Source organism: Ranitomeya imitator, chromosome 1 (genome assembly GCF_032444005.1).
Source record: "Ranitomeya imitator isolate aRanImi1 chromosome 1, aRanImi1.pri, whole genome shotgun sequence".
Taxonomy (NCBI): Eukaryota; Metazoa; Chordata; class Amphibia; order Anura; family Dendrobatidae; genus Ranitomeya; species Ranitomeya imitator.
Genome location: NC_091282.1, coordinates 312,680,584 through 312,824,762, shown reverse-complemented (window position 1 = coordinate 312,824,762; position 144,179 = coordinate 312,680,584).

Sequence of the window (144,179 nt, the reverse complement as noted above, 5' to 3'; positions counted from 1 at the left end):
TCCACCACATGAGCCCAAATCTCCTGCAGCCTGTCAACCACAGAATCCACACCAGGACAATCAGAAGGCTCAACCTGCCCTGAAGAAAAACGAGGATGAAAACCAAAATTACAAAAAAAAGGCAAAACCAAGGTAGCAGAACTAGCCCGATTATTAAGGGCAAACTCGGCCAATGGCAAGAAAGCCACCCAATCATCCTGATCAGCAGACACAAAGCATCTCAAATAAGTTTCCAAAGTCTGATTAGTTCGCTCGGTCTGGCCATTTGTCTGAGGATGAAATGCGGAAGAAAAAGACAAATCAATGCCCAGCCTAGCACAAAAGGCCAAAACCTGGAAACAAACTGGGAACCTCTATCGGACACAATATTCTCCGGAATGCCATGCAAACGAACCACATGCTGAAAAAACAACGGAACCAAATCAGAAGAGGAAGGCAATTTAGGCAAAGGTACCAAATGAACCATCTTAGAAAACCGGTCACAAACCACCCAGATAACCGACATCCTCTGGGAAACCGGAAGATCTGAAGTAAAATCCATAGAAATATGCGTCCAAGGTCTCTCAGGGACCGGCAAAGGCAAAAGCAACCCACTAGCGCGGGAACAGCAAGGCTTAGCCCGCGCACAAATCCCACAGGACTGCACAAAAGAACGCACATCCCGTCACAAAGAAGGCCACCAAAAGGACCTACCAACCAAATCTCTGGTACCAAAAATCCCAGGATGGCCAGCCAACACAGAACAATGAACCTCAGAAATCACTTTACTAGTCCATCTATCAGGAACAAACAGTTTCCCCACTGGACAGCGGTCAGGTTTATCAGCCTGAAACTCCTGAAGAACCCGTCGTAAATCAGAGGAGATGGCAGAAAGAATCACCCCTTCCTTCAGAATGCTGACCGGCTCAAGAACCCCAGGGGAATCAGGAAAAAAACTCCTAGAGAGGGCATCCGCCTTAACATTCTTAGTACCAGGAATGTACGAGACCACAAAATCAAAACGGGAGAAAAACAGGGACCATCGAGCCTGCCTAGGATTCAGCCGTTTGGCAGACTCGAGGTAAATCAGATTCTTATGATTGGTCAGGACCACAATACGGTGCTTGGCCCCCTCAAGCCAATGTCACCACTCCTCAAATGCCCACTTCATAGCCAACAACTCCCAATTGCCGACATCATAATTGCGTTCTGCAGGCGAAAACTTCCGAGAAAAGAAGGCACACGGTTTCATCAAGGAACCATCAGAATTCCTCTGAGACAAAACGGCCCCTGCCCCAATCTCAGACGCGTCAACCTCAACCTGAAATGGAAGAGAAACATCCGGCTGACGCAACACAGGGGCAGAAGTAAATCGGCGTTTAAGCTACTGAAAGGCAGAAACAGCCGCAGAGGACCAATTCGTCACATCAGCGCCTTTCTTCGTCAAATCGGTCAGAGGTTTAACCACACTGGAGAAGTTGGCAATGAAACGACGATAAAAATTAGCAAAGCCCAAGAATTTCTGAAGGCTCTTCACAGATGTGGGCTGAATCCAATCATGAATGGCCTGAACCTTAACCGGATCCATTTCTATAGATGCGGGAGAAAAAATGAAGCCCAAAAAAGAAACCTTCTGCACTCCAAAGAGGCACTTTGACCCCTTCACAAATAAAGCATTATTATGGAGGATCTGAAATACCATCCTGACCTGTTTCACATGAGACTCCCAATCATCGGAAAAAATCAAAATATCATCCAAATATACAACCATGAATTTATCAAGATAACTCCGAAAGATATCATGCATGAAGGATTGGAACACAGATGGAGCATTAGAGAGTCCGAATGGCATCACAAGGTATTCAAAATGGCCTTCGGGCGTATTAAATGCAGTTTTCCATTCGTCACCCTGCTTAATACAAATAAGATTATATGCCTCTCGAAGGTCAATCTTAGTAAACCAGCTAGCCCCCTTAATCCTAGCAAACAAATCAGTAAGCAAAGGCAACGGGTATTCAAATTTGACCGTGATCTTTTTCAAGAGGCGATAATCAATACAGGGTCTCAAGGAGCCATCCTTCTTGGCAACAAAAAAAAAACCTGCTCCCAATGGTGAAGAAGATGGCCGAATATGCCCCTTCTCCAAAGACTCCTTAATATAGCTCCGCATGGCGGCATGTTCTGGCACAGACAGGTTGAAAAGTCGGCCCTTAGGGAACTTACAACCTGGAATCAAGTCAATAGCACAATCACAGTCCCTATGTGGTGGAAGGGAACTGGATTTGGGCTCATCAAATACATCCTGGAAATCTGACAAAAACTCAGGAATTTCAGAAGAGGGGTGTTAGGGGTCGAGTTCCTGCCTCTGCACAGGGGGAATCTCGGGCCATCTCCGCTGCGGTCTCCCATTCTTCTCCTGCCGCAGTGGAGCCTGCTCAGCGGAGACGTCGATCCCAGCGTCTCGCTCAGTCTGACTCTGTGCTAAGAGTTACTGCTGCGTTTCCTGCTTCTCCCATTGAAGTCAGTGCTGGGCAGCAGCGAGCGGACGCCTCTGGCGCTAAGTCCTGCTTTTCACATTCTGAGCATGCCCTGAGTAAGATCTCTCAGTGGAGATCGAGGGTCAAATGGTCAGATACTGCAGCTAAGGTCCTTGTAGCTGCTAGGACTAAATCCTGCTTTGCACTCTGAGCATGCCCAGGGCGAGATCTCTCAGTGGAGATTCAGGGTCACATGCTCAGGTGCTGCAGCACTCCATTGGTCCTTCTTTGTAAGGTCCTAAACATGCTGCAACTATTTAAGGCTCGCATGGCCGCACGGCCATGCGCTAGTATCAAGTCATATGTGCTTTGCGCCAGTGTGGTTATGCATAAGTGTGTTCAGGGACCCGGCTGAAATAAGCCCCTAGAATACCGGCACCTCCGGTGAGGAGATTGTATGAGTGTGTTCAGGGATCCGGCTGAAATAAGCCCCTAGAATACCGGCTTCTCCGGTGAGGAGATTGCATGTTGTATAACCACAGACTGCTATCAGCTTGGCAGTAAGCTTGTGCTCCTGTGAGGCTAACAGGGCGCAGTGCTTTCCTCTCGCGGCTGCTCTGTGAGGTAACAGAGCTAGTCTATACCGCCAAACAGTGCCACCATTCACTAGCAGCAGGTTCTCCCTGCACGGTGGACCCCGGGCTGCGAACGCACCATTTATAATAAATATCTATTTCTACTCGGTGCGTTCCGCTAGCCCTAACAAGGGGAAAGAGGAAATTGACATCAAAGGAACGTGACCATGAATCCCCTGACAACTCCAACTAGTCACAGACATAGATTTCCAATCTAACACCGGATTATGTAGCTGTAACCATGGAAAACCCAGCACAATATCATCATGCAAATTATGCAACACCAGAAAACGACAATCTTCCTGATGGGCTGGCGCCATGCGCATGGTCAGCTGTGTCCAAAACTGAGGTTTATTTTTAGCCAACGGTGTAGCATCAATGCCCCTTAAAGGAATAGGGTTCTGCAAAGGCTGCAAGGGGAAACCACAACATCTGGAAATTCTAAGTCCATTAAGTTCAGAGCGGCGCCTGAATCCACAAATGCCATAACAGAAAATGATGATAATGAGCAGATCAAGGTCACAGATAACAGAAATTTAGGTTGTACAGTACTGATGGTAACAGAACTAGCGATTCTCTTTGTACGCTTAGGGCAATCAGAAATAACATGAGCAGAATCGCCGCAGTAAAAACACAACCTATTCTGATGCCTAAATCCTTGCTGTTCAGCTCTAGACAAAATCCTATCACACTGCATAGGCTCAGGGCTCCGCTCGGAGGACAAAGCCACAGTGTGCACAACTCTGCGCTCGCGCAAGCGCCGATCAATCTGAATGGCCAGAGACATAAAATCACTCAGACCAGCAGGCGTGGGGAACCCCACCATAACATCTTTAATGGATTCAGAAAGACCCTTTCTGAAAATTGCCGCCAAGGCATCCTCATTCCATTTAGTCAGTACAGACCATTTTCTAAATTTCTGGCAATACGATTCTGCCGCTTCTTGACCCTGACACAGGGCCAACAAGATCTTTTCAGCTTGATCCACAGAATTAGGCTCATCATACAATAACCCCAATGCTTGAAAGAAAGAATCAACGTTAAGCAAAGCAGGATTGCCAGATTCCAGGGAAAATTCCCAATCCTGTGGGTCACCACGCAGCAGGGATATGATGATTTTAACCTGCTGAATGGGATCACCAGAGGACCGGGGTCTCAATGCAAAAAAACAGTTTACAGTTATTTTTGAAACTCAAAAATTTGGATCTGTCACCAAAAAATAAATCAGGAGTGGGAATCTTAGGTTCTAAGGCAGGAGTCTGAATAATATAATCTGAAATACCCTGTACCCTAGCAGCAAGCTGATCCACCCGAGAAGCTAACTCCTGAACATTCATGTTATTACTAGGTTCCGTAGCCACCTTGAGATTAAGAGGGAGGAAAAGACAAAACAGGCTAAGGAAAAAAAAATGGCTCAAAACCTTTCCTCCCTTCTTCTGAGATGCAATTCACTCATTGTTGGCCAGCTGTACTGTTATGATCTGGTGGCCTAGGAGCAGCATGAGACGTACTCTGGAGAAGGTGGTACCTGTACTGACCGCAAACCCTGAAGTTAGCAGCGCAACTACAAGTAGCCGTGGGGGGTACCTAACACTCCCTAGACCCTTCGACACAGCCTAAGAACTAACTTCCCCTATAGACAGAAACGGGAAAACTATCTTGCCTCAGAGAAAATCCCCAAAGGATAGACAGCCCCCCCACAAATATTGACTGTGAGAGGAGAGGGAAATAACATACGCAGACATGAAATCAGGATTTAGCATAGGAGGCCATTCTAGCTAAAAAGAAAGAATAGGACAGAGTACTATGCGGTCAGTATTAAAACACTAGAAAATATCCACCACAGAAAGTACAAATCACCACATCTGACTAAAGACATGGAGGGTATATCTGCATCTCCAGAGACACAGCTTGGCTGCAAAAAATCCTTCACAGACAAAGCTGGACAAGACAAAACATGAAAATGTACAGAACTATAAGGTCCACAGCAGGTGGACAGCAAAAACAAAGCCAGAACTTATCTTTGTTGAAATGAACAGCAAACAGGAGAGACCAGGAATGGATGTGAATCCTCCAAAAACAATGGACAACTGGCACTGACTAAAGGATAAAGCAGGACTAAATAGCCCAGCCCAAATTGCAAAAAATGGATACACCTGATAAATGCTGCGATCCAAAGACAGCAGCACTACCACTCATAACCACTGGAGGGAGCCCAAGAGCAGAATTCACAACAGGATACGTCACCAGAGATGAGGAGTAGCACACAGAGCATTAGAATGTGGGAGCAGGATAAGGCATGATGTGGCCGTGTGTGTCTGGAGAAAAAGGATTGCATGTGGAGGAACAGTTCTCAGGAGAAGGTGAGATGGCTGGGGAGGATGGAGGAAGAAATGACTAGTTCTTTTCTAGGTGGAGGGATTGCAGGAGATTGTAAGAGGGAAAGTAGTATGGGGGTGTAAGAGAAAAGAAACCGAAACATTGTAGTGGTTAGGTATTCTGTTACCTTCCAGTCAATTCTTGCCCAATTCAGTCTAATTCAAAGTCATTAAAAATATGTAATTTAAAAGATGGAAGTTAAAAGATGTATGGATCAGACTACGTCTGGAGCAGACCCATGGCTCAGAATATATCTGGGATTAACACTGCTCAGCTCTGAGAATATGTGGGTATGTGGGGCCAGAACACATGTTCACATTTAAACAAAGACCATAAAAATGGGGGAGGGTTTACACTGACCACTCGGATATGCCTGCCGACACCGGAGCAATGAAATACATAGTGGATACAGAGTGATGGGTAAACACAGCATACCATAGAAAATCAATGCAATATACAGAGACATAGGAGCTATCTGAGTTCCGCTGCTATGTAGCTGAGCCGATCGAGTTGTGCCAGCTTCTAGTCTCCCATGGAGGTTATTGAAGCATGGCAAAAGTAGAAAAAAAAGTTTTAAAAAATATAAAAAAAAAATAAATATATATATAAAAGTTTAACCCCTTAGCGACCGCCGATACGCCTTTTAACGGCGGCCGCTAAGGGTACTTAAACCACAGCGCCGTTAATTACCGGCGCTGTGGAAAAAGTGAATAGCGCCCCCCAGAGTCGGATTGTCTCCGGGGTCTCGGCTGCCAGGGGTAGCCGAGACCCCAGAGAACATGATTCGGGTTTTTTTTAAAAAAAGCGCGATCTCTTTTTAATTTCTCTGTCCTCCGATATGATCGCACATCAGAGGACAGAGAAAGGGGGTCCCAGATAGCCCCCCGATACTCACCTATCTCCCCCGGTGCTCCTCGTGGCTCCCGGTGGGCGCCGCCATCTTCGAAATGGCCGGCGCATGCGCAGTGCGCCCGCCGGCCGGCCCCAGGAGAATCTTTGGGGTCTCGGCTGCCGGGGGTAGCCGAGACCCCAAAGAGCATGATTGGGGTCGATTTTACCGACCCCTGTTTTGCGATCACCGGTAATTAACTGTTTACCGGCGACCGCAAAAAAAAAAAAAAAGCAAAGTGTAATTCTCTGTCCTCTGATGTGATCGCACATCAGAGGACAGAGGAATAGGGGGATTCGGGGACCCTATCATACTTACCGGTGTCCCTGGGTCCTCCTGGTGCTCCTCCTGGCCACCAGCATCTTCTGGACAAAAGAAAATGGCAGGCGCATGCGCAGTGCGCCCGCCATCTGTCTCCGTCTGCCGGCCGGCAGGAGAAGAGCAGTTGGGGCTAAAATTAGGGTTAGGGCTAGGGTTAGGGCTAGGGTTAGGGCTATGGTTAGGGCTATGGTTAGGGTTAGGGCTAGGGTTAAGGTTAGGGCTAGGGTTAAGGCTAGGGTTAGGGTTAGGGCTAGGGTTAGGGCTAGGATTAGGGCTAAATATAGGGTTAGGGTTGGGGCTAAATTTAGGGTAAGGGCTAAATTTAGGGTTAGGGTTGGGGCTAAATTTAGGGTTAGGGTTGGGGCTAAATTTAGGGTTAGGGTTGGCGCTAAATTTAGGGTTAGGCTTCTTTCACACTAACGTCGGTACGGGGCCGTCGCAATGCATCGGCCCGACATACCGACGCACGTTGTGAAAATTGTGCACAACGTGGGCAGCGGATGTAGTTTTTCAACGCATCCGCTGCCCAATCTATGTCCTGGGGGGGAGGGGGCAGAGTTACGGCCACGCATGCATGGTCAGAAATGGCGACGTGTGGCCTTCCGTCACGATCCGTCGGCAATACAAGTCTATGGGCAAAAAACGCATCCTGCGGGCACATTTGCAGGATCCGTTTCTTGTCCAAAACGACGGATTGCGACGGATGCCAAACGACACAAGTGTGAAAGTAGCCTTAGGGCTAGGGTTAGGGTTGGGGCTAAAGTTAGGGCTAGGGTTGGGGCTAAGGTTAGGGTTAGAGTTGGGATTAGGGTTAGGGTTTGGATTAGGGTTGGTATTAGGGTTAGGGTTGGCATTAACGTTACGCTTGGGATTAGGGTTAGGTTTGGGATTAGGGTTATGATTGGGGTGTATTGGGATTAGGGTTAGGTTTGAGGTTAGGGTTGAGATTAGGATTAGGGGTGTGTTAGATTTAGGGTTTTGATTAGGGTTATGGTTAGGGTTGACATTAGGGTTGTTTTGGGGTAAGGGTTGTGATTATCGTTAGGGTTAGTGATTAGGATTATGGATCAGGTTGGGATTAGGGTTAGGGGTGTGTTGGGGTTAGGGTTGGAGCTAGAATTAGGGGGTTTCCACTGTTTAGGTACATCAGGGGGTCTCCAAACACGACAGCCAATTTTGCGCTCAAAAAGTCAAATGGTGCTCCCTCCCTTCTGAGCTCTGCCGTGCGCCCAAACAGTGGGTTACCCCCACATATGGGGCATCAGCGTACTCGGGATAAATTGGACAACTTCTGGGGTCCAATTTCTCCTGTTACCCTTGTGAAAATAAAAACTTGGGGGCTACAAAATCTTTTTTGTGGAAAAAAATATTTTTTATTTTTATGACTCTGCATTATAAACTTCTGTGAAGCACTTGGGCATTCAAAGTTCTCACCACACATCTATATAAGTTCCTTGGGGGGTCTAGTTTCCAAAACGGGGTCACTTGTGGGGGGTTACTACTGTTTAGGTACATCAGGGGCTCTGCAAACGCAACATAACGCCCACAGGCCATTCTATCTAAGTCTGCATTCCAAAACGGCGCTCCTTCCCTTCCGAGCTCTGCCGTGCGCCCAAACAGTGGTTTACCCCCACATATGGGGTACCAGCATACTCAGGACAAATTGGACAACAACGTTTGGGGTCCAATTTCTCTTGTTACCCTTGTGAAAATAAAAACTTGGGGGCTAAAAAATCTTTTTTGTGGAAAAAATAATATTTTTTATTTTCACGACTCTGCATTCTAAACTTCTGTGAAGCACTTGGGCATTCAAAATTCTCACCACACATCTAGATAAGTTCCATGGGGGGTCTAGTTTCCAAAATGGGGTCAATTGTGGGGGATTTCTACTGTTTAGGCACATCAGGGGCTCTCCAAACGCGACATGGCGTCCGATCTCAATTCCAGACAATTCTACATTGAAAAAGTAAAACGGCACTCCTTCTCTTCCAAGCTCTGCGGTGCGCCCAAACAGTGGTTTACCCCCACATATTGGGTATTGACGTACTCAGGAGACATTGCACAACAACTTTTGTGGTCTAATTTCTCCTGTTACCCTTGTGAAAATAAAAATTTGGGGGCAAAAAATCATTTTTGTAGAAAAAATGCGATTTTTTATTTTCACGGCTCTACGTTATAAACTTCTGTGAAGCACATGGGGGTTCAAAGTGCTCACCACACATCTAGATAAGTTCCTTAAGGGGTCTAGTTTCCAAAATGGTGTCAATTGTGGGGGGTTTCCACTGTTTAGGCACACCAGGGGCTCTGCAAACGCAACATGGCGTCCGATCTCAATTCCAGACAATTCTACATTGAAAAAGTAAAACGGCACTCCTTCCCTTCCAAGCTCTGCGGTGCGCCCAAACAGTGGTTTACCCTCACATATGGGGTATCGACGTATTCAGGAGAAATCGCACAACTACTTTTGTGGTCTAATTTCTCCTGTTACCCTTGTGAAAATAAGAATTTGTGGGCGAAAAGATCATTTTTGTGTAAACAAAAGCGATTTTTTATTTTCACGGCTCTACGTTATAAACTTCCGTGAAGCACTTGGGGGTTCAAAGTGCTCACCACACATCTAGATAAGTTCCTTAAGGGGTCTAGTTTCCAAAATGGTGTCACTTATGGGGGTTTCCACTGTTTAGGTACATCAGGGGCTCTCCAAACGCGACATGGCGTCCAATCTCAATTCCAGCCAATTCTGCATTGAAAAAGTCAAACGGCGCTCCTTCACTTCCAAGCTCTGCGGTGCGCCCAAAAAGTGGTTTACCCCCACATATGGGGTATTGGCGTATTCAGGAGAAATTGCATAACAAAATTTATGGTTACATTTCTGTTTTTACACATGTGAAAATAAAAAAATGGTTCTGAATTAAGATGTTTGCAAAAAAAGTTAAATGTTCATTTTTTCCTTCCACATTGTTTCAGTTCCTGTGAAGCACGTAAAGGGTTAATAAACTTCTTGAATGTGGTTTTGAGAACCTTGAGGGGTGTAGTTTTTAGAATGGTGTCACACTTCATTATTTTCTATCATATAGACCCCTCAAAATGACTTCAAATGTGATGTGGTCCCTAAAAAAAAATGGTGTTGTAAAAATGAGAAATTGCTGGTCAACTTTTAACCCTTATAACTCCCTAACAAAAAAAAATTTTGTTTCCAAAATTGTGCTGATGTAAAGTAGACATGTGGGAAATGTTATTTATTAACTATTTTTCGTGACATATCTCTCTGATTTAAGGGCATAAAAATACAAAGTTTGAAAATTGCAAAATTTTAAAAATTTTCGCCATATTTCCGTATTTTTCATATATAATCGCAAGTAATATCGAAGAATTGTTACCACTAACATGAAGTACAATATGTCACGAAAAAACAATCTCAGAATCAGTGGGATCCATTGAAGCGTTCCAAAGTTATAACCTCATAAAGTGACAGTGGTTAGAATTGTCAAAATTGGCTCGGTCATTAAGTACCAAATTGGCTCTGTCACTAAGGGGTGAAATTACCCCCCTTTCACCCCATCCAAAATAAAACAATAACAAAAAAATCAAACCTACACATATTTGGTATCACCGCGTTCAGAATCGCCTGATCTATCAATAAAGAAAAGGACTAACCTGATCGCTAAATGGCATAGTGATAAAAAAATTTGAAACACTACATTGCATTAAAGTGCAATAACGGGCGATCAAAAGAATGTATCTGCACCAAAATGGTATAATTAAAAATGTCAGCTAGGCGCACAAAAAATAAGCCCTCACCAAACGCCAGATCAAGAAAAATTGAGACGCTACGGGTATCGGAAAATGGCACTTTTTTTTTTTAGCAAAGTTTGGAATTTTTTTTCACCTTAAACAAAAATCTAGACATGTTTGGTGTCTATGAACTCTTAATGACCTGGAGAATCATAGGGGTCAGTTTTAGCATTTAGTGAACCTAGCAAAAAAGCCAAACAAAAACAAGTGTGGGATTGCAGTTTTGTTTGCAATTTCACCGCACTGGGAATTTTTTTCCCATTTTCTAGTACATGACATGCTAAAACCAAAAATAAGTCTTCACATGGCCATATTGACTGAGGGCAGATATTAATAGCCTGGAGAGGGTCCATGGTTATTGGCCCCCCATCCTGGCTAAAAACATCTGCCCCCAGCCACCCCAGAAAAGGCACATCTGGAAGATGCGCCTATTCTGGCACTTGGCCACTCTCTTCCCATTCCCGTGTAGCGGTGGGATATGGGGTAATGAAGGGTCACCTTGCTATTGTAAGGTGACATTAAGCCAGATTAATAATGGAGAGGCGTCAATTATGCACCTATCCTTTATTAATCCAATAGTATGAAATGGTTAAAAAACACACACACACACACACACACACACACACACATTATTACAAAGTATTTTAATAAAATAAATACACAGGTTTTTGTAATATTTTATTATACTGGTAATCCACCTGAGGACCCTCGTTCTGTAAAAAAGGTAAAATAAAAAAACAACAATATCCCATACCTTCCGTCGTTCTGTCACGTCCAACGATGTAAATATATCTGAAGGGGTTAACTAATTTTACAAGCAAAGGTATAAAAAGGAATAATGTGTGTGTGTGTGTGTGTGTGTGTGTGTTTAACCATTTCATACTATTTGTTGTTGTATGAATTGGTGTCTAAGAGGTTCCCTATAGTGGTAATGGTAGATGGTTTCAGGTTTTGTATTTATTCCCAGTGTTAGTGGAGTGGGGCTAGAGGAGCATTGTCAAAATATACCAAAGAAGAATGCAAGCAAAAGAATAAGTAAAAGTTGAAATAGGAAGTGGGACTTGCATTGGGAGTAGAGATAAGCATTTTGGGGGGACTTTGTTTAGTGAGACAGTGTTACAGCTTAGCAATAAAAAATAGGGAGGAACATACAGTATAATAAAAACCCTGAATATACTGCACACATAGTGTATGAAACAAAATAGCTGTAAACATTACATACCCATAGCTGTCTACTGTATGTGAAGGTTACTTTTGATATTACTAAGTCTGTATTTGCGGAAAAAAATTAGAAAGAGATTATTTTCAGGGCAGTTGGAGTAACTGTGATGCTTAGCAAATTTATTGTCCGCAAATAAATTGTTTTTTAGAAAAACTGGTGAATTTGAATTTCAAAATATTCGATCATCTCTACTAGGTGACAAGATGCATCTTACAGGATGCTACTCACCTGCTTGCAGAAGGTTTAGAAGACTACATTTTTAGACAAATTAATCATAAGAAATACTTTGACAAAGCTTTCATTTGCTTAATGGGGTTGGACATTGAGGGTATGTGTCCACGTGCAGGAAACGCTGCGTGTCTGGCGCTGCATAGAGCCGCAGCGTCAGACACGCAGCGTCCAGATGTTACAGCATAGTGGAGGGGATTTAATGAAATCCCGTCTCCACTATGCGTGGTAACACGCACGCGGCGGCCCTGCGACTCCGGACATGCTGCGCGTCTTTTCAGATCGCAGCATGTCCGTATATCTTGCGGCGACGCTGCGTCGCCGCAAGATATAGCACAGGGCCCTATGGTGGGGAGCGATGATGCCGGATGTGTGCTGTGAACACATCCGGCATCATCGCGTCCCAGAAAGGGGGCGGGGCTACCGCAGAGCGGCTAAGCCGCTCCGGCGATACCGCCGGCCATCCTGAAAGTGGACACATACCTTAAGTCTTTAGTTTAACAGATATTTTAATCAGATGGTTTTATAGTATTTACTAATATATTACAGGCTCTCATCTTGCATTTGTTAGTACAGCCTTCCCCATACACTGCGCAACTCTCCTGGTGAAGGAGCATATGATTAGACCTGTCCATCAGCCTCATCCAGCTGAACAACAGCTTTCCCATGGAAAGGGATTTTTAATTGGAAGAGGCTAATGGACAGGTCTGGTCACACGCTCCTCCACCAGCAGCCATTTTATGGACAAGAGAGCTGTGCAGTCTGTGAAGAAGGTATCACTAATGATACCTATGAATGATATGATACTAATGAATTACTTATATATTAGTAATATTAGTAAGTGCCACAGAATCATGTCACCAACACAATTGTAAAAATAAAATTGCCAACCCCTTTATATCTGGACGTTTTCCAATAAAAAATGTGAACTAGAGCATATAAAAGAAATCATGCACATAAAAACCAATAGAATAGGATAAAAGGTAATCTTTATTAGACAAAAATAGGTTAATAGTAGAAAAAATTGTATACAAGCTGATGACAGAGATTGGTAAGAAAACAAGAAGCACCACATCTATAAACAAGTCATACTCAAAGCAAACATGATAACAGATTGTTGAAACAAGGAGAAATGTACGTGAGGTGTGACTGATTGCTGTGAATAGTAGTGAGCTAGTAAATAGGTCTCAGGCCGGTTTCACACGTCAGTGGCTCCAGTACGTGTCGTGACAGTTTCCTCACGTACCGGAGACACTGACTCACGTAGACACATTAAAATCAATGTGTCTCTGCACATCTCAGCGTGTTTTCACGGACCGTGTGTCCGTTTGCAAAACATGGAGACATGTCAGTGTTCATGGGAGCGCACGGATCATACGGACCCATTAAAGTCAATGGGTCCGTGTAAACACGTACCACACACGGATGCTGCCCGTGTGCCATCCATGTGCTGTCCGTGTGCGTTTTTCCTGTCATAGGGTTAAAATTGTAAAAATTGTTGCAAGACACAGACACACGTACAGCACACGTACAGCACACAGACAGCACACGTACAGCACACGGACCCTAAAAACGTACTCACGGACATCACAAGGATCCCACACGGATGGCCTACGTGAGCACACGGACACAAGGACACGGATAACTCCGGTACCATTTTCTCCAGTACCAGAATTATCTGGACATGTGAGGCTGGCCTCATGGAGTACAAAGGAAACAGCACATCTAGCATTGAATAAATCCCAAACAAAACATGTGCAGAGCATGGTATTTACCTGAAGCTGTGGTGCCACTACCCCAATGAGCGTTTTGGCTGCAGTGCCTTCTTCTGGGGGAGACTATAAAAAAATGTGCTAAATGACTTTTTTTTGTGTTTTTAACCCCTTCATGACCTTGGGATTTTCCGTTTTTCCGTGTTCGTTTTTCGCTCCCCTCCTTCCCAGAGCCATAACTTTTTTATTTTTCCGTCAATATGGTCATGTGAGGGCTTATTTTTTGCGAAACAAGTTGCACTTTTGAACAACACCATTGGTTTTAGCATGTCTTGTACTAGAAAATGGGAAAAAAATTCCAAGTGCAGTGAAATTGCAAAAAAAGTGCAATCCCACACTCGTTTTTTGTTTGGCTTTTTTTTACTAGGTTCACTAAATGATAAAACTGACCTGCCATTATGATTCTCCAGGTCATTCTGAGTTCATAGGCACCAAACATGTCTAGGTTCTCTTTTATCTAAGTGGTGAAAAAAAAATTCCAAACTTTGCTAAAAAGAAAAAAAAAATTGCGCCATTTTCCGATACCTGTAGCGTCTCCATTTTTCATGATTTGGGGTTGGTTGAGGGCTTACTTTTTGCGTGCCGAGCTGACATTTTTAGTGATACCATTTTGGTGCAGATACGTTCTTTTGATCGCCCGTTATTGCATTTTAATGCAATGTCGTGGCGACCAAAAAAACGTAATTTCTTCTCGCTACGCTGTTTAGCGATCATGTTAATCCTTTTTTTATTAATAGATCGGGCGATTCTGAATGTGGTGATACCAAATACAGTTATACGAAAAAGTTTGGGCACCCCTATTAATCTTAACCTTAATGTTTTATAAAAAATGTTTTTTTTTGCAACAGCTATTTCAGTTTCATATATCTAATAACTGTTGGACACAGTAATGTTTCTGCCTTGAAATGAGGTTTATTGTACTAACAGAAAATGTGCAATCTGCATTAAAACAGAATTTGACAGGTGCATAAGTAAGGGCACCCCACCAGAAAAGTGACATTAATATTTAGTAGATGCTCCTTTTGCAAAAATAACAGCCTCTAGTCGCTTCCTGTAGCTTTTAATGAGTTCCTGGATCCTGGATGAAGGTATTTTTGACCATTCCTCTTTACAAAACAATTCCAGTTCAGTTAAGTTTGATGGTCGCCGAGCATGGACAGCCCTCTTCAAATAATCCCACAGATATTCAGGTCTGGGGACTGGGATGGCCATTCCAGAACAGTGTAATTGTTCCTCTGCATGAATGCCTGAATAGATTTTGAGCGGTGTTTTGGATCATTGTATTGCTGAAAGATCCATCCCCTGCGTAACTTCAACTTTGTCACTGATTCATAAACATTATTGTCAAGAATCTGCTGATACTGAAAGGAATCCATGCGTCCCTCAACTTTAACAAGATTCCCGGAGCCGGCATTGGCCACACAGCCCCAAAGCATGATGCAACCTGCACCAAATTTTACTGTGGGTAGCAAGTGGTTTTCTTGGAATGCTGTGATTTTTGGCCGCCATGCCTAACGCCTTTTTGTATGACCAAACAACTCAATCTTGGTTTCATCAGTCCACAGGACCTTCTTCCAAAAAGAAATTGGCTTCTCCAAATGTGATTTTGCATACCTCAGCCGACTCTGTTTGTGGCATGCTTGCAGAAACGGCTTCTTTCGCATGACTATCCCATACAGCTTCTCCTTGTGCAAAGTGCGTTGTATAGTGGACCGAAGCACAGTGACACCATCTGCAGCAAGTTGATGCTGCAGCTCTCTGGAGGTGGTCTGAGGATTGTCCTTGACTGATCTCACCATTTGTCTTCTCTGCCTTTCTGATGTTTTTATTGGCCTGCCACTTCTTGCATTAACAAGAACTGTACCTGTGTTCTTCCATTTCCTTACTATGTTCCTCACAGTGGAAATTGACAGGTAAATTCTCTGAGACAGCTTTTTGTATCCTTCCACTGAACAACTATGTTGAATAATCTTTGTTTTCAGATCATTAGACTGTTGTTTTGAGGAGCCAATGATGCCACTCTTCAGGGGAGATTCAGACAGGAGAACAACTTGCAAGTGCCCACTTTAAGTAGCTTTTCTCATGATTGCATACACCTGGCTATGAAGTTCAAAGCTCAATGAGGTTAGAAAACCAAAAAAGTGCTTTAGGCCAGTCTCACATGTCCAGATAATTCCAGTACCGGAAAAATCGGTACCGGAATAATCCGTGTCCGTGTGTCCATTCGTTTATGTGGCACATGAGTGTGGCACACGTGCGGCATCCGTGTGCCGCCTGTGTGCCGACTGAGGACCACACGCACCGTGCAGGAGACAGCGCTACAGTTAAGCCCTGTCCCCTGCATCTGGTGCTGAAGCCGCCATTCATTTCTTCTCTCCAGCATTGTTCGCTGGAGAAAAGATGTGAAAAAATCCTTTTTTTTTTTTGGGGGGGGGGGGTGTTTAAAAAAAATATCCCTGTCCCCAAGCCCCTCCCACCCCCTGTGCGCCCCCCTTCCCCGCTGTTAATAAAATACTTACCCGGCTCCCTCGCTGCTTCCTGTCCTCGCCGCAGCTTCTCCTGTATGAGTGGTCACGTGGTGCCGCCCATTACAGTGATGAATATGCGGCTCCACCTTTAATTCTATAATCCACGTAAAGGGAACCTGTCAGCAAGATTGTGCACAGTAACCTACAGACAGTGTCAGGTTGGGGCCGTTATACTGATTAAAATGATACCTTGGTTGATTAAATCCGTCTTGTGGTTGTTGTTTATTCTTTACTTTCAGTTGTGAGTTAATTATTTTGCTTTGGGTTGGGGCTGTGAGGCGCCTCCTGATGAAGTCTTGACGAAACGTGCGTTGGGGCGGCGGGGACGACTTGTCATCAGCACACTGCCTGTTTATTTCTTGTAAGTATGTTACACCTCTTAACTTTAATTTGATTATGCACTGTAGCGGTCTATTCTGGACAAGATAGTATGCACTTGGCACTTTATATGTACCAGGTTTAAGATTGCTATGTTTACATAGTGTTGCACTGATTGACTTATATTGTCTATATTATATATTGGGTCATCTGATAGGTGATGGATTAATTGTTGCTATGCTTATTTATACAAAAGGCATTAATTGTTGTGCTGGTCACATTTTGTCCCTGGACGGGTGGTGTCCAGTAGTTCTAACTTTTTAACAAAATTGTGATTTGTATTTCATTAATAAAAACTTGAATTTTAAGGATTATACTGTATATGTGGTCTTTGTGCACCATTTTTTTGAAGTGATGTGCTGACTAGAATCTCAGTCGTTTCTAAATACGGATATATGAAAAAGTTTGGGCACCCCTATTAATCTTAAGCATAAATGTTTTATAAAAAAAATTTTTTGGGAACACCTATTTCAGTTTCATATTGTTAGGACTGGCGGAACGCACCAAGACAGATGGTATAGATGCGTTCGCAGTCCGGGGTCCACCGTGCAGGTGAAAACCTGCTGCTAGCAATTAGCAGACTATATGGCGGTACACTAGAGTATACACGCGTGGGTTAACCTCACCCAGCGTGAAAGAAGCAATCCTGTTAAGGCACAGGACCGCAGTACCGCACCTAAAGCGCGAGCAAGTAGTCAGCGAACTCAACCCCAACTGGGATTGAAGTCCGATTAGACCCTTGCTGGCGCAACACCGCAACTGGGTGTGAAATGAAACAGAAGAGCATGCAGTGCCGCACTGACGAACGCCACTAACCACCCAGGCTTGGGTAAGGAAAGCACAGAGGAAGTGCACGGCGCCGTACTGGCGGTCACAGCAACTGGACGCTATAATGTGTGACTAGTGCTGTAGGATAAGTCGGGCGCTAGGTAGCAGCCATACACCTTCCGCGAACAGTCATACTATAGGGTAGGGGTATCCAAGGACGACTTGCACTCACAACATACACACATTAGCAATTGTTTGACAATACTAGCGCATGGCCGTGCGGTCATGCGCAGTTTATATAGCAGCAGCACAGGAAGTGGCCACAGCACTTTTGCCCTTCTAGGACCTGCCAAGAGGACCAATGGAATGTGCTGCAGAGCCTGAGCACATGACCCTCAATCTCCAACGGGAAACCTTACGCTGGGCATGCTCAGTACGTGCAGACAAGGACTTAGTCCAAGAGAAGTCCGCTCGCTGCTGACCAGCACAGACTTTAATAGCAGAGACTGGAGAAGCAGCAGTAACTCTCAGAACAGAGTGAGAATGAGCAAGACGCTGGGACCGACGTCCTTGCTGAGCAGACTCCACTGCGGCTGGACAAGAATGGGAGACCGCAGCGGAGGTGGCTCGAGATTCCCCCTGTGCAGAAGCGGGAACTCGACCCCTAACATTACCCCCCCTCCTTGGGCCTCGCTACGTTCGAAGGCAGCAATGAGCTGCGGAGCCCGAATGTGCTCAGCAGGCTCCCAGGACCTATCCTCAGGGCCGTAACCCTTCCAGTCCACCCAAACAATTTTTTTGCCACGTACCACCTTGCACCCCAAGATAGCGTTCACCTCGAAATCGTCCGTAGACGAACCCGATGTCCCGGCAGGTGACTCAGAAAACCGAGACATGTATACGGGCTTAAGGAGGGACACATGAAAGGTGTCGGTGATACCAAGGCGTGGAGGAAGGGCCAGACGGTAGACCACAGGATTAACCTGTTCGAGGACCTTGAAGGGAGCCAAGTAGTGAGGAGTGTTGTGAATTCTGTGGCTGAATTCACTCCTGTGATCACAAGTGGTATTGCAGCCTTTGGGCGTCCTCCCTCAGGTGTTTTGGTGAGCTCGTTGGCTGCCTTGCTATTTAACTCCACCTGAGTCTGTCTTCCTTGCTCCTTGTCAATGTTCCAGTGTTGGATCTGAGCTACTGCATCTTTCCTGTGGCCTGCTGCTCTGCTAGATAAGTGTTACTTTGTTTTTGTTTCCGTTTTTTCTGTCCAGCTGTGCTATTCTCTTTTGCTGGAAGCTCTGAGACGCAAAGGGTGCACCGCCGTGCCGTTAGTTCGGCACGGTGGGTCTTTTTGCCCCCCTTTGCGTGGTTCTGCTTTAGGGTTTTTTGTAGACTGCATAGTTCTCTTTGCTATCCTCGCTCTGTCTAGAAGAATCTATTTCATTCCTACGTTTTGTCTTTTCACCTTGCTAACAGTCGTTATATGTGGGGGGCTGCCTATTCCTTTGGGGTATTTCTCTGAGGCAAGTCAGGCTTGTATTTCTATCTTCAGGCTAGTCAGCTCCTCAGGCAGTGCCGAGTTGCATAGGTAGTGTTAGGCGCAATCCACTGCTGCTTTTAGTTGTGTGAGGATAGGTTCAGGTATTGCAGTCTGCAGAGATTCCACATCTCAGAGCTTGTTCTATTGTTTTTGGGTTATTGCCATATCACTGTATGTGCGCTGATTACTGCACACTGTGTTGCCTGATAGCACAGCATAACAGTACAAGGAGCCAAAACCAATGATTCTCAATAGAGGGAAAAAAGAAGTCCTGATATCATTTTTTTTCCTCAGCTCTGTCTTCAGTTTTTTTTTTTTTTTTCCCCTAGACATTAGAGTGCTTCAGGACACAGCTGTGGACATGGATATTCAGGCTCTGTGCTCCTCAATGGATAATCTCGTTATAAATGTGCAAAAGATTCAAGATACAATTGATCACAAATCTATGCTAGAACCAAGAATTCCTATTCCTGATTTGTTTTTTGGTGACAGAACTAAGTTCCTGAGCTTCAAAAATAATTGTAAGCTATTTCTGGCCTTGAAACCTCATTCTTCTGGTAATCCTATTCAACAGGTTTTGATTATTATTTCTTTTTTGCGCGGCGACCCACAGGACTGGGCGTTTTCTCTTGCGCCAGGAGACCCTGCATTGAGTAATGTTGATGCGTTTTTCCAGGCGCTTGGATTGCTTTACGATGAGCCTAATTCAGTGGATCAGGCTGAGAAAAATTTGCTGGCTTTATGCCAGGGTCAGGATGATGTAGAAGTATATTGTCAGAAATTTAGGAAGTGGTCAGTACTCACTCTGTGGAATGAATCTGCACTGGCGGCTTGGTTCAGAAAGGGTCTCTCTGAAGCTCTTAAGGATGTCATGGTGGGATTTCCTATGCCTGCTGGTTTGAATGAGTCTATGTCCTTGGCCATTCAGATCGGTCGTCGCTTGCGCGAGCGTAAATCTGTGCACCATCTGGCGGTATTGTCTGAGAGTAAACCTGAGCCTATGCAGTGCGACAGGACTATGACTAAAGTTGAACGGCAAGAACACAGACGTCTGAACAGGCTGTGTTTCTACTATGGTGATTCCACTCATGCTATTTCTAATTGTCCTAAGCGCACTAGGCGGTTCGATAGCTCTGCCGTCATTGGTACTGTACAGTCCAAATTCCTTCTGTCCATTACCTTGATATGCTCTTTGTCATCGTATTCTGTCATGGCGTTTGTGGATTCAGGCGCTGCCCTGAATCTGATGGATTTGGATTATGCTAAACGTTGTGGATTTTTCTTGGAGCCTTTGCGGTGTCCTATTCCGTTGAGAGGAATTGATGCTACACCTTTGGCCAAGAATAAGCCTCAGTACTGGGCCCAGCTGACCATGTGCATGGCTCCTGCACATCAGGAAGTTATTCGCTTTCTGGTACTGCATAATCTGCATGATGTGGTCGTGTTGGGGTTGCCATGGCTACAAACCCATAATCCAGTATTAGATTGGAACTCTATGTCGGTAACCAGCTGGGGTTGTCAGGGAGTACATGGTGATGTTCCATTTTTGTCTATTTCGTCATCCATTCCTTCTGACATCCCAGAGTTCTTGTCTGACTTTCAGGATGTATTTGAAGAGCCCAAGTCTGATGCCCTACCTCCGCATAGGAATTGTGATTGTGCTATCAATTTGATTCCTGGTAGTAAATTCCCTAAGGGTCGTTTATTTAATTTGTCCGTGCCTGAACACACCGCTATGCGCAGTTATGTGAAAGAATCCCTGGAGAAGGGACATATTCGCCCATCGTCATCACCATTGGGAGCAGGGTTCTTTTTTGTAGCCAAAAAGGATGGTTCGCTAAGACCGTGTATTGATTACCGCCTTCTTAATAAGATCACTGTTAAGTTTCAGTATCCCTTGCCACTGATATCTGACTTGTTTGCTCGGATTAAGGGGGTTAGTTGGTTTACTAAGATTGATCTTCGTGGTGCGTATAATCTGGTGAGAATCAGGCAGGGAGATGAATGGAAAACGGCATTTAATACGCCCGAGGGTCATTTTGAGTATCTGGTGATGCCGTTCGGACTTGCCAATGCTCCATCTGTTTTTCAGTCTTTTATGCATGACATTTTCCGTGAGTATCTGGATAAATTCCTGATTGTTTACTTGGATGACATTTTGATCTTCTCTGATGATTGGGAGTCTCATGTGAAGCAAGTCAGAATGGTTTTCCAGGTACTGCGTGCTAATTCCTTGTTCGTGAAGGGATCAAAGTGTCTCTTCGGTGTGCAGAAAGTTTCATTTTTGGGGTTCATCTTTTCCCCTTCTACTATCGAGATGGATCCGGTTAAGGTCCAGGCCATCCAGGATTGGACTCAGCCGACATCTCTGAAAAGTCTGCAGAAATTCCTGGGCTTTGCTAATTTTTATCGTCGCTTCATCTGTAATTTTTCTAGCATTGCCAGACCATTAACCGATTTGACCAAGAAGGGTGCTGATTTGGTTAATTGGTCTTCTGCTGCCGTGGAAGCTTTTCAGGAGTTGAAGCGTCGTTTTTGCTGTGCCCCTGTGTTGTGTCAACCAGATGTTTCTCTTCCGTTCCAGGTCGAGGTTGATGCTTCTGAGATTGGAGCAGGGGCGGTTTTGTCACAGAGAGGTTCTGGTTGCTCAGTGTTGAAACCATGTGCTTTCTTTTCCAGGAAATTTTCTGCTGCTGAGCGTAATTATGATGTGGGCAACCGAGAGTTGCTGGCCATGAAGTGGGCATTCGAGGAGTGGCGTCATTGGCTTGAGGGAGCTAAGCATCGCGTGGTGGTATTGACTGATCATAAGAATCTTACTTATCTCGAGTCTGCCAAGCGCTTGAATCCTAGACAGGCCCGTTGGTCGTTATTTTTTGCTCGTTTTGATTTTGTGATTTCGTACCTTCCGGGCTCTAAAAATGTGAAGGCGGATGCTCTGTCTAGGAGTTTTGTGCCCGACTCTCCGGGGTTATCTGAGCCGGCGAGTATCCTCAAGGAAGGAGTCATTGTGTCTGCCATCTCTCCTGATTTGCGGAGAGTGTTGCAGAAATTTCAGGCTAATAAACCTGATCGTTGTCCGGCCGAGAAACTGTTCGTCCCTGATAGGTGGACTAGTAAAGTTATCTCTGAACTTCATTGTTCGGTGCTGGCTGGTCATCCAGGAATCTTTGGTACCAGAGAGTTAGTGGCTAGATCCTTCTGGTGGCCATCTCTGTCACGGGATGTGCGTGCTTTTGTGCAGTCCTGTGGGATTTGTGCTAGGGCTAAGCCCTGCTGTTCACGTGCCAGTGGGTTGCTTTTGCCCTTGCCGGTCCCGAAGAGGCCTTGGACACATATTTCGATGGATTTCATTTCTGACCTTCCCGTTTCTCAAAAGATGTCGGTCATTTGGGTGGTCTGTGATCGCTTTTCTAAAATGGTCCATCTGGTGCCCTTGGTTAAATTGCCTTCCTCCTCTGATTTGGTGCCTTTGTTCTTCCAGCATGTGGTTCGTTTGCATGGCATTCCTGAGAATATTGTTTCTGACAGAGGTTCCCAGTTTGTCTCGAGGTTCTGGCGAGCCTTTTGTGGTAGGATGGGCATTGACCTATCTTTTTCCTCGGCCTTCCATCCTCAGACTAATGGCCAGACCGAACGAACCAATCAGACCTTGGAAACATATCTGAGATGTTTTGTTTCTGCTGACCAGGATGATTGGGTGTCATTTTTGCCGTTGGCTGAGTTCGCCCTTAATAATCGGGCCAGCTCGGCTACCTTGGTCTCTCCATTTTTCTGCAATTCTGGGTTCCATCCTCGTTTCTCTTCAGGACAGGTTGAGTCTTCGGACTGTCCTGGTGTGGATTCTGTGGTGGACAGGTTGCAGCAGATCTGGACTCAGGTAGTGGACAATTTGACCTTGTCCCAGGAGAAGGCTCAGCTTTTCGCTAATCGTAGACGCCGTGTGGGTCCCCGACTTCGTGTTGGGGATCTGGTTTGGTTATCTTCTCGTCATATTCCTATGAAGGTTTCCTCTCCTAAATTTAAACCTCTTCTTATTGGTCCGTATAGGATTTCTGAGATTCTCAATCCGGTGTCTTTTCGTCTGACCCTCCCAGACTCCTTTTCCATACATAATGTATTCCATAGGTCGTTGTTGAGAAGATACGTGGCACCTATGGTTCCATCTGTGGAGCCTCCTGCCCCTGTTTTGGTGGAGGGGGAATTGGAGTATATTGTGGAGAAAATTTTGGATTCTCGTGTCTCTAGACGGAAACTCCAGTATCTGGTCAAATGGAAGGGTTATGCTCAGGAGGATAATTCCTGGGTTTTTGCCTCTGATGTCCATGCCCCAGATCTTGTTCGTGCCTTTCATGTGGCTCATCCTGGTCGGCCTGGGGGTTCTGGTGAGGGTTCAGTGACCCCTCCTCAAGGGGGGGGTACTGTTGTGAATTCTGTGGCTGAATTCACTCCTGTGGTCACAAGTGGTATTGCAGCCTCTGGGCTTCCTCCCTCAGGTGTTTTGGTGAGCTCGTTGGCTGCCTTGCTATTTAACTCCACCTGAGTCTGTCTTCCTTGCTCCTTGTCAATGTTCCAGTGTTGGATCTGAGCTACTGCATCTTTCCTGTGGCCTGCTGCTCTGCTAGATAAGTGTTACTTTGTTTTTGTTTCCGTTTTTTCTGTCCAGCTGTGCTATTCTCTTTTGCTGGAAGCTCTGAGACGCAAAGGGTGCACCGCCGTGCCGTTAGTTCGGCACGGTGGGTCTTTTTGCCCCCCTTTGCGTGGTTCTGCTTTAGGGTTTTTTGTAGACTGCATAGTTCTCTTTGCTATCCTCGCTCTGTCTAGAATATCGGGCCTCACTTTGCTGAATCTATTTCATTCCTACGTTTTGTCTTTTCATCTTGCTAACAGTCATTATATGTGGGGGGCTGCCTATTCCTTTGGGGTATTTCTCTGAGGCAAGTCAGGCTTGTATTTCTATCTTCAGGCTAGTCAGCTCCTCAGGCAGTGCCGAGTTGCATAGGTAGTGTTAGGCGCAATCCACTGCTGCTTTTAGTTGTGTGAGGATAGGTTCAGGTATTGCAGTCTGCAGAGATTCCACGTCTCAGAGCTTGTTCTATTGTTTTTGGGTTATTGCCATATCACTGTATGTGCGCTGATTACTGCACACTGTGTTGCCTGATAGCACAGCATAACAGAGGAGCAAATTTAGTGGACTCAACTCGCAGCCTGATGTTACGGGCGGAGAGCCACACCAAGTCGCCAGGAGCAAAGGACGGGGCGGGGCGCCGATGAGCATCGGCGGAGGACCTCATTCTCTCCTTAGAGGCCCGAATGGCATCCCGAGTGCGATCCCAAATATCCTGTGCCTCCACAGCCCAGTCTGCCACCCTGGAGTCTGCGGAAGACACGGGCATAGGCACGGGTACCCGTGGATGCTGACCATAGTTGAGGAGGAATGGGGTTTGTCCAGTGGAGTCGGCTACGGCGTTGTTCAGCGCAAACTCTGCCCATGATAGCAAGGATGCCCAGTCATCCTGCCTGGCTGAAACAAAATGTCGCAGGTATGTGACCAAGGTCTGGTTGGCCCTCTCTACCAACCCATTCGTCCCGGGATGATAAGCGGAAGAGAGATTCAACTCAATACTGAGAAGACGACACAGCTCTCTCCAGAACCGAGACGCAAACTGGGGACCCCGGTCACTGACAATTTTGTCAGGCATACCATGTAGGCGGAAGATGTGCTTAATGAACAACGCAGCCAAGGCCCGTGCAGAAGGTAACCGTGGTAGCGGCACCAAATGCACCATTTTCGAGAAATGATCGGTGATGACCCAAATGATGGTACAGCCGCGAGACTTGGGCAAACCCACGACAAAGTCCATCCCGACCATCTCCCAGGGCCTATCTGCCACCGGCAAGGAATAGAGCAACCCAGCTGGCCTTTGACGCGGAGATTTATTTTTGGCGCAGGAGACACACGCCAGAATATAATCCCTGACATTCCGGACCATATGCGGCCACCAGTACGTCCTCGCCAGTGGCTCAGATGTCCTCTTTGTCCCAAAGTGTCCACCCACTCTGGACGAATGAGCCCAAGAGAGAACCTCCGGTCGCAAATTAATGGGCACAAAAGTCTTGCCCGGAGGCCCAGACTCAAGCGAAACCGGTGCTACGGTTCTCAGGCTCTCAGAGGGAACAATAAGCCGAGGCTCCTCTTCCTCCTCTTCAGTTGACATAAGGGAGCGAGAGAGAGCATCAGCACGAATATTCTTCTCCCCGGCGAGAAAATGAAGAGAAAAGTGGAACCGGGAAAAGAACAAGGACCATCTGGCTTGGCGAGAATTTAGCCGCTGGGCTGTCTGTAAGTAGACCAAATTTTTGTGGTCAGTGTAAACCTGGAAGGGAAACCGTGCACCTTCCAGAAGATGTCTCCACTCTGAAAAGGCCAACTTCATTGCTAGCAGCTCCCTATCCCCGATGGAGTAGTTTCTCTCCGCTGGCAAAGTGGGACTTAATAGAAGTGAAGGCCTTGGAGACCTCTTCCGACCACAATTTAGGATTCGCTCCCTTCTTGGTGAGGGCTACCAAGGGAGCTACCAGAGTTGAGAAGTGGGGAATGAACTGGCGGTAATAGTTAATGAACCCCATAAAGCGCTGCACCGCTTTAAGAGAATGGGGCTCTTGCCAGTCCATCACAGCCTGTAGTTTGGCAGGATCCATAGCCAATCCCTGGGCGGAGATGATATAGCCCAGGAACGGCAAAGACTCCTGCTCAAACATACACTTCTCCAACTTAGCGTAAAGAGAGTTTGCCCGTAGGAGGTCAAAGACTCTGCCAACATCTCTCCGGTGGGAGTCAATATCTGGAGAAAAGATGAGAATATCATCCAGATAGACTACAACTGAGGTGGAAAGCATATCCCGGAAGATGTCGTTGACAAAGTCTTGAAAAACGGCTGGGGCATTACAGAGCCCGAAGGGCATCACCAGATACTCATAGTGCCCATCTCTGGTGTTAAACGCCGTTTTCCATTCGTCCCCCTCATGGATGCGAATCAGGTTGTAAGCACCCCGCAGATCTAATTTAGTAAATACCCTTGCTCCCCGAAGCCTATCGAAGAGCTCAGATATCAAGAGCAAAGGATACTTGTTCTTAACGGTGATAGCGTTAAGACCCCTGTAGTCTATGCATGGACGTAGCTCCCCATTCTTCTTCTGCACGAAGAAGAACCCTGCCCCAGCAGGTGACACTGACTTCCTGATAAACCCTCTTGCCAGATTCTCTTGAATGTACTGAGACATGGCCTCCGTCTCCGGGAGAGATAATGGATAAACTCGACCCCGGGGAGGCTCCGCACCAGGCAAGAGATCGATAGGACAGTCATAGGGGCGATGGGGCGGAAGGGTCTCCGCCGCCTTCTTGGAGAACACGTCTGCATAAGACCAATATTGCTTGGGGAGAGAGGATAGATCTGCGGGTACCTCAGTAGTAGCAACCTGAACGCACTCTCGGTGACACCTACCCCCACATGATTCACCCCATCCCAGAATTCTGCCTGAGGACCACTCGATGTGAGGAGAGTGGTACCGTAGCCAAGGTATCCCCAACAGGACCTCATCAATACCCTCAGGAATGACGAGCAGAGAAATAATCTCCTGATGGGATGGCGACAGGGACAGAGTAACAGGGATGGTCTGATGTGTTATCTGTGCGGGGAGTGTCGACCCATTCACCACTCGTACCGTTACTGGTTGAGATAGCATAACCAGGGGTATTGCGTGACGTTGGGCGAAGGCAGAAGACATAAAATTGCCCTCCGCCCCAGAATCCACGCAGAGGTCTACCGAGTGGGAGGATGAGCCAAAGGTAATTGTCCCCTTAAAGGACAATTTGGAGGCAAACGTCGCAGTGTCTAGTGCACCTCCACCTACTACCACTAGACGCTGACGTTTCCTCGACCGCTGATGACATCTGGTGGCAAGATGTCCTGACTGTTGGCAAACATGGCAAGCCTGGAGTGCACGAGCGGTCTGGGACTTAGATCCCGCTCGTGACACCACCTTAGGTTCCTGGAACTCAGGAGCCTGGACTGGAGATTCCAAAGGTTTGGCGAAGGTGAAAGCCAGCCGAAACCTCTGCCTACACTGGGCTCGCTCTAACCTCCGCTCGTGAAAACGGAGGTCAATGCGAGTAGATACTGCTATTAACTCCTCCAGTGTGGCGGGAATCTCCCTAGTGGCCAGAGCATCCTTAACGTGGTCAGCCAGCCCCCTCCAAAATATAGGGATAAGGGCTTTATCCGACCACTCCAGCTCAGATGCCAGAGTGTGGAAATGGACGGCAAAAAGGCTGACCAAGGACGAGCCCTGAGTCAGTGCCAACAGTTGGAGCGCCGTGTGATGGGTGACACGAGATCCTAGAAAGACCTGTTTCAGAGTGCTCAGGAATAACGGAGCACTCTGCACCACATGATCGCCACGCTCCCACAGCGGCGTAGCCCACTGCAACGCCCTGTCCGACAATAAGGAAATTATAAAGCCCACCTTAGCCCGCTCTGTAGGGAAACGAGAGGCCAGAAGCTCGAGATGTATTGAGCACTGACTCACGAAACCCCTACAGGAGTTACTGTCACCAGAAAATTTCTCTGGTAGCGGGAGGCGAGATAGCGTCGGTACAGGAGCGGCAGTGGACAAGGTAGCTGCAGCCACACTTGCAGCCTGAACAGCGACAGCAGTAACATCCACAGCTGAGGTTGAACGCTCAAGAGCCGCCAACCTTCCCTCCAGCTGCTGGATATACCGCTGTAAACGCTGGTCGTCCGCCATTTTACTAGCCAGACCCTGGCGCTAGTATTCTGTTAGGACTGGCGGAACGCACCAAGACAGATGGTATAGATGCGTTCGCAGTCCGGGGTCCACCGTGCAGGTGAAAACCTGCTGCTATCAATTAGCAGACTATATGGTAGTACACTAGAGTATACACGCGTGGGTTAACCTCACCCAGCGTGAAAGAAGCAATCCTGTTAAGGCACAGGACCGCGGTACCGCACCTAAAGCGCGAGCAAGTAGTCAGCAAACTCAACCCCAACTGGGATTGAAGTCCGATTAGACCCTTGCTGGCACAACACCGCAACTGGGTGTGAAATGAAACAGAAGAGCATGCAGTGCCGCACTGACGAACGCCACTAACCACCCAGGCTTGGGTAAGGAAAGCACAGAGGAAGTGCACGGCGCCGTACTGGCGGTCACAGCAACTGGACGCTATAATGTGTGACTAGTGCTGTAGGATAAGTCGGGCGCTAGGTAGCAGCCATACACCTTCCGCGAACAGTCATACTATAGGGTAGGGGTATCCAAGGACGACTTGCACTCACAACATACACACATTAGCAATTGTTTGACAATACTAGCGCATGGCCGTGCGGTCATGCGCAGTTTATATAGCAGCAGCACAGGAAGTGGCCACAGCACTTTTGCCCTTCTAGGACCTGCCAAGAGGACCAATGGAATGTGCTGCAGAGCCTGAGCACATGACCCTCAATCTCCAACGGGAAACCTTACGCTGGGCATGCTCAGTACGTGCAGACAAGGACTTAGTCCAAGAGAAGTCCGCTCGCTGCTGACCAGCACAGACTTTAATAGCAGAGACTGGAGAAGCAGCAGTAACTCTCAGAGCAGAGTGAGAATGAGCAAGACGCTGGGACCGACGTCCTTGCTGAGCAGACTCCACTGCGGCTGGACAAGAATGGGAGACCGCAGCGGAGGTGGCTCGAGATTCCCCCTGTGCAGAAGCGGGAACTCGACCCCTAATACATATATCTAATAACTGTTGGACACAGTAATGTTTCTGCCTTCAAATGAGGTTTATTGTACTAACAGAAAATGTGCAATCTGCATTCAAACAATATTTGACAGGTGCATAAGTATGGGCACTCTTATCATTTTCTTGTTTTAAATACTCCTACCTACTTTTTACTGACTTACTAAAGCACTTTTTTTGGTTTTCTAACCTCATTGAGCTTTGAACTTCATAGCCAGGTGTATGCAATCATGAGAAAGGCTACTTAAAGTGGCCACTTGCAAGTTGTTCTCCTGTTTGAATCTCTTCTGAAGAGTGGCATCATGGGCTCCTCAAAACAACTGTCTAATGATCCACAAATGCCATAACAGAATAGGACGACAAAGAGCAAATCAGAGTAACGGACAAAAGAAATTTAGACTGTACCGTACCAATGGTGGCAGACCTAGCGAACTGCTTAGTGAGCTTAGGACAATCGGAGATAGCATGAGTGAAATCAATACAGTAAAAACACAGTCCATTCCGACGTCTGTGTTCTTGCCGTTCAGCTCTGGTCAAAGTCCTATCACATTGCATAGGCTCAGGCCTATGCTCAGAGAATACCGCCAAATGGTGCACAGCTTTGCGCTCCCGCAAGCGCCGATCGATCTGAATGGCCAAGGACACAGATTCATTCAGACCAGCAGGCGTGGGAAATCCCACCATGACATCCTTAAGGGTTTCAGAAAGACCCTTTCTGAAAATTGCCGAAAGGGCACACTCATTCCACTGAGTAAGCACAGACCTCTTTCTAATCTTCTGACAATATACGTCCGCTTCATCCTGACCCTGACACAAAGCCAGCAAGATTTTCTCTGCCTGATCCACTGAATTTGGTTAATCATAAAGCAATCCAAGCGCCAGAAAAAACGCATCTACATCACGCAATGCAGGATCTCCTGGCGCAAGGGAAAATGCCCAGTCTTGAGGGTCACCACGCAACAAAGAAATAATGATTTTTACTTGTTGAACGGGGTCATCAGAGGAGCGGGGTTTCAAAGAAAGAAACAGTTTACAATTATTTTTGAAATTCAGGAACTTAGATCTATCCCCAGAAAACAAATCAGGAATTGGAATTCTAGGCTCTAACATCGGATTCTGAACCACAAAATCTTGAATGTTTTGTACACTTGCAGTGAGATGATCCACACAAGAGGACAGACCTTGAATGTCCATATCTACACCTGTGTCCTGAACCACCCAGAGGTTAAGGGGAAAAGAAAGACAAAACACACTGCAGAGAAAAAAAAATGGTCTCTGAACTTCTCTTATCCCTCTATTGAGATGCATTAATACTTTGGGCCAGCTGTACGGTTATGGACCTGGTGGTTAGGAGCACCCGGAATGACCTGATGGTTAAACTAACACAGAACAAGCTCTGGGAAGTGGGAGCTCTGCTGACCGCAACCCCTAATCCTATCACACACACTAGAAATAGCCGTGGAGCGTACCTAACTCTGCCTAGACGCCTCTTCACAGCCTAAGAGCTAACTAGCCCTAGAGATAGAAAATAAAGCCTACCTTGCCTCAGAGAAATTCCCCAAAGGAAAAGGCAGCCTCCACATATAATGACTGTGAGTTAAGATGAAAGTCACAAACACAGGAATGAAACAAGTTTCAGCAAAGGGAGGCCAGACTTACAAAACAGACTGAGGATAGAAAAGGTATCTTTGCAGTCAGCACAAAAAACTACAAAAAGACCACGCAGAGTGTGCAAAAAGATCTCCGCACCGACTCACGGTGCGGAGGTGCCACTCTGCATCCCAGAGCTTCCAGCTAGCAAGGCAAAATCATGATAGCAAGCTGGACAAGAAAACAATGAACAAATAATAAACTAGCAGGGACTTAGCTTCTGTTGGAGTAGACAGGTCACCAGAAAGATCCAAGAGCGAACTGAACCAGTACAAGAACATTGACAGCTGGCATGGAGTAATGATCTGAGTGGAGTTAAATAGAGCAGCCCGCCAAAGAATAAACTAAGTCACCTGTGGAAGGAACCTCAGAAGCAGTAGCTCCACTCACAGCCACCAGAGGGAGTCCATGGACAGAACTCGCCGAAGTACCATTCATGACCACAGGAGGGAGTTCGATAACAGAATTCACAACAGGGAAGCAGATTTACCCTCCACACCTTTAGTCAGGTGTGGAGATTTTGTAAACTCTGTGTGGATTGTTTTGTAGTTTTTTTACTGACCGCACAGTATCCTTTCCTGTCCTATCTATCAAGCTAGACTGGCCTCCTATGCTAAAATCTGATTTCATCTCTGCGTATGTTATTTTCCCCTCCTCTCACCGTCAATATTTGTGGGGGGCTATCTTTCCTTTGGGGATTTTCTCTGAGGCAAGACAGGTTTCCTGTTTCCATCTTTAGGGGAAGTTAGATCTTAGGCTGTGCCGAGGGGTCTAGGGAGCGTCAGGTACCCCCCACGGCTATTTCTAGTTGCGCTGCTAGGTTCAGGGTCTGCGGTCAGTACAGATACCACCTCCTTCAGAGCTTGTCTCATGTTGTTCCTAAACCACCAGATCATAACAGTACAAGTGGCCAAAAATGAATTAAATGTATCTCAAAAGAAGGAACAGAAAGTTCTGAACCATTTTTTTCCCTGTGCTCTGATTTGCCTCTTTTTTCCTCTTGATATTTGGGTGGTGCAGGATATATGCTCTGGCATGGATGTTCAGGGTTTGTTTTCTCGTGTGGATCAACTGGCTGCAAGAGTACAGAGTATCCAGGACTATGTTGTCCAGACTCCGGCTTTAGAGCCCAGAATTCCTACTCCAGATTTGTTCTTTGGGGACAGATCCAAGTTTTTGAACTTTAAAAATAACTGCAAATTGTTTTTTGCTTTGAAACCCCGTTCTTCAGGTGATCCCATTCAGCAGGTGAAAATCATCATATCCTTGCTGCGTGGTGATCCGCAAGACTGGGCTTTTTCTCTTGAAACAGGGAATCCGGCATTATTGAATGTAGACGCATTTTTTCAAGCGCTCGGATTATTGTATGACGAACCTAACTCTGTAGAGCATGCTGAGAAAACACTGTTGGCCCTGTGTCAAGGTCAGGAAGCAGCAGAGTTATACTGCCAGAAATTTAGAAAATGGTCTGTGCTCACTAAATGGAATGAAGAGGCTCTGGCTGCTTTTTTCAGAAAAGGTCTTTCTGAAACCCTTAAAGATGTTATGGTGGGCTTTCCTACGCCTGCCGGTTTGAACGAATCTATGTCTCTAGCCATTCAGATTGATCGGCGTCTTCGCGAGCGCAAAGCTGTGCACCATATGGCAGTATCCTCTGAGTATAGTCCTGAACCTATGCAATGTGATAGGATTTTGACTAGAATAGAACGGCAGGAATTCAGACGTCAGAATAGGCTGTGTTTTTACTGTGGTGATTCTGCTCATGTTATCTCTGATTGCCCTAAGCGTACTAAGAGAGTCGCTAGGTCTGTTACCATTAGTACGATACAGCCTAAATTTCTCTTATCTGTGACCCTGATTTGCTCATTGTCGTCCTTTTTGTCATGGCATTTTTGGATTCAGGCGCTGCCCTGAACTTAATGGACTTAGAATTCGCTAGGCGCTGTGGTTTTTCCTTGCAGCCTTTGCAGAGCCCTATTCCTTTGAGGGGCATTGATGCTACACCCTTGGCTAAGGATAAACCTCAGTACTGGACACAGATGACTATGTACATGGCTCCTGCACATCAGGAAGATTGCCGTTTTCTGGTGTTGCATAACCTGCATGATGTTGTTGTGCTGGGATTTCCATGGTTACAGGAACATAATCCGGTGCTAGATTGGAAAACTATGTCTGTGACTAGTTGGGGTTGTCAAGGGGTACATAGTGACGTTCCTTTGATGTCAATTTCCTCTTCCCCCTCTTCTGAGGTCCCTGAGTTTTTGTCGGATTTCCAGGATGTATTTGATGAGCCCAAGTCCAGTTCCCTTCCTCCACATAGGGACTGTGATTGTGCTATTAACTTGATTCCTGGTTGTAAGTTCCCTAAGGGCCGACTTTTCAATCTGTCTGTGCCAGAGCATGCCGCCATGCCGCCATGCGGAGCTATGTTAAGGAATCTTTGGAGAAAGGGCATATTCGGCCCTCTTCGTCACCATTGGGAGCGGGTTTCTTTTTTGTTGCTAAGAAGGATGGCTCCTTGAGACCCTGTATTGATTATCGTCTTCTTAATAAAATCACGGTCAAATTCCAATACCCATTGCCTTTGCTTACTGATTTGTTTGCTCAGATTAAGGGGGCTAGTTGGTTTACTAAGATTGACCTCCGAGGGGCATATAATCTTGTTCGTATTAAACAGTGTGACGAATTGGTCCTCTGAGGCTGTTGAGGCCTTTCAAGAGCTTAAACGCCGATTTACTTCTGCCCCTGTGTTGCGTCAACCGGATGTTTCTCTTCCTTTTCAGCTTGATGTCGACACTTCTGAGATTGGGGCAGGGGCCGTCTTGTCTCAGAGGGAGTCTGATGGTTCTTTGATGAAACCGTGTGCTTTTTTTTCCAGAAAGTTTTCGCCTGCGGAACGCAATTATGATGTCGGCAATCGGGAGTTGTTGGCTATGAAGTGGGCGTTTGAGGAGTGGCGACACTGGCTTGAGGGAGCTAAACACCGTGTTGTGGTCCTGACCGATAATAAGAATCTGATTTACCTCGAGTCGGCCAAGCGGCTGAATCCTAGACAGGCTCGAGGGTCCCTGTTTTTCTCCCGTTTTGATTTTGTGGTCTCGTATCTTCCGGGATCTAAGAATGTTAAGGCTGAAGCCCTCTCTAGGAGTTTTTCGTCTGATTCTCCAGTAGTCCTTGAGCCGGTTGGCATTCTTAAGGAGGGGGTGATTCTTTCTGCTATCTCCCCTGATTTGCACCGGGTGCTTCAGGAATTTCATGCTGATAGGCCTGACCACTGTCCTGTGGGGAAGCTGTTTGTTCCTGATAGATGGACAAGTAAGGCAATTTCTGAGGTTCATTGTTCAGTGTTGGCTGGTCATCCTGGGATTTTTGGTACCAGAGATTTGGTTGCTAGGTCCTTTTGGTGGCCTTCCTTGTCTCGCGATGTGCGTGCTTTTGTGCAGTCCTGTGGGATTTGCGCCCGGGCCAAGCCTTGCTGTTCCCGCGCTAGTGGGTTGCTTTTGCCTTTGCCGGTCCCTGAGAGGCCCTGGACGCATATTTCCATGGATTTTATTTCGGATCTTCCTGTTTCCCAGAAGATGTCTGTTATCTGGGTTGTTTGTGACCGGTTCTCTAAAATGGTCCATTTGGTACCTTTGCCTAAGTTGCCTTCCTCCTCAGATCTGGTTCCATTGTTTTTTCAGCATGTGGTTCGTTTGCATGGCATTCCGGAGAATATTGTGTCTGACAGAGGTTCTCAGTTTGTCTCTAGATTTTGGCGGGCCTTTTGTTCTAGGATGGGCATTGATTTGTCTTTTTCTTCGGCGTTTCATCCTCAGACTAATGGCCAAACTGAGCGAACTAATCAGACCTTGGAGACCTATTTGAGATGCTTTGTGTCTGCTGATCAGGATGATTGGATGTCTTTCTTGCCGTTGGCCGAGTTTGCCCTTAATAATCGGGCTAGTTCGGCTACTTTGGTTTCACCTTTCTTTTGTAATTTTGGTTTTCATCCTCGTTTTTCTTCTGGGCAGGTTGAGCCTTCTGATTGTCCTGGTGTTGATTCTGTGGTGGACAGGCTGCAGCAGATTTGGACTCATGTGGTGGACAATTTGACGTTGTCTCAGGAAAGGGCTCAATGTTTTGCTAACCGCCGTCGGCATGTTGGTCCCCGGCTTCGTGTGGGGGATTTGGTTTGGTTGTCTTCTCGTCATGTTCCTATGAAGGTTTCTTCTCCTAAGTTTAAGCCTCAGTTTATTGGTCCTTATAAAATTTCGGAAATTATTAATCCGGTCTCTTTTCGTTTGGCTCTTCCAGCCTCTTTTGCCATTCATAATGTTTTCCATAGATCTTTGTTGCGGAGATATGTGGTGCCCGTTGTTCCCTCAGTTGACCCTCCTGCCCTGGTGTTGGTTGAGGGAGAGTTGGAATATGAGGTTGAGAAGATTTTGGATTCTCGTTTTTCGAGGCGGAGGCTCCAGTATCTTGTCAATTGGAAGGGTTATGGCCAGGAGGATAATTCATGGGTTGTTGCTTCCAATGTCCATGCTACCGATTTGGTTCGTGCTTTTCATTTGGCTCGTCCTGATCGGCCTGGGGGCTCTGGTGAGGGTTCGGTGACCCCTCCTCAAGGGGGGGGTACTGTTGTGAATTCCGTTCTTGGGCTCCCTCCCGTGGTTGTAAATGGCACTTTTGTGAATTCTGCTCTTGGGCTCCCTCTGGTGGTTTTGAGTGGAACTGCCGCTCCTTGGGTTTAGCTTTAGCAGCTGCTTTCACTTATCGTCTCTCCTGGCTCTGCTATTTAACCTGGCTCTAGTCTTCAGCCTATGCCACTTGTCAATGTTCTCTGGCTGTATTCACATCTCTGCTTGGATTCTCCTGGTTTCCTGACCAGTTCTGCAAAGATAAGTTCTGGCTTTGCTCATTTCAGTCCACATGTTGTGGACTTATTGTTCTGTGCATTCTATTTTTGTCCAGCTTGTCATTATGGATTTTTTCTGTTAGCTGGAAGCTCTGGGAAGCAGATTTACCCTCCACACCTTTAGTCAGGTGTGGAGATTTTGTAAACTCTGTGTGGATTGTTTTGTAGTTTTTTTTACTGACCGCACAGTATCCTTTCCTGTCCTATCTATCAAGCTAGACTGGCCTCCTATGCTAAAATCTGATTTCATCTCTGCGTATGTTATTTTCCCCTCCTCTCACCGTCAATATTTGTGGGGGCTATCTTTCCTTTGGGGATTTTCTCTGAGGCAAGATAGGTTTCCTGTTTCCATCTTTAGGGGAAGTTAGATCTTAGGCTGTGCCGAGGGGTCTAGGGAGCGTCAGGTACCCCCCACGGCTATTTCTAGTTGCGCTGCTAGGTTCAGGGTCTGCGGTCAGTACAGATACCACCTCCTTCAGAGCTTGTCTCATGTTGTTCCTAAACCACCAGATCATAACAGTGACCATGGTGTGGTCACATGGTCTCTGTAATGGAGAGTGTGTAGATCCTGGACGGCTTGTGTGTTGGGAGGTCCTGTGTGTGGACCAGATCCCTGAATAGCACACTGAGACGCCATGGATCTGAGAGACTTGTGTGTTGGGAGATCCTGGGAGTAGGATCGGATCCCTGAATAGCGCACTGCGAGGCCTGTGTGTTGGATGGTCCCAAGTGGGGACGAACATCCTGAACAGCATGCGCTGTGGCCTGTGTGTTTGATGGTCCCAGGTGCGGACGGACGTTCTGAAGAGGGCACGGAATGACCGAATGTATGCAGAGCCTGCAACGGCACTTCATTGGGGAAGCTACAGCCCGTCTGAGGATCTGGACTGTCAGGTGGCCTAGTGAGCAAGGCATTGTCCGGGACGGTGATCCCAGTTCGTCAGCTTCCCTGGGAACAAGGAATAACAAGTAGTCAGCGTGTGGAGCAGGAGCTCCAGGAAGGTAACCCAGAGTATGGGGAACTGTGTGCACTGACAGGGGGTCAGTTGATGAACTGTGCGGTCACCCATGGTAACTAGATGGAGTAAGGTCCAGCATGTTTAGAGACTGAAACTTAATGTCATCTGTTGGTGCCTATTGTGTTCTATGAAGTATATAATGAACTGTGCATAACTCAGTTTATGACTGCATAATAAACCGCATGGACTGTTTATGTGAGAAAAACGTGCCTGTGTGACTGAATCCCATTGCTAAGCGAGTGTTCCCAACACATGCAGTAAGTGCTATCTCACACTTGCCTTACCTTCAATACCCATCCGCAGGGATGTTAAGTTAACCCTTTTGTGCTAGTTACCACTTGTTTGTTTAGATGTCTTTTTTAACCCCATGCAGGAAATTTTAATGTGTTCTTTGTACCAATAAAGTTAACCCTTTTATGCGTAAAACACTCCACTTTTCTCTTTTTTTTTATACGGGTTTGGAAATAGCATCCCGGAATGCTGTGGCGATACAAATATAAGAGAGCATAGATCCTTTTATTTATTTTTATAACTATATGCCATGGCCTGGTTTTTGTTATATTGGTTCTGTAGTTCTAAAAAAGACATAGATAACTGTCAATTATATTTTTTGACACCTTCACAATCCATTTCCAACAAAAGTTGCACTCTGAATTGCTTCTGCACCATATGCAACTATCCTTATGTTAAATGCTCTCAAGACGGCATTAAATTCTCACCAATTGAACAGTGTTTTGTTGTGGCAGTGGCTAGTCACAGCTCTGTGTAAGTGATTGCTTAGTTTCACGCCTAGAATGAATATTGAATTCAGATCTTGAAAGGTAATGTTATTTGCTGCTTTGGTTTCTTAAAGAAGCAGATTTTGATTGATAGGTATTATTTCAACAAACAAACATGTTTCGGATGTCTAGAATTTTGCTATAAGTCTACTGTCAGTGGTTAAATATATATAAAATTACTGTAGAATGCATAAGCCTACTTACTGACACATCATGTTGAGCCTAACAGTTTGTCCCTTTCGTACCAAATGCAATTTACTGAACGCAAGGTTCTTAGCTGACTTCCAGAATGTATGATGTAAGCCCACTGCCACATCTTGGTGAAGCTCTCATTATGTCATTAACTTGCCTGACATCTCCAGAGATCTTGATATTCTTTTGTCCACTGTGTGCAACACAATCAAGAAGTTTACAACCTATGGTACTGTAGATTATCTCCCTGGAAGTGGATGGCAGAGAAAAATTGATGAAAGGCTGCCAGGCACGATAGTTTGGATGGTGGTATGCAGCCCTAATCAAGTTCCAAAGAAATTCAAGCTGTCCTGCAAGCTTAGAATCAGTGTCAGCACAAACTATCAATCGACATTTGAATGATATGAAATTCTATGGCAGGTGACCCAGGAGGACACCACTAGACTGCAGTTTGCCAAAATGTATGTGAGTAAGCCAAAATGCTTCTGGGAAAGCATCTTGTGGACAGATTAGACCAAGATTCCGAATTCAGAATGAGGCCTACAAAGAAAAGAACATAGTACCTACTGTCAAATATGGTGGAGGTTCAAAGATGTTTTAGGGTTGATTTTCTGCCTCTGGGTCGAGGTTCAAAGTTGTTTTGAGGTTGGTTTCATGCCTCTGGCACTGGGTGCCTTGACTGTGTAGAAGGCATCATGAAATCTGAAGATTACCAAAGAATTTGGGTCGCAATGTAGTGACCAGTGTCTGAAAGCTGGCTTTGTTTCCTAGGTCATGGGTCTTCCAGTAGGACAATGACCCCAAACATACATCAAGAAACACCCAGAAATGGATGGAAACAGAGCACTAGAGAGTTCTGAAGTGGCTTAGCAATTATTTTGGATCTAAATCCAATTGAACAGCTGAGCAGAGATATTAAAATTGCTTTTTTGGAGATACCACCCTTAAATATGAAAGACCTGATGCAGTTTGCAAAAGAGGAAGGGTCCAAAATTTCAGTTGAGAAGTGCAAGGAACTTGTTTATAGTTATAGGAAGTGATTGATTGAAGTCATTTATTCCAAAGGGTGTGGAACTAAAAATTAAATTGAGGGTGACAACAATTTTGTCCTGCCCATGTTTGGGGTTTTGTGTGAAATTAAGTCCAATTTACCATTCTTTCTCTTTTATTTGTGTTGTTCGAATACAAATAAAGGAAATAAATGTGTATAACAAAACATGTGTAATTGCAATAATGTTCTGGGACAAATACTTCATTTTCTGGAACAATTTCAAGGGTGCCAACACTTTTGCACTTTCTATGATTTGAAATGGTGAAGAAAAATAATTCCCTGTTGTTGAACTTGTACCTTCAGCCGTATAAGGAATAGATTCATTGGGGAATTTCTTATAACTTAAAATTCTTAAATGATTAAAGTAGTTTATCCTCCTTTTAAGCATGGATGCTTTGGGCTTCAAGCATGCAGTCATTTCACTACATTCTGAGATCTGTAATTTTTATTTTTCCAGCTAATTAGTTTTATGACGAATTTACTTTCACAGGTCTAAAGGTACCTTCACACTCAGCAACTTTACAACGAGAATGACAACAATCCATGACGTTGCAGCGTCCTGGATAGCGATCTCGTTGTGTTTGACACGCAGCAACGATGAGGATCCCGCTGTGCCATCGCTGGTCGGAGCTAGAAGTCCAGAACTTTATTTGGTCGTCAGGTCGGCGTGTATCGTCATGTTTGACAGCAAAAGCAACGATGCCAGCAATGTTTTACATGGAGCTAACAACCAGCGAGAATGATAAGTGAGTCGCCGTTACGTCACTGGATCGCTCCTGCATCGTTCTGGTGTTGCCGTGTTTGACGTCTCTACAGCGACCTAAGCAGCGACGCTGCAGCGATCGGCTCGTTGGCTATATCGCTGCAGCGTCGCTGAGTGTGACGGTACCTTAACTGTGTTTTAAAGGCACCATTTGTGCTTACATATGTACTTAATATTTTTTTATTCCTTTGAATAGAATTATAATCATTCATCCATTAATTCATTCTCTAGCTATTTTCTATGTCCTATTTGCCAAGGTGTTCCTGCAAATGTACTGGTTCGTCCAGGTGATCATGAGGTCACAAGAGCTGAGATTGACTGCCAAGATACTTCAGCAAAAGCTGAGGATGGTTCCAGCACCATTCCAAGTTGTTTAACCCTGTAGATGCCATTGTCAATAGTTACTGTGGCCTCTAAAGGGATGTGGAGAGGGGGATACCTCTTTTACCCCAGCAGTACCTCCCTCTCCCCCTGAGTGGTACCAATGGTTGTCATGAAAATACTTGTGAGAAAATAAGCCCTCATACTTCAGTTAATAGAAATTTTTTAAAAAGTCATAATTTCCAAAATAGAGTGCTGCAAACATTTAAATAAAAAAACAAAACATTTTTAGTGTGTAAAAGAAGTAAAACATCAAAAAGGCTATATATATTTAGTATCACTCTAATCATACCGCCATGAAGAATAAAGCCATCTTATCCCTTATGCTAGGCAAATATCATTTTAAAAAAACAATTCCAAAACTGCTGTTAATTTGTTCATTGTGCCTCCTAAAAAATCAGTTTAAGGTCAGGTTCAAACAGACTTTTTTATGCCCCGCATATGGACCATAATGCTTGCACTTACCACGTGTCTCCCAACCAGAACTCACAGCCTCATATCTGTCAGTATGGCTGTACATTTGGTTCTAGAAATCCATGTACAGTCGAGGCAATGCAGTTCATATACAGACCATGAAATATACCCTTTTGAAATTTCCCATGGTGCGCAAGCTGATGTCAGAAAGGTGAAGTGAGTTCATTGGCTGTGAACTCGCAGGACCTGTCTGATGGCACCGCGAGCAGGAGTTCACAGGGAGACTCTATGCTCAGTCTCTGTTGGATGATAGGCTGTATGATTGCATCATTCAGCCATGCAGCCTGCCATCTAGATGTGGCAGAGCTAGACCCATCGTGTGAGAAATGGATTAGCAGCATCTCTGCAGAAAGGTGAGAAATATTGTTGTTTGTTTCTTTTAACTCTTTTTCAGATGATGAGGGCATCGGGGGAATGGGCGAGATCATAAGTATGGTTTAATTAAGATTATTAAATGAGTCTGTGTCATTCTTTCAATTAAAGGACTTTATTCTGGGTGTCTGTGTTTTCATACAATGTGACTATCGGGTTAGAAATGTGGATGTCTTATTGATGCTTCTCCATTACTGACCTTGGGGCTTGATGTCACCTGTCAATACAAAGGTGAAATCAACCCCCCAACTATCACCCCGCTTACCGCTACAAGGCAAGTAGGAAGAGGGAGGCTAAGTGCCAGAATTGGCGTATCTTAGAGATACTCCTTTTCTGGGGTGGGGGAGAGCTCTAGTTTGTAGCCTGGGGGGGGAAGAATCCATGGCCCCTTCCTAGTCTATTAATAGCAGCCTGCAGCTATCTGCATAGCTTTTGCTGGTTATTAACTATAGGGGACCCTACATATTTTTTTTAGGGTCCCCCATTTTAATAACCAGTAAACGCTAAGTATACATCTATGAGCTGATATTAATAGCCATGGGTATTACCCCATTCACAGGCTATAAACATCAGCCCACTGTCGTCGGCTTTCCTTCTGCTGGTTACGAAAATTGTGCTAGAGCCCATCTATATATCTATCCTATATGTATTTACGGTATGTAATCCTTCTCTCCATCATATATATATGTACAGTACCTTGCGAAAGTATTCGGCCCCCTGGAACTTTTCAACCTTTTCCCACATATCATGTTTCAAACATAAAGATACCAAATGTAAATTTTTGGTGAAGAATCAATAACAAGTGGAACACAATTGTGAAGCTGAATGAAATTTATTGGTTATTTTAAATTTTTGTGGAAATTTAAAAACTGAAAAGTGGGGCGTGCAATATTATTCGGCCCCTTTACTTTCAGTGCAGCAAACTCACTCCAGAAGTTCATTGTGGATCTCTGAATGATCCAATGTTGTCCTAAATGACTAATGATGATAAATATAATCCACCTGTGTGTAATCAAGTCTCCGTATAAATGCACCTGCTCTGTGATAGTCTCAGGGTTCTGTTTGAAGCACAGAGAGCATCTTGAAGACTGAGCATGCTCAAGGGACGACCTCTCATTGGAGGTCGGGGGTCACATACTCAGGTCCTGTAGCAGCTCCTATTGGATCACTAGGAAGGTCCCAGAGAGCTTCCACTATAAAAGGTTCGCATGGCCGCATGGCCATGCGCTAGTATAAACTTGATAACATGTGTGTGTAGATGAATGACTGTCGATGGATGAAAGCTCCTTAATTATTCCCATTCCTTGTGTTGTTGACTGCTCGCGAATGATGGAACCTATCTATCTAACAGTGCTACCTGCACACGTAGCACACATTACAGTGCCTTTTTGCAATGCCATGCGCATTCAGGGCGCTTTCTTGACAGCCTGTCAGTGTAGGGTGGGAATTCCCGCTTGGACTCTGCATCTGACTCGGGGCGTCCTCAGGCGCGGGCTCAAAAGCCACCGAGGGTCAGAGCGAGTCCAATCACCAGTTTAGTGGGGGTGATTCATAGGGATCCCACTAGTATCTTGCAGCTGCACCCTGTGACTGCTAACAGGGCGCAGCGTATTTTGGCGACTCTGTGAAGCAACAGAGTTTGCTTCCATTCACACTGGGTAAAGTCTAACGCACGTGTGAGCAAGTGTCCATCCGTCATTACTCAGCAGCAGGTACCATATCTGCACGGTGGACCCCGGGCTGCGAACGCACCTCATATCTACCTCTTTATTATTTGGTGTGTTCCATTAGCCCTAACAGATAGGATATCAAAACTAAAATCCAGAAAATCACATTGTATAAATTTATTTCCATTTTGCAGTGAGAAATAAGTATTTGATCCCCTACCAACCATTAGGAGTTCTGGCTCCTACAGACCAGTTAGACGCTCCTAATCAACTTGTTACCTGCATTAAAGACATCTGTCTTACATAGTCACCTTTATAAATGACTTATGTCCACAGACTCAATTAATCAGTCAGACTCTAACCTGTACAACATGGGCAAGACCAAAGAGCTTTATAAGGATGTCAGGAACAAGATCATAGACCTGCACAAAGCTGGAATGGGCTACAAAACCATAAGTAAGACGCTGGGGGAGAAAGAGACAACTGTTGATGCAATAGTAAGAAAATGAAAGAAATACAAAATGACTATCAATCGACATCGATCTGGGGCACCATACAAAATCTCACCTTATATCTCTCCTTGATCATGAGGAAGGTGAGAGACCAGCCTAAAACTACATAGGGGGAACTTGTTAATGTGCTCAAGGCAGCTGGGACTACAATTTCCAAGAAAACCATTGTTAACACATTTTGCCATAAAGGTTTAAAATGTAGTAGTGTAGTGCCCGCAAGGTCCCCCTGCTTAAGAAGGCATATTCTGCTACAGATGGATCTGGATAAGTTGGAAACTTGGGCTGAAAGGTGGCAGATGAGGTTTAACAATGATAAATGTAAGGTTATACACATGGGAAGAGGGAATCAATATCACCATTACACACTGAACGGGAAACCACTGGGTAAATCTGACAGGGAGAAGGACTTGGGGATCCTAGTTAATGATAAACTTACCTGGAGCAGCCAGTGCCAGGCAGCAGCTGCCAAGGCAAACAGGATCATGGGGTGCATTAAAAGAGGTCTGGATACACATGATGAGAGCATTATACTGCCTCTGTACAAATCCCTAGTTAGACCGCACATGGAGTACTGTGTCCAGTTTTGGGCACCGGTGCTCAGGAAGGATATAATGGAACTAGAGAGAGTACAAAGGAGGGCAACAAAATTAATAAAGGGGATGGGAGAACTACAATACCCAGATAGATTAGCGAAATTAGGATTATTTAGTCTAGAAAAAAGACGACTGAGGGGCGATCTAATAACCATGTATAAGTATATAAGGGGACAATACAAATATCTCGCTGAGGATCTGTTTATACCAAGGAAGGTGACGGGCACAAGGGGGCATTCTTTGCGTCTGGAGGAGAGAAGGTTTTTCCACCAACATAGAAGAGGATTCTTTACTGTTAGGGCAGTGAGAATCTGGAATTGCTTGCCTGAGGAGGTGGTGATGACGAACTCAGTCGAGGGGTTCAAGAGAGGCCTGGATGTCTTCCTGGAGCAGAACAATATTGTATCATACAATTATTAGGTTCTGTAGAAGGACGTAGATCTGGGGATTTATTATGATGGAATATAGGCTGAACTGGATGGACAAATGTCTTTTTTCGGCCTTACTTACTAACTAACTAACTAACTATGTGTTGTGAATTCTGTGGCCAGGCTCCCTCCTGTGGTCGTGAGTGGTACTTCGGCTGGTTCTGTCTATGAGCTTCCGTTGGTGGATGAGAGTGGTACTGCGGCTTCTGAGTTTCCTTCCTCAGGTGATGAGGTTAAGTCGTTAGGTGCTGCTCTATTTAACTCCACCTAGTGCTTTGATCCTGGCCTCCAGTCAATGTTCCGGTATTGGTCTTGCTTTCTCCTGGATCGTTCCTGTGGCCGGTCTATCCTGCATAAGCTAAGTTTTGCTTGTGTTATTTTTGTTTGCCATTTTTTCTGTCCAGCTTGCTATATTGGTTTTTCTTGCTTGCTGGAAGCTCTGGGACGCAGAGGGAGCACCTCCGTACCGTTAGTCGGTGCGGAGGGTCTTTTTGCCCCCTCTGCGTGGTTGTTTGTAGGGTTTTGTGTTGACCGCAAAGCAATCTTTCCTATCTTCGGTCTGTTCAGTAAGTTGGGCCTCACTTTGCTAAATCTATTTCATCTCTGCGTTTGTATTTTCATCTCAACTCACAGTCATTATATGTGGGGGGCTGCCTTTTCCTTTGGGGTATTTCTCTGAGGCAAGGTAGGCTTATTTTTCTACCTTAGGGCTAGCTAGTTTCTCAGGCTGTGCTCGAGGCGCATAGGACTGGTCAGGAGCGCTCCACGGCTGCCTCTAGTGTGGTTGGATAGGATTAGGGATTGCGGTCAGCAGAGTTCCCACGTCTCAGAGCTCGTCCTATGTTTTTGGTAATTGTCAGGTCACTTTGTGTGCTCTGAACTTCAAGCTCCATTGTGGTTCTGAATCACCTGTTTATAACACACATGTGCAGGCCCGTCTGAAGTTTGCCAATGAAGACCTGGATGATTCTGTGAGTGATTAGGAGAAGGTGCTGTGGTCAGATGAGACAAAAATTGAGGTCTTTAGCATTAACTCAACTTGCTGTGTTTGGAGGAAGAGAAATGCTGCCTCTGACCCAAAGAATACCTTCCCCACTGTCAAGCATGGATGTGGAAGCATTATGTTTTGGGGTTGTTTCTCTGCTGAGGGCACAGGACTACTTCACCACATCAATGGGACACTGGGAGATGGGATTGATCCATGTACCGTAAAATCCTGAGTGACAACCTCCCATTAAAAATGCGTCGTGGCTGGGTCTTCCAGCAACACAGTGACCCAAAACATGCAGTCAAGGCAACAAAGGGGTGGCAAAAAAATAAACACATTAGGTCATGAAGTGGCCTAGCCAGTCTCCAGACCTAATTCCCATAGAAAATTTATGGAGGGAGTTGAAGTTCTGAGTTGTCAAGCGACAGTCTCAAAATCTTAATGATTTAGAGATGATCTGCAAAGAGGAGTGGGACAAAATTACTCCTGATATGTGCACAAACCTCATCATCAACTACAAAAAATGTCTGACTGCAGTGCTTGCCAACAAGGGTTTTGTCACCAAGTGCTAAGTCTTGTTTGACAGAGGGATCAAATACTTATTTCTCACTGCAAAATGCAAACAAATTCATATAATTTATCCAATGTGATTTTCTGGATTTTATTTTTGATATCCTGTCTCTCAATTTTAAAATTAAACTACCCTTAAAATTATAAACTTTTCATGTCTTTGTCAGTGGGCAAACTTACAAAATCAGCAAGGGATCAAATGCTTATTTCTCCCACTTTATGTGTGTGTCACTGACATCTATATATCTGTGTATTCTATGTGTATATATCTGTTCTATCTATTCCATTCTAACATGCCACGCTGTGATATTACTGTACGCGGCACCTGAATTGCCAGATTTTAATATATATAAATATATATATATATATATATATATATATATATATATATATATTGCGGTGCGGTAACCCATGTTACAGCCAGGGGTTGCTGTGTGTGTGCTTCAGGATGCACTTGGAGGCATAATTATGGTGATGAGACAAAGTCCGGCAGGATTGTAAATGGCCGGTATGTGTCACAGAGGTGCTCTGCGCTGTAAGCCCAAAATGATATGGTTATGCTGGGACTTATAGTTCCACAAGAGTTTGATGTGTTTACTTATAAGGGCGGGCTTATAGGGTTAGCTGGTGAGCTGGGCGGGACTGGCTAACCACACATACTCCCATCTAGGGGAGTGGTTACAACCATATATTGCGACTGAGGTCTGGTCACATGGTCAGAGTGTATGGATCTGTTTGGTCGATGTGCAAGGTCCTGGACAGTCGGTGTTGGAAGCCCCTGTGAGTGGAGTCTTCCTGGTAGCACCTGAGAGACCGTGGACCTGGTGGCCGATGTTGGAAGCTCCTGTGAGTGGAGGTTTCCTGGAAGCACTTGAGAGACCGTAAACCTGAATGCTCAGGGTGTTGGATTGTCCTGGGATGGACTGGAGTCTTGCAAGCACCTGGTGAGAGTGTGAGTCCTGGATTGGTCAGGGTGTTGGATTGTCCTGGGATGGACTGGAGTCCTGCAAGCACGTGGTGAGACTATGGACTGATGGCCTGTGTGTTGGAAGTGCCTGTGACTGGACTTCCTGAAAGCTCATGGAGAGGCTGCATCTACAGAGCCTATGACTGCTTCTGTGTTGGAGAAGCTACAGTTCCTACTGTGGGTCTGGACTATCCGAGGTGCCCTGGTTACAAGAATGGTGATCCCAATGAGGCAGCTTTCCCTTGTAAACCAGCACTGGCAGGACTCAGTGTGTGGAGCCGGAGCACCTGTAAGGTAACTCCAGGTAACAAAGGGGTTATGGGCAGACACGGATCTGCCATTGGAACTGACTGTTGATGGTAAATGTGTTCCGTTGATCTATGTAATGAACTGTTTGTGTTATGGTTTATGATGTCTAAACCGAATAAGACTGTTTACGTTGAGGAACCGTGCCTGAGTGCTTAAATCCCATGCCAAGAGAGTGTACCCCCAACCCACTCAGGTAGCGTTTCACCACTATATATATATATATATATATATATATATGTATATATATACATATATATATACATATATATATATATATTTATACACTGCTCAAAAAATTAAAGGGAACACTCAAGTAACACATCCTAGATTTGAATGAATGAAATATTTTCATTGAATACTTTGTTCTATACGAAGTTGAATGTGCTGACAACAAAATCACAGAAAAATCATTAATGGAAATCAAATTTATTAACCAATGGAGGTCTGGACTTGGAATCCCACTCAAAATCAAAGTGGAAAATCCAATTACAGGCTGATCTACCTTCAATGGAAATGCCTCAAGACAAGAAATTGATGCTCAGTAGTGTGTTTGGCCTCCATATGCCTGTATGACCTCCCTACAATGTGCGGGCATGCTCCTGATGAGGTGGCGGATGGTCTCCTGATGGATCTTCTCCCAGACTTGAAGTAAAGCATCCACCAACTCCTGGACAGTCTGTGGTGCAATGTGACATTGGTGGATGATGTGAGACATGATGGCCCAGATGTGTTCAATCGGATTTAGGTCTGGGAAATGGGTGGGCCAGTCCATAGCTTCAATGCCTTCATCTTGCAGGAACTGCTGACACACTCCAGCCACATGAGGTCTGGCATTGCCCTGCATTAGGCGGAACCCAGGGCCAACCACACAAGCATATGGTCACACAAGGGGTCTGAGGATCTCATCTCAGTACCTAATGGCAGTCAGGCTACCTCTGGCGAGCACATGGAGGGCTGTGCGGCCCTCCAAAGAAATGCCACCCCACACCATTACTGACTCACTGACAAACTGGTCATGGTAAAGGATATTGCAGGCAGCAGATCACTCTCCATGGCGTCTCCAATCTCTGTCACGTCTGTCACATGTGCTCAGTGTGAAGCTGCTTTAAACTGTGAAGAGCACAGTTCACCAGTGGCGAATTTGCCCATCCTGGTGTCCTGTGGCAAATGCCAAGCGTCCTGCATGGTGTTGGGCTGTGAGCAAAACTCCCATCTATGGATGTCAGGCACTCAGACCATCCTCATAGAGTCAGTTTCTAACCGTTTGTGCAGACACGTACACATTTGTGGCCTGCTGGAGGTCATTTTGCAGGGCTGAGCTAGCGGTCCTGCTTCTGGGTTGTTGCCCTCCTGCGGCCCCCTCCACATCTCCTGGTGAACTGGCCTGTTTCCTAGCAGCTCCTCCAGCCTTTGGACACTACGCTGACAGACACAGCAAACCTTGCCACAGCTCGCATTGATGTGCAATCCTGGATGAGCTGCACTACCTGAGCCACTTGTGTGGGTTGTAGAGTCCGTCTCATGCTACCACAAGTGTGAAAGCACAACCAACATTCAAAAGTGACCAAAACATCAGCAAGAAAGCATTGATACTGAGATGTGGTCTGTTGTTTCCACCTGCAAAACCACTCCTTTATTGAGTGTGTCTTGACAATTGCCAATAATTTCCATCTGTTGTCTATTCCATTTACACAACAGCATGTGAAATTGATTGTCAGTGTTGCTTCCTAAGTGGACAGTTTGATTTCACAGAAGTTTGATTTACTTGGAGTTATATTCTGTTTAGTGTTCCCTTTATCTTTTTGAGCAGTGTATATATATATATATATATATATATATATATGTATATATGTGTGTTTTAACGAATATTTCCTTTGAAAACAATGTGTAAGTGACATAGAGAATTGCTCTATGTAAAAGCTCATGTTAAAATCGCATTGCAATCGGATAGCAAGTCACCAGGTTAAGCCGATATGGGATGCGGCCACCACCTTTCAGGGCTGATATACAGCATTCTATAATTCTGTATATCTGCCCCCAACCCAACCTGTAAGAGAAGAAAATAACTTTTATTATCACCTGCGGGCGGTCCAGTCCCGGGGGTGTTGCTCTTCTTAATCCGGCGCCTCCCATCTTACGATCACCGTCCTCTTTCTTGGATCATATGGATGATGCATCCCATCCACAAACTCAGCTCGGTACCCCCCAAGGAACTTATCTAGATGTTTTGTGAAAACTTTGAACCCCCAAGTATTTAACAAAAGTTTATAACGCAGAGCTGTGAAAATTAAAAATCATTTTTTTTCCCACAAAAATGATTTTTTAGCCCCCAAATTTTTATTTTCCCAAGGGTAACAAGAGAAATTGGACCCCAAACGTTGTTGTCCAATTTGTCCTGAGTAGGCTGATACCCCATATGTGGGGATAAACAACTGTTTGGGCGCACAGCAGAGCTCAGAAGGGAAGGAGCACAATTTTACCTTTTCAACGCAGAATTGGCTGAAATTGAGATCGGACACCATGTCGCGTTTGGAGAGCCCCTGATGTGCCTACACAGTGGAAACCCCCCAATTCTAACTACAATCCTAGACCCAACACACTCCTAACCCTTATCTCAACCCTAATCACAACCCTAACCCCAACATACCCCTAACTCCAACACATTCCTAACCCTAATCCCAACCATATCCCTAACCACACCCCTAAGCCTGACATACTCCTAACCCTAATCTCAACCCTAATCCCAGCCGTAAACGTAATCCAAACCTTAAGCCCAACTCTAGCCCCAAACCTAACTTTAGCCCCAACCCTAGCCCTAACTTTAGCCCCAACCCTTACCCTAACTTTTGCCCCAACCCTAACCCTAATGGGAAAATGGAAATAAATACTTTTTTAATTTTATTATTTTTCCCTAACTAAGGGGGTGATAAAGGGGAGTTTGATTGACTATTTATAGTGGGTTTTTATATTTAGCTTTTATGTTTGGCAGCTGTCACATGCTAAAAGACGCTTTTTACTGAAAAAATAGTTTTTGCATCACCACATTTTGCGAGCTATAATTTTTCCATATTTTGGCCCACAGAGTCATGTGAGGTCTTTTTTTTGCTGGACAAGTTGACATTTTTATTGGTACCATTTTCAGGCACATGTAATTTTTTGATCGTTTTTTGTTACGATTTTTGGGAGGCAGAATGAAAAAAAACAGCAATTCATGAATTTTTTTAGGTGGGGCGTTTATACCGTTCCATGTGTGGTAAAATTGATAAGGTAGTTTTACTCTTCGGGTCAGTACAATGGCAGCGATACCTCATTTATATCATTTTTTTAATGTTTTGGAGCTTTTGTACAATAAAAATTATTTTATATAAAAAAATAATTGCTTTTGCATTGCTTTTTTCTGAGAGCTATAACTTTTTTATTTTTTCCTATGATGGTGCTCTATGGATCACGTTTTCAGCAGTACCATGTTTATATCTGTTTTTTGATCGCGTGTTATTCCACTTTTTGTTTGGCGGTTTGATGATAAAGCATTGTTTTTTTCTTCGTTTTTATTTATTTTTTTACGCTGTTCACTGAAGGGGTTAACTAGTGGGACAGTTTAGGTTGGGTTGTTACAGTCGCGGGGATACCAAATATTTGTACTTTTATTTTTTTTTTATTTACATAAAGAAATGTATTTATTGGAACAATATATTTTTTTTTCTTTATTTAGGAATTTAAAAAAAATATTTTTACACAGTATAATATCTTTTATTTTTACTTTGTCCCAGGGTGGGACATCACTATATAGTGTCAGATCGCTGAGAGCAGGCACCGAGGAGCCACCTCTCTGCAGGACTCAGAAGGACGTGATGGCCATCTTGGATATGGGGCCTGCAGGGAAGAGACAGGAGGAGACCCTTGGAACAACGCGATCACATCGCGTTGTTCTGAGGTCTCAGGGAAGCAAGCAGGGAGCGCCCTCCCTGTGTGATGCTTCCCTATGCCACCGGAATGCTGCGATCTTGTTTGATCGCAGTGTTCTGGGGGTTAAAGTGCCGGGAGCGGTGCCGGATGCCAGCTGTGATAATCAGCTGACACCCGGCTGCGATCGGCCATGCTCCCGCTGTGAGCTGATCGCATATGACGTACTATCCCGTCGATTGTCATATGGGCCCAGGTCACCTTGACGTGATAGTACATCTGATGTCAGAAAGGGGTTAAAGCTTTTCAACATGCTAACAAATAAAGAAGCTTCAAAAATGATGCTGAAATAGACATGGGTAAATGTTATTTATTATTTATTTTGTGTGGAATTACTATTTAACCCCTTCACAACATGCCCTGTACTAGTACGGCGCATGCTGTGTCTCCTCCTTTGATGTGGGTTCCGGCGCTGAGCCCACATCAAAGTCGCGATATGTCAGCTGTTATGTACAGCTGACATGTGCGCGCAATAGCGGCAGGTAGAATCGTGATCTACCTGCCGCTATTAACCAGTTAAATGCCGCTGTCAAACGCTGACAGTGGCATTTAACTACCGCTTCCGGCCACGCGGCCGGAAATGAGCTCATCGCCGACGTCCGTCAAATGATCGGGGGTCAGCGATGCATCAGGATAGTAACCATAGAAGTCCTTGAGACCTCCATGGTTACTGATGCCGGTTTTCTGTGAGCGCCACCCTGTGGTCGGCACTCATAGCAAGCCTGCAATTCAGCTACATAGCAGTGATCTGATGATCGCTGCTATATAGCTGAGCCGATCCAGTTGTGCCCGCTTCTAGCCTCACATGGATGCTATTGAAGCATGGCAAAAGTTTTTAAAAAATGTTTTAAAACATATGAAAAAAATAAAAAAAATATAAAAGTTTAAATCACCACCTTTTCGCCCCATCCAAAACAAAAAAAATCAAACATACACATATTTGGTATCGCTGCATTCAGAATCGCCTGATCTATCAATAAAAAAAGCATTAAACAGCACAGTGAGAAAAAAATTTGAAACACCAGAATTACGTTTTTTGGTCTCCGCAACATTGCATTAAAATGCAATAACGGACGATCAAAAGAACGTATCTGCACAAAAGTAGTATCAATAAAAACGTCAGCTTGGTACGCAAAAAATAAGCGCTCACCCGACACCAGATCACAAAAAATGGAGACGCTAAGGGTATCGGAAAATGTCGCATTTTTTTTTATATATTTGATAAAAAATAACCTAGACATGTGAGGTGTCTATGAACTCGTAATGACTTAGAGAATCACAATGGCAGGTCAGTTTTAGCAGTTAGTGAACCTAGCAAAAAAGCCATATAAAAAACAATTGTGGGATTGCACTTTTTTTGCAAGTTCACCACACTTGGAATTTTAATGGATAGGTGTCTTATTGACACCTCTCCATTATTAACCTGGCTTAATGTCACCTTACAAAAGCAAGGTGACATTAACCCTTTATTACCCAATATCCCACTGCTACAGGGGAGTGGGAAGAGAGTGGCCAAGTGCCAGAATAGGCGCATCTTACAGATTTGCCTTTTCTGGGGTTGCTGGGGGCAGATGTTTTTAGCCGGGGGGGGGGGCAATAACCATGGTCCCTCTCTAGGCTATTAATATCTGCCCTCAGTCACTGGCTTTACCACTCTGGGGGAGAAAATTGAGCGGGAGCCAACGCCAGTTTTTTCCGCGATTTAACCCTTTATTCTGCCACCTAGAGTGCCCAAATTTTGCACATACACACTACTAACATTAGTAGTGAGAAATATGCAAAAAAATAAGGGATATGAAAAGGTTTACTGTATGTAAACCATGTCTCATATCCTGTCAGGTTTGGGAAGGAGATAGCAACATATACATATGTGTGTGTCTCACTGACATATACAGTTGTGGCCAAAAGTATTGAGACCCCTGCAATTCTGTCAGATAATTCTCAGTTTCTTCCTGAAAATGATTGCAATCACAAATTCTTTGGTATTATTATCTTCATTTAATTTGTCTTAAATGAAAAAACACAAAAGAGAAGGAAGCAAAAAGCAAAACATTGATCATTTCACACAAAACTCCAAAAATGGGCCAGACAAAAGTATTGGCACCCTCAGCCTAATACTTGGTTGCACAACATTTAGCCAAAATAACTGCGACCAACCGCTTCCGGTAACCATCAATGAGTTTCTTACAATGCTCTGCTGGAATTTTAGACCATTCTTCTTTGGCAAACTGCTCCAGGTCCCTGATATTTGAAGGGTGCCTTCTCCAAACTGCCATTTTTAGATCTCTCCACAGGTGTTCTATGGGATTCAGGTCTGGACTCATTGCTGGCCACCTTAGAAGTCTCCAGTGCTTTCTCTCAAACCATTTTCTAGTGCTTTTTGTAGTGTGTTTGAGGTCATTGTCCTGCTGGAAGACCCATGACCTCTGAGGGAGACCCCGCTTTCTCACACCGGGCCCTACATTATGCTGCAAAATTTGTTGGTAGTCTTCAGACTTCATAATGCCATGCACACGGTCAAGCAGTCCAGTGCCAGAGGCAGCAAAGCAACCCCAAAACATCAGGGAACCACCACCATGTTTTACTGTAGGGACCGTGTTCTTTTCTTTGAATGCCTATTTTTTCTCCTGTAAACTCTATGTTGATGCCTTTGCCCAAAAAGCTCTACTTTTGTCTCATCTGACCAGAGAACATTCTTCCAAAACGTTTTAGGCTTTTTCAGGTAAGTTTTGGCAAACTCCAGCCTGGCTTTTTTATGTCTTGGGGTAAGAAGTGGCGTCTTCCTGGGTCTCCTACCATACAGTTCCTTTTCATTCAGACGCCGACGGATACTACGGGTTGACACTGTTGTACCCTCGGACTGCAGGGCAGCTTGAACTTGTTTGGATGTTAGTCAAGGTTCTTTATCCAACATCCGCACAACCTTGCGTTTAAATCTCTTGTCAATTTTTCTTTTCCGTCCACATCTAGGGAGGTTAGCCACAGTGCCATGGGCTTTAAACTTCTTGATGACACTGCGCACGGTAGACACAGGAACATTCAGGTCTTTGGAGATGGACTTGTAGCCTTGAGATTGCTCATGCTTCCTCACAATTTGGTTTCTGAAGTCCTAAGACAGTTCTTTGGTCTTCTTTCTTTTCTCCATGCTCAATGTGGTACACACAAGGACAGAGGACAGAGGTTGAGTCAACTTTAATCCATGTCAACTGGCTGCAAGTGTGATTTAGTTATTGCCAACACCTGTTAGGTGCCACAGGTAAGTTACTGGTGCTGTTAATTACACAAATTAGAGAAGCATCACATGATTTTTCGAACAGTGCCAATACTTTTGTCCACCCTCTTTTTTATGTTTGGTGTGGAATTATATCCAATTTGGCCTTTAGGACAATTCTTTTTGTGTTTTTTCATTTAAGACAAATTAAATGAAGATAATAATAACAAAGAATTTGTGTTTGCAATCATTTTCAGGAAAAAAATGAGTATTATCTGACAGAATTGCACGGGTGTCAATACTTTTGGCCACAACTGTGTAGACATTTATTTTAGCTATTCTATTCTAACCTGTCAGTGTGATTTTACTGTACACCGTACTGAATTACTGGCTTTTCTATAGAACACTGCTGCGTATTTCTCGCAAGTCACACTGTTGGTCCGTGTGTAATCCGTATTTTTCTCGCCCCCATTGACTTTCATTGGTGGATTTTTTGCGCAATACGCTGACAAACGCAGCATGCTGCGATTTTCTATGGCCGTACAAGACAATATAATATGGATGCGTAGAATACGGCAGATAGGAGCTGCCCTATAGAAAATCATTGGTCCGTGTGCAATGCGTATTTTCTGCGCCTCTCATACGTCCGTAAAACTTGCTAGTTTGATGCCGGCCTTAGTGTTAAACTTTTATCATGTGTCAAACTGACATCAATCTGAATAAGGGCAGAGTAGATTGGGGTCTCAAATGGATACCCAGCAAATGGGAAGCTATATAAATGTTATGTCCAGCTCAAAAGAAAGGGAGGCCACACCCTTAACTGCAGTAAATGCAGAAATGTGAAACTTAACCGGAAAAAATGAACTGGAGTATAAGTTGGCATGCAAGCAAAATAGAAGCAAGTTCACACTGGCTAACAGACAAAAACCATCCTTGACACTAGTGGGATGGCTTTTATGCTTTTTTTTTTTTACTAAAAAATGGTGTTCACACTATGTTATTTATATGCACTATTTCCTTTACTTGTTTACTTACAGCAAGATATATGTTTGTTTTGTCTGTTTGATGGCCAGTGTAAACATGCTCATATTTTGCATACATGCCAACTTATACTACAGTTATTTTTTTTCTGTTATGTTTTAATGGCATAACTATTCAAAGTTGAAAAATTGTGATTTTTTTTCTGAGTTTTCATAAAATTTCTGATTTTTTTAAAATAAATAAATGCAAATAATATTGAACAAAACTTATTACTGACATAAAGTACACTGTTTCCTAAAAAAAACTCTGAGTCACTAGGATTGGAAGAAGCAATCTAAAGTTATTAGCTCATAAAGTGATATGTATCATATTTGAACCCTCCCCTCCCCCCCGGCCACTAAGCGGGCTATACCAAAACCACAATACCAACGAGTAAGGCGTATTGTCTCTGATATAGACATGAGAGACCGCAGGTTAAATGAGATGACTGCCAAATTTATGGAAAGAGGGTATCCGTCACAATTATTAGCTGAGTCACGCGGTGCTCCAGTGAAATCACATAAACAAATAGCGAACTGTATTCCGTTTGTACACACGTTCCATCCTGTCGCCTATATTATGCATAAGTCCATACTGAAAAACTGGCACCTACTTACAACAGTCTATCTGGACGTCCAGGAATTCAGACATCCCTTCCTCCCGTGCTTTATACGAGCACCGAACCTTAGGGACTCATTTGTTCAAGCTGACATTGGCCCTAAACTGAACTCACATAAACAACGGTTCTTACAGAACCCAAAAATGGGAACGTTCCCGTGCCTACATTGCATTCAATGCAACAATGTACTCAAAGGCGACACGTTTGTACATCTCTTCTGAGGCATAGAATTCAAAATTCGCAATTTTTTTACCTGTGACTCATCATACGTGATTTACCTCATTTAATGCCCTTGTGGCCTTTTATATCTAGGTGAAACATCACAGCCAATTCGTGATAGGATTTCTAAACACAAATCCACAATAAGATGTAAGAACCTTCTTCTTCTTATTCCTCATCATTTCATCTCCTCTGGCCACAATATATCACAGTTAAGATTCCAGGTGATAGAGCACATGCCACTCCCCCCGCCGTGGTGGTAATAGGATTCTTCATCTTAAAAAGCGGAAGGCATATTGGATTCACACTTTGGACACCATGAGCCCCAAGGGCCTCAATCGAGAGTATGAATTGTCCGCATTTCTTTGATACGGTTCCCATTAGGGGCCCTTACTACTGAGGTAGTTATTGATACGCCCTGAGCGTAAATCACGCCATACTTCACTTATTTAATACAATCCATTCTATGACTGTATGTGGTTTTACAATGTTGTATCCTTTGCCTAAACTCTATACTATGTTTCTGTGACATATAATTTGTTAATACATTTCTCTCTCTGTTTTTAGAGTCGACTTTACTAATATATGTGGACCAGACTGCATAGATACGACTATATATGGAATGCCTATCACTACCACCTTCTCCACGGATATCACGATACTTCGAGAAGATTCCTATTTCACCCAACCCCGCACTGGCCTATGCACCATCTGAGCCACAGTGTACTCTTGAGACCTCTCTTGTTATTATCCACACTGCTCTTCATCCTCAGTTTCTCCGGCCCTAATCCTTAGCTCCGCCCACAGCCCATCATTGACACACCACCTGTTGGAATCCGTTCCACCTATATATAACTTCTCCGTACCAACGCTTCCTACACCTACTTTTAATGCCCTACGCTGCCCCAACACTGCGCTGGGCATAATTACATTCCTTCCTTTTTCATAGTAAAGTTTCTCTGCTGGAGTGCACTCAGTGTGGCAGAGGGAACGCATTTCCATCTTGTCCACGCCCTTTATACCACGATTGGCTGCTCTACTTCCTAGTACTGCCCCCTTTCCTTTTTAGACCCACACACTGACATACTGCCGTTAGACGAGCGGTGGACTCCGCAGCTGGGAGCATGTCTGCTCCAGGTAAGGTAGCGATCGGCTACACTATTCCCACATCATATTATGGTCTTCGGCTTAATATTTTTTCCTTATCTAGGAACTACCACTACTGCCTTTTATCCGCAGCAAATTAATGCTGCATTAGGAGTTTTTTTTAGCAAGTGGCATCTCGTCCCCTCTTTTTTGCGGCATGCACTATTGGGCACCACAATACCCATGTGATTTAATCCTATTGTTTCTGCATAGGCCTGACACATATGGCACAACTGATCCATAGGCATCTTCCGCTAATTAGTAAAACGGTATGTCCTCTCACCCACTTTGGCTCGCTATCTCTCTCTACTACTCCACTTCACATATATAGACCTAGGGTTGTGCAGGATATCTGGCTCTGCGATTTCATATCAATTATGTATCATGACCTTGTACCACTTTATTTGTATATACTTTGGTTGCATTCTTTTCATTATTTATGCTTTGTTTCTGTTTTTTATTTTTCTATAACTATATTTGTGTTTGTAATTTATAACTTTATTTGTTTATGTAGTAACTGATGAAGGTTGTTATGGACCAAAACGTTTTAGTTCATACTACAATAAATCTTCCTGCAATATACATTTAAGTTGAGTGCTAGGTTTCTTACTTTTTATCTCTATGGTTTGGGAACCCAACCTTAGCACCTTCCTCTTCTCCGCAGTCGTGCTCATGCTTTTTTTCTATATTTGAAAACTATGGCCTAGCCAGAAGGTGAAAACTGGATTCAGCACAATGAGGTGAAGCTTTCGGTAGCATTGTCCTTTTTCGGATTAAAGAATTGCAAGTGATGCAATTTGAAGAAAAGTTCTTCTACCTTCAATTATCTAGTGGAACGATGTTTGCGTCTTTCATTAGCATTCTATAAAAAACTAATGTTACTCATTCTGTCACTGATAATTAAATATAATTTTATAAGCCTATGTAGTCAACGTGAATAACTAAGCAAAACGCATATTTGTAGCGGTACAACACGGCACTCGTACTATCATGCGAGTTAGTTGCTCAAGTAGGGCATCCAGCTCAAAGCAATCCAAACAATAGAGAAACTTGGCACTCAAAAATATCTTTAGCATGCATAGATATTTATTCAATGTGCATCCATAGAGACAAAAGTTGAACGTTTTCAGTCCACATCCGGACCTTCATCAGAACAATTTTACTGGATGCGAAGAGGAATCCTGAGTGTGTCCGCGACTCCTGTCGCCCTCCATGTGCGTGGAGGATGCACATTGAATAAATATCTATCCACGCTAAAGATATTTTTAAGCAAAACGCATAGTGAGTAGTGTAGTAATGGAAAAAAAAGAGTTTATTAGAAGTTCGTATAAAAGGTTAGGCACAAAATCTAGTATGTACCATTTTATTTATTATTAATTGCTTATATAATGCCAACATATCCTGCAGCACTATACATAGATTTCACTGTTTTCCTTAGTCCCTGTCCCAGGTGGGAATCACAATCTACTTTCACTGGCAAAAGAATGATGTTTAGCCAAAAGGCAGATTTTACATTGCGCGGCCTCCAAGAGAATGTGATTCCTGAATCGTACGTTTAATAAATGGGAAACTAAATGGATGCCATTTTAGATTTTTATTTTCTATTTAGATTTTTGTCGTAATTTAGATTGCAACATGGGAGAAAACAGCATAAAAAGGATTTATTTTTTTATTTTTATCAATTTTGATAATTTTATCTATTTAGTGCCTTTTTAGGTTTCCTTGGAAATCCACATATATCTTTTCCACTCATCTGCCTAATTTCCGATATGAGATTTAACACTTCAAGATAATGAAGGATACAAACTAGTGATTAATTTTTTTTCTTGAGTTCTAGAAAAACTGAAAATGAAATACTTAAACATTTATATCCAAATCTGCATCAATGAATAAATGACAGCAAGTAATTAGCAGGTTTTTGAAAAAGAACAGTTTAAAATATTTAGGCACTTGCTATTTCTAGACGGATAATTGTGGAGTTATAGCTCATTTTCTAAAAAGTACAGCTATTAAATCATCTTTGTTTCAACGTAATAGTTACAAAGGATTTAATTAGTTTAACATAGGGTTGAGCGAAACGGATCGGACAATTTCAAAAATCGCCAACTTTCGGCAAAGTCAGGTTTCATGAAACCCGACCCGATCCTAGTATGGGATCGGCCATGAGGTCGGCGATCTTCGTGCCAAAGTCGCATTTCGTATGACGCTTTCAGCGCCATTTTTCAGCCAATGAAGGAGGACGCCCAGTGTGGGCAGCGTGATGACATAGGTCTCGGTCCCCACCATCTTAGAGAAGGGCATGACAGTGATTGGCTTGCTTTCTGCAGCGTCACAGGGGCTATAGAGGGGCGTGCATGCCGACCGCCATCTTACTTCTGCCGATCGTAGCATAGGGAAAGGTTGCTGCAGCTTCATCAGAAGTAGGGATATAGTTAGGTAGGGAAGATTTAGCCCTGAAACTGCTTGTGCTGTAGCGATTTCCATTGTCCAACACGACCATTTGTTTGCTGGTACAGTGGAGGCTATATTTTTGTGCATCAGCTCTGTAGCTTATTAGGCTGCCTTATAAGGCTCCCTGATAGCTGCATTGCTGTTTGCATGACGCTGTGCAAACCAACTGCTTTTTTAAAAGCAAAAATGCTGTTGCTCCTTTCTGCACAGTTATCTTGTTTATTTGTCCAAACTTTTGTGTGCAGCAGTCCTTTTTATTGCTGCCATACTTGTCCTGAGATCATTGTAGGGAGATTGAAATTGTACTACAGTCCTTGTATTTTTTCATATATCTTCCAGCCACTTTCTGCCACTTACATTGTGTTTTATGCACAGGGCCTGAGGTTTGGTTTGGTCTCCCCCCAAGAAAAGTGAGATTCAAATTATCACAAAGTGGAAATACTGCAGTCCTGTTAGTTTGTGGTATATCAGCCAGCTACTGTCTGCCACTTACATTGTGTTGTTTTATGCACAGGGCCTGAGGTTTGGTTTAGTCTCCCCCCAAAAAAAAGTGAGATTCAAATTATCACAAAGTGAATATATTTCAGTCCTGCTAGTTTGTGGTATATCAGCCAGCTACTGTCTGCCACTTACATTGTGTTGTTATATACACTGGGCCTAAGTTGTGGTTCAGTCTCCCCCCAAAAAAGGGGAGATTCAAATTCTTACAAAGTGGATATACTTCTGTCCTGTAAGTTTAGTAACATAGTAACACAGTTAGTGAGGCCGAAAAAAGACATTTGTCCATCCAGTTCAGCCTATATTCCATCATAATAAATCCCCAGATTTACGTCCTTCTACAGAACCTAATAATTGTATGATACAATATTGTTCTGCTCCAGGAAGACATCCAGGCCTCTCTTGAACCCTCGACTGTTGTGAATTCTGTGGCAGAGCTCCCTCCTGTGGTCACAAGTGGTACTTCGGCTGATTCTCTCTGGGAGCTTCCGTTTGTGGAGGAAAGTGGTACTGCGGCTTCTGAGTTTCCTCCCTCAGGTGATCTTGTGAGGTCGTTAGGTGCTTCTCTACTTAACTCCACCTAATGCTTTGATCCTGGCTTCCTTTCAATGTTCCAGTGTTGGACTTGTTTTTCCCTGGATCATTCCTGTGGCCTGCTGCTCTGCATAGCTAAGTGCTTCTTTGCTATTTGTTTGCTATTTTTTCTGTCCAGCTTGTCTATTTGTTTTGCTGGAAGCTCTGGGATGCAAAGGGTGTACCTCCGTGCCGTTAGTTCGGTACGGAGGGTCTTTTTGCCCCCTTTGCGTGGTTTTTTTTAGGGCTTTGTGTAGACCGCAAAGTTATCTTTCTTATCCTCACTCTGTTTAGAAAGTCGGGCCTCACTTTGTGAATCTATTTCATCCCTACGTTTGTCTTTTCATCTTACTCACAGTCATTATATGTGGGGGCTGCCTTTTCCTTTGGGGTATTTCTCTGAGGCAAGGTAGGCTTATTTTCTATCTTCAGGCTAGTTAGTTTCTCAGGCTGTGCCGAGTTGCATAGGCAGAGTTAGGCGCAATCCACGGCTGCCTCTAGTGTTGTTTGGAGAGGATTAGGGATTGCGGTCTGCAGAGTTCCCACGTCTCAGAGCTCGTTCTATGATTTTGGGTTATTGTCAGATCACTGTATGTGCTCTGACCGCTATGTCCATTGTGGTACTGAATTGCCTTTCATAACAGTACAGGAAGCCAAAAGTACTAATGATTCTCAATAGAGGGAAAAAAGAAGTTCTGAGACCATTTTTTTTTCTTTGCACTGTGTTTTGCCTTTTTTTTCCCCTAGACATTTGGGTGGTTCAGGACACAGGTGTGGACATGGAGATTCAGGGTCTGTGCTCTTCAATGGATAATCTCGTTATAAATGTACAAAAGATTCAAGATTTGGTGGTTCAGAAGCCTATGTTTGAACCAAGAATTCCTATTCCTGATTTGTTTTATGGTGATAGAGTCAAGTTTGTGAATTTCAAAAATAATTGCAAACTGTTTCTGGCCTTGAAACCTCACTCCTCTGGTGACCCAGCTCAACAAGTGAGAATTATTATTTCTTTTTTGCGTGGCGACTCTCAAGACTGGGCATTTTCCCTTGCGCCAGGATATCCTGCATTAAGTAATATTGATGCGTTTTTCCTGGCGCTCGGATTGCTGTACGATGAGCCTAATTCAGTGGATCAGGCAGAGAAAAATTTGCTGGCTTTGTGTCAGGGTCAGGATGAGATAGAGGTATATTGTCAGAAATTTAGAAAGTGGTCTGTACTCACTCAATGGAATGAAGCTGCGCTCGCAGCGATTTTCAGAAAGGGTCTCTCTGAAGCCCTTAAAGATGTCATGGTGGGATTTCCTATGCCTGATGGTCTGAATGAATCTATGTCTTTGGCCATTCAGATCGGTCGACGCTTGCGTGAGCTTAAAACTGTGCACCATTTGGCGGTATTACCTGAGATTAAACCTAAGCCTATGCAGTGCGATAGGACTTTGTCCAGAGTTGAACGGCAAGAACACAGACGTCTGAATGGTCTGTGTTTCTACTGTGGTGTTTCCACTCATGCCATCTCTGATTGTCCTAAGCGCTCTAAGCGGTTCGCTAGGTCTGCCACCATTGGTACGGTACAGTCAAAATTTCTTCTGTCCGTTACCTTGATCTGCTCTTTGTCATCGTATTCTGTCATGGCATTTGTGGATTCAGGCGCTGCCCTGAATTTGATGGACTTAGAGTATGCTAAGCGTTGTGGGTTTTTCTTGGAGCCCTTGCAGTGTCCTATTCCATTGAGAGGAATTGATGCTACACCTTTGGCCAAGAATAAGCCTCAGTACTGGACCCAGCTGACCATGTGCATGGCTCCTGCACATCAGGAGGATATTCGCTTTCTGGTGTTGCATAATCTGCATGATGTGGTCGTGTTGGGGTTGCCATGGCTACAAGTCCATAATCCAGTATTAGATTGGAAATCCATGTCAGTGTCCAGCTGGGGTTGTCAGGGGGTACATGGTGATGTTCCATTTCTGTCAATTTCGTCATCCACCCCTTCTGAGGTCCCAGAGTTCTTGTCTGATTACCGGGATGTATTTGATGAGCCCAAGTCCGATACCCTACCTCCGCATAGGGATTGTGATTGTGCTATCAATTTGATTCCTGGTAGTAAATTCCCAAAAGGTCGATTGTTTAATTTATCCGTGCCTGAGCACACCGCTATGCGCAGTTATGTGAAGGAATCCCTGGAGAAGGGGCATATTCGCCCGTCATCGTCGCCATTAGGAGCAGGGTTCTTTTTTGTAGCCAAGAAGGATGGTTCGCTGAGACCTTGTATAGATTACCGCCTTCTTAATAAGATCACAGTTAAATTTCAGTACCCCTTGCCATTGTTATCTGATCTGTTTGCTCGGATTAAGGGGGCTAGTTGGTTCACAAAGATAGATCTTCGTGGTGTGTATAATCTGGTGCGAATTAAGCAAGGCGATGAATGGAAAACTGCATTTAATACGCCCGAGGGTCATTTTGAGTATCTAGTGATGCCGTTCGGACTTGCCAATGCTCCATCAGTGTTTCAGTCCTTTATGCATGACATCTTCCGAGAGTACCTGGATAAATTCCTGATTGTGTACTTGGATGACATTTTGATCTTCTCGGATGATTGGGAGTCTCATGTGAAGCAGGTCAGAACGGTTTTTCAGGTCCTGCGTGCTAATTCTTTGTTTGTGAAGGGATCAAAGTGTCTCTTTGGTGTGCAGAAGGTTTCATTTTTGGGGTTCATCTTTTCCCCTTCTATCGAGATGGATCCTGTTAAGGTCCAAGCCATCCATGATTGGACTCAGCCGACATCTCTGAAAAGTCTGCAAAAGTTCCTTGGCTTTGCTAATTTTTATCGTCGCTTCATCTGCAATTTTTCTAGTATTGCTAAACCATTGACCGATTTGACCAAGAAGGGTGCTGATGTGGTCAATTGGTCTTCTGCTGCTGTGGAAGCCTTTCAAGAGTTGAAGCGTCGTTTTTCTTCTGCCCCTGTGTTGTGTCAACCAGATGTTTCTCTTCCGTTCCAGGTCGAGGTTGATGCTTCTGAGATTGGAGCAGGGGCTGTTTTGTCGCAGAGAGGTTCTGATTGCTCAGTGATGAAACCATGCGCTTTCTTTTCCAGGAAGTTTTCGCCTGCTGAGCGAAATTATGATGTGGGCAACCGAGAGTTGCTGGCCATGAAGTGGGCATTCGAGGAGTGGCGTCATTGGCTTGAAGGAGCTAAGCATCGCGTGGTGGTATTGACTGATCATAAGAACTTGACTTATCTCGAGTCTGCCAAGCGGTTGAATCATAGACAGGCTCGTTGGTCGCTGTTTTTTGCCCGTTTTGACTTTGTGATTTCGTACCTTCTGGGCTCTAAAATTGTGAAGGCGGATGCTCTGTCTAGGAGTTTTGTGCCCGACTCTCCGGGTTTGTCTGAGCCGGCGGGTATCCTCAAGGAAGGAGTAATTATGTCTGCCATCTCCCCTGATTTGCGGCGGGTGTTGCAAAAATTTCAGGCTAATAAACCTGATCGTTGTCCAGCGGAGAGACTGTTTGTCCCTGATAGGTGGACGAATAAAGTTATCTCTGAGGTTCATTGTTCGGTGTTGGCTGGTCATCCTGGAATCTTTGGTACCAGAGAGTTAGTGGCTAGATCCTTTTGGTGGCCATCTCTGTCCCGGGATGTGCGTACTTTTGTGCAGTCTTGGACACATATCTCTATGGATTTTATTTCAGATCTTCCCGTTTCTCAAAAGATGTCAGTCATTTGGGTGGTCTGTGATCGCTTTTCTAAGATGGTCCATCTGGTACCCTTGTCTAAATTGCCTTCCTCCTCTGATTTGGTGCCATTGTTCTTCCAGCATGTGGTTTGTTTACATGGCATTCCAGAGAATATCGTTTCTGACAGAGGTTCCCAGTTTGTTTCGAGGTTTTGGCGAGCCTTTTGTGGTAGGATGGGCATTGACTTGTATTTTTCCTCGGCTTTCCATCCTCAGACTAATGGCCAGACCGAACGAACCAATCAGACCTTGGAAACATATCTGAGATGTTTTGTTTCTGCTGATCAGGATGACTGGGTGTCCTTTTTGCCTTTGGCTGAGTTCGCGCTTAATAACCGGGCCAGCTCGGCTACCTTGGTTTCGCCATTTTTCTGCAACTCTGGGTTCCATCCTCGTTTCTCTTCAGGACAGGTTGAGTCTTCGGACTGTCCTGGTGTGGATACTGTGGTGGACAGGTTGCAGCAGATTTGGACTCATGTAGTGGACAATTTGACCTTGTCCCAGGAGAGGGCTCAACGTTTTGCTAATCGCAGACGCTGTGTGGGTCCCCGACTTCGTGTTGGGGATCTGGTTTGGTTATCTTCTCGTCATATTCCTATGAAGGTGTCCTCTCCTAAGTTTAAATCTCGTTTCATTGGTCCGTATAGGATTTCTGAGGTTCTTAATCCTGTGTCTTTTCGTCTGACCCTTCCAGATTCTTTTTCCATACATAACGTATTCCATAGGTCATTGTTGCGGAGATACGTGGCACCTATGGTTCCATCTGTTGACCCTCCTGCCCCGGTTTTGTTGGAGGGGGAGTTGGAGTATATTGTGGAGAAGATTTTGGATTCTCGTGTTTCAAGACTGAAACTCCAGTATCTGGTTAAATGGAAGGGTTATGCTCAGGAAGATAATTCCTGGGTTTTTGCCTCTGATGTCCATGCTCCCGATCTTGTTCGTGCCTTTCATGTGGCTTATCCTGGTCGGCCTGGGGGCTCTGGTGAGGGTTCGGTGACCCCTCCTCAAGGGGGGGGTACTGTTGTGAATTCTGTGGCAGAGCTCCCTCCTGTGGTCACAAGTGGTACTTCGGCTGATTCTCTCTGGGAGCTTCCGTTTGTGGAGGAAAGTGGTACTGCAGCTTCTGAGTTTCCTCCCTCAGGTGATCTTGTGAGGTCATTAGGTGCTTCTCTACTTAACTCCACCTAATGCTTTGATCCTGGCTTCCTTTCAATGTTCCAGTGTTGGACTTGTTTTTCCCTGGATCATTCCTGTGGCCTGCTGCTCTGCATAGCTAAGTGCTTCTTTGCTATTTGTTTGCTATTTTTTCTGTCCAGCTTGTCTATTTGTTTTGCTGGAAGCTCTGGGACGCAAAGGGTGTACCTCCGTGCCGTTAGTTCGGTACGGAGGGTCTTTTTGCCCCCTTTGCGTGGTTTTCTTTTGTGTTTTGTGTAGACCGCAAAGTTATCTTTCTTATCCTCGCTCTGTTTAGAAAGTCGGGCCTCACTTTGCTGAATCTATTTCATCCCTACGTTTGTCTTTTCATCTTACTCACAGTCATTATATGTGGGGGGCTGCCTTTTCCTTTGGGGTATTTCTCTGAGGCAAGGTAGGCTTATTTTCTATCTTCAGGCTAGTTAGTTTCTCAGGCTGTGCCGAGTTGCATAGGCAGAGTTAGGCGCAATCCACGGCTGCCTCTAGTGTTGTTTGGAGAGGATTAGGGATTGCGGTCTGCAGAGTTCCCACGTCTCAGAGCTCGTTCTATGATTTTGGGTTATTGTCAGATCACTGTATGTGCTCTGACCGCTATGTCCATTGTGGTACTGAATTGCCTTTCATAACACTCGACTGAGTTCGCCATCACCACCTCCTCAGGCAAGCAATTCCAGATTCTCACTGCCCTAACAGTAAAGAATCCTCTTCTATGTTGGTGGAAAAACCTTCTCTCCTCAAGACGCAAAGAATGCCCCCTTGTGCCCGTCACCTTCCTTGGTATAAACAAATCCTCAGCGAGATATTTGTATTGTCCCCTTATATACTTATACATGGTTATTAGATCGCCCCTCAGTCGTCTTTTTTCTAGACTAAATAATCCTAATTTCGCTAATCTATCTAGGTATTGTAGTTCTCCCATCCCCTTTATTAATTTTGTTGCCCTCCTTTGTACTCTCTCTAGTTCCATTATATCCTTCCTGAGCACCGGTGCCCAAAACTGGACACAGTACTCCATGTGCGGTCTAACTAGGGATTTGTACAGAGGCAATATAATGCTCTCATCATGTGTATCCAGACCTCTTTTAATGCACCCCATGATCCTGTTTGCCTTGGCAGCTGCTGCCTGGCACTGGCTGCTCCAGGTAAGTTTATCATTAACTAGGATCCCCAAGTCCTTCTCCCTGTCAGATTTACCCATTGGTTTCCCGTTCAGTGTGTAATGGTGATATTGATTTCTTCTTCCCATGTGTATAACCTTACATTTATCATTGTTAAACCTCATCTGCCACCTTTCAGCCCAAGTTTCCAACCTATCCAGATCCATCTGTAGCAGAATACTATCTTCTCTTGTATTAACTGCTTTACATAGTTTTGTATCATCTGCAAATATCGATATTTTACTGTGTAAACCTTCTACCAGATCATTAATGAATATGTTGAAGAGAACAGGTCCCAATTCTGACCCCTGCGGTACCCCACTGGTCACAGCGACCCAGTTAGAGACTATACCATTTATAACCACCCTCTGCTTTCTATCACTAAGCCAGTTACTAACCCATTTACACACATTTTCCCCCAGACCAAGCATTCTCATTTTGTGTACCAACCTCTTGTGTGGCACGGTATCAAACGCTTTGGAAAAATCGAGATATACCACGTCCAATGACTCACCGTTGTCCAGCCTATAGCTTACCTCTTCATAAAAACTGATTAGATTGGTTTGACAGGAGCGATTTCTCATAAACCCATGCTGATATGGAGTTAAACAGTTATTCTCATTGAGATAATCCAGAATAACATCCCTCAGAAACCCTTCAAATATTTTACCAACAATAGAGGTTAGACTTACTGGCCTATAATTTCCGGGTTCACTTTTAGAGCCCTTTTTGAATATTGGCACCACATTTGCTATGCGCCAGTCCTGCGGAACAGACCCCATCGCTATAGAGTCCCTAAAAATAAGAAATAATGGTTTATCTATTACATTACTTAGTTCTCTTAGTACTCGTGGGTGTATGCCATCCGGACCCGGAGATTTATCTATTTTGATCTTATTTAGCCGGTTTCGCACCTCTTCTTGTGTTAGATTGGTGACCCTTAATATAGGGTTTTCATTGTTTCTTGGGATTTCACCTAGCATTTCATTTTCCGCCGTGAATACCGTGGAGAAGAAGGTGTTTAATATGTTAGCTTTTTCCTCGTCATCTACAACCATTCTTTCCTCACTATTTTTTAAGGGGCCTACATTTTCAGTTTTTATTCTTTTACTATTGATATAGTTGAAGAACAGTTTGGGATTAGTTTTACTCTTCTTAGCAATGTGCTTCTCTGTTTCCTTTTTGGCAGCTTTAATTAGTTTTTTAGATAAAGTATTTTTCTCCCTATAGTTTTTTAGAGCTTCAATGGTGTCATCCTGCTTTAGTAGTGCAAATGCTTTCTTTTTACTGTTAATTGCCTGTCTTACTTCTTTGTTTAGCCACATTGGGTTTTTCCTATTTCTAGTCCTTTTATTCCCACAAGGTATAAACCGCTTACAGTGCCTATTTAGGATGTTCTTAAACATTTTCCATTTAATATCTGTATTCTTATTTTTGAGGATATTGTCCCAGTCTACCAGATTAAGGGCATCTCTAAGCTGGTCAAACTTTGCCTTCCTAAAGTTCAGTGTTTTTGTGACTCCCTGACAAGTCCCCCTAGTGAAAGACAGGTGAAACTGTACAATATTGTGGTCGCTATTTCCTAGATGCCCGACCACCTGCAGATTTGTTATTCTGTCAGGTCTATTAGAAAGTATTAGGTCTAAAAGTGCTGCTCCTCTGGTTGGATTCTGCACCAATTGTGAAAGGTAATTTTTCTTGGTTATTAGCAGAAACCTGTTGCCTTTATGGGTTTCACAGGTTTCTGTTTCCCAGTTAATATCCGGGTAGTTAAAGTCCCCCATAACCAGGACCTCATTATGGGTTGCAGCTTCATCTATCTGCTTTAGAAGTAGACTTTCCATGATTTCTGTTATATTTGGGGGTTTGTAACAGACCTCAATGAGAATTTTGTTACCATTTTTCCCTCCATGAATTTCGACCCATATGGACTCGACATCCTCATTCCCTTCGCTAATATCCTACCTTAAAGTGGACTTTAGACAAGACTTTACATAGAGACAAACCCCTCCTCCTCTCCGATTTTTACGATCCTTTCTAAACAGACTGTAACCCTGTAAGTTAACTGCCCAGTCATAGCTTTCATCTAACCATGTCTCGGTTATTCCCACTATGTCAAAGTTACCTGTAGATATTTCTGCTTCTAGTTCTTCCATCTTGTTTGTCAGGCTTCTGGCGTTTGCGAGCATGCAGTTTAGAGGATTTTGTTTTGTTCCAATCTCCTCGCTGTGGATTGTTTTAGAAATGTTCTTACCTCCCTTCTGAGTATGTTTTCCTGCGTCTTCTTTGTTCGAGTCTAATGTTTTTCTTCCCGTCCCCTCTTCTTCTAGTTTAACGCCCTCCTGATGAGTGTAGCAAGTCTTCTGGCGAATGTGTGTTTCCCAGGTTTGTAGAGGTGTAGTCCGTCTCTGGCGAGGAGTCCATCGTACAAGAAATTCACACCATGGTCCAGGAATCCGAATCCTTGTTGTCTGCACCATCGTCTTAGCCAGTTGTTCGCATCAAGGATCCTGTTCCATCTCCTGGTGCCATGCCCATCTACTGGAAGGATAGAAGAAAAAAACGACATGTGCATCCAGTTCCTTTACTTTCTTCCCCAACTCTTCAAAGTCCTTGCAGATTGTCGGTAGGTCCTTCCTTGCCGTGTCATTGGTGCCAACATGTATCAGAAGAAATGGGTGGACGTCCTTGGAGCTGAAGAGCTTTGGTATCCTATCGGTCACATCCTTGATCATCGCACCTGGAAGGCAGCATACTTCTCTTGCGGTTATGTCCGGTCTGCAGATGGCTGCTTCTGTGCCTCTCAGTAGTGAGTCTCCCACCACCACCACTCTTCGTTGCTTCTTGGCTGTACTTTTTGCTGTCACTTGTTGCTGTGTGCCCTTTTCTTTTTTGCTTGCTGGTATTGCTTCATCCTTAGGTGTGCCATCTTCATCCTCTACAAAGATTTGATATCGGTTCTTCAGTTGTGTGGTTGGTGATTTCTCCATGGTCTTCTTGCTTCTTTTGGTCACATGCTTCCACTCATCTGCTTTTGGAGGTTCTCTGACACTTTTTTCACCTTCTGTGACCAGTAGAGATGCTTCTGTTCTGTCTAGAAAGTCTTCATTCTCTTTGATGAGTTTCAAAGTTGCTATTCTTTCTTCCAGACCCCGCACCTTTTCTTCTAAAAGGGCCACTAGTCTACACTTCTGACAGGTGAAATTGGATTCTTCTTCTGGTCGATCTGTGAACATGTAGCACATGCTGCAGCTCACCATGTAGGTTGTCACATCTGCCATGTTGCTCCTAGATCCTGCTGACTTGCTGTGTGTTTTCCTTCTTGTGTAATCTACTCAGCCAAGCTTTCTTGCAATAATGTCCTACAGGCAAAAATTCTTGCTTAGGGAGACTCTTCGCTTTTCCCAGAAGGTACCTGGAATATGCAAATTATCCTCCTCAAGCTTGAATCCCTGGTTTGGTGATGCTTTCCAAGCAGCTGGTCCCGGCTGTACCCAACGATCTTCTTGCTTAGGGAGACTCTTCGCTTTTCCCAGAAGGCACCTGGAATATGCAAATTATCCTCCTCAAGCTTGAATCCCTGGTTTGGTGATGCTTTCCAAGCAGCTGGTCCCGGCTGTACCCAACGATCTTCTTGCTTAGGGAGACTCTTTGCTTTTCCCAGAAGGCACCTGGAATATGCAAATTATCCTCCTCAAGCTTGAATCCCTGGTTTGGTGATGCTTTCCAAGCAGCTGGTCCCGGCTGTACCCAATGATCTTCTTGCTTAGGGAGACTCTTCGCTTTTCCCAGGAGGCACCTGGAATATGCAAATTATCCTCCTCAAGCTTGAATCCCTGGTTTGGTGATGCTTTCCAAGCAGCTAGTCCCGGCTGTACCCAACGATCTTCTTGCTTAGGGAGACTCTTCGCTTTTCCCAGAAGGCACCTGGAATATGCAAATTATCCTCCTCAAGCTTGAATCCCTGGTTTGGTGATGCTTTCCAAGCAGCTGGTCCCGGCTGTACCCAACGATCTTCTTGCTTAGGGAGACTCTTCGCTTTTCCCAGAAGGCACCTGGAATATGCAAATTATCCTCCTCAAGCTTGAATCCCTGGTTTGGTGATGCTTTCCTAGCAGCTGGTTCCGGCTGTACCCAACGATCTTCTTGCTTAGGGAGACTCTTCGCTTTTCCCAGAAGGCACCTGGAATATGCAAATTATCCTCCTCAAGCTTGAATCCCTGGTTTGGTGATGCTTTCCAAGCAGCTGGTCCCGGCTGTACCCAACGATCTTCTTGCTTAGGGAGACTCTTCGCTTTTCCCAGAAGGCACCTGGAATATGCAAATTATCCTCCTCAAGCTTGAATCCCTGGTTTGGTGATGCTTTCCAAGCAGCTGGTCCCGGCTGTACCCAACGATCTTCTTGCTTAGGGAGACTCTTCGCTTTTCCCAGAAGGCACCTGGAATATGCAAATTATCCTCCTCAAGCTTGAATCCCTGGTTTGGTGATGCTTTCCAAGCAGCTGGTCCCGGCTGTACCCAACGATCTTCTTGCTTAGGGAGACTCTTCGCTTTTCCCAGAAGGCACCTGGAATATGCAAATTATCCTCCTCAAGCTTGAATCCCTGGTTTGTTTGTCGTATATCAGCCAGCCACTTTCTGCCACTCAGATTGCATTGTTATATACACTGGGCCTAAGTTGTGGTTCAGTCTCCCCCAAAAAAAGGGGAGATTCAAATTCTCAAAAAGTGGATATACTTCTGTCCTGTTAGTTTATCGTATATCAGCCAGCCACTTTCTGGCACTTAGATTGCGTTGTTATATACACTGGGCCTACGTTGTGGTTCAGTCTCCCCCAAAAAAAGGGGAGATTCAAATTCTCAAAAAGTGGATATACTTCTGTCCTGTTAGTTTGTCGTATATCAGCCAGCCACTTTCAGCCACTTACATTGTGTGTTTTTTTGCACAGGGCCTGATTTTTTGTTCAGTTTCCCCCCAAAAAAGGGAGATTTAAAATCTCAACACGTTTATATACACCTTCTACCTTGTTTTACAGTACCATATAACGGTTGTTATTTTGGTTAGATTTTCCAAAAAATGAGGAAGTCAGGTGGTTGCGAGCTGGTACTGATGGTGGTGGTGGTGCATCTGGTGGTAGTGGCAAAAGCACAATAGCACCTAAGGCTGGAGGTGTTGAGCCAGCGTCATCATCTGGCTACACAAGGCCTCAAAGGCTCCCTTATCTGGGATTAGGAAAACTGCTTTTAAAGCCGGAGCAGCAGGAAAAAGTTTTGGCTTTCCTTGCTGACTCAGCCTCTAGCTCTTTCGCCTCCTCTTCAGAAAGTTCCAAATATAAAAGCAGCGAGTCGTCAGTGGATGCTCCCGGTCAGCAACAAGACGTTTCCTTGTGTCCTTCACCCAAATCAAAAGTGAAGGATGTGGCAGGCGACACTACAGGTTACTCCATGGAGCTCTTTACACATACCGTGCCTGGGTTAGAACGGGAAATTGTTAATTGCCCATTACAAGGTGAATCAGACATGGAGTAGTGCACTGATGCACAGCCACAGCTAGATTATAATGCTGTTCCATTGACTCAGATCACTACACTGCCCTCGCAGTGTACTGAGCCAGAATCTGACCCTGATGAGACTATGGTGTCCCGTCCCGAATGCTATAGCACCTTACACGGTGACACAGAGAAAGGTGCACATGACATTGAAGAGGAGGTGATAGATGACCCAGTTGTTAACCCAGATTGGCAGCCATTGGGGGAAGAGGGTGCCACTGCCATTAGCTCAGAAGCGGAGGAGGATGATCCAAAGCAGCCATCTACATCGCAACAGCTGTCATCTGGCAGGCCCGTATCAGGCCAAAAACATTTGTCAAAAACAAAAACAGTTTTAGGACAGCATGGCCATCCAGTGAAAGTAGCACAGCGTGCAATGCCTGAAAAGGTATTCCATAGTAGGAAGAGTGCAGTGAGGCAATTTTTTAACCAAGATCTGAATGATCAGTCAAAAGTTATCTGTAAGAAATGCTCAAAGACCTTTAGCAGAGGGAAGAATCTTCAAAATTTAAATACAACATGCATGCTTAGACATTTAACCAGCATGCACTTGCAAGCCTGGACTAACTACCAAACGTCCCGTACCGTTGGTGCACCTGCTCAGAATGAAGGTAGTCAGCAACGCTATATTGCTTCCCTCACTGTAAGCCCACCGGTTAGGACACCACCAGCAGCAAATGTGGAGGTATCATCGCAAGGCCAAAGCAGTCAGGGAATCATAAGGTTATTGGTAGGAAACACTGTATGTAGGCCAACATCGAGAATAGCATCACCTACCCTCTTTCAATCCGCCATGTCCACAACCACCACCACTGCTAGTTCCACCATATGCACCTCTCCAGTCCAGCTCACCCTACAAGAGGCTCTCGTTAGGAAAAGAAAGTACTCATCCTCTCATCCGCGTACACAGGGTTTGAACGCCCACATTGCTAGACTAATCTCGTTAGAGATGATGCCCTACCGGTTGGTTGAAAGCAAAGCTTTCAAAGCCCTGATGGCCTACGCAGTACCACGCTATGACCTACCCAGTCTACACTTCTTTGCAAGAAAAGCCATCCCAGCCCTCCACCAGCATGTCAAAGACCGCATTGTCCATGCATTGAGGCAATCAGTCAGAAGAAAGGAGCACCTCACAACAGATGCATGGACCAGTAGGCATGGCCAGGGACGTTACATGTCCATCACGGCACACTGGGTTAATGTGGTGGATGCAGGGTCCACAGGGGACAGCCATAGTGGGACAGTTCTGCCTAGCTCACAGTCTAGGAAACAGTTGGCTGTAGGCGTTTGCCACCCCTCCTCCTCCAGAAGTGAAAGCTCATCCACAGAGCGCAATCACACGACCACTCCATCTGCAGCTTTCAGTGAGTGATAACAGAAGGAATTTTATGGCTGCCATAGCCCTTTAAGAACTTAAACACATACCTTGACTGGCTCACACCTTGAACCTGGTGGTGCAGTGCTTCCTCAAAAATTATCTGGAGTTACCAGCCCTGGTCCTGAAGGTGCGAAGACTTTGCTCGCACATCCGCCAGTTGCCCGTACACTCCAGCCGTATGCGGAACCATCAGCGATCGCTGAATCTTCCCCAGCACCGCCTAATAATCGACGTTGCAACAAGGTGGAACTCCACACTGCACATGGTTCAGAGGCTGTGCTAACAGATGCGTGCTGTAATTAATTTGTGGGAGGATACACATACACGGGCAGGCAGTTGTATGGCAGACATGGATTTGTCTGATGTGCAGTGGTCGAAGCTCCAAGACCTCTGTCAAGTCCTTCAGTGTTTTGAGGAATGCGTAAGTGCAGACGATGCCATCATAAGCAAGAGCATCCCACTAACATGTCTGCTGATGCAAAGTTTGACGCACATTAAGTAGCTGGCGTCTGCAGCCGAGGAGGAGGGAAGCCTTGATGACAGTCAGCCATTGTCTGCTCAGGCAACTCTCTTGGACAAGGTGTCGGATGAAGAGGAAGAGGAGGAGGATGATGGGGATGGATATTTATGGGAGGAGGATGCTTCACAGGGGGAAATAGAAACTGGTGGCGTTGCAAGGTCAGGTACAGGGTTTTTGCGGGACACATGTGATGTTGATTTGCAAGAAAGTGCTCCTCAACCCAGCACAAGCAGTGAATTGACACCTGGAACATTGGCCCACATGGCTGAATATGCCTTGCGAATCCTAAAAAGGGACCCACGCATTATCAAAATGATGACCGATGACGATTACTGGTTGGCCTGCCTCCTGGATCCACGATATAAAGGAAAATTACAAAATATCATGCCACATGAGAACCTTGAGCAAATATTGCCTACCAAACAAGCAACTCTTGTAGACCGTTTGGTTCAGGCATTCCCAGTACACAGCGGCGGTGATGGTTCTCACACAAACCGTAGGGGGCAACATGGCAGAGATGTTAGAGGTGCACAAATCCGAAGTGGCGTTGGACAGAGGGGTTTTATGACCAGGTTGTGGAGTGATTTCGCAATGACTGCTGACATGACAGGTAGTGCTGCATCGATTCAAAGTGACCGGAGACAGTATTTGTCCAGTAAGGTTCCGAACTACTTTTCCTCCCTTATCAATGTTCTCCCTCACAGGTCATTCCCCTTTGATTACTGGGCATCTAAAATAAACACCTGGTCTGAATTGGCAGAATATGCTTTACAGGAACTCGCTTGCCCTGCTTCTAGTGTGCTATCAGAAAGAGTCTTCAGTGCTGCTGGTACAATACTGACTGAAAAAAGGGCACCTCTGGCTACCCAGAATGTTGATGATCTAACCTTCATTAAAATGAACCAATCATGGATTTTAAAATTGTTTTGCCCCACCTTCTCCTGCTGACACGTAGCTTGCCTGAAAAATGTCTTGCTTTTGGCCTCCTCTTACTTACTTCTCCAATTCCGCCATTTGCAGCTGCTGAATGTCCACCATAGGCCATTTTTATACCTCCCTACCATACCACCCCGTGCGAGTGCCGTTTGCCTGGACAGGTGGGTGCGCCCACACTTGGGCGACGGCACTGGCACAGGGTCCCTCATAGTACAATGAAGTGTCTCTGACGATGGTGGTGCACAACCAACGTCAGACAAACCAGCATAATATGAGGGGCCCTGTTCCAGTACCGCCGCCCACGAGAGAGTGTTCCCCCCAGCTCGAACAGTGCTCTACCACTTGCAATACTTACCTCTCCCTGCTGCACCAATGTGTAGTCTGTGCTGTTAAATCCTTCAATGGCACTGCCAATGCAAATTTGTTGAAATGATAGATGATAGTTAAAATATACAGGGACGCTGGCCTCCATTTAGACCAGTTAATACTTTGCGCCTACTACCACTGTCTGCTACTCAGCAGAGGAGCCCACCCTAGTACCTAGCTATGCTGCCTGTTTAGTCCTGTTACCAATTTTATACTGCATTTTGCCAACTTTTTTATTGTGGGCCTGCAAACTGTGTCTGCGCCATTCATTACAGTTGTCCTCCACTGAACAAAGCAATGTCTCCTGTTTAGTCCTGTTACCAATTTTGAACTGCATTTAGCCTCCTTTTTTTATTGTGGGCCTACAAACTGTGTCTGCCCCACTCATTACAGTTGTCCTCCACTGAACAAAGCAATGCCGTCTGTTTAGTCCTGTTACCAATTTTGAACTGCATTTAGCCTCCTTTTTTATTGTGGGCCTACAAACTGTGTCTGCACCACTGGTTACAGTTGTCCTCCAATGAACAAAGCAATGCCACCTGTTTAGTCCTGTTACCAATTTTGAACTGCATTTAGCCTACTTTTTTATATTGGGCCTACTAACTGTGTCTGCACCACTCATTACAGTTGTCCTCCACTGAACAAAGCAATGCTGCCTGTTGAGTCCTGTTACCAATTTTGAACTGCATTTAGCCTACTTTTTTATTTTGGGCCTATATCTGTGTTTCCTCCTCATCCTGCCCATTGCCCAGCCACTGCTAGATGAGTCTGCTGGTACATTGACCCAGACCACTACATTCCCCTTGCACTCTACACAGACAGAATCTAACCCTGCTGAAAGTCAGGTTCCCCTTCCCGCATACTATACCACCTTACACGGGGACAAAGAGGAAGGTGCAGATGAAAGTGCAGGTTCCTTCATCAGGTGGGGGGGCATACTCATTAGCGACATCACTGGCACAGGGCCCCTCATAGCACGCAAAAGTGTCTCTGACAGTGGGAGGCACCACCTGCCGTTAAACACACCGCCGTCCTATGAGGGGCCTTGTGTCAGTGCCAAGTGCCAACGAGTGGGCCCCCCTGCTTGCTCAGGATCACAGCATTTGCAAAGTTAAAATACTTACCTCTCCCTGCTCCACCGCCGTGACGTATTCCGCGTTTTCTGTGCCCATGAAAATCTTGAACCAGCCCTATCCCCCCACAACTTTAGCCAAATGACCCCCTGTTTTCAATGCCTAAGTATTATTATAAAGTAAATTAAGATTGACAAGCTTAAGAAATAAGAATTGATGTTTTTGGCATTAAAATAGACACTGTAGGTGTTTTCATGTCCTCCACTCACTGCCGACTTTGATTCCCCATTGACTTGCATTGGGTTTCGTGTTTCGATCGGCCCCCGACTTTTCGCAGTAATCAGCCGATTTGCCGATTCTCAAAACCCGACTCAATCCTAAAAAAGTAAAAGTCGCTCAACTCTAGTTTAACATTTTCAAAGAACAAGTAAAAGCAACCTTTCTATGATATATTAAACAAGAATAAATACTGACTTTGTATGTAGTTAATTTTAGAGCTAAATATCACTCTTTAGACATATATCTCAGAAGGTGGGGACAGTGACACTGGTGCTGATTGGGTGCAGTGCTCACAAGACGTAAGAACCTCACATAAGCCCCAGTAATGTGAGTACTGACTCAGCTGGAATAGCACCGTCATGGCGGGTGAGTGTTTTTAATTTAACGGAGGTAAACATTCAGATTGAGAAGGGATTGTCCTAGTAGTTGACATCCACTTAAATTAATCTGTCTAAAATTTGGTGGCCATGTGTCTCTCAGTACACTATGTCCACTATTTCAACTTTGACAAGCACAAGTTTTTGGCACTTACTTTTTTCTAAAATGTATTAATTAATGTGGGCTATTGCGCTTTGTTAGTCGCCATTTTTGGTCAACACACATTCTGCGTTTGTAAAAAAACACTAAAACATATCATACATTTTTGAAAATATTTACCTTTTCAAATTTTTTATTTCTCTGTTTGTAATAAATAACACTGCTCTTCATCAATTTTGTTGATTGCAAGATAACATGGAATATTTATAAATTTTGGTGTGCTGAATCCAAAAATCACATCCATTTCCTCCAGTCACTTTATTTTTTTTTTGCAAAATGCTGTTTACTGAGGAACTCTTACAGTAATAACGTAACATTATATATAATTATAATATTTAGATTTGCCGAATAAGCAAAAAGAAATGCTGAGTATGCAGTTGGTATAGCTAATAGGAAAACTGCATAATAAGCAGCTAAAAACTTATTGGAATTTGCTTGGATGCATCATTTTGCCGCCATCGGGAGTGAGACTCGGCTGTTCTCCAAGACTGTTGTAAATCTGACCATTCTGTTTCCATTAACTGATTAATATTTCTGCATTGATGCCAATTTATTTTCTTAACCTAAACCACATTTTGGAGGGTTTCAGCTTTCAAAAGAATAATTTATACAACAAATGGATGAATTTAAAGTCAGGTTATAAGCTTTTATTTTAACATAACATGGATAAGCGACATAATTTTGTTCAGGGAGTGTAGTAGTTATAGATTATAAAAGTTGCCAGGGTAGCATTTACAGCTAATAAGGATGGACAGTTTGGATGTTCCAGCTATTAAATTTGTCCATGAAAAAAAATACTTCCTTTACAATATTATCTAATTGTAGCCTAATTTTCCTTTTTCACAATGGGTAATAGATGAAAAAGCACCACACAATATATTAATTCATTTGTACTGAGTAGAGTTGAGCGACTTTTACTTTTTTACACTTTGTCCCCGTGTAAGGTGGTATAGTATGCGGGAAGGGGAACCTGACTTTCAGCAGGGTCAAATTCTGGCTGTGTAGAGTGGAAGGGAAATGTAGTGGTCTGGGTCAATGTACCAGCAGACTCATCTAGCAGTGGCTGGGCAATGGGCAGGATGAGGAGGAAACACAGATATAGGCCCAAAATAAAAAAGTAGGCTAAATGCAGTTCAAAATTGGTAACAGGACTAAACAGGCGACATAGCTTTGTTAAGTGGAGGACAATTGTAATGAGTGGCGCAGACACAGTTAGTAGGCCCAAAATATAAAAGTAGGCTAAATGCAGTTCAAAATTGGTAACAGGACTAAACAGGTGGCATAGCTTTGTTAAGTGTAGGACAATTGTAATGAGTGGCGCAGACACAGGTAGTAGGCCCAAAATGAAAAAGTAGGCTACATGCAGTTCAAAATTGGTAACAGGACTAAACAGGCGACATAGCTGTCACAGGGCTACTGTGACAGCGAGGTTCCAGAGAACCGCAGCGCTCTGGGCCTCGTTCACACACAGTGAACAGAAGCTCTTCTCCTGTAGTCTGACCTGGCTGCTTTGTGCCAGCAGTGCAGGAGTTAATCTTGTTGCTGAGTTGCTGTGAGCTGGGTCTCTCAGCTGAAGGTGATTTTGTAATCTCCTCCTCTATATAGACCCAGCCTTGACTTCAGCTATTGTCAGTGATCAGTTCAGCTGCCTGGCTTGGAGGTTGAAGGAGCATGGTGTATTAGGAGCTTGGAGGTTTATTTACAGAGATTGGTGTCTGCTGTTTTGGTTGCATGTTAAACCTGTTTTCCTTCCTAGTTTTTTCCTTCTCTTTCCTTCTATGTGTTACCTCTGTGGTTGTGTGAGCATTTGCTGAGTTTGAGACTTTTAGTTACCTTGTTGGCATACCCTGTTTATTGTTGTATTTATACACTGGTGCAGTCCACCTCCTTTGGGGGGTGAGGGGGGCCATTGATAGGGCCTGCACAGGAGACAGGGATACGCTGGCGGCTCAGGCCTACTAACCATCATAGGTACCCCTGAGATAAGGGAAAGTCAGGGCCCCATTATAGTGGCAGGGACAGGTGCGAGTGGGGAATTCTGTTGTCGAGCTCCCTCCTGTGGTCATGAATGGTACTTCGGTGAGTTCGGTCCGTGGGCTCCCTCTGGTGGCTGTGAGTGGAGCTGCTGCTTCTGAAGCTCCTTACACAGGTGACGTGGTTTATCCTTTGATTGGCTTCTCTATTTAACTCCACTCAGATCGTTTCTCCATGCCAGCTGTCAATGTTTTAGCATTGGTTCAGTTCGCTCCTGGATCTGTCTGGTGTCCTGTCTTTTCCTGCAGAAGCTAAGTTCCTAATTGTTATTATTGTTCTTGTTTCTTTGTCCAGCTGGTTATCTTGATTTTGTTTTGCACACTCTGCGTGGTCTTTTGTAGGTTTTTGTGCTGACCGCAAAGATTCCTTTCCTTTCCTCTGTCTATTTAGTTAGTCGTGCCTCCCTTTGCTGAAACCTATCTCATTTCTGCGTTTGTGACTTTCATCTTTACTCACAGTCATTACATGTGGGGGGCTGCCTATTCCTTTGGGGAATTTCTCTGAGGCAAGGTAGGCTTTATTTTCTTCTCTAGGGCTAGCTAGCGCTTAGGCTGTGATGAGGCGCCTAGGGAGCGTCAGGAGCGCTCCACGGCTATTTCTAGTGTGTGCGATAGGATTAGGGCTTGCGGTCAGCAGAGCTCCCACATCCCAGAGCTCGTCCTGTATGAATTTAACTATCAGGTCGGGTGCTCCTAACCACCAGGTCATAACAGTACAGCTGGCCCAAAGTATTAATGCATCTCAATAGAGGGAACTAAGAGAAGTTCTGAGACCATTTTTTTTCTTTGCACTGTGTTTTGTCTTTCTTTTCCCCTAGACCTTTGGGTGGTTCAGGACACAGGTGTAGAGATGGACATTCAAGGTCTGTCCTCTTGTGTGGATCATCTCACTGCAAGGGTACAAAACATTCAAGATTTTGTGGTTCAGAATCCGATGTTAGAGCCTAGAATTCCTACTCCTGATTTATTTTCTGGAAATAGATCTAAGTTTCAGAATTTCAAAAATAATTGTAAACTGTTTCTAGCTTTGAAACCACGCTCCTCTGGTGACACAACAGGTGCGGATCCCAGTACGCCGTCCTGCCCCTTTATCGCCGTTAACGGCGTGACAGTATCACTGACCTTAAAGATTTTTCTTGGTCCAATATGGACCCCATTGCTGCTTTAGCTGGACAATTTCAGCAGCTCAGTCTAGAGGTGGCTGATCTCCGCTCGGCGGTTGTACATCACACTCCAGTGGCCACTGCAGGGGTTGCTACACCTCCAAAAGCTTCGCTGAAGCCTAAAATTGCATTACCTGACAGGTTCTCTGGGGGGCACGACAAATTTGATACATTCAGGGAGGCCTGTAATTTGTATTTTAGGTTGCGTCCTCACACTTCTGGTGCAGAGAGCAGCAGAGGGTTGGAATTGTAGTATCGCTCCTACAAGGTGACCCTCAGGCCTGGGCTTTTTCACTTCCCACTGATGCTTTGACGTTACGGACTGTGAAGGAGTTTTTTCAAGCCTTAGGTCAAGTGTATGATGATCCTGACCGCGTCTCCCTCGCTGAGTCCACAATACGCCATCTTACACAGGGAGACTGGCCAGTAGAGGAGTACTGCTCTGCGTTTTGGAGATGGGCTACTGACACATTGTGGAATGACCCTGCACTCCGTAGTCAATTTTATCAGGGCCTATCTGATAAAATAAAAGATGCCTTCGCCCTACAGGAGACACCAACCACACTGAAGGCAGCTAAGTCTCTTGCAATCCATGTGGACCGCCGCCTGCGGCTAAAAGCAGTTCAAAATTGGTAACAGGACTAAACAGGCAGCATAGCTAGGTACTTGGGTGGGCTCCTCTGCTGAGTAACAGACAGTGGTAGTAGGCGCAAAGTATTAACTGGTCTAAATGGAGGCCAGAACCCCTGTATATATTAACTATCATCTATCATTTCAACAAATTTGTATTGGCAGTGCCATTGAAGGATTTAACAGCACAGACTACACAGTGGTGGAGCAGGGAGAGGTAAGTATTGCAAGTGGTAAAGCACTGTTCGAGCTGGGGGGGAACACTCTCTCGTGGGTGGCGGTACTGGCACAGGGCCCCTCATATTACGACGGTGTGTCTGACATTGGTTGTGCACCACCACCGTCAGAGACACTTTATTGTACTTTGAGGGACCCCGTGCCAGTGCTGTCGCCCAAGAGTGGGTGCACCCACCTGTCCAGGCAAACGGCACTCGCACGAGTGCTTGCGCCAGGTGGTGACCACGGCCCTAGGGGGGGGAGTCAGCCCATTTAGGGAGGTATAAAAATGGCCTATGGTGGACATTCAGCAGCTGCAAATGGAGGAATTGGAGAAGTCAGTAAGAGGAGGCCAAAAGCAAGACATTTTTCTGGCAAGCTACGTGTCAGCAGGAGAAGGTGGGGCAAAATAATTTGAAATCCATGATTGGTTCATTTTAATGAAGGTTAGATAATCAACATTCTGGGTAGCTGGACGTGTCTTTTTTTCGGTCAGTATTGAACTAGCAGCACTGAAGACTCTTTCTGATAGCACACTAGAACCAGGGCAAGCGAGTTCCTGTAATGCATATTCTGCCAATTCAGGCCAGGTGTCTATTTTAGATGCCCAGCAATCAATGGGGAATGACCTGTGAGGGAGAACATCAATAAGGGAGGAAAAGTAGTTTGTAACCATACTGGACAAACGCTGTCTCCTGTCACTTTGAATCGATGCAGCAGTACCTGTCGTGTCAGCGGTCATTGCGAAATCACTCCACAACCTGGTCATAAAACCCCTCTGTCCAACGCCACTTCGGATTTGTGCACCTTTAACACCTCTGCCATGTTGCCCCCTTCGGCTCGTGTGAGAACCATCACTTCCGCTGTGTGCTGGGAATGCCTGAACCAAACGGTCTAAAAGAGTTGCTTGTTTGGTAGCCAATATTTGCTCAAGGTTCTCATGTGGCATGATATTTTGTCATTTTCCTTTATATCGTGGATCCAGGAGGCAGGCCAACCAGTAATTGTCATCGGTCATCATTTTGATAATGCGGGGGTCCCTTTTTAGGATACATAAGGCATACTCAGCCATGTGGTCCAATGTTCCAGGTGTCAATTCACTGCTTGTGCTGGGTTGAGGAGCACTTTCTTGCAAATCAACATCACTTGTGTCCCACAAAAACCCTGTACCTGACCTTGCAACGCCACCAGTTTCTATTGCCCCCTGAGAAGCATCGTACTCCCATAAATATTCATCCCCATCATCCTTCTCCTCTTCGTCCACCACCTCGTCCAGGAGAGTTCCCTGAGCAGACAATGGCTGGCTGTCATCAAGGCTTCCTTCTCCTCGGCTGCAGATGCCAGCTCCTTAATGTGCGTCAAACTTTGCATCAGCAGACGCATTAGTGGGATGCTCATGCTTATGATGGCGTCATCTGCACTTACCAGCCGGGTGTATTCCTCAAAACACTGAAGGACTTGACAGAGGTCTTGGAGCTTCGACCACTGCATACCAGACAGCTCCATGTCTGCCATCCAACTGCCTGCCGGTGCATGTGTATCCTCCCACAAATTATTCACAGCACGCCTCTGTTCGCACAGTCTCTGAACCATGTGCAGTGTGGAGTTCCACCTTGTTGCAATGTCGATTATTAGGCGGTGCTGGGGAAGATTTAGTGATCGCTGATGGTTCCGTATACGTCTGGAGTGTACGGGCGACCGGCGGACGTGCGAGCAAAGTCTGCGCACCTTCAGGAGCAGGGCGGGTAAATCAGGGTAATTTTTGAGGAAGCACTGCACCACCAAGTTCAAGGTGTGAGCCAGGCAAGGTATGTGTTTCAGTTCTGAAAGGGCTATGACTACCTTGCCTGCCTCAAGATGTACACTGCCCAGCCATGACTCAGTTTCTTGCTGCAAGTACTCGGCCAGTACTTCCGCGGTGTGTCTGTTGTCACCCAAACACTTCATTTGCAGCACAGCCTGCTGACGCTTACCACAAGCTGTTCGATAATGGGACACCTCGGGTGCAACACTGGCAGCAGCGGATGGAGTGGTCATGCGACTGCGCTCTGTGGATGAGCTTTCGCTTCTGGAGGAGGAGGAGGATTAGGAGGGGTTGAGAATGCCCACAGCCAACTGTTTCCTAGACCATGGGCTAGGCAGATCTGTCCAACCATGGCTGTCCCCTGTGGACCAAGCATCCACCACATTAACCCAGTGTGCCATGATGGACACGTAACGTCCCTGGCCATGCCTACTGGTCCATGTATCTGTTGTGAGGTGTACCTTTCTACTGACTGATTGCCTCAGTACATGGACAATGCGGTCTTTGACATGCTGGCGAAGGGCGGGGATGGCTTTTCTCGCAAAGAAGTGTCGACTGGGTAGGTCATAGCGTGGTACTGTGTAGGCCATCAGGGCTTTGAAAGCTTCGCTTTCAACCAACCTGTAGGGCATCATCTCTAACAAGATTAGTCTAGCAATGTGGGCGTTCAAACCCTGTGTACGCGGATGAGAGGATGAGTACTTTCTTTTCCTAACGAGAGCCTCTTGTAGGGTGAGCTGGACTGGAGAGGTGCATATGGTGGAACTAGCGGTGGTGGTGGTGGACATGGCGGATTGAGAGAGGGTTGGTGATGGTATACTCGATGTTGGCCTACATACAGTGTTTCCTTCCAATAACCTTTTGATTTCCTGACTGCTTTGGCCTTGCGATGATACCTCCACATTTGCTGTTGGTGGTGTCCTAACCGGTGGGCTTACAGTGAGGGAAGCAATGTAGCGTTGCTGACTACCTTCATTCTGAGCAGGTGCACCAATGGTACGGGACGTTTGGTAGTTAGTCCAGGCTTGCAAGGGCATGCTGGTTAAATGTCTAAGCATGCACGTTGTATTTATATTTTGAAGATTCTTCCCTCTGCTAAGGGTCTTTGAGCATTTCTTTCAGATAACTTTTGACTGATCATTCCGATCTTGGTTAAAAAAATTGCCACACTGCACTCTTCCCACTATGGAATACCTTTTCAGGCATTGCACGCTGTGCTACTTTCACCGGATGGCCACGCTGTCCTAAAACTGTTTTTGTTTTTGACAAACGTTTTTGGCTTGATACGGGCCTGCCAGATGACAGTTGTTGCGATGTAGATGGCTGCTGCGGATCATCCTCCTCCGCTTCAGAGCTACTGGCAGCGGCACCCTCTTCCCCCAATGGCTGCCAATCTGGGTCAACAACTGGGTCATCTATCACCTCCTCTTCAATGTCATGTGCACCTTCCTCTGTGTCACCGTGTAAGGTGCTATAGCGTTCGGGACGGGGCACCATAGTCTCATCAGAGTCAGATTCTGGCTCAGTACACTGCGAGGGCAATGTACTGATCTGAGTCAATGGAACAGCATTATAATCTAGCTGTGGCTGTGCATCAGTGCACTCCATGTCTGATTCATCTTGTAATGGGCAGTTAACAATTTACCGTTCTAACCCAGGCACGGTATGTGTAAAGTGCTCCATGGAGTAACCTGTAGTGTTGCCTGACGCATCCTTCACTTTTGGTTTGGGTGAAGGACACAAGGAAACGTCTTGTTCCTGACTGGGAGCATCCACTGATGACTCGCTGCTTTTATGTTTGGAACTTTCTGAAGAGGAGGCGAAAGAGCTAGAGGCTGAGTCGGTAATGAAAGCAAAAACTTTTTCCTGCTGCTCCAGCTTTAAAAGCCGTTTTCCTACTCCCAGAAAAGGGAGCCTTCGAGGCCTTGTGTAGCCAGACGATGACGCTGGCACAACACCTCCAGCCTTAGGTGCTATTGTGCTTTTGCCACTACCATCAGATGCACCACTACCACCACCAAAAGCACCAGCTGGCAACCACCGCCCACGTCCTCTTCCACGAGACTTACTCATTTTTTGGAAAATCTAACCAAAATAACAACCGTTATATGGTACTGTAAAACAAGGTAGAAGGTGTATATAAACTTGTTAAGATTTTGAATCTCCCTTTTTTGGGGGGAAACTGACCCAAAACTCAGGCCCAGTGTATAAAACAACGCAATGTAAGTGCCAGAAAGTGGCTGGCTGACATAAACCAAACTAACAGGACTGCAGTAGATTCACTTTGTGAGAATTTGGAACTCCTTTTTTTGGGGGAGACTAACCAAAAACTCAGGCCCAGTGTATAAAACAACGCAATATAAGTGGCAGAAAGTGGCTGGCTGACATATACCAAACTAACAGGACTGCAGTAAATCCACTTTGTGAGAATTTGAAACTCCCTTTTTTGGGGGGAGACTGACCCAAAACTCAGGCCCAGTGTTTAAAACAACGCAATCTAAGTGGCAGAAAGTGGCTGGCTGACATACACCAAACTAACAGGACTGCAGTAGATCCACTTTGTGAGAATTTGAATCTCCCCTTTTTTAGGGGGAGACTGACCCAAAACTCAGGCCCAGTGTATAAAACAATGCAATCTAAGTGTCAGAAAGTGGCTGGAAGATATATGAAAAAAATACAAGGACTGTAGTACAATTTCAATCTCCCTATAATGATCTCAGGAAAAGTATGGCAGCAATAAAAAGGACTGCTGCACACAAAAGTATGGACAAATAAACAAGATAACTGTGCAGAAAGGAGCAACAAGATTTTTGCTTTTAAAAAAGCAGTTGGCTTGCACAGCAGCGTGCAAACAGCAATGCAGCTATCAGGGAGCCTTATAAGGCAGCCTAATAAGCTACAGAGCTGATGCACAAAAATATAGCCTCCACTGTCCCTGCAAACAAATGATGGTGTTGGACAGTGGAAATCGCTACAGCACAAGCAGTTTTGGGGGTTAATCTTCCCTCTCTAACTATATCCCTTCTTCTGATGAAGCTGCGGCAGCCTCTCCCTATGCTACGATCGGCAGAAGTAAGATGGCAGTCGGCGTGCACGCCCCTTTATATCCCCTGTGACGCCGCAGAAAGCAAGCCAATCACTGTCATGCCCTTCTCTAAGATGGTGGGGACCGAGACCTATGTCATCACGCTGCCCACACTCTGCGTCCTCCTTCATTGGCTGAAAAATGGCGCTGAAAGCGTCATACGAAACTCGACTTTGGCGCGAAGATCGCCAGCCTCATAGCCGATCTCACACTAGGATCGGGTCGGGTTTCATGAAACCCGACTATGCCGAAAGTCGGCGATTTTTTAATTTGTCCGATCCATTTAGCTCAACCCTAGTACTGAGTACAGAAATACCCAATATAATGAATGTATGGTTATAAACTGCTACCTACTGTAAATACATGAGAAAACTCAGAGGGGCAGAAGAGCCGTCATTCAACTTTTTGCATTTGCAGATTCCATAAGATACCTGCACAGTATAAGCACCCAGAAATAACCTCATTATGGAAATTACAACCTCTTAAATGGATGGTCTGTACTTTTACATTGATGGCCTATACATAGGATAGATCATCAATATCTGGCCAGTGGGGGTACAATGAATAGGGAGCAGATGTGCAGCACCTGGCCATATTCCACTATACTGTTGACGGAGCTGTGTAACTCTGAAACTGAGCACTTCCGTCCAATGCACAGCTGATCCACAGTGGTACCTTGTTTCCCCCCTCCCAAGATATTGATGATGACTTATCCTAAGGATACGCCATCAATGTGAAAGTCCTGAACGACCCCTTTAAGGAATTCATTTAAGGATGTAGTGAGCATTTTGACCTAACAGATATTTCATTACATTTTTTGAACTGGGATGTAAAAATAAAATGAAAGTATTTTTTTCACAAAATATGTATTATTAGGTCAAAATTTTCCATATACTTTTACTTGGAAACAAAAAGTAAACCACAATTTGTTTTGAAAATTCTCAATAGTACAGCAATAGGCTACCTGTGGTCTTTAACTATAGCTTGTACACACGACAAGGCTCCAATGGAAAGGAGCGCTATTTGACTTTTTTGCTCACAAATTTTCCTGGAAAGTTTTTTGAGCACCATGTAACATTTATAGTGCCTCTGAGGAAACAGTACAGTGGAAACCCTCAAGAAGTAATCTAATTTTGATAACTACACCACTCAAATTGTTCATTTTTGGTTGCAGTGAACATTTTCACCTAACAGGTGTTTTTCAGAAATGAATACACAGCAGTTTGTACAAAGCAGTTAAATATGCTTATTTTGCACATTTATTTAATCAAGACTTTACCAGGTGTGTTACTCTTAAAGAAAAATGTCATGATATTCTCATAAAAAATGTAGTGGCTTATTGAATTGTCCACATAAAAACCACATTGCAGCAAAACATAAAAATAGATGAAATAGTTACGAACAGATTGTCCATTTATAAATATCAGCGCTTGTTCCTCCTCGATTCTGAGATGGAGAAGTCATCTTTCTTTCATGGAGTAGAATCATGGCTATCAGCTGTTTCTTCCTTGTGTAACTTGTCTGATGTCCATGGAGAATGATGGTGAAGGCAGGAGGTGACAGCTCCCACATGACAACCCCCTGTGACAACCCCCCTCCACCTCCTAAGAGATGTTATTTATATGTCCCACAGATCACGTGTTCCCTCTATATGGTGTTAACTTATACTCTGAATTACATATACAGAAATAGCTTCTGTAATGTCAGCTAGAGACAATGTGTTCAGTACAGAATTCAGTATAAGAATAATTTTATTAATAATAAATATTTAACAATTCCCCCTTTTGAGGGTGACAGACATTGATTGGAACCCTCAAAGTAAACATATTAATAAGATCTTCTTTCTTCTTTTCTTCTTCTTTGGCAAAATAATTTAATAAATAATAATATAAAAAATAATAATAATATTGTTATACGTACTCAATAACATAATGATATGTAAATTCATGTTATGGTAAGCCGTGACTAATATTCATACAGTGGGGCAAAAAAGTATTTAGTCAGTCAGCAATAGTGCAAGTTCCACCACTTAAAAAGATGAGAGGCGTCTGTAATTTACATCATAGGTAGACCTCAACTATGGGAGACAAACTGAGAAAAAAAAATCCAGAAAATCACATTGTCTGTTTTTTTAGCATTTTATTTGCATATTATGGTGGAAAATAAGTATTTGGTCAGAAACAAAATTTCATCTCAATACTTTGTAATATATCCTTTGTTGGCAATGACAGAGGTCAAACGTTTTCTGTAAGTCTTCACAAGGTTGCCACACACTGTTGTTGGTATGTTGGCCCATTCCCCCATGCAGATCTCGTCTAGAGCAGTGATGTTTTTGGGTTTTCGCTTGGCAACACGGACTTTCAACTCCCTCCAAAGGTTTTCTATAGGGTTGAGATCTGGAGACTGGCTAGGCCACTCCAAGACCTTGAAATGCTTCTTACGAAGCCACTCCTTCGTTGCCCTGGCGGTGTGCTTTGGATCATTGTCATGTTGAAAGACCCAGCCACGTTTCATCTTCAATGCCCTTGCTGACGGAAGGAGGTTTGCACTCAAAATCTCACGATACATGGCCCCATTCATTCTTTCATGTACCCGGATCAGTCGTCCTGGCCCCTTTGCAGAGAAACAGCCCAAAGCATGATGTTTCCACCACCATGCTTTACAGTAGGTATGGTGTTTGATGGATGCAACTCAGTATTCTTTTTCCTCCAAACATGACAAGTTGTGTTTCTACCAAACAGTTCCAGTTTGGTTTCATCAGACGATAGGACATTCTCCCAAAACTCCTCTGGATCATCCAAATGCTCTCTAGCAAACTTCAGACAGGCTCGGACATGTACTGGCTTAAGCAGTGGGACACGTCTAGCACTGCAGGATCTGAGTCCATGGTGGCGTAGTGTGTTACTTATGGTAGGCCTTGTTACATTGGTCCCAGCTCTCTGCAGTTCATTCACTAGGTCCCCCCACGTGGTTCTGGGATTTTTGCGCACCGTTTTTTTGATCATTCTGACCCCACGGGGTGGGATTTTGCATGGAGCCCCAGATCGAGGGAGATTATCAGTGGTCTGGTATGTCTTCCATTTTCTAATTATTGCTCCCACTGTTGATTTCTTCACTCCAAGCTGGTTGGCTATTGCAGATTCAGTCTTCCCAGCCTGGTGCAGGGCTACAATTTTGTTTCTGGTGTCCTTTGACAGCTCTTTGGTCTTCACCATAGTGGAGTTTGGAGTCAGACTGTTTGAGGGTGTGCACAGGTGTCTTTTTATACTGATAACAAGTTTAAACAGGTGCCATTACTACAGGTAATGAGTGGAGGAAAGAGGAGACTCTTAAAGAAGAAGTTACAGGTCTGTGAGAGCCAGAAATCTTGATTGTTTGTTTCTGACCAAATACTTATTTTCCACCATAATATGCAAATAAAATGATAAAAAAACAGACAATGTGATTTTCTGGATTTTTTTTTCTCAGTTTGTCTCCCATAGTTGAGGTCTACCTATGATGTAAATTACAGACGCCTCTCCTCTTTTTAAGTGGTGGAACTTGCACTATTGCTGACTGACTAAATACTTTTTTGCCCCACTTGTATATGAGATTCTTAGCACAAGATTTGGCCAAAAGTTGTGAGCCCATCCACCAATCGTCAAGGTAATCTCAGAACGGATGGGTACCTGAGCTGACTGCCTAGTGTGAACACTTACCTATGGCTAATAACGTGGTAAAGCCTGTTTATATAGGAAGCTCAGAACCAACTGTGTTAGGATGTAGTTAAAATCACAGCATGGTGAAGGGCGGGGCGTTCAAGTCAGAAAAAATAGTACATAATAAATATAGAAAAACTGACCGAACAGCAATCTAATCTGAACTGGTGCATAACCAAAAAAAGTCATATAGCAAATAGATTAATGGCTGCACTCAAAATGAATCTGTGCTAGAGCAAGGAAATGTGTGATACATGAAATGGGAATAGCATAATGGCTTGTGAAATATTTGAAAAACACATGAGATTCTTAGCACAAGATTTGGCCAAAAGTTGTGAGCCCATCCACCAATCGTCAAGGTAATCTCAGAACGGATGGGTACCTGAGCTGACTGCCTAGTGTGAACACTTACCTATGGCTAATAACGTGGTAAAGCCTGTTTATATAGGAAGCTCAGAACTCACAACTTTTGGCCAAATCTCGTGCTAAGAATCTCATGTGTTTTTTCAAATATTTCACAAGCCATTATGCTATTCCCATTTCATGTATCACACATTTCCTTGCTCTAGCACAGATTCATTTTGAGTGCAGCCATTAATCTATTTGCTATATGACTTTTTTTGGTTATGCACCAGTTCAGATTAGATTGCTGCTCGGTTTGTTTTTCTATATTTAATATTCATATATAATATATATACATATATATATATATATAATTATACTTCCCTATATGTATATGAAGCATCTCAGGTCTGATCATTAGCTGATGTCATCTGGGCTTCATCTTGATGTCTTCTTCTTGGTTCTTTTAAAACAATCTTTATTATAATTCTTCTGAAATAGATGATAGCATGTAGATATTGTAGAGGCTGTGTGTCATGTGTCAATCAAAGTCCATAAATTCAAATGTTGATAAGAAAACAAAGTTCATAGATGAAATGTAGCTTTAATATCTGTGCAGTGTCACCTTTAAAGACCTGGACTTAAATTGGCTCGCCTTGGATCTGGAATCCTTCCATATCATCCGCATTGGTCTTGGAACAGGTGTGACGTCTTTGGTCAGCACAGCAAGGGTTTAATTGACTCTTCCTTGCTAAACATAACACCATAACATGTCCTTAGTGCACAGGACACAAGTCAGGGTTGTAGCGTCCTGACAATTACCTGATTGTTCACCAGCTTTCATGGAAGTCTTATAGGTGATAGAAAACCACTGGAACATGATAAAAGCATAATAACACAGCTTATCTTATCATCATAGGATCATCATCCTCTCCAATTGTGGTTGTCAGTTTAGATACTGTACTCATAGTTGTCAGTGATTGATGTTGTAGTTGTCAGTGATGACATGAATTGCAATTGACACAGTCTATTATTATTCAGAAATCATAGCATTGTTACCTTGTGGAACTTCTGGATAATGGCGTTTTCTCCTTGCAACTTTTAAGAACCAATTGAATTTAGAAATATGAAAAGTCTTTATTAACGTAACTTCAGTATCTTGATTGAAGTCTTCATTCCCTATTCTATACCAAATCTGGTAATTTTCCTAACTTGTAATATCACAGCATACCATAGCAATCAATAATATCCATATAATTATTATCAGAATATTAATATGGAATTCATATTTGGAAAAATAAAATGATAATAAATGATAATACATTATTAACCATATTCTTCATGTGCTAGGACATTTTTATGTCATAGGTGTAATTTCTTTTTGAACCCATAGATGTCAGTGTGTCTTTTTATGTAACAAGTATTTCCATCTTTCCAGGGCTGTGGAGTCGGTAAGCCACAATTGCAACTCCGACTCCTGGATTTTATCAGGTTCCGACTCTGACTCTGGCTCCGACTCCGGCTCCGACTCCTTCATAAATGGCCAATTCGTAACAATAAATTTACTGTTGTCAAATATTAACATCATGCTTATTTAGTTTCTCACCATCATATAAGTAAACAGACCACTTCTTACAGTCTTCCTCTTCTGAGTAGCAGCTGTGAGATGCTTGGAAGACGCACACCAAACATCTAGTCTAGAGGAGGAGATTTACTACTAAGAATTTGCAACACATTTTCACTTTCAGTTTCATACATTGTAAGTAGGGGGGTTGGGGCAGCATGAGGTTAACCAAGTATAAGATTAGATAAAGGCAGTGGAGAACAGTGACACACAAGAAGTAAGAAATGTCTCTATCTCCAGCAGAACTGCTTATCACTGTTGTTCATAGTTTGATAGAACATATATATTTGAGTAACATTTATAAAATTCATATGAAAGTTCAATTATGAAATATTAATACATTTTTTTTAAAGCTGGAGTCGGAGTCGGTACATTTCTACCGACTCCGACTCCAACCAAAACTAACTCCGACTCCACGACTCCGACTCCACAGCCCTGTTTATTACTAAAACTTTATTAATAAACTATATTTATTAGACCAATAATATGTAAGAATGTGTAGCCATGAACCGAAATAAGAATATATATGAATAAATGAATGAATGAGTGAATGAATTGCTGTATTTAGCTCAGAATTGAAACACTTCTTATATAATTAAACCATATGATCACTATATTTAATAAAGCAATATTCTTGTAGACATTACTTTATTAAATATTGATTTTTTTCTTCTTGAGATAAAAAATAAAAATTAATAATAAAAATGAAGTAAGAAAAAAGTAAACATGAAACATAAAAATGAGAATAAAAAAAATAAAAATAAGGCCTTTATATGTTGATGATAAATGCATAGGTTATGTTTTAGTAACATACAAACCGAAAACCTATAGGAAGAGCACCAACTAACAGACCTAATATGGAATATGCTCAACGAACTGAAAACTGCAACCTGTATGGAAAACCAGTCTATGAGAGACACAAACCATGGAAGACACCACCCTCCCCACACAGAGTGAAACAGAGCAGTGAGCTGGCAGAAATAAAGACCATGATCAGCTCCATATGCAAGAAACTCACGCGACTGGACCAATTGCCTACAACAAGTTCACCAGTCAGCAACCCAAGATGTCCTATGCAGGACAGCCCATTACAAGGTATACAGCTACACAATGTCAACTCTAATCATTAGTAGCTGGAACATCCAGGGCCTGAACACCTCAGCCTTTGGATACAAGACAAATGACCCAGACTTTAACCAAAGACTGAAAGACATTGATATACAGATCCTCCTTGAAACATGGACTAAGGCCAATAATGAATCCTATGTCCCCATCGGATACAGGGAATTCTCTGTCTCCGCCCTGCAAAACAAAAACATCAAACAGGGCCGGAGCTCAGGAGGAATATTAGTATGGTACAAAGAAGAGCTCCATGAACATATCAGAGCAGTGAAGAGAGGAGACAGCCATATCTGGATAAGAATAAGCCGCTCCATCCTCACATCCGTGGCCGACATCTACCTCTGTGCAGTGTACGTAGCTCCTCCAGAGTCTCCATACTTCAACCCAGACAGCTTTGAGACCCTAAAGACTGAAGCTGCCCATTTCCAGACTCTTGGGAACGTTCTCATCTACGGAGACCTCAACGCAAGAACGGGAAGAGAAAGAGACTACCTGACCACTGATGGAAACATCTATATACTTGGAGCAGATACCGACTGTGACAACCCAGTGCACACCGACAGGAACAGCTATGATTGCACAGTTAATAAAAGTGGCAGAACGCTGTTGAACCTATGCCGAGGCCTTGGACTTCGTATCCTCAATGGCCGCACCAAGGGAGACTCACTGGGAAGACATACCCTAAACTCCCATGTGGGCAGCAGTGTGATAGACTATGCCATCACAGATATGGACCCTACAAATATTGGCGCCCTTATAGTCACCCCACAAACACATCTGTCAGACCATAACCAACTGCTCCTATACATCAAATCCACAAAGAAATCACCCTCACAAACCCCGCAAAAGACCGGCCTCTTTAGCCTGCCACCATCCTTCAAATGGTCCAAGATGTCGGCCCCAAAATACAAAGATGCCATCAACAGACCAGAGATCAAGGAGAAGCTCCAATGTTTCCATAATAACGTGTATGAACTCAACCCAGAAGGAGTACACCTAGCGGTAAGAGACCTTAACGACATTCTATATGCCATGGCAGAAATGTCTGACCTGAAAAGAATCATCAACAAGAGACCGAGTAAACAAAATCCCAACAACTGGTTTGACAAAGAATGCAAGACCATACGGAAGGCCCTAAGAATGGCCTCAAATAAAAAACACAGAGACCCCAATAACCCCACTCTGAGAGAAGCCTACCACACCGTACAACGAAATTACAAAGCCATCCTCAGAAAGAAAAAGCAAAACGACATCTCTACCAAACTCCTCCAACTCCAAGATGCCCTTGAAGACAACAAATTTTGGGAACTGTGGAATCACCTTGGATCCAACCAGAAAAGCAACAGCCTCCACATCCAGAGCGGCAACATCTGGCTCCAGTACTTCAAGGACCTCTACAATGACATCCCAAGTGAAGACCTGAACCTGGCACAAAAAGAGCTTGTGAAAAAACTGAAAGATATGGAGGAAAAGTTCAAAGATTTCCAAAATCCTCTGGATACACCAATCACACTGACAGAAATAACAGAAAGGATCACACAGATAAAAGGTAAAAAAGCCAGTGGTCCAGATGGGATCCTCCCAGAAATGCTGAAATACAGCCCTCCAGACATCCAGGCTGCGATAACAAAACTATTTAATATTGTACTGCAGGCCGGCTGCTTCCCCAAAAACTGGAACCAAGGCCTCATAACCCCTATACACAAAAATGGGGACAAGTACGACCCAGCAAACTACCGAGGGATATGTGTCAGCAGCAACCTGGGTAAACTCTTCAACTGCATCCTGAACAAGAGGATCCTCACCTTCCTCACCGAGCACAACGTCCTCAGCAAGAGCCAAGCAGGGTTCATGCCAAACCACCGCACCACTGACCACATCTACACTCTGCACAGCCTCATCAAGAGCCACGTCCACAATACAAAGAACGGGAAGATATACGCTTGTTTTGTGGACTTCAAGAAGGCCTTCGACTCAGTGTGGCACCCAGGACTATTCCTAAAATTGCTGGGGAGCGGAATAGGAGGCAAAACATATGATGTCATCCGAAGCTCCTACACAGAGAACAGTTGCAGTGTGAAGGTCAACGGAAGGAGGACAGCCTATTTCCAACAAAGTCGAGGAGTGAGACAGGGCTGCAGCCTCAGTCCAACGCTCTTTAACATCTACATCAACGAGCTGGCAGTGGCCCTAGAGTCCTCCTCAGCACCAGGACTCACCCTCCATGACACCCAGGTGAAATTTCTGCTGTATGCAGATGACCTCGTGCTGTTATCACCAACTGAGAAAGGCCTCCAAGATCATCTGAAAATCCTAGAGACCTTCAGCAGCACATGGGCACTGCCAATCAACGAGAAAAAAACTAATATCATGGTGTTCCAGAAAAGAAAGCAGAAACCCACTGGCAATCCTACCTTTATGATAGACAACCGTCCACTTACTGAAACCAACAGGTACACCTACCTGGGCCTAGAACTCAGCCAGTCAGGGAGCTTCAAGCAAGCCATAGAGTCACTAAAAGACAAGGCATCCAAAGCCTTCTATGCCATCAGAAGGCGTCTGTACCACCTCAAGGCACCAGTAACCGTATGGCTAAAAATTTTTGACTCCATCATTGCCCCAATTCTTCTATACGGTAGTGAGGTCTGGGGCCCAGTCTCATACCCAAACTGGTCAAAGTGGGACGCTGGGCCGACAGAAATATTCCACCTAGAGTTCTGCAAGCATCTTCTCCAAGTCCATCGGAGCACATCAAATAGCGCCTGCCGAGCAGAGATGGGCAGATTCCCACTACACATCGCAATAAAGAAGAAGGCGCTGTCATTCAAGGCTCATCTACAAAGTAGCAGTCCCAGCTCCTACCATCACAAAGCCTTCCTACACCAGGTAGCCTCAGGAAGCCTCCCAAGGAAAAGTACCCAAAGCCAGTCTGACCAAGCCATCAACCTCCATGGCCTGACAAAAGGTGAAATCCAGAAAATGGTACACAAAGTCAAAGAGGAATATCTCAGCATCTGGAGGAACGACATAAACAAATCCCAGAAACTGACAATATACCGGAATCTACAGAGGGAGTACAAACTGGCCCCATATCTAGAGAAACTAGAAAACCCCAAAGATCGACAGATCCTGAGCCGGTACAGACTGAGCGCCCACAGCCTACTCATCGAATCCGGGCGGCACCGACAGAACTACAAGCCTCGAGAGAACAGACTCTGCCAGCAGTGCCCCCAGGAGGCCGTGGAGGATGAGGCCCACTTCCTGCTGAGGTGCCCCGAATACTCCGCAGTGAGGGACACTCACTTCAAGAGGCTGTCTGATCTCCTCCCAGATTTCACCTCCAAGGAGGAGGAAGAGAAACTGCCGATAATACTGGGGGAAGAGGAAAGTGCAGTGGCCGTAGCAGCGGAATATGTCAGTGCCTGCCACAGACTAAGAGGAGCCTGATATGTCATGGACTCCCGTACCCCAACACTGGACATATCCCTATCCCCCGACTAAAGAGCCCGATATGTCATGGACTCCTATACCCCACCCTGGAAACATCCCCTATCCTCTAAAAGGAATTTGATATTCCCTGGACCTCTATATGCCCCCCTCCCCCACCCCCGTATTTTTACCATATGCTTTGGCAATGCTAACATGTACTTAGTCCTGCCAATAAAGCTCATTTGAATTTGAATTTGAATTTGAACACATTCCCTTAATATTTTCATTATCAAGATGTTGTTGTCATAACCTTGGATTATCAAAATATTGAAAGTATGCAGCTTTGCATATAATACCCTTCATTAGAGAAAAAAATTACTTTTATAATACTTAATGTTATTATACCCAATAATACCTTATTAATATTTCTTCTTTCTTAAAATGTGTGAAGAGGTATTGATGAAATGTGATGACGTAATCAGGATCAAAAACACATTTCCCCCTTATTACCAAAAATATTATTTTATGAAAAAATTAATTTGTAAAAACCAAAATTAAAAATAATTAATTTAATAACTGTCATATCAGCTTGTGCCATATATTTGTTTGAAGATATGTACCCATCTATGTAACCATTAAAAAAACACTGAATACCATAAAATTATCATTTGGAAAAATTATTCTAAATGTAGATTTTCTTGATAAACCATATTGATGTGTGATTGTACTTATTCACTATTAACTAAATCAAGAAATAATAATTACTAAAGAAATATAGAAATATATGTTGAGTAGGTAATATTTAAATATCTTAATATTCTAATAATTTAACTCAATCGCATTATTTCCCATAAACACAAGTTTGTTTGTTTGTTTGTTTGTTTTTTTCCCAACATACCATGAATCATGAGGCCTCTTTCATATTGTGCATACATTCCACATTAGTCTTATGTTAACTTTGCTCTTAGCAGCTGCTCATACACTCATCTGTCATCTGTCACTCAGACTGTGACACACATAGACGTTGAAATTACATACAACACATACAAAGTATAAGAATACATGTATATTAACCCAAAATATTGTATCCTAATGATCAATGCGCATTGTAAACTATTAAATTTAATATTTTAATATTTCTTTGAATATTCCCCAAATACTATCACTAGGTTCTAACCTATAGATAGGACTCATAAGAACTTGAGCATTTGTTCTACAGCTATATTTGGTACAGGGCCTGCAACTGAATCCATTTGACTTGCAAATGTTGAGGAGCTTCTAAGGCTATGTGCACACGGTGCGGATTTTGCTGCGGATCCGCAGCGTTTCTGCAGCTGCGGATCCGCAGCAGTTTCCCATTAGTTTACAGTATAATGTAAACCTATGGGAAACTGAAAACGCTGTGCACATGCTGCGGAAAAAACCACGCGGGAATGCAGCGGTTTACATTCCGCAGCATGTCACTTCTTTTGTGCAGAATCGCAGCAATTCTGCACACATAGGAATGCATTGATCCGCTTACTTCCCACATGCGGCTATGCCCACCATGCGGGAAGTAAGTGGATCATGTGCGGATGGTACCTGGAGTGGCAGAGAGGAGACTCTCCTCCAGGCCCTGGGAACCATATTTGTGTTAAAAAAAGCATTAAAATAAAAAATAATTATATACTCACCTCTCAGCGCTGCTCGTGTCCGTCCGGTCTCAGGGTTGCTATGCGATCAGGGCCTGTGGTGATGCCACGGTCACATGACCGTGACATCACGAAGGTCCTTCTCGTATAGCATCATTGGAACCGGACCGCCGCGTGCAGCCCCTAGGAGATCGGGACGTCGGGGGGTGAGTATAACCATTTTTTAAATTATTTTTAACATTACTATTGATGCTGCATATGCAGCATCAATAGTAAAACAAATGCAGGAGTAAAACCCGCAGCGGAAACCGCAAGACAAACCGTGATAAATCTGCAGGGATAACCGCAGCGGTTTGGCCCTGCAGGTTTATGAAATCCGCTGTGGGAGAACCCGCAGAGGACCCTTCCAATGTGTGCACATAGCCTAAAGCTTCTTCTTACAGCTCTAAATTGAAACAGGGGTGTGACATGTCATGCCATGCAGTGGAGAAAAAAAATATTATATTATTACCATGCGCCGGTAAAAAAACAAGTTTTAGATAATGTTACAGAAAAAAACTTACAGTACACAAATTTTAAATTGTTAGTTATGTATTATTTCTTTTAAGTGTTATATATATATTTAAGTGTTATATTTAACCCCTTCCCGACCCATGACGCCACGTAGGCGTCATGAAAGTCGGTGCCATTCCGACCCATGACGCCTATGCGGCGTCATGGAAAGATCGCGTCCCTGCAGATCGGGTGAAAGGGTTAACTCCCATTTCACCCGATCTGCAGGGACAGGGGGAGTGGTAGTTTAGCCCAGGGGGGGTGGCTTCACCCCCTCGTGGCTACGATCGCTCTGATTGGCTGTTGAAAGTGAAACTGCCAATCAGAGCGATTTGTAATATTTCACCCATTATAACGGGTGAAATATTACAATCCAGCCATGGCCGATGCTGCAATATCATCGGCCATGGCTGGAAATACTAGTGTGCCCCCACCCCACCCCACCGATCGCCCCCCCAGCCCTCCGATCTGGCCGGTACACTGCTCCGGCTCCCCTCCGTCCAGTGCTCCGCTCCCCCCCGTGCTCTTGTCCGCTCCCCCCGTGCTCCAATCACCCCCCCGTGCTCCAATCACCCCCCCTGCACTCCGATCCACCCCCCCGGTGCTCCGTTCCACCCCCCCGTGCTCCATTCCAGCCCCCCCCGTGCTCCGTTCCACGCCCCCCGTGCTCCGTTCCACCCCTCCCGCACTCCGATTCCCCCCCCGTGCTCCGATCCCCCCCCCGTGGTGCCCCCCCACCCTATCATACTTACCGATCCAGCCGGGGTCCCGTCCGTCTTCTCCCTGGGCGCCGCCATCTTCCAAAATGGCGGGCGCATGCGCAGTGCGCCCACCGAATCTGCCGGCCGGCACATTCGTTCCAAAGTGCATTTTGATCACTGAGATAGATTATATCTCAGTGATCAAAATAAAAAAAATAATAAATGACCCCCCCCCTTTGTCACCCCCATAGGTAGGGACAATAAAAAAATAAAGAAATTTTTATTTTCCACTAATGTTAGAATAGGGTTAGGGTTAGGGGTAGGGTTAGGGTTAGGGCTAGGGGTAGGGGTAGGGGTAGGGTTAGGGGTAGGGTTAGGGTTAGGGTTAGGGCTAGGGGTAGGGTTAGGGTTAGTCCTAGGGTTAGGGTTTCGGTATGTGCACACGTATTCTGGTCCTCTGCGGATTTTTCCGCTGCGGATTTGATAAATCCGCAGTGCTAAACCGCTGTGGATTTATGGCGGATTTACCGCGTTTTTTCTGCGCATTTCACTGCGGTTTTACAACTGCGATTTTCTATTTGAGCAGTTGTAAAACCGCTGCGGAATCCGCACAAAGAAGTGACATGCTGCGGAATGTAAACCGCTGCGTTTCCGTGCAGTTTTTCCGCAGCATGGGCACAGCGATTTTTGTTTCCCGTAGGTTTACATTGAACTGTAAACTCATGGGAAACTGCTGCGGATCCGCAGCGTTTTCCGCAGCGTGTGCACATACCTTTAGAATTAGGCTATGTGCACACGGTGCGGATTTGGCTGCGGATCTGCAGCAGTGTTCAATCAGGTTTACAGTACCATGTAAACATATGAAAAACCAAATCCGCTGTGCCCATGGTGCGGAAAATACCGCGCGGAAACGCTGCGTTGTATTTTCCGCAGCATGTCAATTCTTTGTGCGGATTCCGCAGCGTTTTACACCTGTTCCTCAATAGGAATCCGCAGGTGAAATCCGCACAAAAAACACTGGAAATCCGCGGAAAATCCGCAGGTAAAACGCAGTGCCTTTTACCCGCGGATTTTTCAAAAATGGTGCGAAAATATCTCACACGAATCCGCAACGTGGGCACATAGCCTTAGGGTTAGGGTTGGAATTAGGGTTGTGGTTATGGTTAGGGGTGTGTTGGGGTTAGGGTTGTGGTTAGGGGTGTGTTGCGGTTAGGGTTGTGTTTAGGGTTATGGCTACAGTTGGGATTAGGGTTAGGGGTGTGTTGGGGTTAGTGTTGGAGGTAGAATTGAGGGGTTACCACTGTTTAGGCACATCAGGGGTCTCCAAACGCAACATGGCGCCACCATTGATTCCAGCCAATCTCGTATTCAAAAAGTCAAATGGTGCTCCCTCACTTCCGAGCCCTGACGTGTGCCCAAACAGTGGTTTACCCCCACATATGGGGTACCAGCATACTCAGGACAAACTGCGCAACAATTACTGGGGTCCAATTTCTCCTGTTACCCTTGTGAATCAAAAAAAATGCTTGCTAAAACATAATTTTTGAGGAAAGAAAAATGATTTTTTATTTTCACGGCTCTGCGTTGTAAACGTCTGTGAAGCACTTGGGGGTTCAAAGTGCTCACCACATATCTAGATAAGTTCCTTGGGGGGTCTAATTTCTAAAATGGGGTCACTTGTGGGGGTTTCTACTGTTTAGGCACACCAGGGGCTCTGCAAACGCAACGTGACACCCGCAGACCATTCCATCAAAGTCTGCATTTCAAAAGTCACTACTTCCCTTCTGAGCCCCGACGTGTGCCCAAACAGTGGTTTACCCCCACTCATGGGGTATCAGCGTACTCAGGAGAAACTGGACAACAACTTTTGGGGTCCAATTTCTCCTGTAACCCTTGGGAAAATAAAAAATTCTGGGCTAAATAATTATTTTTGAGGAAAGAAAACGTATTTATTATTTTCACGGCTCTGCATTATAAACTTCTATGAAGCACTTGGGGGTTCAAAGTGCTCACCACACATCTAGATAAGTTCCTTTCGGGGTCTAGTTTCCAAAATGGGGTCACTTGTGGGGGGTTTCTACTGTTTAGGCACATCAGGGGCTCTGCAAACGCAACGTGACGCCCGCAGAGCATTCCATCAAAGTCTGCATTTCAAAACGTCACTACTTCAATTCCAAGCCCCGGCATGTGCCCAAACAGTAGTTTACCCCCACATATGGGGTATCACCGTACTCAGGAGAAACTGGACAACAAATATTGGGGTCAAATTTCTCCTGTTACCCTTGGGAAAATTAAAAAATTCTGGGCTAAATAATTATTTTTGAGGAAAGAAAACGTATTTATTATTTTCACGGCTCTGCATTATAAACTTCTATGAAGCGCTTGGGGGTTCAAAGTGCTCACCACACATCTAGATAAGTTCCTTTCGGGGTCTAGTTTCCAAAATGCGGTCACTTGTGGGGGGTTTCTACTGTTAAGCCACATCAGGGGCTCTGCAAACGCAACGTGACGCCCACAGAGCATTCCATCAAAGTCTGCATTTCAAAACGTCACTACTTCACTTCCGAGCCTCGGCATGTGCCCAAACAGTGGTTTACCCCCACATATGGGGTATCAGCGTACTCAGGAGAAACTGGACAACAACTTTTGGGGTCCAGTTTCTTCTGTAACCCTTGGGAAAATAAAAAATTCTGGGCTAAATAATTATTTTTGAGGAAAGAAAACGTATTTATTATTTTCACGGCTCTGCATTATAAACTTCTATGAAGCACTTGGGGGTTCAAAGTGCTCACCACACATCTAGATAAGTTCCTTTGGGGGTCTAGTTTCCAAAATGGGGTCACTTGTGGGGGGTTTCTACTGTTAAGCCACATCAGGGGCTCTGCAAACGCAACGTGACGCCCACAGAGCATTCCATCAAAGTCTGCATTTCAAAACGTCACTACTTCACTTCCGAGCCCCGGCATGTGCCCAAACAGTGATTTACCCCCACATATGGGGTATCATCGTACTCAGGAGAAACTGGACAACAACTTTTGGGGTCAAATTTCTCCTGTTACCCTTGGGAAAATAAAAAATTGCAGGCTAAAAGATCATTTTTGAGAAAATAATTTATTTTTTTTTTCATGGCTCTGCGTTATAAACTTCTGTGAAGCACTTGGGGGTTCAAAGTCCTCACCACACATCTAGATTAGTTCCTTTGGGGGTCTAATTTCCAAAATGGTGTCATTTCTGGGGGATCTCCAATGTTTAGGCACACAGGGGCTCTCCAAACGTGACATGGTGTCCGCTAATGATTGGAGCTAATTTTCCATTTAAAAAGCCAAATGGCGTGCCATCCCTTCCGAGCCCTGCCGTGCGCCCAAACAGTGGTTTACCCCCACATATTGGGTATCTGCGTACTCAGGACAAACAGGACAACAATATTTGGGGTCCAATTTCTCCTATTATCCTTGGCAAAATAGGAAATTCCAGGCTAAAAAATCATTTTTGAGGAAAGAAAAATTATTTTTTATTTTCATGGCTCTGCGTTATAAACTTCTGTGAAGCACCTGGGGGTTTAAAGTGCTCAATATGCATCTAGATAAGTTCCTTGGGGGGTCTAGTTTCCAAAATGGGGTCACTTGTGGGGGAGCTCCAATGTTTAGGCACACAGGGGCTCTCCAAACGCGACATGGTGTCCGCTAACAATTGGAGCTAATTTTCCATTCAAAAAGTCAAATGGCGCGCCTTCCCTTCCGAGCCCTGCCGAGTGCCCAAACAGTGGTTTACCCCCACATATGAGGTATCGACGTACTCGGGAGAAATTGCCCAACAAATTTTATGATCCATTTTACCCTACTGCCCATGTGAAAATGAAAAAATTGAGGCGAAAATAATTTTTTTGTGAAAAAAAAGTACTTTTTCATTTTTACAGATCAATTTGTGAAGCACCTGAGGGTTTAAAGTGGTCACTAGGCATCTAAATAAGTTCCTTAGGGGGTCTAGTTTCCAAAATGGGGTCACTTGTGGGGGAGCGCCAATGTTTAGGCACACAGGAGCTCTCCAAACGCGACATGGTGTCCGCTAACGATGGAAATAATTTTTCATTCAAAAAGTCAAATGGCGCTCCTTCCCTTCCGAGCCTTACCATGTGCCCAAACAGTGGTTTACCCCCACATGTGAGGTATTGGTGTACTCAGGAGAAATTGCCCAACACATTTTAGGATCCATTTTATCCTGTTGCCCATGTGAAAATGAAAAAATTGAGGCTAAAAGAATTTTTTTGTGAAAAAAAAGTACTTTTTCATTTTTACGGATTAATTTGTGAAGCACCTGGGGGTTCAAAGTGCTCACTATGCATCTAGATAAGTTCCTTGGGGCGTCTAGTTTCCAAAATGGGGTCACTTGTGGGGGAGCTCCAATTTTTAGGCACACGGGGGCTCTCCAAACGTGACATGGTGTCCGCTAAAGAGTGGAGCCAATTTTTGATTCAAAAAGTCAAATGGCGCTCCTTCCCTTCCAAGCCCTGCCGTGCGCCCAAACAGTGGTTTACCCCCACATATGAGGTATCAGCATACTCAGGACAAATTGGACAACAACTTTCGTGGTTCAGTTTCTCCTTTTACCATTGGGAAAATAAAAAAATTGTTGCTAAAAGATAATTTTTGTGACTAAAAAGTTAAATGTTCATTTTTTCCTTCCATGTTGCTTCTGCTGCTGTGAAGCACCTGAAGGGTTAATAAACTTCTTGAATGTGGTTTTGAGTACCTTGAGGGGTGCAGTTTTTAGAATGGTGTCACTTTTGGGTATTTTCAGCCATATAGACCCCTCAAACTGACTTCAAATGTGAGGTGGTCCCTAAAAATAATGGTTTTGTAAATTTCGTTGTAAAAATGACAAATCGCTGGTCAAATTTTAACCCTTATAACTTCCTAACAAAAAAAAATTTTGTTTCCAAAATTGTGCTGATGTAAAGTAAACATGTGGGAAATGTTATTTATTAACTATTTTGTGTCACATATCTCTCTGGTTTAACAGAATAAAAATTCAAAATGTGAAAATTGCAAAATTTTCAAAATTTTCGCCAAATTTCCGTTTTTATCACAAATAAACGCAGAATTTATTGACCTAAATTTACCACTAACATGAAGCCCAATATGTCTCGAAAAAACAATCTCAGAACCGCTAGGATCCGTTGAAGCGTTCCTGAGTTATTACCTCATAAAGGGACACTGGTCAGAATTGCAAAAAACGGCAAGGTCTTTAAGGTCAAAATAGGCTGGGTCATGAAGGGGTTAAGTGTTATATATATATATATATATATATATATATATATATATATATATAATCATGCAGTTATTATAACTTCCTGTGTAAATGAAGACATAAATCCATGTAAGAGTTTTTTTTTCCAATTCCTGCTTTAAAATGAAAACTCTAAGGAAAAATAAAAGATAAAGGTTAATTTCATATTTATTTAAAAACAAAATAATTTAAATATCTTATACATATGTATATATTTAATAAATGTATTTAATGTAATTCTAAGTATTACTGGATTAAATCTTAATTATTTTTCACTATACATATATTATTATTATTATTATTTATTATTATAGCGCCATTTATTCCATGGCGCTTTACATGTGAGGAGGGGTATCTATATATATAATTGCCTAAGGGTTTTTCCGTCTGTCTGTCTGTCTGTCTGTCTTTCTGTCTGTCCTGGAAATCCCGGCTCTCTGATTGGTCGAGGCCGCCAGGCCTCGACCAATCAGAGACCGGCACAGCATCGACGTAGAAATCCCGCGTCTCTGATTGGTCGAGGCCGCCAGGCCTCGACCAATCAGCAACGGGCACAGCGACGATGATGTCATAATGGTTGCCATGGCGATGATGATGTCATAAAGGTTGCCTTGACCAATCAGCGACGGGCACAGTCTGCCGCGAATTCTGGAATCATCATTGTCCATATAATGCGTTAGAATCGGGCCACAATCTAGTTCATAATAAAACAAGAACAATAATCTTGAACAATACAAGTCACAACTGGTACAGGAGGAGAGAGGACCCTGCCTGCGAAGGCTCACAATCTACAAGGGATGAGTGAGAATACAGTAGGTGAGGGTAGAGCTGGTCGTGCAGCGGTTTGGTCAATCGGTGGTTACTGCAGGTTGTAGGCTTGTCGGAAGAGGTAGGTCTTCACGTTCTTTTAAATACAGTTGATATAATCTCTACTTATACAAATATGCTATAGTATTTACTGTTTACTATATTAATATATATAACTGCCAAATTATATTGTACTAGATGGCAGCCCGATTCTAAAGAATCGGGAGTCTAGAATCCATATATACTTTATTTATTCAAATGTAAGAATAATACAATTAATAAATAATAGTAAGAAAGAACAAAAAATGGCTGCACTCACCAGCTCTTGACAATTCTTGTTATTTAAGGTACAGTTACACAGGGTCCATGAACATGCTTATGAGGGGAGCGATGAAAGACATCAGACGACAACTTTGCGTGTTTGAATGCAGATATTAATAAATAGGCAGTTTATATTGCAGAGAAATTGCTGGGCAATAATGGACAATGTCCTTATGTGGCAAATAATAGAGCAATATACCCAATGTGGCAAAGAAGAGGTTAATAAACGGCAGTCTCTCAGTATAACAGTCAGTGAATAATAGGCAGTATATGGAGAAAACACCAAACAAAAGTTCAAAATTGGTGTGAAAATGTCACTGAACCACTTCACAACTAAATATATATAGTTTTGGTAAATGGTATTATCATTTTTTTGACGAAATTCGGCAGGAGCTTGAAGAGCAACGTCACTGGGCCCGCCTCCACGCAATAGAAGCTTGCTGTGAGGTAAAAATTCAAAAATCACACCAAAATGGCGGGCGGAGTGTGTCACAGTACGGCACGTTTCTGATTGGTCGCTCACAGCAGGCGGCAACCAATCAGACACTGGACACTGTTGACGTCACTTATCTCCGGACATTAGCTCCGGACATTAGCTCCGGACATTAGCAGGAAGTAGTATTCTAGGCAATTATATATTAGATAAAATAATTACATATTAATAAATAATACATTGTATAACTCATTTACACATCATATAATATAATTACATTTTTAGGAAATTCCTAAACCAAAAGTTATCTCTCTGTCGATAATTTGTTGAAAACCTCTATTCAAAATTGCCATTTTTAGATCTTTGAAGAGCTGTGATAATGTAGTGTTCAGCTCACCCCCCATGCTCACCTGTTTCTGTCTGTCAATTTCCACCATCTTTACAGACAGATCTGGCCCGTCAGCTTTTAACCCTTTCAGAGCAGCTTCAGTGGAGGACACTTGAATCATATTTTGATAGGGCTTATAACAAATATGTAATTTTCTTCGTACCTCATAGATGTGATTTTGGGTATAACTCAGATTTGGAAATTTTGATTTTGGCTTCTGATAAGATTTAAATTTGTCTGTTTTAGTATAATTCGATTTACTTTCAAGATTCTCATGTTTTCTAGAAAAATCAAGGGATTGCACACATTCAAATAAAGAATCTTTTTGTGATGCAATAACACGAGATGCAGGATTTAGGAATCCAAATTGGTTTACAAAACAATTTATCATTGATTTTTTATTGAAATTTGTAATGACAGTTTTGTACAACCTTTCAAATATGGACATGAATGTAAAAGTACATTCTTTCCGGCCAATCCTTAATTTTAGAAGAATATCAATATCTGGATAATTTTCTTTTAATCCACAGAATATCAAAATTTTTAATCTTTCTACATCAGTCATTTCTTCATGGAACTCATTATTCTGCATTTTTAATGAGAACCTTCTGGAAAAAGTTACTGGAAGCCACATTTTAAACAACTGATTTTTCTCCTTATTAGTCAAATCAAACTTATCAGCAAAATGCTCAAATATCTCTGAATTTCTGCACACATGGATTTTATCATCATACGCAGGAATGATTTTGCATAATTTTAATAAGATTTTCATAGATTTAGTTTGAAGTTGGGCTTCTGAGTTGTCTTCTATTTTTAGTGGCCCTTGTACATCTGTCCCTCGTACATCATCTTTGTCAGTTGTCATGTCTCCTTAGCTTCCTCCATCTTGTTTTTCTTCATGAGACACAAGGTTACCTTGAGTGGCCATTACAGACACGTGTGTCACATCTTGTTCACTCTTTACATTACAGTCAATCTTGGGAACATCATTAGTTTCCTTAGAAATTCTTTCTACACAGTCTTTTTTGGACTTCTCTGTAACAAACTTGTTAAATACATAAACCATATGTAAAACATTTTTAATTTGCTCTTTTTCTTTTTTTCCTAGATATTAGCTTAGAATCTATCTTTAGATTTGCTATCTTGCATTCTTCAAATAAAGAAAGCCAAAATATTTCTAAGCTAGATTTGTACAAACTTACAAATTCCATCTGACTTGATTTAGCATACAAATTAATTAAATCCATTTTTCTTACCTTGAAATATCTCAGCTTGTAGTTCCTTTGTTAGACAAGTCTGGGATCTGGTCATCAGCACGTCTGTTTTCAGCACTTCTAATTCTAGTGCTTGTCAATCCGTCTGGCACCTGTTAGGCTCTGTTACTCATAGGTTCTGTGAGATCTTTGTGACTTGAAGTTTTGAAGTGGAATTCCAGAAAACTTGCACAACATCTAGCGAAGCTCTTCTTTTCCCCCGTGTGCAAGGTGAAGGAAATTCACGCAAAAATAGCACAAAAAATCAAAACTGGCTGGCTTGGCCAATTATAAATATGCTTATTTTGCACATTTATTTAATCAAGACTTTACCAGGTACGTTACTCTTAAAGAAAAATGTCATGATAGTCTCAGAAAAAATGTAGTGGTTTATTGAATTGTCCCCATAAAAACCACATTGCTGCAAAACATAAAACTAGATGAAATAGTTATAAACAGATTGTCCATTTATGAATATCAGCGCTTGTTCCTCCTCGTTTCTGAGATGGAGAAGTCATCTTTCTTTTATGGAGTAGAATCATGGCTATCAGCTGTTTCTTCCTTGTGTAACTTGTCTGATGTCCATGGAGAATGATAGTATAGGCAGGAGGTGACAGCTCCCATGTGACAACCCCCTGTGACGACCCCCCTCCACCTCCTAAGAGAAGTTATTTATATGTCCCACAGATCACATGTTCCCTCTATATGGTGTTGACTTATACTCTGAACTACATATACAGAAATAGCTTCTGTAATGTCAGCGAGAGACAATGTGTTCAGTACAGAATTCAGTATAAGAATAATTCAATTAATAATTAATATTTAACAAAAGCAAATATTACATTTCCACAAATAATCCATTTCATTGCCCATCATGCTGTGTTCAGTTGGTGCCCATCAATGCAAACACCATACATAGTGTTGTCCTGCGTACAACAATATCACGCTTGTGGATATAAACTGCTGTTTGAGAACACTGCAGGGTTGAAAGAAAAGGACCTCCATTTGGCTTTTGAAGATCATATTTTTGATGTTTTTTTTCTGCAGGTCAATTTTTCAAAGTCTCCAAGGCATCACTCATGAAATTTAACATTTTAATAAAACAGGTATGCAAAATTTGGGTTTATGAAATTGCTCCAAATCCAATGACTGTTTCTTATGTTTTCTTACTCCCTGATTAATAAAATACTTCTATTTTTAACCACCACGTATGAATTTTGCACAAAACGTGTGTGAAATTACATACAAGTGAGATGAACACGAAATTTTTTTATTGCAGCCAAAAATGCACACAATATTATAAATTGTATTGAACATTCTTTCTGCAACTGTATTGGAAATTAATTCTTGCCCATTTTCCTTTTCTCTTCAAAGCGTCTCTTGATACCATTTCTCTTAAAGAAGGCCTGGAGATCTTCTATATGAAGCATCTAGCATTAGTCCCCCATCATGTTCACATTACATATATCTTAGTTCCATCACCTTGAAATCCTGATGAAATATTTCTAGTTCCTCTTTACTAACAGCACCAAGGTTTTTAGCAAGGTAGTCCAAATGGGAATGTAAAAAAGGTAACTTCAAATTCATCAGGCAACCCAAGGCTTTGCAACTTTTCAGCACGTTCTCCACAATGGACTTACATTTTGGATTGTTGTTGTTACCTACAAATTCATATGCGGCATGAGCCACACACAGCCTCCCCCATGTGCGGCATGAGCCCCACACAGCCTCCCCCATTATGCGGCATGAGCCACACACCTTTCTTCCCATATGCAGCAAGAGCCCGACAAAGCCTCCCCCATTTGCGGCATGAGTCCCACACAGCCTCCCCCATTATGCGGCATGAGCCACACACCTTTCTTCTCATATGCAGCATGAGCCCGACAAAGCCTCCCCCAAATGTGGCATGAGTCCCACACAGCCTCCATATACACAGTATGAGCCCCATACAGCCTCCCTATATATACTGCATGACCCTCACACAGCCTCCCTATATATACTGCATGAGCCTCACACAGCCTCCCTATATATACTGCATGAGCCCCACACAGCCTCAATATATGCATTGCATGAGCCCCACACAGCCTCCGTATATACACTGCATGAGTCCCACATAGCGTTCCTATATACACTGCATGAGCCCCACACAGGCTTCCTATACACTGCATGATCCCCACACAGCCTTCCTATATACAGCATGAGCCCCACACAGCCTCCCTTTATACTGCATGAGGCCCACACAGAGTCCCTATATACACTGCATGAGCCCAACACAGCCTCTGCATATACAGCATGAGCCCCACACAGCTTCTCTACGTACATTGCATGAGCCCCACACAGCCTCCCTATATATACTGCAAGAGCCTCACACAGCCTCCCTATAAATACTGCTTGAGCCTCACACAGCCTCCCTATATATACTGCATGAGTCCTACACAACCTCAATATATACATTGCATGAGCCCCACACAGTCTCCCTATACACTGCATGAGTCCCACACAGCCTCCATATAAACAGCATGAGCCCCATACAGCCTCCCTATATACACTGCATGAGCCCCACACAGCCTCCCTATATATACTGCATGAGCCTCACATAGCCACCCTATATACTGCATGAGCCTCACACAACCTCCCTATATATACTGCATGAGCCCCACACAGCCTCAATATATACATTGCATGAGCCCCACACAGCCTCCGTATATACACTGCATGAGCCCCACACAGCCTCCTTATATACACTGCATGATCCCCACACATCCTCACTATATACACTACATGAGCCCCACGTAGCCTTCCTATATACACTGCATGAGCCCCAGACAGCCTCCTTATACACTGCATGAGCCCCACACAGCCTCCCTATATATACAGCATGAGCCCCACACAGCCTCCCTTTATACTGCATGAGGCCCACACAGCATCCCTATACACACTGCGTGATCTCCACACAGCCTCCCTATAGACTGCATGAACCCCACACAGCCTCGCTATATACAGCATGAGTCCCACACAGCCTCCCTATATACACTGCATGAACCCGACACAGCCTCCGTATATACACTGCATGAGCCCCACACAGCCTCCCTCTACACTGCATGAGCCCCACACAGCCTTCCCATATACTGCATGAGGCCCCCATAGCCTCCCCAAGTGCAGCATGACACCCCCATAGCATCTCCACGTTCTGCATGACACCTCATAGCCTCCCCATGTTCTGCATGTCACCCCCATAGCCTCCCCCATGTTCTGCATGATGCCCCTATAGCCCCCTATGTTCTGCATTACACCCCCATAGCCTCCCCATGTACTGCACGACAACCCCATAGCCTCCCCATGTTCTGCACGACACCCCCATAGCCTCCCCATGTACTGCACGACACCCCCATAGCCTCCCAATGTTCTGCACGACAGCCACATAGCATCCCCATGCACAGCATGATGCCGCCATAGCCTCCCCATGCCCACCCAAACATCCCATAAACATGAAAAAAAGAGCACCATATACTCACCTCAGTCCCATTCCATGGCGCACTGCTTCTCTTCTTGCCTCCGGTGCGCTGACTCTGCAGTACACGTAAATGATGTTATCACGTCAGCTGTTTCACATACTGATTGGTGGAGGAAGTGGCCGGAGGCCCTTCCTCCACCAATGCAGTCAGCACCTATGGAGACAGTGAGCCAGCGGGCACGGTGCAGGCTGTGGGCCTCTGGTTTCCAGCCCCACGGCTGGACTGAGACAGCCAGAGGGCTGGATGTGGCCCGCGGGCCGCACTTTGCCCAGGTCTGGTGTAGTAGATTGTAGTGTGACCCCAATATAGACAATGTTTCTATTCATTTGTACAATTGTCTTCAAAAGTTTACATAACCTGGCAGAAATTTTGCTTTCTTGACCTTTTTTTTTGAGACTATGAATGAGAACACCAAAACTTTTTCTGCACTCGTCGTTAGTGGTTGGGTGAAGGCATTCATTGTCAAACTACTGTGTTTTCTCTTTTTAAATCATAATAACAACCCAAAACATCCAATGACCCTGATCTAAAGTTCACATACCCCAAAATCAGTTAGAATTGTGCATTGTGATGAGCTATTGGACGACAAAGGGCCCATACATTGTTCTTGTACAGGGGCCCTCTCCTATTTGTGTCTACCAATGCTGTAATAGTTATCCTTGCCTATCTTACTTCAAGTAATCCAGTTTGAGTTGTGGCTCCTGGGTCCATAACTACTAAAGTTTTAAGCTGAGCGCTGTGCTTTGGGTGAAAGGGCCATCTAAAATTCTTACTGCTTGTAGATGACTTGGTTCAGGGGCCAACTGTGGATTTATCGATTCCCTGGTGAACATGTCCAATTGCTGTACATAATTATAGTCTCCACAAAATGTGCTTGGGATAATTAGATACTATCGAAAACCTGCTTTGCTTTGTAGAAACTTATTAGAATTGGTTGTGCAAATTAAAGGGGTTTTCAAAGAATTAACTTATTTCCTTTAAAAGCTCTCACTGGGTGAAAACAGAAAACGAAGCATTACTTGCCCTTCTCTGGTGCAGCGCTGGCTTCTCACTTCTGCCTGTAGTGATTTGCAGGTTGCAGCAGTATCCTCATGACTATAACACACATCACCAATGCAGCTCCGTTAGCGGAGTCGGGGAGTTGAGTTAGTGGCTGCAGTGGTAATGTGCGCTGTAGTTGTGATTTCACCACTGCATTATGTAGGTTATTTTTCTTAGGAAGCGGTGAAGAGCCCGTGTTTGAGAAATGGAACTAAGTGATCCTCAGTTTGATTTTTCCATGCAGACAGAACTTTTGGAGAAAAAAGATTATTTTTGGAAAACTCCTTTTTTTGTAACATTAGACAAAGCAAAAATGGATAGACTATACTTTAATAACACAAAAATGCTAGTAGATATTTTGACAATGCTCCTGTGTTTTATTTTAGATATCCCTTAAAAGATTGCCCCGGGGAAGAGTGAAAAATCTTTTCAAGGCGAAAATACACCTCAAACAGACATTCTCCTTTTTTAGTATGAAAAAATAAAAGAAGTTGAATACCATGAATTACTTTTAACAGAACAAAGAGAAAAAGAGAAGGCAACATACCAACTATATTACCTGTACTTTTATTATATATTTAGCTCTGTTCTTAGTTACAATAATCTTTCATATATTTTAACCCATCATTTATGTTAATGTATATATTGTTTGTGCTTTTTTATATCCTTCTTATAAGTATCCTGCTTATCGTTAGTCACTTTATGTCAGCAACTGAAATAACAAATTGTACGGTAGTGGTGCTGAAGATTTGACAAGTTTTCACCAGTGAGATAGTGAGAATGCACTAGAAAATCTGAACCATGGTTATACAGTACGCTCGAACTACAGAAAGTAAAAATATAATTAAACTTATATGTACAATGAACTAAAGTGACACTTAAAGATCTAAGACCATGAGGAAATGGAATAAAACAGTGTCAGTAGGACAGTAGGGCAAAGCACTCGGATCAATTGAAATAAATCAAAAACGGGGGAAAAAACGAGTACTAGTTTAATGGTAGATTTAATGTAGGAGGACAAAAAAAATAAGTATTGTAAAATAGCCTTTATTAAGACAAGTATCAGGGTAAATGGTGGCACAATGCAGCACACATACAATGGAGTTACATAGTAGACGGCACAAATTTGGCAAATAATACTTTGCATAAACAAGTGATTTAAAAACATAAAATCATGTTATTGGCAACCATGGGGACATATGGTGATGGCATGTATGTGGTAATGGTATGTGTAGTTTAGGGTATATGTTGTCACTTTTACAAGATTACTTCTAAAAAGTTCAAACCTTAATCCGAAAACTTGAAGATAGAGTACCAGCATGGACCTCTGGATTCTACTTAATAGTGGTCTCTACTATTCGATTAGGTGGGCTGCCTGGTACTCTATAAATACATCAAAGAGGGACAAGCCTCTAGTTTTATTTTATCTTTAACTGGGTGCAGCCAGGCCCATCAATGGTGACCTTGTTAATTAAGGGCTTATCCCTCTGTGATACATATATAGAGTATTGTGCAGCCCGCCTGATCTAATAGTATTTGCATGTAATAGGCTGTGCACTGTGCCATACATGTCTATGACTTGTGATCTATTGAAAGCTAATGCTAGGCAATCAACCCCTCCATGGATTGGTAGGATGAGATTGGGTATTTCCACCTGTGTTATCTCCTTTAGTAAAGGGGTCTGCTGCATACTGTGTGACACTGATTCATTTCTCACGGCCAAGCCGTGAGTCAGGTTAGTCAAGGAGTCCAAGGTCAGAAGCCAGGAGGGCACGTCATAAACACAAGAAAGAGACAAAGGCGTAGTAAGGTAACGTTCTGAGGTCAGAATACCACGAGGATAGCGGATCAGAGCAGAAGGGGTGAAACAGACGGATGGTCAGAATGAGGTCCAAGTTTAGGCAACAAAAGATCTGCAAACAGAACACTAGGCACAGAGGAACAAACCACCATAGTAGGCAAAGGTCTGGGAGGAACAGCTCAGTTAAGCAGCTTGGCAGTCACCTGGGAAAATTAACACCTGGAGACAGACAGTGCCTCCCAGTCTCAGATTGGACGGCCAAGCTGTCAATCAATACACTGCATGCCACTGCTCCACACTGGATGTACTGACATCTTCAGCATGCCCATGTACCAGATTGGATGGCTGAATTGTCAATAACTGCATCCCAGACACACTGAAGAGTGGGACTGTGACATCCTGTTTGTGCATTTTCCTTTGTGACCTAGGCTGGTAACTACCATTGCCTTTTTGCTATGTTTATAATTGAATTATTTGGGTAATTTTTAAAGCTTTTTTTTATTTCTTAGGCAGCTTTTTATTCTATTAGTGTCTGATTCATGCTTCCTGTGGTGACAAGCTCCCTTTAAATTAACTGCATAAAACTGCAAATCATAGTAGGATGTTTTTGCTCATTTATTGTATGCTAATATATAGCACTAATGTTAGGTTATGGAATAATAGCTTTAGGGCACATCCACAGTATGTATTTTTACTTTTTTGGTTGTCTGCAAACTAATGCACTTTGGCATCATTTTTTGCCATAACGGGAAATTGTATCTTCTGTCGTGTTTTTTTTAGAATCTAGAAAAATATCTGTTGTGTAAAGCGCACGGTGTGAGCATAACTCTGCAGTTTTACAGTTTTACTGTTTCATATCATCAAGCAGCAGGAAAATTAAAATTATTCTATCAATGGAAACCATTTGCAAGATTTGCTGGATTTGTGGTGCATTTACCCCTAAGAATAAACAGTGGTAATCCCTCTAGGCAGCAACTGTGGGATTCCTGCATTAGCATTTTATGAAGGGGATAGCTTATTCAGTGCAATAACTGTTGTAATGCTGTCTAGTATAGATTTAATACAGTTAATTTTACTAAGCAACTTTATTGGTTTCATATTTATTAAGTTACATATTCTTCTGTAATGGTTTTATTGCACCAATTTTAATCTGACTTTCTACCTTTGTACGGTCTTTTTATTAGGATTCCAACATTTGGATTTACATAGACTTTTGAATGGAATGATTTTGTAATCTTTTCAAGCGGTTTCCGATAAAAATAACATCCGTCTCGAATTTTATAAACTGTAATAAAACCAGCTTTATTTTCCTTCGGCTAATGCTTTTAATATTTGTGTTTGGGATTTAGCAGTTGGGCTGTGAATTTGATTTGAATGTTTCTTTTTTGTTGTTGTTCCCATTGTGTTGTGTTTACCTAGTTATTTAGCCTCCAGAAATGTATAAGCTAGAGAAAGCAAGTAACACAGTAGCAGAATAAAATGAACTATCACTGGAAAGATCAGATTTTAAATGGGATTCCCATTGCTGCTGGTAGTGGAGTTTGATGCTTTATGAATGTGAATGATCGTGTTACTTTATGCAATAGATCTGTGCATATTAGCGCTTTTAGTTCCAACGCACTCGATATGCTGATAAATGCTTGGGAGTCACACTATTTATTATTGTGGATTCAAAAAGCCATAGCTACTGTATATACAGTGTTTAACACAAAGGAGTACACTCCCTTTGAATAGTTAGATTTTAATCAGTAATTCACTGTTTCGCAGAATGGTTTTTAACCCATAACATGAAAGTAGGGTTAGTAATATAACTTTCCTTAAAAAAATCTTCAGTTTTGCTCAAATTAGTTGATGCAAAAATGAATACACCCCACTTCAAAAACTACTACATCTAGCATTTTGTATGATGTCAATTTTTTTACAACAGCACCAAATCTTCTAGACATGGAATTAAGACGTTAGTGACATAGTGCAACATCTATATTTTTCAATTCTAAAAGTACGACTTCTTGATTTTAAAATGAAACAAAAGGTTTTCTGTCAAATCTGTTGGGGTATACTGATTGCAGCCAGTTGCTAAATTTCAAAAAGTTCATTTTTCTCATTAATGCACAATCTGCACCCCATCTTATCTGAAAAAAACAGAAATGTAGTAATTTATACAAATGTATTAAAAAAGAAAAAGTGAAACATCACATGGTCATAAGTATTCAGACCATTTGTTCAGTACAGCCATGAGTCTTCTTTTTGGGAATGATGCTACAAGTTTTTCACACCTGGATTTGGGAATCCTCTGCCATTCTTCCTTGCAGATCCTCTTCAGCTCCATCAGGTTGGATGGTGAACGTTGGTAGACAGCCATTTTCAGATCTCTCTAGAGATGCTCAATTGGGTTTAGGTCAGGGCTCTGGCTGGGCCAGTCAAGAATGGTAACAGAGTTGTTCAGAAGACACTCCTTTGTTATTTTAGCTGTGTGCTTAGGGTCATTGTCATGTTGGGAGGTGAACCTTTGGCCAAGTCTGAGGTCCACAGCACTCTGGAAGAGGTTTTCATCCAGGATATCTCGGAATTTGGCCGCATTCATGTTTTCTTCAATGACAACTAGTCAACCTGTCCCTGCAGCTAAAGAACACTCTCATAGTATGATGCTGCTGCCACCACCATGTTTCACTATTGGGATTGTATTGGGTAGGTGATGAACAGTGCCTGGTTTTCTTCACACATACTGCTTAGAATTATCACCAAAAAGGACTATCTTTGTCTCATCAGACCAGAAAATCTTATTTCTCATAGTCTGGGAGTCCTACATGTGTTTTTAGCAAAGTCTATGCGGGCTTTCATATGTCTTGCACTGAGGAGAGGCTTCCGTCAGGCCACTCTGCCATAAAGACCCGAATGGTAGAGAGCTGCAGTGATAGTTGACTTTGTGGAACTTAATCCCATCTCTATACTGCATCTCTGGAGCTCAGCCACAGTGATCTTGGGATTCTTCTTTACCTCTCTCACCAAGGCTCTTTTCCCAAGATTGCTCAGTTTTGCTGGATGGACAAAACTTATTCCATGTAAGGATTATGAAGGTCACTGTGCTCTTAGGATCCTTGAGTACTGCAGAAATTTTGTTGTAACCTTGGCCAGATCTGTGCCTTGCCACAATTCTGTCTCTGAGCTCCTTGGCCAGTTCTTTTTACCTCATGATTGTCATTTGATCTGACATGCACTGTGAGCTGTGAGGTGTTATATAGACAGGTGTGTGCCTTTCGATATCAAGTCGTATCAGTTTAATTAAACACAGCTGAACTCAAATGAAGGAGTAGAGCCATCTCAAGGAGGATCACAAGGAAATGGACAGCATGTTACTTAAATATGATTGTCTGAGCAAAGGGTCTGAATACTTATGACCATGTGATATTTCAGTTTTTCTTTTTTATTAAATTTGCAAAAATTTCTACATTTCTGTGTTTTTTCATTCGAAATGGGGACAGAGTATACATAAATGAGAAAAAAAATGAACTTTTTTGAATTTACGAACTGGCTGCAATGAAACAAAGAGTAAAAATTTAAAGGGGTCTGAATACTTTCTGTACCCACTGTATATATTTATATATAATGTGTGTGTGTGGGACAAAAGAAACAAGTTGATTGATGCTGTGAAAACTTTATTGAGGATATATCTGTCTGTAAATTTGATGGACAAAGATGAAAAAGCAATGCAATGTCAGAAAGCACACTTTTACTTATATTTCAATACATTTTGTAACCTTTTTAACTCACAGACAGAACCAAAACTGCAATTAGTTGCATATTTTTGAATAATATTCAGTAACTTTAGCAGCTATTTCTCTAGAGAAACATCTTCATAAAGTGTTGTCATTTTTTTTAACCAGTTTACCCCCAAGGGTGGTTTGCACGTTAATGACCGGGCCAATTTTTACACTGTCCCTTTATGAGGTTATTACTCTGGAACGCTTCAACAGATCTTGGTGATTCTGACACTGTTTTCTCATGACATATTGTACTTCATGATATTGATAAAATTTCTTTGATATTACCTGCATTTATTTGTGAAAAAAATTGAAATTTGGTGAAAATTTTGAAAATTTTGCAATTTCCAACTTTGAATTTTTATGCAATTAAATCACAGATATATGTCACACAAAATACTTAATACGTAACATTTCCCACATGTCTACTTTACATCAGCATAATTTTGGAGCCAAAATTTTTTTTGCTAGGGAGTTATAAAGGTTAAAAGTTGATCAGCAATTTCTCATTTTTACAACACCATTTTTTTTAGGGACCACATCTCATTTGAAGTCATTTTGAGGGGTCTATATGATAGAAAATAACCAAGTGTGACACCATTCTAAAAACTGCACCCCTCAAGGTGCTCAAAACCACATTCAAGAAGTTTATTAACCCTTCAGGTGTTTCACAGGAATTTTTGGAATGTTTAAATAAAAATGAACATTTAACTTTTTTTCACAAAAAATTTACTTCAGCTCCAATTTGTTTTATTTTACCAAGGGTAACAGGAGAAAATGGACCTGAAAGTTGTTGTACAATTTGTCCTGAGTGCGCTGATACCCCATATGTGGGGGTAAACCACTGTTTGGGCGCAAGGCTGAGCTCGGAAGCAAAGGAGCGCCATTTGACCTTTCAATGCAAAATTGACTGCAATTGAGATGGGACACCATGTTGTGTTTGGAGAGTCCCTGATGTGCCTAAACATTGAAACCCCCCACAAGTGACACCATTTTGGAAAGTAGACCCCCTAAGGAACTTATCTAGATGTGTGGTGAGCACTTTGACCCATTAAGTGATTCACAGAAGTTTATAATGCAGAGCCATAAAAATAAAAAAATCATATTTTTTCACAAAAATGACCTTTCGCCCCATTTTTTATTTTCCCAAGGATAAGAGAAGAAATTGGACCCCAAAGTTGTTGTAAAATTTGTCCTGAGTTCGCTGATACCCCATATGTGGGGGTAAACCACTGTTTGGGCGTATAGGAGAGCTCGGAAGGGAAGGAGCGCCATTTGACTTTTCAGTGCAAAGTTGACAGGAATTGAGATGGGACGCCATGTTGCGTTTGGAGAGCCACTGATGTACCTAAACATTGAAACCCCCCACAAGTGACACCAATTTGGAAAGTAGACCCCCTAAGGACTCATCTAGATGTGCTGTGAGAGCTTTGAACCCCCAAGTGTTTCACTACAGTTTATAACGCAGAGCCGTGAAAATAAAAATTATTTTTTTTTCCTACAAAAATTATTTTTTAGCCCCCAAGTTTGTGTTTTCCCAAGGGTAACAGGAGAAATTGGACCCCAAAAGTTGTTGTGCAATTTGTTCTGAGTGCGCTGATACCCCATATGTGGGGGAACCACCGTTTGGGTGCATGGCAGAGCTCGGAAGGGAAGGTGCGTCATTTGGAATGCAGACTTAGATGGAATGGTCTGCAGGCCTCACGTTGCATTTGCAGAGCCCCTGATGTAACTAATCAGTAAAAAACCCCCCACAAGTGACCCCATATTGGAAACTAGACCCCCCCAAGGAAATCATCTAGATGTGTTGTGAGAACTTTGAACCCCAAGTGTTTCACTACAGTTTATAACGCAGAGCCGTGAAAATGAAAAATCTTTCTTTTCCACAAAAATTATTTTTTAGCCCCCAGTTTTGTATTTTCCCAAGGGTAACAGGAGAAATTGGACCCCAAAAGTTGTTGTCCAATGTGTCCTGAGTATGCTGATACCCCATATGTTGGGGTAAACCCCTGTTTGGGCACACGGGAGAGCTCTGAAGGGAAGGAGCACTGTTTTACTTTTTCAACGCAGAATTGGCTGGAATTGAGATCGGACGCCATGTTGCGTCTGGAGAGCCCCTGATGTGCCTAAACAGTGGAGACCCCCTAATTATAACTGAAACCCTAATCCAAACACACCCCTAACCCTAATCCCAACGGTAACCCTAACCACACCCCTAACCCTGACACACCCCTAACCATAATCCCAACCCTATTCCCAAACATAAATGTAATCCAAACCCTAACTTTAGCCGCAACCCTAACCCTAAGTTTAGCCCCAACCCTAACTTTATCCCCAGCCTAACTGTAGCCCTAACCCTAGCCCTAACCCTAACGGGAAAATGGAAATAAATACATTTTTTTTTTATTTTTCAATATCTAGGAGGGTTTTGAAGGGGGGTAATGTTAGGGGTCGAGTTCCCGCTTCTGCACAGGGGGAATCTCGAGCCACCTCCGCTGCGGTCTCCCATTCTTGTCCAGCCGCAGTGGAGTCTGCTCAGCAAAGACGTCGGTCCCAGCGTCTTGCTCAGTCTCACTCTGTACAGAGAGTTACTGTTGCTTCTCCAGTCTCTGCCATTAAAGTCAGTGCTGGTCAGCAGCAAGCGGACTTCTCTGGGACTAAGTCCTTGTCTGCACGTACTGAGCATGCCCAGGGTAAGATCTCCTGTTGGAGATCGAGGGTCATGTGCTCAGGCTCTGCAGCACATTCCATTGGTCCTCTTGGCAGGTCTTGGAAGGGCAAAAGTGCTGTAGCCACTTCCTGTGCTGCAACTATATAAACTGCGCATGACCGCACGGCCATGCGCTAGTATTGTCTTACAATTGTTAATGTGTGTATGTTGTGAGTGCAAGTCGTCCTTGGATACCCCTACCCTATTGAATGTTTGTTCGCGGAAGGTGTATGGTTGCTATCTAGCGCCCGACTTATCCTACAGCACTAATCACACATTACAGCGTCCAGTTGCTGTGACCGCCAGTACGGCGCCATGCACTTCCTCTGTGCTTTCCTTACCCAAGCCTGGGTGGTTAGTGGTGTTCGTCAGTGCGGCACCGCATGCACTCTTGTGCCTTAATACTGTTATTCTGTTTCCTTACACACCCAGTTGTGGTGTTGTGCCAGCAAGGGTCTAATCGGACTTCAATCCTAGTTGGGGTTGAGTTCGCTAACTACTTGCTCGCGCTTTAGGTGCGGTACCGCAGTCCTGTGACTTAACAGGATTGCTTCTTTCACGCTGGGTGAGGTTAACCCACGCGTGTATACTTTAGTGTACCTCCATATAGTCTGCAATTGCTAGCAGCAGGTTTTCACCTGCACGGTGGACCCCGGACTGCGAACGCATCTATATCATCTGTCTTGGTGCGTTCCGCCAGTCCTAACAGAATACTAGCGCCAGGGTCTGGCTAGTAAAATGGCGGACGACCAGCGTTTACAGAGGTACATCCAGCAGCTGGAGGGAAGGTTGGCGGCTCTTGAGCGTACAACCTCAGCTGTGGATGTCACTGCTGTAGCTGTGCAGGCTGCAAGTGTAGCCGCAGCCAGTTTGTCCGCTGCCACCCCTACTCTGACTTTATCCCGTCTCCCGCTTCCTGACAAGTTTGCTGGCGACAGTAAACATTGTCACGGATTCGTGAGCCAGTGCTCTATACATCTTGAGCTCCTGGCGTCACGTTTTCCTACGGAGCGGGCGAGAGTGGGATTTATCCTATCTCTCTTGTCGGGCAGGGCGTTGGAGTGGGCAACGCCACTCTGGGAGCGAGATGATCGTGTGGTACAGAGTGCTCCTCTCTTCTTGGACACACTGAAGCAGGTCTTTTTAGGGCCTCGGGTTACCCATGACACTGCACTCCAATTGTTGTCTATTACACAGGGTACGTCCGTGGTCAGCCAGTTTGCCATCCAGTTCCGGACTCTAGCTTCAGAGTCAGAGTGGCCAGACAAAGTTCTTATTCCGGTGTTCTGGAGGGGACTGGCAGACCATGTGAAGGACGCCTTGGCCACTAGGGAGATACCGGCCACACTGGAGGAACTTATTTCTGTGTCTACCCGCATCGACCTCCGTTTTCACGAGCGGAGGTTGGAGCGGACCCAGTGTAGGCAGAGGTTTCGGCTGGCTCCAACTTTCGCCAGACCTCTGGAATCCCCTGTCTTGGCGTCAGATTCCCATGAGGCCATGGAGGTTTCTCGAGCGGGACCTAAATTTCTAGTTGCTCGAGTACCCGTGGTTTGTAATAACTGTCAACAACATGGACATTACGCCAATAAATGTCCGCGGCGGTCGGGAAACGATCACGTCTAGTAACCATTGGGGGAGGTTCACAAGACACAGCAGCATTCTCCTCCAAACTGTCCTTTAAAGAGACAATCCTGTTAGGCTCCTCCACTCTAACAGTCGAGCTTTGTGTGGATTCAGGAGCAGAGGGAAACTTCATGTCCTCTGCTTTTGCTACACGTCATGCTATACCATTAAGGCATGCTCGCCAAACCAATAACGGTTAGAGTTGTGAATGGGGCGACACTTCCACTGCAGATCACACACCAGACAGTTCCGTTCTCGCTGTCCATATCTCCTTCCCACCAGGAGATTATTTCCCTTCTTGTCCTTCCTGAGGGAATGGATGAGATTTTGCTGGGAATACCCTGGCTCCGTTTCCACTCCCCACATATTGAGTGGTCCTCAGGGAGAATATTTGGTTGGAGTAAGTCTTGTTTGGGCAGGTGTGTGAGTGAGTGTGTACAGGTCTCTACTACGGAGGTACCCGCAGATCTTTCATCACTTCCCAGGTATTATTGGTGTTATGCAGACGTGTTCTCTAAAAAGGCTGCTGAGACTCTACCGCCCCATCGCCCTTACGACTGTCCTATCGACCTCTTGCCTGGAGCCGAACCTCCTCGGGGAAGGGTATATCCTGTCATGATCCCAATGGCAGGGGATCACAAAAGGACAAGCACAAAAACAAAACAAGCTCTAGGGTGATGGAACCTGAGCTGACCGCGATCCTGAACCTAAACACACAACTAGCAGTAGCCAGGGAACGTGCCTACGATGATTCCTAGACGTCTCGCGCCAGCCGAAGGATTAACTTCCCCTATCAGAAGAAACACAGACCTCACTTGCCTCCAGAGAAACACCCCACAGAAATAGCAGCCCCCCACATGTAATAACGTTGAAATGAGAGGAAAGCACATACGTAGTTATGAAAATAGAATCAGCAAAAATGAGGCCCGCTAAAGCTAGATAGCAGAGGATACAAAAGTGAACTGGGCGGTCAGCGAAAAACCCTTCAAAAAACCATCCTGAAATTACTTGAACTCATGTGCCAACTCATGGAACATGAGGAGTAATTTCAGCCCACTAGAGCAACCAGCAGCAAGGAATCACATATCTGCAAGCTGGACAAAAATAAAACAAAACGTGGAACAGGAAAATCAAAACTTAGCTTGTCCTGAAGATAACAGACGCAGGGAGCAGAGGTAAAAAGACACGCTGATTACATTGATAGCCGGCGAGGAAATGACAAAAAAGCCAGGTTAAATAGGAAACTCCCATAACCTGATGGAACAGGTGGACACCAGAGACCGCAGAGAACACAAGTCACCCAGTACCATCAGTAACCACCAGAGGGAGCCCAAAAACAGAACTCACAACAATATCCCCTCTCTCTCCCTGAGACGGAGGCTATGTCTCAATACATTCAGGAGAATTTGGCAAGAGGGTTTATAAGGAAGTCAGTGTCTCCGGCATGGGCGGGATTCTTCTTCGTGCAAAAGAAGAACGGGGAGTTACGTCCTTGCATCGATTACAGGGGTCTCAATGCTATCACTATTAAGAACAAATACCCGTTGCCCCTGATATCGGAGCTCTTTGACAGATTAAGGGGAGCTAAAATATTCACCAAATTAGATCTGCGGGGTGCCTACAATCTGATTCGCATCCGTGAGGGGGACGAGTGGAAAACGGCTTTCAATACCAGGGATGGGCACTATGAGTACCTGGTGATGCCTTTCGGGCTCTGTAATGCCCCAGCCGTTTTTCAGGAATTTTTGTCAACGATATCTTCCGGGATATGCTTTCTACCTCGGTCGTAGTCTATCTGGATGATATTCTCATCTTCTCTCCAGATATTGATTCCCACCGGAGAGATGTTGGCAGAGTCTTCGAACTCTTACGGGCGAATTCCTTATATGCAAAGTTGGAGAAGTGTGTGTTTGAGCAGGAGTCCTTGCCTTTCCTGGGCTATATCATCTCGGCCCAGGGATTGGCTATGGATCCTGCTAAACTACAAGCAGTGATGGACTGGCAGGAACCCCATTCTCTTAAAGCGGTGCAGTGCTTTATGGGGTTCATAAATTACTATCGCCAGTTCATTCCCCACTTCTCAACTTTGGTAGCTCCCTTGGTATCCCTCACCAAGAAGGGAGCGAATCCCAAATCGTGGTCCGAAGGGGTCTCCAAGGCCTTCACTTCTATAAAGTCCCATTTTGCTAGCGCTCCCATCTTACATCGTCCCGATGTGGGTAAGCCATTCCTTTTGGAGGTGGATGCCTCATCCGTTGGTGCTGGAGCAGTCCTCTATCAAAAGGATGCTCAGGGTCGGAAGCACCCATGCTTCTTTTTCTCAAAGACCTTCACACCAGCGGAGAGAAATTACTCCATCGGGGATAGGGAGTTACTGGCAATGAAGTTGGCCTTTTCGGAGTGGAGACATCTCTTGGAGGGTGCTCGGTTCCCATTCCAAGTTTTCACGGATCACAAGAATTTGGTCTATTTACAAACAGCCCAGCGGCTGAATTCTCGTCAGGCCAGATGGTCCTTGTTTTTCTCCCAGTTCCACTTTACCCTACATTGTCTCGCCGGGGAGAAGAACATTCGTGCTGACGCTCTCTCTCGCTCCTTCGTGCCAGCTGAGGAGGAGGAGGACGAGCCTCGGCTCATTGTCCCTTCGGAGAGTCTGAGAACTGTAGCTCCGGTTTCGCTAGAGTCTGTGCCCCCGGGCAAGACTTTTGTTCCCATCAATTTGCATCCGGAGGTTCTCTCTTGGGCTCATTCGTCCAGAGTGGGTGGACACTTTGGGGCAAAAAGGACATCTGAGTTACTGGCGAGAATGTACTGGTGGCCACATATGGTTCGTGACGTCGGAGACTACGTTCAGGCATGTGTCTCTTGTGCCAAGAATAAGTCTTCCCGACAACGGCCAGCTGGTTTGTTATACCCTCTGCCGGTGGCAGACATGCCCTGGGAGATGGTCGGGATGGATTTTGTTGTGGGTCTGCCCAAGTCTCGTGGCTGTACCATTATTTGGGTAATCACCGACCATTTTTCTAAAATGGTGCATTTGGTGCCGCTTCCCCGGTTACCTTCTGCACGGGCCTTGGCAGCGTTGTTTGTCAAACACATCTTTCGTCTTCACGGTATGCCAGACAAAATTGTCAGTGACCGAGGTCCCCAGTTTGCGTCTCTTCTCAGTATCGAGTTGAATCTCTCTTCGGCTTATCATCCCGAGACGAATGGGTTGGTAGAGAGAGCCAACCAGACCTTGGTCACATATCTGCAACATTTTGTTTCTGCTAAGCAGGATGACTGGGCATCTTTGCTACCATGGGCGGAGTTTGCTCTTAACAATGCTGTCGCTGATTCCACTGGACAGACTCCATTCCTCCTTAACTATGGTCAGCATCCGCGGGTACCTGTGCCCATGCCCGTGTCTTCCGCCGATTCCAGGGTGGCAGACTGGGCTGTGGAGTCACGGGACATTTGGGATCGCACTCAGGATGCCATTCAGGCTTCCAAGGAGAGAATGAGGTCCTCCGCCGACGCACATCGGCGCCCCGCTCCAACCTTTGCTCCTGGCGACTTAGTGTGGCTCTCCGCCCGTAACATCAGGCTGCGAGTTGAGTCTACCAAGTTTGCACCTCGCTACTTAGGTCCTTTTAAGGTCCTCGAACAGGTTAATCCTGTGGTTTACCGTCTGGCCGTTCCTCCACGCCTAGGTATCACCGACACCTTTCATGTGTCCCTCCTTAAGCCCGTCTACATGTCCCGGTTTTCTGAATCATCTACTGGGACGTCGGGTTCGTCTACGGACGATTACGAGGTGAACGCTATCTTGGAGTACAAGGTGGTTCATGGCAAAAAATTTTATTTGGTGGACTGGAGGGGTTACGGTCCTGAGGATAGATCCTGGGAGCCTGCTGAGCACATTCGGGCTCCGCAGCTCATTGCTGCCTTCGAACGTAGCGAGGCCCAAGGAGGGGGGTAATGTTAGGGGTCGAGTTCCCGCTTCTGCACAGGGGGAATCTCGAGCCACCTCCGCTGCGGTCTCCCATTCTTGTCCAGCCGCAGTGGAGTCTGCTCAGCAAAGACGTCGGTCCCAGCGTCTTGCTCAGTCTCACTCTGTACAGAGAGTTACTGCTGCTTCTCCAGTCTCTGCCATTAAAGTCAGTGCTGGTCAGCAGCGAGCGGACTTCTCTGGGACTAAGTCCTTGTCTGCACGTACTGAGCATAAATAACCTACAATAAACTTGCACAGAGACCTCATCATACAAAAAATGGATACGTTTTATTAAACCACATAACAAGAAAAATATTTAAAACACAGTTGTGATGGCAAATTATACTACATAAAAACACCCCAGACCAGAGGCAAGCATGTTACCTCCCAAATAACCAGCCGCCAGGAAAATATAAGTGGCTCATGAAAGGGAAATCTCATATGCCTAAACGGTACAATCACTGTGTATCTAAACGGCACAAATACCGTATGACCATATGACCCCAAACTATATTCCACTCTGGCAGCATAAGAACCAAGTATTCAAATAACACTGGTACTATACCTCCGGTATTTGTGCCATTTAGATACACAGTGATTGTGCCGTTTAGGCATATGATATTTCCCTTTCATGAGCCACTTATATTTTCCTGGCGGCTGGTTATTTGGGAGGTAACATGCTTGCCTCTGGTCTGGGGTGTTTTTATGTAGTATTATTTGCCATCACAACTGTGTTTTAAATATTTTTCTTGTTATGTGGTTTAATAAAACTTATCCATTTTTTGTATGATGAGGTCTCTGTGCAAGTTTATTGTAGGTTATTTGTATTGGTATTGTGCGGGGCCGATATAATATATATATCCCCTGACGGGCATAGGGTGTAATTTGGTTCATCCTGTGTATTGATTGTCTTAATTGGTACGTACTGAGCATGCCCAGGGTAAGATCTCCTGTTGGAGATCGAGGGTCATGTGCTCAGGCTCTGCAGCACATTCCATTGGTCCTCTTGGCAGGTCTTGGAAGGGCAAAAGTGCTGTAGCCACTTCCTGTGCTGCAACTATATAAACTGCGCATGACCGCACGGCCATGCGCTAGTATTGTCTTACAATTGTTAATGTGTGTATGTTGTGAGTGCAAGTCGTCCTTGGATACCCCTACCCTATTGAATGTCTGTTCGTGGAAGGTGTATGGTTGCTATCTAGCACCCGACTTATCCTACAGCACTAATCACACATTACAGCGTCCAGTTGCTGTGACCGCCAGTACGGCGCCGTGCACTTCCTCTGTGCTTTCCTTACCCAAGCCTGGGTGGTTAGTGGCGTTCGTCAGTGCGGCACCGCATGCACTCTTGTGCCTTAATACTGTTATTCAGTTTCCTTACACACCCAGTTGTGGTGTTGTGCCAGCAAGGGTCTAATCGGACTTCAATCCTAGTTGGGGTTGAGTTCGCTGACTACTTGCTCGCGCTTTAGGTGCGGTACCGCGGTCCTGTGACTTAACAGGATTGCTTCTTTCACGCTGGGTGAGGTTAACCCACGCGTGTATACTTTAGTGTACCGCCATATAGTCTGCAATTGCTAGCAGCAGGTTTTCACCTGCACGGTGGACCCCGGACTGCGAACGCATCTGTATCATCTGTCTTGGTGCATTCCGCCAGTCCTAACAGGTATGATTTACTATTTATAGCGGTTTTTCTAGCGGATTTTTATGATTGCAGCCGTCACACACTAAAATACGCTTTTTATTGCAAAAAATATTTTTTGCGTTACCACATTTTGAGAGCTATAATTTTTCCATATTTTGGTCCACAGAGTCATTTGAGGTCTTGTTTTTTGTGGGATGAGTTGACGTTTTTATTGGTAACATTTTCGGGCACGTGACTTTTTTTATCACTTTTTATTCCGATTTTTGTGAGGCAGAATGACAAAAAAAACTGCTATTCATGAATTTCTTGTGTGGGGGGCGTTTATACCATTCCGTGTTTGGTAAAATGGATAGAGAAGTTTTAGTCTTTGGGTCAGTACGATTATAGCGATACCTCATTTATATCTTTTTTTATGTTTTGGCGCTTTTATACGATAAAAACTATTTTATAGAAAAAATAATTATTTTTGCATCGCTTTATTCTGAGGACTATAACTTTTTTATTTTTTTGCTGATGATGCTGTATGGCAGCTTGTTTTTTGCGGGACAAGATGACGTTTTCAGCGGTACCGTGCTTATTTATATCGGTCTTTTTGATTGCGTGTTATTCCACTTTTTGTTCGGCGGTATGATATTAAAGTTGTTTTTTGCCTCTTTTTTTTTTCCGGTGTTCACTGAAGGGGTTAACTAGTGGGACAATTTTATAGGTTGGGTCGTTACAGATGCGGCGATACTAAATATGTGTACTTTTATTGTTTTTTTTATTTAGATAAAGAAATGTATTTATAGGAACAATATATATTTTTTTTCTTAGGAATTTTTTTTAAATTTTTTTTACACATATGAATATTTTTTTTTTACACTATAACATTGCCCCAGGGGGGGGGAGGGGCATCATGTTATAGTGTAAGATCGCTGATCTGACACTTTGCAATTCATGAATTTCTTTTTGTGGGGGCGTTTTTGTGTTCCATGTTTGGTAAAATTGATAAAGCAGTTTTATTCTTCGGGTCAGCATGATTACGGCGATACCTCATTTATATAATTTTTTAATGTTTTGGCGCTTTTATACGATAAAAACTATTTTATATGAAAAATAATAACTTTTTAATTTTTCCGCTAATGATGCTGTATCGCGGCTCATTTTTTGCGGGACAAGATGACATTTCCAGTGTTACCAGTTTTTTTATATCCCACTTTTTTTTTACGGCGTTCACTGAAGGGGTTAACTAGTGGGACAGTTTTATAGGTCGGGTCGTTACGGACGCGGCGATACTAAATACGTGTACTTTTATTTATTTTTTTTATTTAGATAAAGAAATGTATTTATTGGAACAATATTTATTTTTCTTTATTTAGGATTTTTTTTTTCTTGTTTACTTTCCCCCGGGGGGGGGGGTGGGGGGGGGTGGGGGTGTTGTTTGAAACTATGTCCCATTTGCCTTTTTTTCTCTGTTATTTTTTGTGTTGTTCCAATACACACAAAGGAAATAAATATGCAAAACAAAATGTGTAATTGCAATCATTTTCAGAGTGCCAAAACTTCCGGCAATAGTATCTGAAATCAGGTTTACTAAAACCCTTTATTTTCCAAAGAGGCTGAATACCTTGTGTTATAGCCCTTAGTTGAAAATATACCATATCTGGCATTCCTATTTATGTATGAGTAAGTACTATAAGGCTTTATAGAAAATATATAAATACAGTGATATTCAGTAGGGTGTGCAGCCATAACCTTTTCTATAAAAGGATCATGTAATTCTCCCCTGTGCTCCTTTCAATATCAGATCGTCCTTCACAACTACTTTATCTTAGAGCAGCAGTAATATATACGAGGTATTAAAAGTTCTACATAGCCCGTAAGAATATACGACAGTTTAAAACTTTACTAATTTACCTCCCTCAAATTATTGATATGGTAATCAATGAAATCCTCCCTTTAACTCAACCACCCTGTAAGTTTAACATTCAGAGCTTCCACTCTCAATGAATTCATTTATTATGATACTATATTCTTGGCTAGTAAAAACTTTGTCCTTTGTGTGGCTGTGATAGGGAGGTATTTAAGTTTGTGACACAAATCTTTATCATTTCCTTGCAAGCAAATCAAGTCCAATTATTTCAGTTAAGCTCTTGGAGGTTGTAAAAAAGATATTACGTCCCCCAAGTCATAATTCAAATTCTGCGTTCATATTTCTGTAGATGATTCATTTAGCTCCAATGCCACAGAAAAAACAGGTAGCTGTAAGTTGCATATATTATCACTGTTAGGTTAGGGGTCTATATAAAAAAATGCACTTGCAAGAGATTTTAGCAATACTTTAAGATTAACCCCTTTATGACATTAGACGTACTATCCCGTCGAGGTGGGGTGGGCCCACCAATAGGATAGTACGTCATAGTGATTGGCTGCGCTCACGGGGGGAGTGCGGCCGATCACGGCCGGGTGTCAGCTGACTATCGCAGCTGACATCTGGCACTATGTGCCAGGAGCGGTTACGGACCGTCCCGGCACATTAACCCCCAGCACACTGCGATCAAACATGATTGCAGTGTTCCGGCTGTAAAGGGAAGCATTGTGCAGGGAGCGGGCTCCCTGTGTGCTTCCCTGAGACCCTCGGAGCAACGCGATGTGATCTCATTGCTCCGAGGGTCTCTGACCTCCTTCTCCCTACAGGCCCAGATCCAAAATGGCCACGGGGCTGCATCCGAGTCCTGCAGGGAGGTGGCTTACCAGCGCCTGCTCGGAGCAGGCGCCAGCAAGCCTCCTGCAGTGCCTGTCAGATCGCTGATCTGACACAGTGCACTGCAAAGTGTCAGATTAGCAATCTGATACTATATAGTCAGTATCCCTATGTCTAAATGGGCCTCAATACAATTGTACTACCAGGGTGCAGCGGACCCAAGTAAAATGGCAACTGCACAGGTGCAATACCAAATGAGACAGCCAGCCTTCAATCAGGGATTGGCCGTGTGGCACACCAATGCAAAAAAATTACTCTGTATGTGGCAATGTTCACACAAGGAATGCAGAGCATCTGGTTTTCAGCCTATTAATGATGCACTATGACGGGCTGCCCAATGCTAACTATAATGCATCCTGTGTGAACAGATATCACAGTTTACAGAACCATTTGGGTCCAACTGCACCCCGAAAAAAATATAACGTGCAAAAAAAAAAATCAATATAAATAAAAAAAATCAATATATGTAAGGTATTGGTTGATATTCTGTTCTGGCCATAGTATGTAAGCTGGCAACCCACATCAAGGGTCCTTACGTTTGCCAGTCCTACTCTAAGATGAAAACCACAAAAAAAGAAAAAAATCCTCCAATATTCAAGAGAAAAACAAAAACAGGCAGAGATGCTTACCTATCTAAATTGGCCTCAATACAATTGCACTACCAGGGTGCAGCGGACGCAAGTGAAATGGCAATTGCACAGGTACAATACCAAATGAGACAGCCAGCCTTCAATCAGGGATTGGCCGTGTGGCACACCAATGCAAAAAAATATACTCTGTATGTGGCAATGTTCACACAAGGAATGCAGAGCATTTGGAGTGCAGAGCATTTGGAATGTGTAAGCAAGATGATTGAAAAAAACCCATAATTTTCTACTGTTTTAAAAATAGTGTTTCTGTATCTAGTGCGACTGGTGCAATCTGAGTAGAGATAATCGTGCGTGACAATTTAGCAGGGGCAATAATCTTCATTTCTCCATATTTGGAGTGTGTCAGCAAGGGAATCGATAGGGAGAACAAGCTTCACCATTGCACAATGTGCCAAGTTTTCATAAAGTATAAAACATTAGCCATGTGTGGTAAATATACATTACCACTAAGTACTTGTTGCAGAAGGAGGAGGAGGTGATCTCATGAGCAAAATGGGTTTGGATAGTAAGGGATGGGATGTTAAGACAACTTCCCAAACAAAACATTTGGGCTGCTTTTACATTACGTTGCTGTCATCCGTAGGGCTTACAAAGTTGCCGGAAATCCAGCCCTCGTTCAATTTTAGAAGAGTCAGCCTGTCTGCATTTGCCATTGACAGGCATGTGCGATTATCCATTTTGATTGCACCAGCCTCCAAGGTGTAGAAGGAGAGGATGGGCCAAATGTGAAGCTTGGACAACACATAGCTAAAGGGCACTGGAAAATAAGGAAAGACACTGGTATGGTCACTTAAGTAGGCCTTCACCATCTTGGTCAACTTCTCCCTCCTTGTCATAGTTACACCCACAGATAGCCCTTTCTGATGTGACGGTCTAATGAAAATGTGTCAGTTGGTGGACATCCCCCCCTGAGTTGCACCCTGTGTGCGTAGCCCTCCACTGTAACCCTTGTGGGTGAAAAAAGCCGGTACTTCTGCCAATAGCATTTACCTGAGGGTAATCTTTTTAGCAAGTCTTCCACAACGGTCCACTGTCATGCACACACTGAAAATGGCACGTCTGCCTCCAACATGAGAGAAGCAAATTTCTCTTTGTACCATAGCTCAACAAAGGTGCAAATGTGTTTCATGCAAGGGTCTTGGGAAAGGCATCAGGACAAGAACTCTACTACTATGTGTGGCAGACTACAAAGAGTCAAACATTCAGTGTCCTCACCAGACAGAACACTAACTATCCTCTCATGCTCACAACACATAGCCTCCTTCTCCTCCTCTTCAGGCCATCGAAATTGGACAGGCATAAAGATGGGATTGCGAGTCCCCTCTATAGTGCAGACCAATGTGGCTTGAGAATATTGTGTGAGGCTGGACGGTTTGGTATCAGCCACTGTAAAATCTTGCTCCATAGCCAACTCGGCATTCAACGCTTTCTCTTTGAGTATCTGCAGCAAATATTTCAATAGACAGAGCAGCAGGATGGTTACACTGACAACCAGCGCTCACGATCTAGGTACAATACTCAAAGTTTTGAAGAACCTCAGAAATGTCATTAATTCACACCCACTCAGCAGTTGTTATGTGTGGGGGCTGAGTATTACTCTGACGGGCATTAAGAAACTCGAATTCAAACACTGCTCTCTTCTGCTCATTAAGCCTTGCCAACTTATGAACCTCCAATCGCCTCAACACATTTTTCTAATTATCCCTGTGTTGCCCAGTCAAAATTTTCTTCATAACCAGGATCCTTGTATCTTGTTCTCACACGCTTTATGCGTCTGTACTTTTACACATACTGGTTGTAACCGGTTCATACAGCATTATGTGAACACCCAATTTCTTACATTATGGCTGGTCAGATCAATGAGAGCAATTGTTACCATCCACTTTTCTCCCCTATTTCCTCATAGATTGTAAGCTTGCAAGCATGGCCCTCATTCCTCTTGGTATCTGTTGTTTATGTGATTTCTGTTATTCTGTAATGTCATTTATTGTCTGTACAAGTCCCCTTTAAAATTTAAAGTGGTGTAGAATATGTTGGCACTATATAAATAAAATTATTATTATTTATTATGATTATTAAAGGTTGAATTATAGTGTGTGGGCAGGTCACAAATCAGACCAGGCAAATTAAAGCGCTGCTGCAGCAAAGCTACTCCGCCAAAAGTCTGAGATGACTTTCGGAAATGTGCGCTGACACGTCTTACCTTGGCAAGTAGGTCCGACAAGTCAGGGTATGTTTTTAAAAACGCTATACAATCAAGTTCATCATGTGGGTCATGCATGGAATGTGTTCACCAGCTTGCCGAGCTTTAAAGCTGCCATCAAGTTACACCCATTATCACACACAACCAAACCTGCTTGGAGATTCAGCAGGGAGGGCCACTGATCGGTCTGTTCTTTTATCACCTTCAACAGCTCAGCTGCGTTGTGCGCTTTATTACCTAAACACATGAGCTTCAGCAGAGCGTGCTGCCACTTTACCAATGTACTGCTGCAGATCTCCCAGCTGCACAGTGATGAGGAGGCTGCTTTTGGTGAGGAGGAGAGACTGGAACTGTATTACAAGGAGACTGAATCCCGGATGGAAGTTCAGACCTCTACTCTTGGAGTGGGTAAGATGTGTGATGTCCCAGCCTATGACTCTGTTCCAGGCTCCACCAGGTTCAACCAGTGTGCCATAAGGAAAATGTAGCATCCCTGTACACAAGAACTTGTCCACATGATAAAGTAGACCTAGTATTTTTTAGGGTCGAGTCGGGTTTCGCGAAACCCGACTATCTCAAAGGCCGAGTCGAGTGGAATCGGCCGATTATCGCAAAAAGTCGGGGATCGACCGAAACACGAAACCCAATGCAAGTCAATGGGGGAGCATAGTTGGCAGTGAGTGGAGGCCAGGAAAACACCTACAGTGTCCATTTTAATGGCAAAAACATCCATTCTTGTTACTGAAGCTTGTCAATCTTAATTTACCTTATAATAATAGTAAGTAGTGTTGAGCATTCCGATACCGCAAGTATCGGGTATCGGCCGATATTTGCGGTATCGGAATTCCGATACCGAATTCCGATACTTCCCGCGTATCGGATACCGGAATCGGAAGTTCCCAGAATTCAAACAGAACGCAGCAGCCAATGAGGAATGATTGGAAGTGTGGGCACATCCTGTTTAGCATGGTGGGCATGTAAGTACTGGCAAGGCTGTGATTGGCTGCTGAAATGATGTCACTCTGCACTATAAAAAACGCTGCCGCCATTTTGCGCTCACTCTGCTGTGATTTCAGTTAGGGACAGGACGCTGTGTTCTAACTGAGGGCCAGTTGAGCTAGCTAATTGCTTTATTTTCCTTTCCAAAGGCTAATTTAGCAAAACGCTGTGTGTTCTTCACTGTTCACCTTGCTCTTGCCTTGCAGCGCTGTTTTAACAGCGTTCTGCAAGGTCTCTGTGTGTGTGTGTGTGTGCAGCTTACTCTGTAGTCTGTGTGCAGCCATATACCCGGTTGTATTCAGCTCAGGGGGGGTTCACACTGCCTCACACAGTTGTCCTTTTTTGCTCATAGTGCAGTCTGCTGCACATTTTTTCTCAAATTTCCTATTAGTGTTTTTCCACCCGTCTCCAGCTAAATTGTGGAAAAACACTACATAGGATAACCTAGAGGGGGGTTTTTGGGCCTTGCAGCGCCGTTTACGGCTGTCTGCACGGTCTCCGTGTGAGCCCAGCTCGCCCTGTAGTCTGTGTGCAGCCATAGCCGGTTGGATTCAGCTCAGGGTTCGTTACTGGCTCATACGTTGAGAAAAATTTTCCTTTTTTTCAAATAGTGCAGCCTGTTTAAAAAATTTTTTAAAAATTCCCTATTAGTGTTTTTCCACCCGTCTCCAGCTAAATTGTGGAAAAACACTACATAGGATAACCTAGAGGGGGGTTTTTGGGCCTTGCAGCGCCGTTTACAGCTGTCTGCACGGTCTCCGTGTGAGCCCAGCTCGCCCTGTAGTCTGTGTGCAGCCATAGCCGGTTGGATTCAGCTCAGGGTTCGTTACTGGCTCATACCTTGAGAAAAATTTTCCTTTTTTTCAAATAGTGCAGCCTGTTTAACCCCTTTACCCCCAAGGGTGGTTTGCACGTTAATGACCGGGCCAATTTTTACAATTCTGACCACTGTCCTTTTATGAGGTTATAACTCTGGAACGCTTCAATGGATCCTGGTGATTCTGACATTGTTTTCTCGTGACACATTGTACTTCATGACAATGGTAAAAATTATTTGATAGTACCTGCGTTTATTTGTGAAAAAAATGGAAATTTGGTGAAAATTATGAAAATTTCGCAATTTTCCAACTTTGAATTTTTATGCAATTAAATCACAGAGATATGTCACACAAAATACTTAATAAGTAACATTTCCCACATGTCTACTTTACATCAGCACAATTTTGGAACCAAAATTTTTTTTTGTTAGGGAGTTATAAGGGTTAAAAGTTGACCAGCAATTTCTCATTTCTACAACACCATTTTATTTTAGGGACCACATGTCATTTGAAGTCATTTTGAGGGGTCTATATGATAGAAAATACCCAAGTGTGACACCATTCTAAAAACTACACCCCTCAAGGTGCTCAAAACCATATTCAAGAAGTTTATTAACCCTTCTGGTGCTTCACAGGAATTTTTTGAATGTATAAATAAAAATGAACATTTAACTTTTTTTCACAAAAAATTTAATTCAGCTCCAATTTGTTTTATTTTACCAAGGGTAACAGGAGAAAATGGACCCCAAACATTGTTGTACAATTTGTCCTGAGTATGCCAATACCCCACATGTGGGGGTAAACCACTGTTTGGGCGCATGGCAGAGCTCGGAAGCGAAGGAGTGCCATTTGACTTTTCAATGCAAAATTGACTGGAATTGAGATGGGACGCCATGTTTCGTTTGGAGAGCCCCTTTTGTGGCCAAACATTGAAACCCCCCACAAGTGACACCATTTTGGAAAGTAGACCCCCTAAGGAACTTATCTAGAGGTGTGGTGAGCACTTTGACCCAACAAGTGCTTCACAGAAGTTTATAATGTAGAACCGTAAAAATAAAAAATCATATTTTTTCACAAAAATTATCTTTTCGCTTCCAATTTTTTATTTTCCCAAGGGTAAGAGAAGAAATTGGACCCCAAAAGTTGTTGTACAATTTGTCCTGAGTACGCTGATAGCCCATATGTGGGGGTAAACCACTGTTTGGGCGGATGGGAGAGCTCGGAAGGGAAGGAGCGCCGTTTGACTTTTCAATGCAAAATTGACAGGAATTGAGATGGGACGTCATGTTGCGTTTGAAGAGCCACTGATGTGCCTAAACATTGAAACCCCCCACAAGTGACACCATTTTGGAAAGTAGACCCCCTAAGGAACTTATCTAGAGGTGTGGTGAGCACTTTGACCCACCAAGTGCTTCACAGAAGTTTATAATGTAGAACCGTAAAAATAAAAAATCATATTTTTTCACAAAAATTATCTTTTTGCCCCCAATTTTTTATTTTTCCAAGGGTAAGAGAAGAAATTGGACCCCAAAAGTTGTTGTACAATTTGTCCTGAGTACGCTGATACCCCATATGTGGGGGTAAACCACTGTTTGGGTGGATGGGAGAGCTCGGAAGGGAAGGAGCGCCGTTTGACTTTTCAAAGCAAAATTGACAGGAATTGAGATGGGACGCCATGTTGCGTTTGAAGAGCCACTGATGTGCCTAAACATTGAAACCCCCCACAAATGACACCATTTTGGAAAGTAGACCCCCTAAGGAACTTATCTAGAGGTGTGGTGAGCACTTTGACCCACCAAGTGCTTCACAGAAGTTTATAATGCAGAGCCGTAAAAATAAAACAAAATTTTTTTCCCACAAAAATTATTTTTTTAGCCCCCAGTTTTGTATTTTCCTGAGGGTAACAGGAGAAATTGGACCCCAAAATTTGTTGCCCAATTTGTCCTGAGTGCGATGATACACCATATGTGGGGGGAACCACTGTTTGGGCACATGGGAGGGCTCAGAAGGGAAGGAGCTCCATTTGGAATGAGGACTTAGATGGAATGGTCTGCAGGTGTCACATTGCATTTGCAGAGCCCCTAATGTACCTAAACAGTAGAAACCTCCCACAAGTGACACCATTTTGGAAACTAGACCCCCTAAGGAACTCATCTAGATGTGTTGTGATAGCTTTGAACCCCCAAGTGTTTCACTACAGTTTGTAACGCAGAGCCGTGAAAATTAAAAAAAAAAATCTTTCCCCCCAAAATTATTTTTTAGCCCCCAGTTTTGTATTTTCCCGAGGGTAAGAGGAGAAATTCGACCCCAAAAGTTGTTGTCCAATTTGTCCTGAGTACGCTGATACCCCGTATGTTGGGGGAAACCAACGTTTGAGCGCATGGCAGAGCTCGGAAGGGAAGGAGCGCCATTTGGAATGCAGACTTAGATGGAATGGTCTGCAGACGTCACATTGCGTTTGCAGAACCCCTAATGTACCTAAACAGTAGAAACCCCCCACAAGTGACCCCATATTGGAAACTAGACCCCCCAGGGAACTAATCTAGATGTGTTGTGAGAACTTTGAACCCCCAAGAGTTTCACTACAGTTTATAACGCAGAGCCGTGAAAATAAAAAATCTTTTTTTTTCCCACAAAAAATATGTTTTAGCCCCGAGTTTTATATTTTCCCAAGGGTAGCAGGAGAAATTGGACCCCAAAAGTTGTTGTCCTATTTGTGCTGAGTACGCTGATACCCCATATGTTGGGGTAAACCCCTGTTTGGGCACACGGGAGAGCTCGGAAGGGAAGAAGCACTGTTTTACTTTTTCAACGCAGAATTGGCTGGAATTGAGATCGGACGCCATGTCGCGTTTGGAGAGCCCCTGATGTGCCTAAACAGTGGAAACCCCACAATTATAACTGAAACCCTAATCCAAACACAGCCCTAACCCTAATCCCAACAGTAACCCTAACCACATCTCTAACCCTGACACACCCCTAACCCTAATCCCAACCCTATTCCCAACCGTAAATGTAATCTAAACCCTAACTGTAACTTTAGCCCCAACCCAAACTGTAGCCCTAGCCCTAACCCTAGCCCTAACCCTAATCCTAACCCTAGCCCTAACCCTAGACCTAACCCTAACCCTAGCCCTAGCCCTAGCCCTAACCCTAGCCCTAACCCTAACCCTAGCCCTAACCCTAGCCCTAACCCTAACCCTAGCCCTAACCCTAACCCTAGCCCTAACCCTAGCCCTAACCCTAGCCCTAACCCTAGCCCTAACCCTAGCCCTAACCCTAGCCCTAACCCTAGCCCTAACCCTAGCCCTAATGGGAAAATGGAAATAAATACATTTTTTTAATTTTTCCCTAACTAAGGGGGTGATGAAGGGGGGTTTGATTTACTTTTATAGCGGGTTTTTTAGCGGATTTTTATGATTGGCAGCCGTCACACACTGAAAGACGCTTTTTATTGCAAAAAATATTTTTTGCGTTACCACATTTTGAGAGCTATAATTTTTCTATATTTTGGTCCACAAAGTCATGTGAGGTCTTGTTTTTTGCGGGACGAGTTGATGTTTTTATTGGTAACATTTTCGGGCATGTGACATTTTTTGATCGCTTTTTATTCCGATTTTTGTGAGGCAGAATGACCAAAAACCAGCTATTCATGAATTTCTTTTGGGGGAGGCGTTTATACCGTTCCGCGTTTGGTAAAATTGATGAAGCAGTTTTATTCTTCGGGTCAGTACGATTACAGCGACACCTCATTTATATCATTTTTTTATGTTTTGGCGCTTTTATACGATAAAAACTATATTATAGAAAAAATAATTATTTTTGCATCGCTTTATTCTCAGGACTATAACTTTTTTATTTTTTTGCTGATGATGCTGTATGGCAGCTCGTTTTTTGCAGGACAAGATGACGTTTTCAGCGGTACCATGGTTAGTTATATCTGTCTTTTTGATCGCGTGTTATTCCACTTTTTGTTCGGCAGTATGATAATAAAGCGTTGTTTTTTGCCGCGTTTTTTTTTTTTTTTTTTTTCTTACGGTGTTTACTGAAGGGGTTAACTAGTGGGCCAGTTTTATAGGTCGGGCCGTTACGGACGCGGCGATACTAAATATGTGTACTTTTATTGTTTTTTTTTTTTATTTAGATAAAGAAATGTATTTATGGGAATAATATTTTTATTTTTTTTTTCATTATTTTGGAATATTTTTTTTTATTTTTTTTTACACATTTGAAATTTTTTTTTTTTTACTTTTTTACTTTGTCCCAGGGGGGGGACATCACAGATCAGTGATCTGACAGTTTGCACAGCACTCTGTCAGATCACTGATCTGACATGCAGCGCTGCAGCCTTCACAGTGCCTGCTCTGAGCAGGCTCTGTGAAGCCACCTCCCTCCCTGCAGGACCCGGATCCGCGGCCATCTTGGATCCGGGGCTGGAGGGAGCAGGGAGGGAGGTGAGACCCTCGCAGCAACGCGATCACATCGCGTTGCTGCGGGGGGCTCAGGGAAGCCCGCAGGGAGCCCCCTCCCTGCGCGGTGCTTCCCTGCACCGCCGGCACATCGCGATCATCTTTGATCGCGGTGTGCCGGGGGTTAATGTGCCGGGGGCGGTCCGTGACTGCTCCTGGCACATAGTGCCGGATGTCAGCTGCGATAAACAGCTGACACCCGGCCGCGATCGGCGGCGCTCCCCCCGTGAGCGCTGCCGATCGCATATGACGTACTATTGCGTCCTTGGGAAGTAAAGCCCACCCCACATGGACGCAATAGTACGTCTAATGGCAGAAAGGGGTTAAAAATTTTAAAAAAAATTCCCTATTAGTGTTTTTCCACCTGTCTCCAGCTAAATTGTGGAAAAACACTACATAGGATAACCTAGAGGGGTTTTTTTGGGCCTTGCAGCGCCGTTTACGGCTGTCTGCACGGTCTCCGTGTGAGCCCAGCTCGCCCTGTAGTCTGTGTGCAGCCATAGCCGGTTAGATTCAGCTCAGGGTTCGTTACTGGCTCATACCTTGAGAAAAATTTTCCTTTTTTTCAAATAGTGCAGCCTGTTTAAAATTTAAAAAAAAAAATTCCTATTAGTGTTTTTCCACCCGTCTCCAGCTAAATAGTGGAAAAACACTACATAGGATAACCTAGAGGGGGTTTATTGGGCCTTGCAGCGCCATTTACGGCTGTCTGCACGGTCTCTGTGTGAGCGCAGCTCGCCCTGTAGTCTGTGTGCAGCTATAGCCGGTTGGATTCAGCTCAGGGTGCGTTACTGCCTCTTACCTTGAAAAACAATTTACTTTTTTTCAAATAGTGCAGCCTGTTTAAAATTTTTTAAAAAAATTCCTATTAGTGTCTTTCCACCCGTCTCCAGCTAAATAGTGGAAAAACACTAAATAGGATAACCTAGAGGAGGGTTTTTTGGCCTTGCAGCGCCGTTTACGGCTGTCTGCACGGTCTCCGTGTGATTTAAACTAGCTCTGTAGCCCGATCTGCACAAAAAAAAAAGTAAAGTTCACCAAACACAACTTAACACTTGTGTAGGCCACATTTGAAAAATAATAAAGTTTAGTCCACACTTTACAACATTAGTGTTTCTTACACCTGTTAGGAGGAGCATTTCAGGAATAAGCACACTAAGGCCTTAGTACTTTTCTGCTTATCTTTATCTGTCAACCAAGATGAAGAGGGCAGGGAGTAAGGCACGTGGGCGTGGGCGCGGAGCAGGGAGAGGAGCAGGGAGAGGACGTGGTGATTCTGTGCCTGCTGCGGGCGCCGGTGACTCGTCGTCACTCAGTTTCAGCAGGGAACAGTCCTTCATGCGCAGCTTTGTCGGAGAGCGCCGTGCACCGCTGCTGCGTGAAGACCAAATTGAAGCCGTTGTCGGGTGGATGGCAGCTAACGCCTTGGCATCGACTTCAGTTAGTGCCACATCCTCTCAGGCACAGAGCACTGGAGAGCAGCCATCTGTCTCTTCACCACCTGCCAAATTGGCCAGGCAGTCAGAGAGTCCAGGACAGGAGCCGTCTCTACTTCTGTTCTCTGAATCTCTTGGCTTGGAAACAGGGGGCCAGCCAAGCAGCATTGGAGAAATGGAAGAAGAGGCAGTGTGCAGTGATGCCCAACAGCTTTTTCTCTCTGACTCTGAAGAGGCAGGTGGGCCAGTGCCTCCGGTGACCACAGCGCAGTACGCATCTGATGATGAAACTCAGGTGCCGCTTTCTGATGCGTACTGTGCTGCCGAGACTACCCAGGAGGAGCAGTTGGTGGCAGAGGGTAGTGGAGATGATGAGGTCCTTGACCCATCGTGGCGTGAGGAACAGGAAGGTGGTGGGAGCAGCTCTGAGGAAGAGCTTCCCCTTACGGGCCAAAGAGGGAGAGGGAGGGGGAAGACTGCGGAGCCTGTAGCCTCCACTTTGGCACCCGTTAGGAGCCTGTCTCTTTCCAAAGCCAAAAAGGGTGCTCCCAAGACTTGCAGTGCCTGGTCCTTTTTTGACACAGTTGCAGATGACATTTGTTTTGTCAAATGCAAGCTGTGTCATCAGAAAGTAAAAAGAGGGAAAAATGTCAGCAACCTCAATACCACAAATATGTGGAAACATGTGCGGACCAGGCACGCGGTGGAGTTACAGAAACAGACTGAAGATGTAGGCCAACCAACAGCGGCAGCTACCACCTCGTCAGCTCGTGTTTCCTCTTCCTCCAGCTCACGCACAGCTGGTTTGGCTTCCTCCCAGGATCGCCATGGAAGAACCTCTGGCACTGTTGTCCAGAGACCTTGTGTAATTCCACCCACAGCACCACCTTCCCAGTCATCCTCACACTCCCAGTCTACTCTACAGCCATCGGTAGTACAGGCATGGGAGAAAAGGCGGGCATTCTCGGCCAACCACCCCCGAGCACAGGCTCTGAATGCAGGCATTGCCAAACTGTTGTCCCTGGAAATGCTCTCGTTCAGGCTGGTGGAGACTGACAGCTTCCGTGACTTGATGGCATTGGCAGTCCCACAGTACAAGGTGCCCAGCCGCTTTTACTTCAGCAGGCAGGCTGTCCCTGCCCTGCACAGGCATGTTGAGGCAAACATAAAACATGCGCTACTGAACGCCGTCAGTAGCAAGGTCCACCTCACCACCGATGCGTGGACCAGTCAGCATGGACAGGGGCGATATGTTTCCCTCACTGCCCATAGGGTTAATGTTGTTGAGCCAGGTACAGATCGTGCGAGTGGCGCAGGACGTGTCCTGCCCACTCCAAGGATTGCAGGAATCCAGTCTGTACGCATCGACTCCTCCTCTTACACCAGTTCCTCAGATTCCTCTCTGCAGGATCCGTCACAGTCCACCTCCACATGGACCCGTGAACGTTTACCTATGACCGACATGAGCACAGCCGTGGCCAAACGTCAGCAGGCCGTCTTGAAACTAGTTTCATTGGGGCATCGAAGCCACACAGCGCAGGAGCTCTGGAATGCCATCAAGCAGGAGAGCGATGTGTGGTTACTGCCAGAGAATCTCCAGCCAGGCATGGTAGTGTGTGACAATGGCCGAAATCTGGTGGCAGCTTTGGCCCTTGGCAACCTCACTCACATCCCATGTCTGGCACATGTGCTCAATTTGGTTGTGCAGAGTTTTCTGAGGGACTATCCGGATCTTGATGCCCTGCTGCACAAGGTCCACCTAGAGTGTGCTCACTTGCCGCGTTCCAGCTTGGCCAGATCCCGCATTGCTGCTCTGCAGCGCCGATTCCGCCTTCCGGAACACCGCATCATATGTGACCTACCTACCCGGTGGAATTCCACGTTACATATGTTGGAGCGGTTGTGTGAGCAGCAGCAAGCAGTTATGGAGTACCAGCTGCATCAGGCGCAAAGAAGTCGCAGTCAGCGCCGATCAGACTTCACAACCACAGAGTGGGCCACTATGAAGGACGTCTGCCAGGTTTTGCGTCCTTTTGATTATTCCACGCGGATGGCAAGTGCAGATGATGCACTAGTCAGCATGACTGTCCCCCTTATCTGCCTGCTTCAGCAAACTTTGCAAGGGTTAAGGGATGATGTTGTGGAAGAGGTGGAGGATGAGGAGTCACCTTTTCCATCAGCTTCTGGAGAGTCAGCGCCACGTGGTTCCTCACAAAGGGGTACGCAGGGGCCAATTTGTGAGGAGGATGAGGAGGAGTCAATGGAGGAGGAAGAGCTCCGTCCAGAGGAGGGAGCGACACAATTGTCCAGTGGTCAGTGTGTACAGCGGGGGTGGGGTGATGACGAGCGGGCAGAGATCATGTCTCAAGCAGGGGACAGCGTTTCTGGGCCAGTTGGCACTCTGCAGCACATGGTGGATTTCATGCTGCAGTGCCTGAGAAACGACCGCCGCATCGACCACATTCTCAACATGCCTGATTATTGGGTGTTCACCCTCCTCGATCCTCGCTACCGGGACAACGTCCAAAACTTCATCCCTGCGTTGACCCAGGAGCGTAAATTACGGGAGTACCACGACACACTGGTGAATTCCATCATCTTCTCCTGTCCAACTGAGAGGAGTGCTGCTAGTGCTTTACAAAGCAGCTCAGTGCGTCGAGGCAGTGGGGGAGGCTCTGCCCAAAGAGGGAGCAGAAGCAGTGCCTCTGCCCAAGGCAAGCCCAGTATGGCACAACTCTGGCACACTTTTGTGTGCCCGCCCCAAATGTCTACACCATCACCGGCGGCTCCAGTAAGCAGGAGGCAACGGTTCCGTCAGATGGTGACAGACTACATGGCTTGCCCTCTTACTGTACTCCCAGACGGCTCTTCCCCGTTCAAGTTTTGGGTCTCTAAGCTGGATACATGGCCAGAGCTAAGCCAGTATGCATTGGAGGTGCTGGCTTGCCCTGCGGCTAGTGTCTTATCGGAACGTGTCTTTAGTGCCGCAGGTGGTGTACTAACAGACCGTCGCATGCGACTATCCTCCGATAACGTTGACCGGCTTACTTTCCTGAAAATGAACCAGGCCTGGATCTCGCAGGAATTTGCCACTCCTCTGCCTGATTAAGTAATTGGGTGTCATCCAGGTCTCCTGCTGTGTTCATCTTTCTACCACCTGAACTGCTATTCCTGGGCTCCAACACCGCCAGTTGCGGCTCAGAAGTGCAGGCTGCACAGTAAAAACATACGACCCAGTGTTATTGGGTTTCAGTAACGTCAGCTGATCCCCAGCTGTGTAGCCGGCAATGTGTCCTGCCACCGCCACGCTGGCACAACAACCTAAATGTAAGGGAACCTGTCCCCCCCCCCCCCCCGTCGTTTGTTACTGAAAGAGCCATCGCTGCACAAGGAAAAGGTAGCTCTTTTTTTTTAGCTCCTTGCACACGCAGAACTTAACACTTATAAAATGTGTTCACTGATACCGTTATACTCTCCCGGAGCTGGGACTTTCCTTCGTAATGTGACGAGCACAGCCGTCATTC